Source organism: Talpa europaea (genome assembly GCF_964194135.1).
Source record: "Talpa europaea genome assembly, chromosome: 7".
NCBI lineage: Eukaryota > Metazoa > Chordata > Mammalia > Eulipotyphla > Talpidae > Talpa > Talpa europaea.
In genome coordinates this window covers 121,752,877-121,891,609 of record NC_140074.1, presented here as the reverse complement: position 1 = coordinate 121,891,609, position 138,733 = coordinate 121,752,877, and the positions used below count along the sequence as shown (strand labels likewise).

The window sequence follows — 138,733 nt, the reverse complement described above, 5'->3', positions numbered from 1 at the left end:
GTCCCCACCCCACTCTAGGCCAGCAGCTCCTTAAACTCGTACCCACCGTTCAGAGGGGCCCCGGACTGTGGGCGCTGTTTCTGAATCCTTTGGTGGGGATTCTTGGACTTTGGGGCTCTTGGAGAGACTTCCGGGCTGGTCCTGAGGGAGGGAGGGTGGTTATCTAAAAGAAGAACAGGTAAGGGGAGTGCCCACTCCTGGCATGCCATCCCACCAAGCTGTACCCCCTCTTGCTCCTGGTGGCTGGAAATGTCCCCAAGCTCTATGCTTCTGTAGACACTGCTCTCCCCTTGTAGTGGCAGGCTTATTTCAAGGGAAGACAGAATGGGGTGAAGGTTGTAGGGTCCTAGGGCCATTCTTACTTCTGGTAGCAGTACCCCCCCAAGTGGACATCCTGGCTGAAAGCAGAGGTGACTCTAAGGAGAGCCTCGGGAAGGGGAGGGGGTGTATTTAGGAGCCTGTGCAGTTTCTTTGCCACACCCTGTGGGTTTGCTTTGAGGCCTTGGAGTTCCTTCTCCTCCCCCTGCTGCATTGCACCATGGGTATCAAAGAGGGGTTTGAGTTTTGGGGACTTGGGGTGAGCTGCTGCCTCCTATGGACCTAGATTCTGATTGGCAGTGGAGTGCAGGGCCTGAGTTGAGGCCCTGAAAGGACTAGGCCCCCATTAGGTTTCAGGCCCTGGAAGCACATCCAGGCTTAGTGAGCCTGGGCCCTGGGGAGAGGTATATCCTGATGCCAGGATTAAGCTCTGGGCAGCGAGGTGCGGAGGGGAGGTGGCAGCCGTCAGAGGTGCCTTGGACTCACACCAACACCCCCACCCCCATGTGTGCAGCCGTGTTGCCGCCCGCTGTGCTATGAGCAGTCAGAGCGCCGTCTCCACAAGAGTTTACAAATGAAAATGGAGGAAATGTCTTTGTCTGGCCTGGATAACAGCAAACTAGAGGTGAGGGCTCCCCCACGTGTGCCTCTAGTTCTTTTTCTTGATGTCTCTACGTCGCTATATCTGGCATCCACGTCTAAGAGGAATTTGGGTAGTCAGCCTTGTTCCTTAAAGGGAATAGCCAGCTGAAAAGACCCAAGATCCGGAAGAAGAAAGAACTCGAAGTCAAGATGGGGAAAATGGCAAAGAAAGCATTATTTTTGGCCAGGGCGAGTTGGCAGGCGATTTGTTTGGTGAGAGTTGCTCTCAGTCCAGGGGGCTGTCACTCTCGTGACCGTGGGTGTTCTCCCCTGGGGCCCAGGCCATCGCTCAGGAGATATACGCGGACCTGGTCGAGGATTCTTGTTTGGGATTCTGCTTTGAGGTACACCGGGCTGTCAAGTGTGGCTACTTCTTCCTGGACGACACGGACCCTGATAGCATGAAGGATTTTGGTGAGCCTCTGGGTCGAAGGAGCGCTGTCTAGCCCTGCTCTGGGAGTACTTGGAGTTTCCTTCTCTGGAAAATGCACCAGATGTGCAGCCTAGAGCTCCTGTGAGCTTAGGCAGGGGTTTGAAGAGGTCATGGGTGGGAACAAGAGGTGAGGTCCCGCACCTGCCCTGATCGCCACGCCTCTCCTGTCCCCAGAGATCGTGGACCAGCCGGGGTTGGACATCTTTGGACAGGTTTTCAACCAGTGGAAGAGCAAGGAGTGTGTTTGCCCCAATTGCAGCCGCAGCATTGCCGCCTCTCGCTTCGCTCCCCATCTGGAGAAGTGCCTGGGAATGGGTCGCAACAGCAGCCGGATCGCCAACCGCCGGTGAGGGTTTCTCCCCCTGCTAGAGCCAGAGCTGCTCGCCATTTGTAGCCCATATAGTTCCCTGGGTGCATTGGTGGGACACGGAGGGTGGGTCACGCTTCGCCCCAGAAGCTCCACTCTACTCTGAAGTTGGAGGCAGAGAGAGGTCGCAGTCTTGACCCTTTCTCTTCCCCGCCCTTGGCAGGATTGCCAATAGCAACAATATGAACAAGTCTGAGAGTGACCAAGAGGACAACGATGACATCAATGACAACGACTGGTCCTATGGCTCGGAGAAGAAAGGTGTTTGCGGGGCCTGGGGAAATTTGGGGGGCGGTGGGGTGAGGCGGGCAAGTAGGAATTGTAGGTATAAAGGCCCCGAGTTGTGATCCTGAACCAGGGGGTGATGGGAGTGTATAGCTTTGTACTTTTCTTTAGACATCCTTAGATTAGGAACTTAAAAGTGACCCTGCCCTTTGTCCTTTTGTCCTACCACAGCCAAGAAGAGAAAATCAGACAAGGTGAGAGCCGGGGCAAGCATGAGGGAAATGTGGGTGAAGGACAGATACCCTCCCCTTTGGGCAGGGAGTCCGTGGGTATCTTGACTCAAGTCTGAGGTCATTGGGTGCTTCTCTGGGTTTCAGGGTGAGAGTGTCTATGGTGGGCAGGAGGGGCAGTAGAGAGGCCTTGGGGCATTGGGGAGGAGGGTATATGGGTTGCCAGGCCTCTTAGTGGGGAAGAAAAGGAGCAATTTGAGGATGTTTCTTTGTCAAATCTTTTTTCCTTCCCTGGGCTCTCGGCTCCCCCTTATCGTTACCCTTTCCCCAAAGCTATGGTATCTCCCATTCCAGAACCCCAATTCCCCTCGAAGATCCAAGTCTTTAAAACACAAAAACGGTAAGTGGGGCTGGAGCAGCAGGAATGATTGTGGCTCCTGGGACTATTGCTGGAGGGCGGAGGTGGGGGGTCTGGGGGAGAGGGGTATTGAGGGAGGGCCTGTGATCCTTCTGTCACCCCCACTTCCTCTCTGGTTATTTTCAGGGTTCTCTGTCTGTACCTCTGCATCAAACACCCTTCCCCTTCTTTTTTCTTCTTCAGGGGAACTTAGCAATTCGGATCCTTTTAAGGTGAGTAGTGGCTGCCCCTCTTATGATCTCTCCATTTTCCTTGTGAATTGGGTGGGATTTGGACAAGTGGAGATCAAAATGCCACAGCTGGGGCATTTAGGTGGGTGGGGTATTTAGGTCTTCTGTATTTGCTTTTTCTGGGTCCCAGTTCCTCACCCACATGCAGCTGGGATGGAAGGAATCACTGGAAAACCGTTGGGCCATCCTAAAGCCTCAGCTGGGAAGGGATGAGAAGGGGTTCTCTGCTCCCCCTCACTGACTGCCTCTTCTCTAACCTGTACTCTGGTTCTTCCCCAGTATAACAACTCAGCTGGGATCAGCTATGAGACCCTGGGGCCGGAGGAGCTGCGTAGCCTGCTCACCACGGTGAGGGACCCCAGGGTGGGGAGGGTCCCTTTGGGAGTGGGCCAGAGCCACAATCAGTGGTCAGGGCCCTGGTGGAGGAGACTGGTGACAGCAGTCAGCACTCACTCTCTGGAATTAGGTTTTTGGGCCAGTAGTAGTCTGGGACCTGGACACTTGGGGGCCATTTCTACTTGGGCAATCTGGCATTGTAGGGAAGAGAATGGTCTAGAGTTTAGAGTAGGCCCCCTCCATCCCTCCTTTCAGCTTATATTCCTTTTCTAGCAATGTGGGGTGATCTCTGAACACACCAAGAAGATGTGCACAAGGTGAGCTCAGAATCTAGAAGAGGGGCCAGGGGGCCCTCCTGCACACTCACCCTGAGCATGGGTTGGGAGTACCCCTGGACTGGAGCAACAGGATTCCCTCCTTTCCCTGACTGTCCATCCCTCCCACCTCTCCTGAGGGGGCGGGGCTTCACCTGAATTCCTTAGACCCTCCCTACCTTGTCATGGTCTGATTCCTCTCTCCCTACTAGGTCCCTGCGCTGCCCCCAGCACACAGATGAGCAGCGGCGAGCTGTGCGGATTTACTTCCTCGGACCCTCAGCGTAAGTGATCCTCTGAAGAGGGGCGGTAGGTTGTGGGAGGTTAGAATGGTGATTCCCGGAAAACCCTCCTTTGGCTCGTCCCCTTTCCAGCGTCCTTCCAGAAGTCGAGAGTTCTCTGGATAATGACAGCTTTGACATGACTGACAGCCAGGCCCTGATCAGCCGGCTTCAGTGGGACGGCTCCTCTGACCTCTCACCCTCTGATTCAGGCTCCTCCAAGACGAGTGAGAATCAGGGATGGGGTCTAGGTAGGTGACACAGCTGAGCATGGGGCTGGGCACACCGGTATTCTCTTACCACAGCCCCGCCTTCATTCCTCTCTTTTCCTTAGGTACCAACAGCTCCGAGTCACGGAAAACCAAGAAAAAGAAATCCCATCTGAGCCTGGTAGGGACTGCTTCCGGCCTGGGCTCCAATAAGAAGAAGAAGCCAAAGCCACCGGCACCCCCAACGCCCAGCATCTACGATGACATCAACTGACTTGGGTGCAAGGGATAGCCTTTGGCTGTGCAGAGCCCTCTCTCCCAACCCCCACCCAGGTGGCAGAACCTGGCACATGGACGGCTGCTGGGGGTTTGGGCTTGGGCAGCTTGGTGAGCCAGGCAGGCAGAGGATCCAATTATGTGCCCCTGGGGGGTGTCAGGGTCCTCTGCAATGGAGCACGACCCCTCGGCATGCAGGACTCAGACCTGGACATATTATGCCTTGGACATAAGTTTGGTGGGGAGGCAGTTTTCCTATTTATTCTGTGAGTTACTGGATGTCCAGTTAGGCCAGGGGCCTGACTTGGGCACAGTGCCAGGGCACTGCCTGCCCCCCACCCCAGGAACTGGACTAAGCCCTGCCGAGGAGCATTATGGCTACCCAGGAAGCTGTGGGTTGGAAGCTGAGCCTGGAGGGGGCCTCCCCCAGCTGCCCTCAGCAATGTGAATGGGTCGGTGCTTGGAGCTGGGGGGGCAGGGCTGGGCGTGTCCTGTGTGCGTGCAGAATCCTGTCGAGTGCCCCCAATCCCAGGGGTAGGCAGGCACAGCGAGCTGTCTGCCGAGGTAGGCGTCCGGAACTGCCGCCACCTTCCCTGCCCCTCACAGGGGCAGCCCTTTCCCCTCAGTCCCCATGGGCCTCCTTGGCAGCAGGAGCTGTCCTTTTGTTGTTGGGTGCCAGGAAAGGGCCTCCAGCCTCTACAGCTTCAAGGAATGGGCACGGGGAGGGTAGGAAGAGGGAGCTGTGTGTCAAAATGACTCCCCCCTACCTTTCCTCCCTGACCCAGGGCTGGTGAGGAGTGGGGCCCCAAGGTGAGAGGGAACGGTGCTGCTTTATTTGAAATGTTTTCTTACCTCATTCCCTGCCCCAGGAAGGGGCCCAGCCTCACCCTCCTGGGGTGGCCCCATGTTCCTCCTGCCTACCCTGCCCCATTGCCCTACAGGGGCAGCCCAAGTTCCCAACTGCTGCTTGCCACCAACCCCCCCCCCCCCACCCCTCACCTTGACCAGCTTCAGTTCCTCTCTCCAAGCTCCTGCCTTCGAAGCCTGCCATTTCCCCTCCCTTAGCCGCTTTTAAGTTATTTATTCTGTACTTGTGGTTTGGGGCGCTGAGGAAATCCTGATCTTGTACCTCTCCCCCTTTGCTAGGAGTGGGGTGGGAAGAGAGGGTTGTCTCTGCTCTGGGTCGTCAGTGGAGAGGGAAGGGGTGTCATACCTAGGCATTGCCCCTCTGTGGGACTGTCATGCCAGTGTGCCCGCTTTCCTGACCTACATCCTCAAGAGATGTACCGTTCCACCTCCGTGCGGGCACCATCGCTCCCAGGAGCTGAGCCGGAGGACTGCAGTCTGGGCTGGGAGCAGAGCTGACAGACACAGGGACGGCGTTGACCCTGAGCCATGTTCTCTGGCACTTGCTGGACATGTCCCCTACCCTCCTCCGAGGAGCCATCCCACATTTGGGTAGCTAGTACCCAGGACTGGTTGGACTGATTTGGGTTAGGGACCCTAGAGGGTTAAGGGAACAAGAGAGAGGGCAGAAATGCTCTGTCTGGAACCCCCATCTGCCCCTGGGGTAGTTCTGATTGTGGCTGGATGCCTAGTTACAAATTGGTTTTTAACCCAAGAATTGTGATTATTTTTTAAAGAGCGAAGCAATGGCAGGAGTTAGAATAAATCCTGGAGCCTGGGCTCCTCTGTTCTTGACCCTCCACAGCCTTCTCCCGCTGAGGGGAAGCCAGAGGGGAAGGAGGATCTCAGCAAGCCTCCAGTCTGCTCCCAGATGAAGCCTTGGGAGTAGGCTGAAGGTGAAGGGAGGAAGGCTGAGGGCCACTCTCCCTTCTGAGAGGCAGCTGCAGCTCAGGCCCTAACGTACCCTCTCCCCTCTGGCCTCTCCCTTTCCCCCTTCTGGTTGGAGGAGGGAGAAGTGGGAAGTAGTTTGGGAACTGGTTTGTCCACATCAATTTCCCCATTGTTCCTTGGCCCGCCCTCAGGACAGAGCCCCCTGCCCAGGCTGGGTAAGAGATGGGCTTGGTCCAGCAGGAACCCTGAGGGAGCAAACCCCCTTCCTTCCAGGGAGAGTGTGCCCCCCTACCATGTAGTTGAACAGGGGCTAGGAGCTCCCCACTCCCCTCCCTCTAACAGCAGGCTGTGTGGGTTTCAATTCCCATCCTTCCCACCCCGGCTAGGTGTCGTCCACCCTGTATCCTATCATGTGTCTGAGTGTGTCTGGGGGGGTTCTGTACTAATTTCCATGGCCGGTGGCTTTTCCTTCCATGCATCACTCCCCCCCGCATGCCCAGGGGCCACCCGCCTGGCATTACCGCATGCTGGGGTCATTGGGGGAGGGGGGTGGGGCTCACGCTGTCCTGTGGTCTTGAGATTTTTATTTTTGCATATGTAATCCATCCTGTACAGGTAGCTAACTTTGTAAACGCTGTGTATTTCCCCTGCCCCCATGGCTGCTGGTGTAAATAAACTGCATCTCCTGTTGGTAGCCCGGCCTACCCACCCTCATTACCATGGCGCTGGGGGCAGAGCAAAGCCATTCTCTTAAATGTCACAGGAGGCTCCACAGCCACAAAATGGAACTTTATTCAGTTACAGACACCGACCCTCCATCCGAGAGCCCCAGAGACAGGGCCCGGGACCCAGCCTGTATACCCAGAACTCGTCCTTGGAGCTGGGAAGGGTAGGACACTGGCCGAGGGCCAGAGCTGTCTCTTGCTTACAGCCTTAGGCCTAGGGTAGCAGCAGCTGTGGCCCAGCCTCTCCCAATGCTGGGGGCTTGGCTTTGTGCCCCCAATCCCCTTCCTGACTGAGTTCTAGAAAGGACTCTTAAAAAAAACAAAATACAAGCAAAGTGCTTTGAAAAAAAGAACACTGGAAACTGTCCAGAACATGGAGGACACCCTATTCCTGCTACAGGGGCGGAGGGAGAAGGGAGAGGCAGCTCGGTGCCTACATGGAAAGCTAACGCAGTCTTCGTTCCTGTGTGATTTTAGTCTCAAAAGATGGGAGACTCCACTAAGGATTCCAAAGATACTCCGGGCTCCCTACGGAGGTATGCCGGGGCCATGCTGAGCTGCCCTGGCGGGCGGCCCTGGGTGCTGAGGCGCAGACATGCGGACAATGGGGAGAGCTAGGGCCACAGCTGGGAGGGAACCCTCAGATCCCAGGTTCCCTGCTGAGCTGGGCTGTCAGCTCATTTCTGAACCTCAGGACCCCAAAAGTGAAGGAAGATGACATCCTCATTTCTACCTGAGTTGTGCTTGCACAGAGGGGCTGTCTGTATCCTCATGTGGACATGAGGGGAGGCCCACACCTGCCTCCTGTGTCCTATAGAAGAGGAACCCCACAGCCTTTCCACCCTTCCCTCCCAGGCCCTTAGGCCCAGCTCTGGCCAGGAAAGGGGGGAGGCCACAGAGGAGGAAGACCATGCCTTTCATTTTCTCCCTATGTTCTTATCGTCCATACATCCCAAATACTAGGAAGCTGAAGAAGACAGTGACCCCCACCAGGGAGACAGTGGCAGGTGCTGTGAAGAACTGGCGGTAATTGATACGGAAGTACCAGACCACACCCAACAGCACCACAAACACGGGCACCATGAGGCTGCCCACACTGACGCCAAGGCTGGGTGGCTCAGTGGCTGAGGACGGGGCCAGGGAGGCTGAGGGGCCTGGAACAGCTGAGCCTGGGGGTGAGCGGTGGCAGTGAATCACACAGTTGTTGGTAATGTTCAGAGAACGCAGGGTGCGGGCTGGGTCTTGCAGCAGGCGGCCCTGGTAGATGAGTTTCATCTGGCTCTCTTGTCCAGGGAAGTATTTACTGCAAGGATGAAGGAGATAGAAGGAAAGACAGAAGGCAAGGAATGAGACGGCAAACAAGCCTGAATCAACAAAGCAGGGCAACAGAAGAAAACCGAAGGGTGGGTTTGTAAGGAAGACAGCCCTCCCCCACACCCCCCACACTCCCCCCAGGGAGGGACAGGACCTGACACTTCCCTGCTGCTCCTGAACTTGTCTCTCCCAGCCTCCTCAGAGGCAACCAAGGTCTCAGGGGTCTGGGGTATTAGCAGCCTCCCATTTTCCAGCTTACTTACCTCTTCAGGGCACCCACAGTATCCTCTGGCCTGGCCACAGCCAGCTCCTCAGTGTCATTGAGGAATTTGAGCCGCACATTGATGAGGCCCGGGCTGGCAGGGAGGCAGGCGCTATCCTCAGCTCTCAGGGGGGCCGCTGGACTGCTGCCGTCTGGGCCTGCTTGTCTTTTGGTCAGGCCTTGGATGTCAAGCAGATGCTCAAGGCTGGGTTCCACACCACCCCCAGCTCCAGGCTCCCCTGTGGTGTCTCCCCCACCTTCGCCAGCCTCTTCAGCCTTCTCATCATTACCCTCTGATGGATGGGGGTGTTCGGTTGGCTCTGGGGTGCCTTGGCCCGCCACCAGATGGTCCACATGCCCCAGGTGGAGGACGGATGTGTCGCCTGCTGACACAATAGTGCCCAGGAGCTGGTTGCTACTGCTGTCTGCTACGTAGGTAGAAAGCCACGCTAGGACCAAGGCTAGAATCAGCACCACCACACCTGCTACCACAGTCACCTCATTACCCACACCCTCAATGAGGGTGACATCAGAGAGCTCCATGGCCTGGCTGCTGACTGGATCCACGCTGCAGGAACAAAGGAGGATAGCATCAGCAGGGCCTCTGGTTATGCGACCAGGTTTCTAGTTTCTTTAGATCCTAACTGGCCCAGTCCGGACATAAGACGGAGTGCAGTGTCCCACAGAAGGGGGAACAAACCTTCCTAATTCTGGATCCCCAAGATAAAGGTAAGGACTTACTCTCTGCCTCTATTGTGAAACACTAGCCTTCAGGTTCTACATCATTCTTCTCTCACATTCCAGCCCCCCAATGAGCATAGATCATCAGGAAAACCTCCTAGTCTTCTTGCTGCTGCTGCTACTATTTGTTGCTGGTTTTGGTGGGCGGGGAAAAACATTTGCTTCTTTGAGCCCTCAGTTTCTCCAGGATTTCTATCGTTCGATCAAACAAATATGCTTCTCTGAACAGCCTCCAAAAGACAAAAAAAGCCTAGAATATATTATTGTGGGGGCAGTCACCCTTTCCAGATTGTCTCATTTGAATCCTCTCTCATTCATGGATTCATGGTCATAGACCTAGGCCCAGATGTTAAGAGCCAAAGAAAATTGATCTTTGGGCCCCCGCAGTGGCGTAGAGGTTGAGTGCTGGGTTGCGAAGCTGCCTGCAGCCTCTGCAATGCCGGTTCGATCCCCGGCCACCAGGCGAGGGTCCCACATGGCGTGCAGACCTCTCCTGCCGCCCGCTGCTCCCCTCAGCAGTGTACTTCCGTCCTTCTGCCTGTTCTGCTCCCCGCTCTGGCTCTGGTGAATTCTCTCACCCTCCCGCGCTTCTGACTGTACCCAGTGCTTGTATAAATAAATAAAAAATCTTAAAAAAAAAAAAAAGAAAAGAAAATTGATCTTCTAAAGTAGTTAGACCACCACAAAGGAACAACTCTGTAGGAGCCTCAGCAGACACTATGCAGCAGACATAATGTATGTCTGCTCCCAGAGTCTTCGGACAATCTCGGAGCCACACAGAACAGACAACAGAAACACCATCCTCCTGGGTCACCACAGGCTTACAACTGCAAAAACCACTACCTGAGTAGAACCTATTTGGAAATAAACAGCTCCATATCTCAACCTCTCTCCCCGTGCTGTTTATATTCTCCCTCTATAGTTTCTTAAAAAGGCAGGCAGGATCTCGGGTTGCTCTTCATAGTACCTATTCTTTCCCTTGGATAATCTGCTGCTTTCAAGCAGTCCCTGGGCAATTTCAGTCTGATGATGGCTACTTCTACACTATTCTCACAGTAGCTAAAAAACTTCACTATACCCATCTAGCTGTCCATCTCTCTCTACTAGATTTCTGGAAGACAAAGATCACGTGTAACTTCTCTCTGTACTAATCATCGTGACCAGCATAATGTCATAGTAGTTGCTCAAAGAATATTTGTGGAACATAACATCTAGACAGTTTCCATATCCTTATTTAGTACATGGCCCCTGGAGTTAGGAAAACAAAAACAAAAACTAATTACAATCCTATTCTTGAGTCTTACTGGCTTTTTAACCTCGGACAACTTTCTCAGCCTTCGCTTTTTCATCAATAAAATGGGGTTAAAAATAGTACCTACCTCATAAGGTTGTTTTGAAGATGACGGGGAATCATGGAGGCAAAAATACTTAGCACAATGCCTGGCACATTGCAATTGTTCAATAAATTAATGATAGCAGTTATTTATCACTCCCACAACTAACCCTCATGGTAAAAAGGTTAATGTTATTAAACTAGATGTACAGAAGAGGAAACTGCAACGAATACAGGCGCAAAAGACTGGCAAAGACACAGGGAACTTTCGTGGACAGGTGCCAGGCAGGCCCTCAGGTCTCCCGCCTCAGAGGCCTTTGCTCTCTCTTCAGCCTTTGAGGGACCCTAACTGCACGGTAAGGAGGGGTCCCCGACTCTGCCTGATTTGAGGCGAAGGCTCCGCGTTTGGGCGGTCCTATTCCCACGGCGCTGGAGTGGGGTCCATGGGCCCACCGAGCTGAAAGGCTGGCTGGTTCCGGCCGCCGTACACAGGCCAGCTCTCAGGCCGTAAGGGAGTCGAGTGAGGGGTCACAAACCATCCACACCCCTCAAACTTCGGGGCGGGGCTGGGGTTGGGGGCGGGGCTTGAGTACGCGAAGAGTCATGGGAAACCAAAGGGGGTTGGATCGGTACTGTGCCTGGATAGGGAAGGACGTCCTCACCTGAAACGGCCAGACTAAGTGTTTTCACTTCGCCAGGGCGGCCCATGGACTCACCTTTCTGTAGGGGTCGGGGGAGGGGCTGCTAGCCCTGATTCTGTTCAGGGTCCGGTCTCTTCCGGCTTCTCCCGGAAGCTGTTAGAACCAGAGAGAGGAAGTCCCGCCTCCGCGCCTTGCACTGATGACGCAAAGCTACGTAAGGCGGGCTGACGTAAACGTATTCTTTAAATAAAAGGGACCGGTTTCTCAGCGGAAGAAGAGGCGGAGTCATTGTTGGCGGGATCAAGGCCCTCTCGAGGCCCCCGCGCCGGCGGGGCCTAAGAAATTCAGTGAGGCGGGGCCTAAGTAGTCCTGTGGGGCGGGGCCAGAGGGCTGTGGGAGGTGCTTGGCAAGGGGTGGGGCTTCGCTTGTGGAAGATTGAGTGGGCTGGGCTGGACGGAGCCCGAGCGACGCTTCTGTTTTTCCAGTCTTGTTCTCAGCCGCCGGAGCTGATCGGATTTATTACTGCTCTGCAAGGGGGATCAGTAACAACTGGCCCCTCTGACTTCCTAGAGTTCGGCTCCAGACTAGTCGGGAGACAATTTAGTCACCATCCGGCGCTCTGAGAACGCGGTCTCAGGGAGTGTGGGTAAAAGGCACAGATTCAGCGCAGCTTAGGGCAGCAGGAAAAGCAGGAGCCAACAAAAGTTGCTTAACAGTATTACCTCCCAGGTTGTACCATAATTTTTTAAGTCAGTCGTCTCATTTGGGTGGACATTTAGATTGTTTTCAGTAGTTTTGTTTTTAAGCAATATTTTCTAGAAGATTAACTATTTCCATTCCCACCAGTTGTGTAATTGGCATCTATACATGTTCCTTTCCCCCAAAACATGGTAGAGGTTAGTGGGGAACAAGGAGTAGATAGGGGAGATTTTGAGAAATGTGAGAATGCTGAAGATGTTTGTAAGCCAAGAGGACAGAGCGGAGGAGTAGAGAAGAGAAGGTAAAGGCATTCTGAAAAAGGATAATTGAGCAGTGGCCTTGGAGGGGAAAACACGTGTTTGGGGGGGGGGGTCTGGTGGGCCAATCCACTGGCTGGGCTTGCACTGGGGAGAAGGTGGGAAATCCAGCTTTTCCCAATACCCATAGGTACCTGATTCATCCATTTAGGGTTAAAGAGACACGCTCTGTATGCTTTTGTATGCACTGACTTCTGCCATAACATTTATTGTCATTTTTTATTTTCTGTTTTAACAAATTTCTTGAGGGTAGGAACTGGCTTTTTCTTTTGTTGTTATATATCTCTAAATTCTGTCCCAGCATTTTTTGCATCGCAACAGATAATTGATACTCCTTCAATGAGTGATGGATGGGTTCGAAAAAGAGACTGGGAATTTGAGAGAGTTTTCTCATCTGTTGTTTGGAGGGAAAGTCAAACTAGCCATGGCAGCAAGATAAGTGTATAGAACGAGGAGGACAGATTGGAGGATGGATTGCCTGGGGATAGAGGGGCACTTTTTCTTGGTGTGTCCAGCCAAGGACAAGGTGTAGTTAAAGGTGTTTTGAAAGTGGAAAGAAGCCAGTAACATGTACTATATCACCACCCAAAGCTGGTCTCTTTCAATTATAGTAATAATTAAAAATTAACATAAGATTTTAATGGATCTGAATTCCTTTGACATTTTTTATAATTATTTATGAGATGCTTAATTTTCCTAAACTAATGAACTTAAGTATTTTTAAACCTTTATGTGCAATTATGAAGGCTGTAGGATGGTAAATGTATCTGTAAATCCTAAATGCCTTATCTAAATATAAATCCATTTTATTAAATCCATTTTGTTAAAAAAACAAAACGTGGGGCCTCCCCGGTGGCGCAGCGGTTGAGCGCTGGGTTGCGAAGCTGCCCGCAGTCTCTGCAGCGCCTGTTCGATCCCCGGCTGCTCCCCGGCCACCGGAGGAGGGTCCCACATGGCGCGCAGACCTCTCCTGCCGCCCGCTGCTCCCCTCAGCAGTGTACTTCGGTCCTTCTGCCTGCTCTGCTCCCCGCTCTGGCTCTGGTGAATTCTCTCACCCTCCCGCGCTTCTGACTGTACCCAGTGCTTGTATAAATGAATAAAAAATAAATCTTTAAAAAAAAACAAAAAAAAACAAAACGTGTACCTGCCCTAACCACTACATATTACTCATTTCACCTTTGCCAGTTTGATAAGCAAAAGGGAGTCTGTTTTTCTATTTGTGTGTGTGTATGTTCTTTATCATTCACCTGATTGTGTGAGTTTGAATGTTTTTAATATTTCATCAGCCACTTTGTAAATGAACAATTTTGCCTTTTGCCTTTTCATCCCTTAGACAATAATCTTTTAATTTTACTAGAACCTGTGTGTATCCCCTTATTAAAAATTCAAATATGGGCTATAAAACTCCCTCTCCCTTCCCAGGCAGGAAATTCTTGGGCACTGCCTTCCAGGCCTTTTTCTATTCATCTATAGTCATAGGGTTTGGTTTGGTTGGCCATGTATATTGTATTCCACCCTCTTTTTCCTTCTTAACAGCAGTCTTGGAAATCTTTCTAAGGCACTACATCTGCTGGTCTATTGGAGTCCCTCCTCATTTCTTTCCCACTGTGGGCACTAGGTTTTGTAAGGGCTGAATTATATTCCATAATGTGGATTGTTTACTACCTCCCACATGTTGAGTTGTTGCAATGCTGGGATGAATATTTCTTTTTGTACCAGCCTTTTGTCTAACTGGGGAGCAGTGTTTAAGGGTACTGCCAAATTGCCCACCAAAGAGGTAATTTCCTTTCTCAACAGTAGAAGGAAAAAGAACTTATTTCTCCATATATAAGTAGACATGGCATATTATCAATCTTTAAAATTTTCCCCAATCTAGTGGGTGAATAGTTGTTTTAATTTCCCTTTCCCTGATTGCTGGTGAAGTTAAGCTTCCTTATTCCTTGACTTGACAGATATTCCAGTGTCCAGTCTCTGCAAGGCACCAAATCAACCATGGTGATAAAACATGTTGTTCCTGTCCTCACGAATCAAGGTAATGAAACCTTTATTTGAAGCTACTTTTTCCAATATTTGGCCTTTTACTTGTGTTTATGACATGGTGTTTTTATAACCAAATTTAATTTTTTTCTGTATCCAAATCTATTCATCATTTATTTTATGCTCTTGCCCTGCAAAATCTCCTATCCCAACGTTATATACATAATCATGTGTATCTTTTAAACAGATTTCTTATTGTAGTTGGGAATGTAACAGAAAAGGTTGTTCTCGCTCGGGTCCGTCTGCTGGAAAGGGTGGACAGCTCAGCATTTCCCCTCATGAGAGGCTCTCTGCTTGGGCCCAAGACTAGAGAGGATTTCCCTCTTCCCTTGGGTATTGTGACTCAGGGAAATTAAAGCAAAAATGTCATCCAGAAAGGAGAAGTTGCTGCTCTGTATAATGAGGTAAAAGATTATCTGCAAGTTAGGGAAAGGGAACCCTGGCAGATCTCTCCAGAAAGGAAAAGCTGGGCTATAGCTGCAGGAGGCCAATCCCAGGACTCCTGCCCCGTCTCTCCCATGGGACTCCATTCAGCAATGGCAGTGAGGAATTCAAGGTCCCTCAGCAAAAGGACAGGAGTGGAGTCTGCTGGGAACCCCTCAGTTCCATCCCGGGTAGATACTGCAGGCTCCGGTCTGAGAGGGGCCTTGTGCTGTTCTTATAAATTCTTTTCTATCACAAAAATAACTGTTGTTCGGTGCAGAAAATTTGGGAACCACAGAAGAGTATAAAGTGGGAGGGGAGGAAATAAACATGGAGACATAGTATCTCAGCAGTTGTCAACCTCACAACATCCACATTTTGGTTCTGCACATAAATCATTTATTTGTGTTTATGAAAACTGGCTTAGCTTGAAAGGTTTCCTCTTAACAATGAATGGTGGTATTTTTGACTCTGGGACCAGAGGAGGAAGTGAGAGGAGGTGACAGCTGGTGGCTGGTCCTACTGTCATGGGCCCTCAGGGACCAGGAGAGTGGTCACCACTGTTTAAGGCCCTGTACATCACTGGGAAGGGCGGGAGACATGACATAAATGGGTCTCAGGCATCATGCATTTTTCCTTTCTCAACAACCGGTAGCTGAAATGCCTGTTCCAGGAACACAGTCCCATTTCAGCTTAGCTGAGGCAGACACAGGTTTTTAAGTGGTATCTATTTAAGAACTCTAACCTGGGGTGGTGAGAGGAAGGCTCTGCTGAGATAGTGCTTTGGGATAGCCTTAATGAGGGTGAAAATGTGGGAAGGGTAATCCAAACAGAGGGAACAGCATATGCAAATGTATGGAAGCAAAGAACTGGTCACATCAGCAACTGGTAACTAGTTTACTAAGGCCAGATTACAGGAGCCTCAGAAGGGAGAAAGGCGGTCAGGAGGACAGAGGGTTTGACTGAGACAGGGGCTAGAAGCTTTTTCTGCTTTGTTGAGTTTGGGTTTTAACCTGAAGGGAGAGAGGAGCCACAAAAGTGCATGGTCTGAGTTGTGATTCAAAGATTATTCCAGCATCCTTGCAGGCCATGGGTTTTAAGACCAGTCAGCGAGGTTCAAGCAACTAGGCAAGTGGGGCAGAGGCAGTGCAACTAGATGCAGATTCTGTCACTGCTAGGAGACATGGATGGAAAGGGGGCCGATAAGGATCATCATCTCCTGGCTTGGGGCCTGGGTGGGCACAGGAGGAGAAAGTGGGCAAAGGTTGAAACTGCGGTTCTCCCCACTGGAGAGAGGAGCTGAAGCTCAGGCTGGGGTGGAGGCTCAGCGGGTGGCTCAAGAAGTCAGCGAAGGGATGAGCTGGCTCACGAGGGCATGTAGGGTCTGGACAAGAAGGCCAGGGATGGGTCTTCTAGGAATGAGGGCAAGCCACAGATGGAAGGGGCAGGTCACATTGTGGGAGCAGCCTGATATGGGGCTTACTGGATGCGCCCCTCCACACGCAGCAGCAGGTAGTCCCTCACGAGTGGCGGCAATGGGAGACAGGCGGCGGCCTGTCGACAGCGGCAGCCCAGCTGAGCACGCACAGCCAGCCGGGCGAGGTGCTGCAGCCGCCTGGGCTGGTTGACCATGTTCTGGGCTGAGCTGTAGAAGGCCTCGTGCTCCTGGACCAGATGGGACAGTCAGATGGCTCAGCACTCTCACTCTGCCCTTCCATCTAGGAGCGACCTAACGCTGGGGACCCTGGGATTTGGCACCATGCACCCATCTGGGTGTCTCGTGCATCTCCAAGGACTTAGGTTCAGAGCCAGGGAGGTCCTGCAGGGGCCGTAGCCTCAAGGCCCACCGGGCAGAGCGGGGTCTCAGCCATGTCTATACCCACCCTCTATCCAAAGATGCTGGCACAGTACCTGCTGTGTCAGAGTTGCCTGATAAATGTCGACTGATGCAGAGGAGAGTGCAGCTGGAGATGTGTGTGGAATTAAGAGGTTGTTCTGAGTTACCAGGACCCTGGGGGCCCTAGGATGTTGGGGTTTCATTCTGCCCATCCCCTTCCAGCTCAGGGGCCTTCCTATTTCTCCCTCCAGGAGGCCCACCCTGCAGGGATAGGCCTGGGGCTAACTCTTCCTCGACATCTCTAGATGGAGCCACGTCCCTGGGGTGGACATACCTGCCACAGCTCTGGGTGCACTGCCTCAACCCATGTGTCACAGGACGGGACACAAGGGTAGGCATTAAGCAGGACTTCCAGGGCCCGAGGAAAGTTGGCACAGTGTTTCAGCATCTAGGAATAGAAAGAGCTGCCATGCCTCCTCCAACCAAGGGCAGACCCAGGTGCACCCTCAGCCAAACCAAGTGCCCCTCATACCCAAATTTGGGGAGCAGAGGTCTAAGTCTGTCTTCATACTTCTCCATGCCTCAGTTTACCCCACTGTCAAAGGGGCTCCAACTTTTGGCCCCAGACTGTTTTCCTGGAAGCTCTTTCCTCCCGTACACACCCTCCCCCATAACCCTCACCAGTCCTTCCCAAGAAGGGGACAGAGCTCGGGCTTTTCATCTCTTGGCCCCATGGCTTCCCCTATGACAAGGTAATTCTTGCGGCAGGCTCCTTCCACCCAACTAGAACCTCCTTACACAGACTCAACACCCTTGACTCTTCTTTCGCACCTCAGGACGCACAGGCTGGGCCCCGTAGTCCAGCAGTGCAGCGAAGAGGACCTCAGGCTCCCAGTTGGGGTTGTCCTGGATGGCCTGTAGCACACAGTCCATGGGGGTGTAGCCTGCCCCGTTGCGGACTCCAGCGCAGGCCCCATGGTGCAGCAGTAGCTCAGCCAGGCCCCCACAGCCGTTGGCACAGGCATTGTGCAGTGGTGTGTGGCGCTTCCGCCCAGCCGCCCTGGCATCAGCTCCAGCCTTCAGGAGTTGGCACACCACGGCCTGGTACTTCTGGCAACTGCCTGGACCCTCAGCCCCGGCACACGCAGCATTCAAGGCCGTCTCGCCCTGGATGGTGCGCAGGCCCACATTGGCACCCTGCTCCAGGTAGAGAGCCACATGCTCCTCTAGCCCTCGCGATGCTGCCACATGCAGAGGTGTCTCCTCGCTGTCCCCTGCTGCCAGGTTTACCATCGCTCCAGCCTCCAGCAGCAGTTTGGCACACCTGCAAGCAGTTCCCAAGGCCAATCCTAAGGGACCAAGGCCTGGCCTGGGAACCCCCTCAGCCTCCTATCATTCCTTGTCCCCTTTCTTCCCACCGCCTCCCCTCAAGGCCAACCTGGTGTGCACCATCAGACTCACAGACGCCTCTTGACAAACAGCCAATCTTAAGACCTGTCAAAGTCACCATCAACATCTACAGTTTTCAGATTAACAACTTCAGCCCAGAAAGATTGCAGTATAGCCAAGGACACACAGCAAGTTAGCGGCTGTGCAGAATTAGTAGTCATTGCTCATACAGACCCTCCCAGTCTAACCTGACCCCCCCCCCCAATCTGATTAGGATCCCCAGACCCTGTTCTGAATCATTTGTGGGTGGTCTTCTAACATTTTGGTAAGACACAAAAATTTTTGAAGACCCACTACGGTGAACCCTCTGACGCATAGAAAGTTAAACAGTATGAGCCAAAAGAGAAAGAAATAGAAGTGCTAATGTTTTTCCCCTGCCTCTAAACTTGGAGAACACCCTTCCAGACTAGCCTCACCCCCTCCTCAGGGAAAGCACCGGGGACTGCTTACTGCACTTTTCCCCCAGGGAAAACAAACACAATCAAACAACAGAAATCAGATTTTAGGGAGCACAGTCTCACAGTCTTCTAATTCTGGGAAAATTATAAGCTAATCATTTGAGGCAAGTATGTATCATTAACTGTGGTGGGGTAAACCAAGCACACACAAGCTAAAGGAATGATGAAATTAACAGTAACTTACAATGACACATCCAAATGGCAGTCCCTGGAAACTTAGGAGCAGATCCATCAACCCCAAGGAAACGCTGATGACCCATGTTTTCCCCAGATGGCCCAAATTCCAATTCTCTCCAGGGCACATGTCCACTAGGCTCAGTAGCCACGAGTTGAGGAGCAGTCAGTCATCCACAAACTACTGGATTTATTTCCTCAATAAATTCCAATCACGGGCTAGTTTTTATTGGCAAACACTAACATTGAACATTCAATGTTGAAAAATCACACTGAAAAGCTCAGTTAGCAGCGTTCCAGTTAGCAGAGCCCTTCTCACTGGATAAATAGGATCAAGTCTGTTGGAAAGTATACCATATGCCGGTAAGAGCTCAAGAAAGGGCTGTGAAACTTGGATCACCTCTGGGTCCATCGCTTATCTAGATCTGACTGGGAGAGGACCTCAGTGCATGGCTTTGGAGGGGATCTGACTCCTCCAGGAGACCTGACTCCTTGCCACCACCAGCCCTGTCTGAGGACCTGATTTGTAAAAGTACAAATACCATTACTCAGGGCCTAAGAAACTGATCTTAAGAAGGTGAGAGGAGTGGGTAGGGTTCATACTAAGGTTGAAAAACACCAGGTGAAATCTTTCTTGTGCTTAACCTCAAATCAGCTAGGTCGTCAGGCCTTCTGCCTCCTGGGCTTAGCTGTTATAACCTTGGAGAAGCCATTAGCCCTTTCTGAGCTGTTTCTCTTAGGTAGAATGGGGCCTGTCTCCCAGACTGTTGTGAGGACATGTACATGTGAGGTGCTTCTCCCTTTTTCCTGGCCTGTGACCTGGGTATGTGCATGCACATGTGTGCGCGCACACACACACACACACATACACACTCCCCATCTCAGCCCTGGGCACCTACTGCAAGGATTCAGGGGCTGTGCATAGATGCAGGGGGGTTGAGCCCTCCTCAGACAGCACGTTGACCTTGGCACCGAAGGTTAGCAGCAGCCGCACACAGTCAGACTGGGCCCCGGCACAGGCCTCATGCAAGGCTGCCCGGCCCCCGACCCGGGCATCCAGCTCAGCCCCCTGGAGGATCAGGTGACGGGCGCAGTCAGTGTAGCCTCGGGCTGCAGCAATGGTGAGGGGCAGCGTCTGCTTGGTCTTGGGGGTCAGTACCCAAAATCCTGGGAGAAAACAGGCAGTTGAGAAAACACACCACAGGCCAGGTAGGCTGTGGTGTGTAGCTGACACTGACCTTCCCTCTGTACCCTTGACAGAGCACAAACACTGTGCCAGGCTACACCTCTGGAGAGGGGTTCACTCAAGCCCTGGACTGGGAATGTAAATTAGAACAAGGTTTAGAACAGTTTGTTGATCTGTAACAAAACGTACTATGTATGTCACAGGAACAAAAATTAAACCCTCTTTAAAACTACAAGGGCTAACTAAGGAGGGTGAATCTCCTTAAGGAAACTTCTGGGTCTTTGAACTTGGCTCTTTTTGTTCACTTGGGCGCTCTGATGTTGACTTTGGAAGGGGAGTGATAAGCAGGAAGGTCAAGCTGAGCTTGGGAGTGGTGAAAAAACAAAACTCAAAGAACCTGGAGTTCTGGGGCACTCCTGGATTTGGGGAGAGTGGTGTGAAAGTAGGGTGAAGGGTGGAGGGTGAGATAAGACACATGGGTAGGGAAAGGAAGAGTAAGGAGAAGGGTTGATTGTGGAACTGGCATTGGATCTGAATTGTAGGACTTGTTCAAAGGATTTCAATGCCTGATATCCAACTAAATTGTTTGCATTGCAGTAAGTCCTTGGATTTCCTAAATCTTGGATAAAGCATTTTTTTTTAGGAGTAAGGTCTAGGGATGATGGGCATCATTGAGGGACGATGGACATCCTGCAGGATGTCCTGGGTGGGTTCCCATCCTGGTGGTTCTGACAGTTGAAGTCAAGTAGGAATTTGAAGCCTGTGGAGCGCATAAGCTCTCCATGGGTTTGGAACCCCAAATCCATTAGTGGGGCTTGAGGCTATCTCCTGTCCATCTTAAGAGCAGATCTGTCATAATTGAGATATTTGGTTTACATGGGCAAACTCTCTGGTTCAAAGAGATCCTGGGAAAATCATCTGGAAAGTACCCAAAGATGCTCATCATATTGCTAGTGAAAAGTTTTTGGTTTTCTTTAAGGAACCCAATCTATTTGAGGAATAATAAAAAATAATGGCAATCCATATAGTAGAATTTATGCACCTATTTAAAATATTGGGAAGGGGACTGGGCTATCTCTTCTGGTTTGGGGGGAGGGGTGGTTCATAATATGTAAAAACTCAGTACCTATGCTTGTTAAAAAAATGCATGTGCCTATGCCCCCTACTGGAAATAGCTAGTAGTACATCTGAATTGGGCCCTGGGAATTACACCTTCTACATGATTTGATTTTCTTTTTTCTTTCTTTTTTTTTTAAAGATTTATTTATTTATTCATATAAGCACTGGGTACAGTCAGAAGCGCGGGAGGGTGAGAGAATTCACCAGAGCCAGAGCGGAGAGCAGAGCAGGCAGACTGACGAAGGACACTGCTGAGGGGAGCAGCGGGCGGCAGGAGAGGTCTGCGCGCCAGGTGGGACCCTCGCCCGGGCGGCCGGGGATCAAACCGGCGCTGCAGAGGCTGCGGGCAGCTTCACAACCCAGCGCTCAACCGCTGCGGCACCGGGGAGGCCCTGATTTCATTTTTTTCAAAGATTTATTTATTTATGCATACAAGAACTGGGGTGTAAGCCAGAGGTGTGGAGGCTGAGAGGATTCACCAGAGACAGAATGGGGAGTAGAACAGGCAGGTCTACTGAAATACACAGCGGGCGAGGCTGTGCCATGTGGGTCAGCTCCCTGGCCCGCGAGGGGGATCAAACTTGTGCTGCAGTGGCTGGCAATAGCTTGATAGCGCTGTCTTTAACCCCTGCACCACCAGGGAGGCCTTTCTACATGATTTTAGTGAATACAAACTGAACAACTGCTTTAGAGAACTGCCTATCATGTCTTCTGGTTGGGTCAAAATTTGGGTGGAATTGGAGAAAATATCCGATAAATTTGCTGCTCCACTCTTGGGATAAAAAACAACAGTTTCTCCTCTGTGGAGGAGTTCCTGTTTCCTTTGTGGGGGGCAGCCTTGAGAAAAATGGACAAAGCCTAGTGAAGTGGAGTGGAAATCTTTCACATTTTAAATTCCATTCAATTTCTGACTCAGGCTGTTTTGCTTGCGTATAGAGCTTGGAATGATTTGACCTCTCTAGCTGAGATGAAGTCTCATCTCGAGAACGGTGACAGGGTCACTGCAGGGCACGTGGACATTAATGGAGGCACGTGGTTGTGTCTGACAGGTAGTGGGCTCCTGTCACTTGTTTTTGTTTTTACTTCCCCTTGGAAATGCAATACAAACATTCTTCTGTCCAAGAGAGACAAATGACAAGAGGAATGGAAATAGCCCCTGACTTAATGATTCTCAAAGGCCTTGAGTGTGACCTATTTAAAACATTATGTGAAATTATGGTTACTGACTTAGGAAGATGTGATGTGAAAAAAAACCAAGTTGTAAAATAGCATATGGAGTATAATTTCATTCAATGAAAGAAAAAATACCCATATGTGTGGATATATATATATTCAAAGAAAAAAATTACATTAGAATGTAACTGTTACTGGGTAATGAATATAATATGGAATGTAACTTTAATTCTGATAAGATATGCAAACCACTAATTATGCTTCATCTCTGTTTGTGAGGGAGCTGGACTGGGCAGTGGGAAAAAATGATATAGTCTAGGCCTGGAGGCAGGGCAAGGCCCCATACTCTCCCCTCCCCACCCCCATGCTCTTCTCTCTTCCTCTTCTTCTGCCCCCACCCCATGCTCCCTACCCTACCCTGTTCCGCCGACCAGGCCAGCTGATTGCTCACAGTCTCCACAATCATGTTGGCTGCATCTTCATCTTGGAACAGGGCTTGGACCTGTTGCAGGTCGCCGGAGAACAGGGCATTGTGGACAGCTGGGTCTAGACAAGAGCGGCGTAGCCTAGTGAGTCGGGCCCGGGAACTTGGGGGGCACCTGTGGTTCCGGCACTGCTGGGCAGCAGCCTGCCGCCGGTCCGCCCACTCCAGCCATTCCCGCTGCAGGCGCAGAGCACGCAGACTCGATGACAAGGGGAGGGTCTTCTCTGCCATGGGGAGGGCCTGGGGGTCTGGGCAGTGGCAGCAGGTCAGAGCTGGGTTGCCTCGCCTGCTACCACCCTTGCTCTGAGGCACCACCCCTGCCCCCTCCCTGGTGACCCAGAGAGAAGAGCAGCGGAGGCTATAAATAGGCCTGTGCTGCTCTGGTAAACACTGTGCCCAGAGTCCAATCCTGGTGCAGAGAAGGTGTTGACCAACCCCCACAGACCTAGGGCTGCCCTGCCCTGCAGATGCCCTGGTGTACTGGGCAGCACGCCTTCTGTTCAGGTCCCCTCTGAGCCCCAGGGTCCCTGTCCTCCCACTTTTCTCGGTGAGCCTCTCTGGTTAGCAAAACCTGAGGTCAGTACAGGAGGTAGGCAAAGGCGGCCAGAGGGAAGGGTCAGCGCCTCTGATGCCAGCTGCAGAGCGAGGACCCCAGCCTAGAAAATACGGGCAGGTCGAGACAGTGTTCAGCCAGTCTCCCAGGCATTGACAGTAACAGTAACTACTCTGCCCACGGGGGCAGTAAGCACGGGGCTCACAGAATTTATTTTATTTTTTAAAAAATTTATTTATTTATACACACCAGAACTGTGGTATAGGCCAAAAGTGCGGGGGGTGAGCAGATTCACCAGAGACAGAGTGGGGAGCAGAACAGATGGAGTCACTGAAATACACTGCTGAGGGGAGCAGCAGGCAAGTCAGGAGAGGTCTGCTGCGCCATGTGGGTCAGCTCCCTGGCCAGGGATCCAAACTCATGCTGCAGTGTCTGCGGATAGCTTCATACTTCATAGTGCTGCATCTTAACCCTTTGTGCCACCAGGGAGGCCCTTCACGGAATTTAAATCACTTTCACTTCCAGGTAAATAGTAAACTTGGTTTTGACAGAAAATCACATGTTAGCTAATTATCACAGTGGAACACTTCTGAGGGGGGTGATCTTCTGTCTCATTTATCGATGAGAAACTTAAGGCTTAACAAGGTGAAACTACTCGTAAGGTCGCAGCTTGTAGGGGTGGAGCCAGACTAGGACCCTGGTGGAGTCCTAACTCCAGAGAAGGAGCACTTTGACTCTGATTGCTGTGGGTGGCGGGGGTGAGAGCTGCACCCCTCTTCCAAGCAGGATCGCAAGTCTCCAGAAACTCCCTTCAGTGAGACTTGACACCACCCCCTGTCCCCCCAGATCCTAAAAGGCTCACGTGGCTACTTGAGAAGGGCTGGTGGGTTGACCTGGCAACTCTGGGGATTCCAACCAAAGGAACTTTCAAGTCACAAAACCCAATTACTCAAGAGGAAGCAGCTCTGCTTCCAGGAGCCTCTAGGGGGAGGAATGAGGCCATGAAACAGCACTAGCTGGTGTGGCTGCCGAGCCCGGGAAGGGGAGTGCGGGAAGATGAGTCCCTACCTTCCAACTTCTGACAGGCGGAACTCACATGCTGGCAGGCTGGCCTCTCAGTCCCTTGGCCCATCTGGGTTGGCCGAGCCCATCCTACAACTGGAGGCCGTGGCTGGTCTCCCCTAGCACAGCGGGGTTCTCCCCTCCCTGACCTTGCAGCTCCCTGCTCAGTCATCTCTGACTTCTTCCCTGGTCCCCTCAAGACAAGTTCCAGCTCCTAGTCACATTTTCAGTCAACAACGCCACACCTCTAACCTGGAACAGCCCTACCTCTGCCCCTTACCACATCCACTCTGCTCCACTGCCCCAGCGGAAAAGTGCTGTCTGAAACGGTTCATTCTCTACCCTGAAAGCTGCTGTGCACTCCTGACACCTGTCTTTTCCCTCTAAACCCCAATTCCTTGGTTTGGCCCCACCTTTTTCTGCCATTCTCTCTTGCCTTTCCCTCTGCCTGGAATTCCCTTCTGACTCATTCCTCAAAGTCTTGCCTCAAAGGTCACCTGCTCTGGGAGACACCCCTACAGACCCCAGGGCTCCCCCTACCACCACAGTTCCCAGGTTCCATCTGTGCTCCCGGGACTTCATGCACCTCCCAATGTCCTGTAGACAGAGGTGGCAAGGACCATGGTCTGCAGGGCTGGATCTGGGCTTCAGGGCGTGAGTTCATTCAGTTGGGTTTCTGGTACCCAGCAGGGCCTGGCACACAGTAGGTCTTGACATGACTCTTCAGAGTGCTTGGCTGGCAGCCGGCTGGCCTCTTATGTGTAGTGCATTGAGGGCCCTGTTCTCTGCCAGAGCAAACACTCACCGCCTGCCTAAGTGGGTGGCAGCAGCCTGGGCTGTTTCCGGCACTGCCCTTACTCTGCTGTTCACCTACTCTGGCCCCAGCTTCTTGGTGGTATTCCAGGGCGGGGGACCCCAGAGGAGGGATGAGATCATGCACAGTGAGGGCTTGGAGAGTCTCAGAGAAAGGCGCCTCTATAAAGCAGCTGTGATTAACCCTGTTGGAACCCATTCAGGGTTTTAATTGCCCCGCCAACGGCCTGGCTGAGCACCCACAGCTGGGTTCCCAGGGATGGGAGCTGGCAAGGCCAGCTGGGGCCAAGAAGGGCCAAGGTTTCCTCCTGAGGCACACAATAGTCGCTGCAGATGGGGCAGTAGCTGCTGCCCCCCCAGCCTCTCTGCAGGCTTCTTGTCCCTGAAGGTGCTCTGATGACGGCTTCCTCCCAGGATCCCATGTATTATGTCTCCTTGGCCTTAGCTTCCTGAGAGCAAAAAAAGGAGGCCTTTACTTCACCCCCCACGAACCCACGAGCCCCGTAGAATTGGGCTCCCTGTGATGAGATGCCCAGCATGCCTCTGGGAGCTCGGAGATGCCAAGAAACCAGGCTATGGGTCAGGATTGTGAGCAGTAAAAACCAGGGCTCAAAGGGGGCGACTGGGGAAGGACACTGCATCAAGGGCATGGGGTGGTTTAAGTGCAGGAGCACCACATAGCATAGATGGACCCTGGGACATCTAAGCTACAGTCAGAGGGAGTCTCTAGCAGGGAAGTAAGTGCATGGTCTCCTTAGCCAAAAGACCAAATGGGAGTGTGAAGGCTAAGGGTGCTGGTCAATCAGCCTGTTTTGGCTCCAGGCCTTGAAACACTCTAAAAGCTGCCTAGAGCAGGGCCCCACTATGACCAGCAGCCCTCTGCACATGGGCTTCTTAAAGCACTTGCTCATTTCAGCCTGAGATGGTGATCCACAGCCTCACAGGGAAAGGGAGATTGATGCCTTCACCCAGAGCAGTAGCCCAGCTCACTGCTGCCTAGAAGGCTGAGGCAGGGGAGAATGGTGGTCACATTGGGTCACTCACACTCCTTCCACCAAGAATTGGGAGAATCTTCCTTTCATTCCAGAAAGGAAACTGAAGATCAACTTGGTAAAATTGGACCCTTAACACCCTACCATTGCCCTGGCCTGAAAGGTGGTATAGAGAAGCTACAGTGTGAAGAGATGCTAGGCAACAAAATTTATAAAATACTAAATTGTAACCCAAAGTACAAAATAAATGCCCACGAGTCCTTACTGATGTAATTAAATGATTGCCTCAAAAATGAGAGTGAATAGACCGAACTCCCATACAGAACAATTCCAAACAATCTGTTATTCTGCCCTGAAGGAGGGGGCACATGACTCTTCATTGCTTAAGGGTAGCTGCACAGTGTCTTCCTCTCAGGGGACAATAAGAAAGGGAGGAGTAACTTCACAGTGGGGAGACCTGACAACCCTACCTCAGGCATGTGGTCAGGGTCAACCGCCCTCGATACAATGTGATAGGAACTGCACCTCACCGTTGTGGCTAACCCCCGTAATCGTGAAGAAACACCGGATTCCAATAGCAGGCATCCTACAGTATGCCTGACCCGTACTCCTCAAAGTGGGTCATATAAAGGTCATAAAAGACAAGGAAAGTCTGCGAAACTGCCTCAGTGCAAAGACATGATGACTAAATGTAAATGGGATCCTGGACCAGTAAAAGGACATTAGGGGAAAGTGAGTAAATCGGAATGAAGTACAGAGGTCAGTTAATTGGCCAAAGACCATTGTAGCGGCGGGGGAGAAAGGGGAGGGAGACAGGTGAAGTAGGTGCTGCTTTATTTCAGAACAAGGCGTCCAGTCACACTCCTGCCCCCACACCAAGGGACTCTGGCTTCCAAAGACAAAGCTGAGTGAAGTCGAAGCATGTTCATTCCCTGTGCAGAGGACAGGTGTCCACTGCTGTGGGTGGCTCCTCAGTTGTCTGGGGACTAGGCAGTAAAAGGACCAGGCCCAGTGACCTCTAAAGGCAAGCTGAGGCAGGAGAGTGACACTGAAGGTGACACACCTTCCCTGTTGGCAGATGATGCACCAGAGGGCTGCAAGACAGGAAGGCTGGAAAGCAGTGTTGGGTCAAGTTCTGGTATGACAAAGGACAATCCAAAGTGACAACAGTGCACAACCTGAGGGGCACAGGCGTTTTCGGGAAAGCATCCAGGGTGGGAACAGTCCTGAGCTGCCTATTTTCCAGTCATGCTGGTCTTGCTTTCTCCCTTGGACATGACCCAACATGACCAGAGCCTTGCGCGGGCTGAAAGGAGGCTGTTCACGGCGGGTGTCCTGCCTTGGGGCAGTCCAGAGTGCTGGTCCCACAGAAGAAGTCCTCAGGGAGCTCACTCAGGAGTCCATCCAGGTCATCTGCAGCGGGGGCAGACAGGGTGGGCAGACTCAATGACAATGGTAGGGTCCCACATGACCTAGATCCAAAGCTCCTGCCCTTCAGGAAGGCCTGGATCTGACTGTAGAGTTGGGCAGATGGCTCCCCCTGGGCAGTGGTGATGGGCCTGAGACTGTCCAGACTTCCACCTGCCCTCTAACCCACATGCCCGCATACAACAGAAGGCAGGGGCCACTCTGCTGAGAAAGGCTGGCCATGGCCCTCAGTGTGGGTCCTCACTTTCTGCCTGAGCAGAAAATCTCCAGAGACACTCCCCTCCCCCCCGGTGCAACCCTCTCATTGGACAGAGGGAGAAACAAGGCCTGGAAAAGCCATTAATATGTTCAGAACCACATGCTCCATGAATCTAGAGTAGGAGACAACATCACCCCTTTCCCCCAAAGTGCCTTTGTGGGTGTAGGGAATGAAAGTAACTATTCCTGACTGCAGTTCTTGGGTGGGGTGCTTATGTCCAAGAACCTGGAAACAGAGCTGATCTCAGTATCCCCACTGCTACTGTTATCACAGCAGTTAACACCTGCTGAGTGCTCGCTCTCTGCCTGCACAAGGCCACCACCTTATAGTCATCACTGTTAGTTCTCATGGTTCCCCTTAGAGGGCACCTCATGGTAGAGCCTGTTTTACCCTAGAGAACAGGGTAAAACAAAGGACCCACCGAAGGGGAGCACACTCTGGCACGATCAGATGCCAAAGCCACACTTCACTTCCAACTAGAAAGGCCCACTTAATGGGGGCCTCCCCGGTGGTGCAGCGGTTGAGCTCTGGGTTGCGAAGCTGCTCGCGGCCTCTGTGGCGCCGGTTCGATCCCCGGCTGCTCCCCGGCCACCAGAGGAGGGTCCTGCATGGCGCGCAGACCTCTCCTGCCGCCCGCTGCTCCCCTCTGCAGTGTACTTCGGTCCTTCTGCCTGCTCTGCTCCCTGCTCTGGCTCTGGTGAATTCTCTCACCCTCCCGCGCTTCTGACTGTACCCAGTGCATGTATAAACAAAACAAACAAACAAACAAACAAATAAATAAAATACATGCCTCTTTAAGAAAAAAAAAAGAAAGGCCCACTTAATGGATGGGATTGGCAGCCCTGGGAGTAAGTCATTGTAGGGTAAAGAAAATGTCAGGCTTTTCTGCCCTTCCGCCATCAGGATAGATGATGGATCCTTGTCCTGAATGCATGCCTGATGGCGGGCACCTGGAATAGGGTGTGGGCATAGGTAGATGGGATTCAGCTGAGTTAAGACTGCTTTTAAGGGCAGCGTCACGGGGGGACGCCAGCAGCCCCAGCCAGCAGCAGCAGTAGCAGCACCAGCAGCAGAACCTGAAAGAGAAGCCGAAGCAGAAGCAGAGAACGCCAGAGAGCCCAGATAGAGTGAAGACTTTCTGGGGGCTGGGAGGCCTGCCAGCCTCCCAGCCCCCCAGCCAGCACCCCTGCCTGCCATATGCCTGGTGAACCCCAAATAAAAAACCTGCAAAACTACTGAGGACTCTGACTCCTCCTTTACCCAGTCTGCATGGGATCGGAAAACCTGCACCTGTGTCCAGTTCCCGCCCTTACAATTGGCGTAAGTCGGCAGGATCCATGCAGACGGGTATTGGAGCCCTCCGAAGACCTGGCGGGACTAAGGAGAACAGACTGTGTGCCTGTGATGACGCTGGAGGTGCCATGGCGGTACAGAAGGTAGACACGGTCCGGGAGCTGTGGGACGAGACCTGGCATGAAGGAGACGCCCAAGAGGACCAGCCAACGACACCGGAAAGGACCAGCCAATGACCCCTGAGGCAGCAGGCCGTTGCTGACACAGGGAGAGGCCAATGGACTTGAACTGATGGACTGATGGACTGACATTCCCGCCAGAAGGCGGAGGACCTTGCAGGTTGATATGTTTTGGGACCCTGGGGGTGGAACAGTTTTGTTTGTAAACCCCAAGAGATGGGAATCTGGGGGTGGCCAGTGGGCCTTGATGGCCAAAAGCAGCCTGTGCATGCCCAGCAGCCAGGTGGAGGAGAAAAGCCAACTAAGGCAGCGAAAGCTGGTACTGATGCTAAGTTGAGAAGCCCTAAGCGGCTGTTAAGCAGCCTGGGTATGCTGAAGAACTGTGAGTCTCGTAAAATCACCTGTGGGTGATGCCCTGCTCATTCTTGAGTGAGGGTGAGGAGCTGAGGAACCTGTCCTTGGGGGACGGGTGGGGAACGTGGCTTGGGGTGGAGCCCAAGCCGAATGCAGAGTTTGGATCCCGACCCATGTGCTTGTGCAGTGGGTTGGCTTGAGTGCAGGGTTCTGTGAGTCGCATGGGTGGCCATGAAGGCTGAGTGTTGGAGCGACTGCAGACAGAAACCCTGAGGGTTGGCGATTACCCCCAACAGAATAAAATTGCCAATCCCAGAGCTAGTGCATCCTGGGGGTGGATGCTGTGTGTGCCTTGTAGCTGAGACTACAGCCAGAGAAGGCCAGGAAGCCTGACGGCTCCTGGTGTGATATAGTAGATGCCATGAGTGAATCCCCTCCCTTGTACGAGCAGTGCCTTCGGCAGCAGATTTGGTGGCTCAAATGCTGGTACCAATAATTGTCTTTTGCACTAGGTTGGTGCCCTGCCTGGACTTATTTGTGTTCTGTTGTATTTTGTTATATTGTGTTTTGTTATATTTGATGTATTTGCTTTTGTGGGCCATGGCTGCATTGTTTGTTTGCTTAGAAAATTGTATATATGTATATAGACTGTATGGCAGAAAACCCTGAGGGGGTGGACTGTAGGGTAAAGAAAATGTCAGGCTTTTCTGCCCTTCCGCCATCAGGATAGATGATGGATCCTTGTCCTGAATGCATGCCTGATGGCGGGCACCTGGAATAGGGTGTGGGCATAGGTAGATGGGATTCAGCTGAGTTAAGACTGCTTTTAAGGGCAGCGTCACGGGGGGACGCCAGCAGCCCCAGCCAGCAGCAGCAGTAGCAGCACCAGCAGCAGAACCTGAAAGAGAAGCCGAAGCAGAAGCAGAGAACGCCAGAGAGCCCAGATAGAGTGAAGACTTTCTGGGGGCTGGGAGGCCTGCCAGCCTCCCAGCCCCCCAGCCAGCACCCCTGCCTGCCATATGCCTGGTGAACCCCAAATAAAAAACCTGCAAAACTACTGAGGACTCTGACTCCTCCTTTACCCAGTCTGCATGGGATCGGAAAACCTGCACCTGTGTCCAGTCCTGACCTTACAGTCATCCTGGAAACTAAGCTTCAGAGCCTAGCTCCCTGTTTGGCATAGAGCACACAATATACATTGCTGCTGGGCGCAATCAAAATTTAATTAAAGTGGGCCTCCCTGGTGGCGCAGGTGGTTGAGCGCCATACTATGACGTTGTCTGCAGCCTCTGTGGTGCAGGTTCGATCCTGGCCAGCCAGGAAGAAACCCACATGGCGCAGCAGACCTCTCCTGTCTCACCCGCTGCTCCCCTCTGCAGTGTTTTCAGTCAGTCTGCCTGTTCTGTTCCCCACTCTGTCTCTGGTGAATCCTCTCACCCTCCCACACATCTGGTCTGTACCCAGTTCTTGTATAAATAAATAAATCTTTAAAAAAAATTAAAAAAAAATCTAATTAAGGTGACCAGCATTGCACTTGGGATATTTTTTTTTTTTTAAGATTTATTTATTTAGGGCCTCCCCGGTGGCACAGTGGTTGAGCGCTGGGTTGTGAAGCTGCCCGCAGCCCCAGCCACCGGGCGAGGGTCCCACATGGCGCGCCGACCTCCCCTGCTGCCCGCTGCTCCCCTCGGCAGTGTACTTCGGTCCTTCTGCCTGTTCTTCTCCCTGTTCCCTGCTCTGGCTTTGGTGAATTCTCTCACTCTCCTGCGCTTCTGACTGTACCCAGTGCTTGTATAAATAAATGAATAAATCTTAAACAGAGTGGGGAACAGAACAGGTGGATTGACTGAAATATACAGCTGAGGGGAGTAGTGGGCGAGTCAGGAGAGGTCTCCTGTGCCATGTGGGTAGTTCCCTGGCCGGGGATCGAACTCATGCTGCAGTGGCTGGGGACAACTTCATAGGTTGCATCTTAACCCCTTGCGCCACAAGGGAAGCTCGCACTTGTGGACTTTATTGCAAAAAATGTTGTCCCTCACTAATACACTATGATTGGAGAAATACTGTCAAATGAAGGGGACTGAGTAGTCAGCGTTGTCTAATTTATCATCAAGCTTTCCTATGAGGAAAGAATGTAAGATTCTACAGAAGATTCCTGCATAAGTGGCAAATACACTTTCATAAGATAGAAACAAACAAGTAGGCTTCGTTCCATTTTTCCATTATCCACTGGTCTACTATGAATTTGGTTAGTATGAGAACCTAGCCATAATTCCATGAATTTGGGGTTAGACATGGTTAAATTTATGGATTCTGTTAGTGTCACCTACATTATGCTACCTCCTGAGAAACCAGCTGGCTTTCCCCCAAGCGGCCTTATTGGGGCCTCTCAGATCTGTATCCTGGTCCCACCCCAACTAGCCACTCCTCAGCACCACCTGGGCTTCATCAGGATGGGCGAATCTGCTTCTGTGGTCTGGCCACCAGCTCACAGATGGATGGTACAAGGGTGTGCCAGTCCATCTGTTTCTTGCATCTAATGGCACAGGTTTGGAAATGGGGGTCACTCTGTGGGTCACTCTGATTGCTTTATGTGGCCCCTAGCACACTATTAACTAGTTTGTGGCTTGCAGCCATTCCAGAGAAGGCACCACATCTGATTTCTGTAGGATCCTATAAGATCCAGAGGTTCCCAGAAAGAGGAACCAGAGGCAGCCAGAAGAATGTGACTGAGCTTTTCAAAAGTTAACACAAGTAGGGCCTCTCCAGTGGTGCAGCAGGTTGAGCGTAGTGCTGTGAAGCTGTCTGCAGCCCCTGCAGTGCAGGTTCAATTCCCAGCCGGCCCAGGAGAAACCGATATGGCACGGCAGGCCTCTCCTGTCTCACCCGCTGCTCCCCTCAGCAGTGTATTTCGGTCGTCTGCCTGTTCTGCTTCCTGCTCTGTCTCTGGTGAATCCTCTCACCCTCCCGCACCTCTGACCTATACCCCGGTTCCTATATTAAAAATAAATCTTTAAAAAAAAAAAAAAAAAAGGTTAACACAAGGAGAACATTCTGGGTGGGTTGACTGCCTTACCTGCTTCTGGGAGCTCTTCCACAGGAGATGTCCCCACCTCTGGGTTCTGTGCTGTTCTGAGGCCTTTCCCAGTCTCATCATGCTGGAGGCTGTCAAGGAAACTTCCTGGATCCTGGAGACAGAGGATCTGGTTACTGGTGCCTATGACCCTGAGATTCTTCTGGCTGGTGTCATCTTCACCCAGACAACCTCAAAGGAATAGGTGGGGGCTCACGAGAGACAGGATGGAGCAGTGTGGCAGTGGTCTACTACTCAGGTCCTTACTACAGAAAGGGAGCTGAAATACCCTAAATAACAGATAATTAAAAACAACTGTTTGGGCTGATTTTCTTTCCTAATTCTGTTGGAATCTGATGTTTTAGGGAATCTATATAATGAGCAGAGAGTAAAGAGGTTATTCAGAATATTTTAAAGAGTTAGCCTAGGATTAAAACTCAACAGTTAACAATTCCCAAACTGGGGCCTCCCTGGTGACACAGGGGGATAAATCTCAGCACTATGAAGCAATCTGCAGCCACTGCAGCACGAGTTCAATCCCCAGCCAGGGAGCTAACCCACACAGCACAACAGACCTCTCCTGTCTTGCCCGCTGCTCCCCTCAGCAGTTTATTTCAGTCAATCTGCCTGTACTGCTCCTCACTCTGTCTCTGGTAAATCCTTTCACCACCCCCTGCACCTCTGGCCTACACCCCAGTTCTTGTATGCATAAATAAAATAAATCTTAAAAAAATTTTCCCTGGGGCCTCCCCGGTGGCGCAGCGGTTGAGCGCTGGGTTGCAAAGCTGCCCGCGGCCTCTACAGCGCCGGTTCGATCCCCGGCTGGGGCCTCTACAGCACCGGTTCGATCCCCGGCTGCTCCCCGGCCACCGGAGGAGGGTCCCACATGGCGCACAGACCTCTCCTACCGCCCGCTGCTCCCCTCAGCAGTGTACTTCTGTCCTTCTGCCTACTCTGCTCCCCGCTCTGGCTCTGGTGAATTCTCTCACCCTCCTGCGCTTCTGACTGTACCCAGTGCTTGTATAAATAAATAAATAAATCTTTAAAAAAAAAAAAAATTTCCCAACTAGCCAATATATGGTCAGGTAATTAATATTAGTAATTAAATTGCTAACCAGGGTTAGCCCATAGTTGATCATGGAACTATGAAAGGGTAAATTTTATTTTTGCTTTGTTCTGTAATAAGTTGGATGACTTGAAATTTAAACAAAAAAACAGAGAAGATTCCTTACAAGTGGGGTGATTTTTGAGAGGAAGTGGACGGTGAAGGGGAAAGATAAGGGAAATGTTAGAAGTAGCAAATTAGAGCTAAGGGTGAAAACTTGGCTAGGGTCAAGTCTAACCCACTCCTTTTATAGATGAAGCAATAGCAGGGGAGGGGACAAGACTTGCCAGAGGTCACATTACAAATGTCTAGTAAATTGGGACACGTCCCAGGTCTCTGACCCCCGAAGCAGGCCTGGCCATGACAATAGCGCTGGCCCACCACTTTCCTCTGCATTGCCACTTTAGACTACCTGACCCTCAGTCATTTACTGAGGCCACTATTCCTCAGGGGCTCCCCAACTTGGCTAGTTCTCAAGTGACTCCTGTCCTCTCTGACGTGCAAGCCTGCCATCAGACACTCGGGGATCACCAAGAAGCCAGCTGTTCTCCAGGTCCTGGTACTCTGCCATCTGGCAGGCGGCTGGACCAAGGTGGGGGAGGGGGGGAGTGGCCCCATCAGAGGCATCTCATCCCTCTGTTCCCCAGGCAGAGGAGGAGGAGAAATCAGAAGATCCAAGCAGAAAGTGGCTCCACCTGTCCCCATTCCATCCTGCTCCTCTTACCTTAAGGAAGGGCTGCGATGGCTTAAGGTAGTTCCCATCCCCAGAATCTGGGCTGTAAACATGGACCAGGTTGTTGGGCGTCACGTTGAGGTAATGATTTCGGAGTGAAGGAGAAAACACTCCAATCTGGAGTACAGGAGAGGAAGGTCAGTGCCCTAACAGCACTAGGCACTGTTGGATGGCTAGTGACAGACTTGGCGCCCGTCTGTCTCTTCTTGGTGGCCTTTGCACATGGACTGCTCCCACCCACGTCTGGTACCAGAGCGGAACCACTTACCATACCATCCTCCCCCCACAGCACAGCCCCTCTTCCCCACCCATCCCCGAGCGTGGGAGTCAGGCTTTCACTTGGTGTGCCAGCAAGCCAGGGCCTAGCACCAGCCCTGCCACTCTCAGCCTGGAAGGGAAGACAGCCAGACAAGTAAGGGGACAGGCACCTCCAGGGCCTGCTCCAGGGTGGGAGGGGGGAGCAGTCCCCATACCTGCTTTAGCAGCAGCACTGAGCCAGGCTTCAGGTCATTCTGGCGTGTCTCAAGCAACAACCTGTGCACCGTGCCCTGCATCTCTCCTGCAAATACCACATGGCCCATCAGTCTCAGGGGCAAGGGCAGCACAGTGACTGTTTTGGCCCCTGGCTGGGGAGTGGGTGCTCACTGTCTCAATTTTCCCATCTGCAAATGGAGCAGGTGACTCCTCTTCATCCCCTGACCTCAACAGAGGTCACCCTTCAAGATACTCTTGGGACTGAACTCCTCACCTGTGGGGTCCTTGAAAACCACACTGGCGTCCATTGTGCTCCGAGTCAGGGACTTGATCATCACTGCCATGGTGGGGACCTTGTTCCTGGGAAGCTGCTTCAGGGCTGCCTGGTTACAAGGAGAGGCAGTGGCTGAGTCAGCTGTGACCCACCAGTAAGCTGTGTTAGAGCAAATTGGGGGGTGGGTGGGGACAGAGAACAAGTGTGGTGATGCTCTTCCTTTGTGGAGGCCAAAGGGGTAGTTTAGAGACCCAGCCTGACTCCCTCCACTGACCCAAACCCAGGAGGTGCTTCCTTTCTCTCCCCCACCTCTTTGCGTATGTGTGTGTTTGAAGAGTTCTATCACAGCAGGCCACAGGCAGGGACACAGAAGCACAGGTACTAACATGTCTGCACATGACCAGTGGCCACTGGGAGCTCCGAGGGTAAATCGTGCACAGTCTTCCCATCCGGGGCTCAGATATGCAGAGACAGGCCCAGAGCCCACTCTCCGCTGCATGTGCCCAATGCCGTGCAGGGCAGTGGAAAGGTATGTGAGTGGAAAGTTCCGTGAAGAGGGACTTCATGCTGCATTGCAGACCTGAGGTGAGCAGGAGCAAACGGCCCCTTTCCGCAGCAGAGGAGGGAAGCAGGTGGCGAAGGGATAAAAATGGTCTTCTTTATGGATCTCAGCACCCAGGCCCCTTACCTTCCGCAGCACCATGACTATGCTGTAGGTACAGAGGAAGCAGTTGGGGTCTCTCTCATCCAGGCCCAGAGAAGATTTCATAGTCAGCCAGGGTCCTCGGCCAAAATCCTCCTCCACCGACGCCTGAGAACTAGTAACAATCTGGCACCACAGAACCGGGGAGCCTTAGTTAATGGGTCCACCTTGCTACGGACTTTGACTGAAACAGGAGGGAGGGGGCAGCAGGGAGTGGGGTTCCCTGAAGCATGGTGGCCAGTCTCTCCTTCCATTTATCTCCAAGGTCAGAAAATGGTATGTCCAATCTTGTGGCATATCACATCTTTCACTCAGCAGCTGTAGCAAAGGTGCTCTTTATTTTATTTTCAGTGAGGTCCCAACTTTAATTAAACTAGAGCAAAAGGCCATCCATACTTGTCTCTTGTAAAAGACTTGGCAAGCCTTAGTGCTGCTGAGTCCTACAAATATCTATGAACTTCCAGACAGCCTCAGTCATTTTGAAACTAGTCATCATTTATTTGGGATGCTCCTGGCTTTATTATTAGCATCTTATGTATTAATAAATACTTTTAATAAAGATAAGAAGTTACTGCTTTGGATCTGGTGACTCTGTGGAGCTATAGCAAAGAGAAAAACTTCTAGAGAAAAATTAAAAGCAAAAGTGGGTGTGAGGACAGAGCAGGTCATCCAGCACCCCAGAGGAGAGTGGGTCTCACCCATGAAGAGGCACCCACTAAAGGCAGATCCTTCTCAGTCAGTTCACAGAACCTGAGATGCAGTTTCCTAATACTGATCACACTCTCCTCCTCTGAGGGAAGATGGCCTAGGTCGGCCTTTCTTACTTGGGTGGTGAAGAAGGACCCATGGCATCAGCTAACACCTGGCTGGTCAGGCCCCACTTTATGCCAGTAAAATGCCTTCCCCAAATGCCCCTTGCTGTGACCCCAGGAAAAAGGTCTAACAGCATCAATTCTGACTCTCAACTCCGAAACATGCAGAGATGTCCCTTAGTCTCAAATGATGTCCAGAAAGTTAAGATTTGTTACCTCCGTCCTGAATTTAGCCAGAGCACCATGAGTTGGAGTCTGGGGGGTAGAAACCATGATCTCCTCCAGATTTTTCCCACTGTGCTACGAGGCAAGAGAGAAGGAGAAGGCGAGAGCAAGCTCAGCAGCTGTTATTTACAAGTACAGCTTCTTGTCTGGGTTACATAATGAGTTCAGGAAACTATCAGGGACAATTAACACATATTACATCTCTCCTAACAAAGTCTCAGGAGCCTCATTGGCAACTCAAAAAAGATGCTTTGGGGATCATTTTGGGAATGTGAGGGAGCTGGAGCTGGTCCAGGAGCAAAACCCAGGGCTGCCTGAAGGGGGCAATGACCCGAATAGAGAGGCCTACGAGGAGCAAAGAGGCCACTTTCCCCAGGTCCCTTAGCTGGGACCGTACCCCTCCCTACAGAGAGCTCCAGCCCGGGAGGAATGCAGACGGCCTCCTTGGGCTTCTCTTCAAGTGCTAAGGAAGAGCAAGTAACCAGCGGGTAGAAATTGTTTCAAATACCCTGAAGTGGAAGGAGAGGGATGTACCTCTCACCACCAGACCAGACCCCAGAGATGAGGTATCTGGCATCTGTTCCAAAACCCGCTAGATGGATACTGTGCTCCACCACAGCAGAAATCTAAACTCTCAGCAGAGCCCCAGCTCCCCACACACACTGACCCCACACACAGCCACAATGAACTGGTTTGTGGACCCCAGAAAGCATTGGGCTGTTATGCCTCTGTGCCTGTGCACATGATCCTCCCTGTCTCCAGAGCACAGTCCCCCAAAACACATGCCGGCCAGCCTCTTACTCATCCATCCCAAGCCCACTCAGCACGCCCAGTGGCTCCCCAGCACCCAGATAATGACCCCTACTCATACGCACATTTTATGCATGACTGCCTCTTGTGTTGGCTTCTTCCACTCTGTATTCTCAGTTCTAGAGCAAACTGCCCAAGACAAGGCCTTAGCAAATATAAGTGAATGAATTTTCCTGTTTTAGTGCCAGCCAAATAGTAGGTGCTCAGCAAACTATGAAAACTGTGAGGTTCTCAGCACCTCACGCACCGCTCACATGTGGTAGTCCAGTTCCTGCTCCTACTTCTTGTGACTTTTTCCACAGCTTTGAAAACCTTCCCTCTCTGCACTTCCTTCTCCCCCACCCAGGATTCTGGAACTGGGCAGTACTAGAATGCTGTCTCCCTCACCCCCTTGTCCTGGGCAGAAAGAAGTTGCTACTCACCTGGTGAGGCAGGATCCCAGCGGGGCCAGGGAAGCGGCGGGTTTTGGCGCGGGCTGAGGAGCGTGTGGGCTGCTGGGGTGTCCGGTTGGCAGCTGTGACCAGCTGCACCAAGTGGTTAGTGACTACGGGTGTCTGCAGAGCTGCTTGGGCAACCAAGGAGGAATGGGGGCCTTTTGGGGTGCCGATAGGAGACTTAAAAGAAGACACTGGAGCTCGTGGTGTTAAGAGCCTCTGAGGAATGAGTCCAGAGATAGTCCTTGAGGGAGAATAGCTTGAGTTGGGGGTTCGTGGTCCAGGAAAGTGAGGTTTGCCACTTAAATGGGCACTTGGAGACTGGAAAGGCTGATGGGGAAAACGATTTTGAGGGCTCCTCTGAATGGGGCTATCAGCAGCTTGGAGAGGCTGGGGTGCTTGAAGAGGGGGACCTTTAGGACAGGCTTCCCAGTGGGGTTGCTCAGTGGGAACCGCTGAGGCATTTGAGATAGGGAAGTTAGCCACTGCACGAGGTCTCAAGTGGGGCTGTGGAGTCCTACAGTGGACAAGAGGACCTGGAGGCTCTTCCTGGGCTGAGATGATGTGGGTGGCAGGCAGGGGTCCCTCTTGGCAAGATCTGCTCAGATCAACTACCCGGGCCTTTTTAGCTAACACTGAGTCCTCCTGTGGCCAGGTGGGCAGGATTCCTGGGGCCTCACTGCTAAGCCCAAGTTCCAGCTCCATGCCAGGACCCTCCAGCTCCATGCTTGCCAGCACCTGATCAAATTCATCTTGTTCAGTGCCCTCAAAGTCATCAATCACCTGTTGTTGGCTCTCAAAGGTGAGTAAGGGCTGGGGGGCTGAGGACTGGGGTCTAGCTGGCTCTTTGAGAACATCTGTCAGTGCCACTCTCCTCTGATTGCCGGTCCAGCTGCTGGAAGTCGAGATAGACCTTAGGGGGGCTGTTCCTGTGGGCATGCTGGAGGTAGGAAGGTGGGGTCTCAGGGCTGTCAGGCCCAAAGTCTCTGAAGGAGCAGTGGGGCATGAGGGTAGCTGCCCAGAAAATTGTGCCTGTATACTCTCCTGTTGCATGGAAGAGATCGATCTCAGGCACCCAGCATTCACAGGCCGGGAGCCAGCAAACTGGTTCTCTGTATCCTCCACAGCAGACAAGAAGTCCTACAAAGAAACAGAGTAGGTTTTAAAATCTGGAAATCAAGAAACAGTTTTTTTTACTATTTTAGGCATATGGTATGTGTATATATGTATGTGCACATACATACATACAAGAAACTAAGGTGTGAAAGGCAACGGTGGGTCTCTCACTACCCTGGACCTTGTCCATGGGCCCACCATCAGGCTTCTGCCAGAAAAGTTCTAAGGCTAAGTCTTCTGGTAGCTTTCCTCTGTTTCTTCAATCTTGGGATGGGGGGAATGGCATTTGGGGGAGCAGCTGAAGCAAACATATCAGGACACTTAGTCAAATAAATCCTCCATCTCAAGCAAACTAGCTTTCTGGTGGCCAGATTGTGCAATAGGGGTCTGTCCAGTTGGTAACGCTGCTTATCCTCAGCCTACTTCTCTCACTCACACACACACACACACATGCACGCACGCACACGCGCGCGCGCGCACACACGCACACACAGCCATCAGTAAGCCAGAGAGGCCATGGAGCCAGCAAAATAGGCACAAGTTAAATATAGCTTTTCCGGCAAGTTAAAATTAAGTATGGATTCCAGTTGGGAAGCAAGGTGAGATTGACACCTTCAAGAGCAACAGACCTGTTCTGAGGGTGTTTTTGAGTCAGAACTGCTGATTTAACTGACAGGAAGGTCTCTTCCACGCCTACCCCTGCTGCTGCATTGAATTGTCTGGGCTAGAGAGAGGTTTTTTTTTTCCTGCTTTGCGTTTTACCAGGAGAGTAGCATACTCCAGACAGCGGTACCGTACAATTTAACAGCATTAAGAAGGACAACAACAATATCAGAATTACAGAAGCAATAAAATCCTGATTACCTGGGGATTGATGGACCCCTTTTCTCTGGAAGAACTTACTCTCAGACATGATGTCATCAGCCTTGGGAAAGGCAAAGGGACTGGTCATTTTCTTTTTTTTTTAAAGATTTATTTATTTATGCATACAAGAACTGGGGTGTAGGCCAGAGGTGCGGGGGGGCAAGAGGATTCACCAGAGAGTGGGGAGCAGAACAGGCAGATCTGCTGAAACACACTGCTGAAGGGAGCAGCGAGTGAGACAGGAGAGGTCTGCTGTACCATGTGGGTCAGCTTCCTGGCCGGGGGTTGAACTCATGCTGCAGAGGCTGGTGATAGTGTGACAGTGCTGAGACTTTTTTTTAAAGATTGATTGATTGAGTGATTGATTGATTTATACATACAAGAACCAGGGTACAGGCCAGATGCACGGGAGGGTGAGAAGATTCACCAAAGACAGAGCGGGGAGCAGAATAAGCAGACTGATGAAATACACTGCTGAGGGGAGCAGCAGGCGAGACAGGAGAGGTCTGCCAGCGCAGCAGAGGCTGCGGACAGCTTCACAGCTCATGGTGCTCAACCACCTGTGCCACCAGGGTAGGCCCATATAGTGCTGAGACTTTAACCCCTGCACCACCAGGGAGGCCCTGGTCTGTCATTTTCATGCAACAGAAACTTGAGCTGACAGTCCTTCACTCTAACTCCATCACCTGATAAGACTCAAGAAGGTCACTTTAACAGGCACCGGTCAGCCTGTGATTATACATCTTCAAAGTTGAAAGACAAAGACACGGACACATCTCCTTTACAAAGTTGGCAGTTTTGAAATATTTGTAAAAATGACAATCAAGTCCCGAACTGATAACAAAAACAAACACTGTGACAGGTACCACGTAAACATCTTACCAGAATTCTCTCAATGGCTTCCCACATTGGCCCTCTGAATAGATACTATTATTATCCCTGCTTTATGGATGCAGATAGCAAGACTCAGAGAGATTAAGTAATTTCACAGACCCAGGACTAGACTCCACATGCACCCTTGTGACTATGTTTCAGGACCTCACCGAATTAGACAAGCCAGAGACCAATTTTTAAGAGGTCTAAGGAAGGTCCATTTTTCCCTTCAAACCCCAGATTCCAAAAGCCTCAAAGGAAGGGGCACATGGGGATGAGGCTTGGGCTGCCGGAAGAGTCCTGGTGCAGGGCCTCCCCGGTGGCACAGCGGTTGAGTGCCGTGTTGCGAAGCTGCCAGCAGCCTCTGCAGCCTCTGCAGCCAGTTCAATCCCCGGCTGCTCCCTGGCCACCGGAGGGAGGGTCCCACAAGGTGTGCAGACCTCTCCTGCCGCCTGCTGCTCCCCTCAGCAGTGTACTTCGGTCCTTCTGCCTGTTCTGCTCCCTGCTCTGGCTCTGGTGAATTCTCTCACCCTCCCATGCTTCTGACTGAACCCAGTGCTTGTAAGTATAAATAAATAAATAAATAAATCTTAAAAAAAAAAAAAAAAAAGAGTCCTGGTGAAGCCTTCACCACCAGCTGAGGCACAAATGAGGCAAAGGGAACAAATTCTAAACAGGATTTTTAAAGCAAGTTGCTGCAAGAGAAAAAGTAGGTTTGAATGGCTTGGCATTAGAGCCATTCTCATCTATCAAAGTGGCTTAGTAGGTTCCATATACCTTTGACTGGAGTCAGGAGGCCAAGACCTCATCCTGGCTGTTGGTGCTGTATTCTTAGGCAGGCTGATTTATGTCTTTGGGCTTTACTCACTTAAATCCTGCCTCTTTCTGAAAAATATTTGAGGTATCAATTTCAGGCCTCCCAGATAAAACTATATCCACTGGATCTGAAGAGAAAGAGCACTGTGGAGATTGCTAGTTTAGTGGTCTCTGGCTACATGCAGAGGCAGGAAATACCCTTGCCTGTGTCTATCCCAGAAATTCTGATTTATTTGGTATATGGAAGGGCTGCAATAATATAATTTTAATGGGCCATCTTCAGAGAAAGTCTAATCCCTCATCTTCTAAGAAGAGAGAGGAAAGGAAAGTGCATTTGAGGTAAAAGAATGCCCCTCATATTGTAGAAGAGAACACAGAAGGCCAGAGAATAACGTAATTTGTCCTGGCTCATGAAGCCCACTGATGACCCCAGGCCTCCTGCCGTCTAGTAACCGTGCTGTCTTCTGCACCACTCTGGCTCTCCATTAATTTTCTTCCCACTTCATGTATGTCATCATGAAGGTGAATTAAATCAGCTACATGATACACCCTCCAGGAAAGGTCCTTAAATTTTATTTATACTCGTGCTATAGTGGCTGGTGATAGCTTGACAACACAGATACTTTTAACCCCTGCACCACCAAGGAGGCCCAAAGGCCTTAAAAGTTAAAGGTATGGGGCCTCCCTGGTGGCGCAAGGGGTTAAGATGCAACCTATGAAGCTGTCTGCAGTCACTGCAGCACGAGTTCAATCCCTGGCCAGGGAGCTACCCACATGGCCCAGCAGACCTCTCCTGACTCGCCTGAGGCCCCCCTCAGCAGTGTATTCCAGTCAGTCTGCCTGTTCTGTTCCCCACTCTGTCTCTGGTGAATCCTCTCACCCTCCATACCTCTGGCCTGTATCCCATTTCTTGTATGCATAAATAAATAAATCTTTAAAAAAAATTAAAGGTGTGACAATTAGGCAGCTCATCTCTTTGGTTTTTTACTTGTTTTTAAGATAGTTAAGTAGATTTCTTACATTTCTCCACCCCTCACAGTGAAATACATATATGTGTACACACACACATACACGTCAAGTAAAAGGAGACTGCTTGACATGCTCTGACCTGAATGTTTACACCTTAAGACTTCCTCTGCCATCTCTGATCACCAACTCTACCTTACCTCATCTTCAAACTCCTCTTCTACAGCAAATAGCTTCTGCAAACTGCACGCCTGAAAGGAAAACAAAGCAATTGAGGTTGGAGGAGAAATACAGTTTACAAGTACATTCTGTCTTCACTATGCTTCTTCCCAATTCTAACAAAACCATCAGGTGTACTGTTTTTTTTTGGGGGGGGGCGGTTTGCTAGTGTTGGGGGAGGCATAAGAGCCAAGGAGGAGATGGGATTTACTTAAAGACTCAAATGATTTAAAATCCTTTCTTGTAAAATAATGCACTCAGGTCCATCTGCATTAATCTTTTTTTTTTTTTTAAGATTTTTTTTTAATAAATTTTTCTTTTTTTTTAAATATTTATTTATTTATTTGTTTATTTTTTATTTATACAAGCACTGGGGGTACTTGACAGAGCGCAGGAGGGTCAGAAGCGCAGGAGGGTGAGAGAATTCACCAGAGCCAGAGCAGGGAGCAGAGCAGGCAGAAGGACCGAAGTACACTGCTGAGGGGAGCAGCGGGCGGCAGGAGAGGTCTGCGCGCCATGTGGGATCCTCCTCCTGTGGCCGGGGAGCAGCCGGGATTCGAACCGGTGCCGCAGAGGCTGCGGGCAGCTTCGCAACCCAGCGCTCAACCACTGCGCCACCAAGGAGGCCCAAGATTTATTTCTTTATACATACAAGAACTGGCGTACAGGCCAGAGTTGTGGGTGGTGAGAGGATTCACCAGAGACAGAGCGGGGAACAGATCAACTGAAATACACTGCTAAGGGGCGCAGTGGGCGAGTCAGGAGAGCTCTGCTGTGCCATGTGGGTAGCTCCCTGGCCAGTGGGGATGGAACTTGTGCAGAGGCTGGGAATTGCTTCATAGTGCTGTGCTTAACCCCTTGTGCCACCAGGGAGGCCCCATCTGCATAAATCTTGGGAGGGGGTGGGAGGGCAGAGGGAAGGCTGCCTGAGGGAGCATGGGTCTTCCTAGACAGCAATGTGTGTGACCTACGGATTTCACAGCATCCCAAAGGTTTGGCTGGAGGAGTCTTTGTAAAACAGAAGAGAAAACTAAGCATTCCCAGCATGGTGGTCGTATTTCTGAAGCTAAGTTGGTGGTTTCCATCTACCCAATGGGACACCCAAAATATAGGGTCCCATGAAGGTGGGTGACTCCATTCCACAGTACCTTCTTTCTAGGGCTGCTGTGGCGAGCTCTTAGATGGGTGTCAAACCCCAAGCCAAGGCCTGTGCCTAACCCCAGGTGCCAGAGGTGCAAGAACCGCGGTTAGAGATGCCTAGCCCTGAGTGCCCAAAATCAGACTGGACAGGTGGGGGGGCGGGGAAGAAGAGGCTCCGGAGGCGTGACGTTTGAGGGCAGAGGGAAGGCTGAACAGTTCCCCAAGAAGAGATGGAAAGCAACGGGAGGGAAACTGAGGCCCAAAGGAAGTGGGTGGAGAGAGCCTTCCCTGGGTCCCCGGTGCGTCTACGCCGAGCTCTGACTAGACCCCCAGGCCTCCCCACCCCACCGAGCTCCCATCCAGACCCTGACCTCGGCCCAGCTGCTAGTACGGGTGAGAGGGTGGAACTCGGAGAGCTATTCCCGCCCTTGGGGGACCGAGCGGCCACATAGACCCAGACGCGGCATTACCATGGCGACGGCGGGTGGGCTTCAGCCGGTGGGTTGGTCCGGCAGGCCCCGACTCGAGAAGTCACTGGGACCTTGGACCTGACCTGGGTGAGAGGGCCAGAGTGTGGGCGACTGTGTCCCTGGGGCAAGGAGGGGGAGAGGGCAGCGTCCGACGGACGGACGCCGGGAAGAAGGGGGCTTGCGTCCTACGCCTCTTTCGAAGCCGCCGCCACGCCAGTGGCTCCACCCTCTTAAAGGGCGAGGCCTATTTTTATCCCGCCGACGGAAAGATCTTCATTCGCCAGTCTTCCGCTCCGGCCTTAAAGGGAAATGGACGGGCTCTCGGTCGCCCCCCAGCGGCCCCTCGGGCCCGGCCTTCTGGTTCATCAAACGTTCAGGTGAGAACGCAGCACCTAATACCCAGCCCTGCACAGCCAAGTGGTGCATCCCCCTAGGTGCTACAGCGGGACTCACTCACACCAGAATCCACCCCATTGGTTTATCTGGCGGCTCAGTTGTCCATCTATCAATCCATCGTCTGGTGTTGCAACGCATATTTATTAAGCCAAGATGTTCTGGGGCTTAACATTTCTGCTTGGATCTCAAAGCTTTCCAGTCACCCATTCTCTCAAGTAACATCCCTTCCCCCAACACAACACTGTTTCCTTCTCAGCACTTTTCATAATTTGTAATTGTCATAATTTACATCTTTATTGTGTGACTTCCTCACTAGACTATGAAATCCTTGAGGGCCGGGACCTTGTCTGGTTTATTAACTTTGAATCCTAAGCACAGCACAATAGGGTTATTGCATGACTACTCTGTATCAGGCACAGTGCTTGACACCAGGGGATAGAGAAGTAAGATTCCTGGTGCCCTCAAGTTCACAAACAAGTCAGGGAGACACAGATCAAAAGAGTCCAGAAGAATTGTGTAGAGGGATTGGCAGGGGCCCAGTAATTTGGGCTCCCAGTTTTCCTTCCTAAAACCTGCTGCAGTTAATGACCCTCAGTTTGATCTCAGTTTCTTTCCTCACTTGTCACTACAGAACGAGTCAGTAATGGCTAGGGCTGCATAGTTTTGAGGACTCAAAAGGCAGGAGGAAGGTAGCTGACTGAACTTCTTAGTCATCTGATCTGAACCAGTGTGTTGTCTAGCCTTCCCTCTGGGCAGCCTGTGGCTTCCAGTCTAGCTGCACCTGGATTGGTTTACCTGTCATGTGTCAGAATGGAGGTAACAGTAGTGATCAGAGAGGGAACCTGGATCCCTGACTCTTATCCAGGTTAGGAATTCCCTCAAACCCCTGTGCTTCTGAGCTGGGAGACAAAACCCCAACCTTCTCATTTAGAGGTCCTCCTCTCCTCACAGGAATCCCAGGGGCAACTCATCCTGCCCAGATGTGGACAGTCCTAGAGCCCCATGAGAAGGCTCTCTGCGATCTGGGGCTCTGTCAGTCCCAGCTGAAGGGAGATCATAGAGCTCAAGGCCAAGAGAAATAATATCAACTCTTATCCACACTTTAATTTGCAGTTTCCATAATCATTAGTTCATGTCTTCACAAAGATCCCATGAAGAGTGATAGGCCGGGTATTGTTTAACAGATTAGGAAACTGAGGCCCAGAGTTCCTTCAGGGTCACATGGTCATTCAGTGGTGGATCTTATGATTGGAGATTTTAAGTACTCCTCAAACATTTTTCTAAGATAAAGGAACAACTGTCCCCGCCTCCTATTGAAAATAGGATGGGGGTGGGAGCAGTGATTGGGACAAATGGAAAACATGGTCCTGGATATTCTAGAAAGGGGCTGTCAGGGCACGGTGAGGGGGTTTTTCATTTTAGAGATGGGAAGGAGCCCCATGCTGAAGGGCACCTACCTCCCAATCAGTTGTCTTCTTAGCACTGTCACCTTAAGGTACAATGAAGGACCTTGTCTCCAGAGTGATGGGTTCTCTTCTTCCTCCTCTTAGAAGAGAGGTCAGAAGCTTACCTCTCTAATAACCAGGTTTAAGGATAATGGAGACTCAAACCAAAAAGAAAAGGGAGGGCCTCCCCGGTGGCACAGCGGTTGAGCGCTGGGTTGCGAAGCTGCCCGCAGCCTCTGCGGCGCTGGTTCGATCCCCGGCTGCTCCCCGGCCACCACAGGAGGGTCCCACATGGCGCGCAGACCTCTCCTGCCGCCTGCTGCTCCCCTCAGCAGTGTACTTCGGTCCTTCTGCATGCTCTGTTCCCCGCTCTGGCTCTGGTGAATTCTCTCACCCTCCCGCACTTCTGACTGTACCCACTGCATGTCTAAACCAACCAACAAAACAAATAAATCATAAATAAATAAAAATACATGCCTCTTTAAAAAAAAAAAAAGAAAATAAAAGAAAAGGGAGAGTTCAGGAAAAGGGAAAAGTGGGTGCTGGGACTTGGGCAAGAGGATATGACACCAGAAGACATCAGCTGTAAAGTGGAGTACAAAGGAGAGTAGTATAGTGAGCAGTCTCAATAGCACTCTGATTTACCCAATAATAATAACAGCTGGTACTTTCTCTGTGTGCTTGTTGAGTGACTTAATGCCATTTAACAGGAGGGAGAGCTAATGCTTCTGGGCAACTCCGTGCTCACTTCCTAAAATGCCTGCAAATCTTGGTTGCTATTTGATTGCTGCAAACTGGCTGTGTGGTCTTGAGAATGTTGCTTTACCTCTCTGAGTCTTAGTTGTCTCATTTATGAAAATGGAATAATACATCTTGCTCACAGAGTTGCTGGGGATGAGATGAATTAATGCATTAAAACGGCTAACTCCATGCCTAGCATGTTGGCAGGGTCTCAACAATGTGGGTTCTCCTCCCCCCTACTTGAGTTTGCAAATTGTGCTGAGATTTGTTATAGGAACCACATGGCTTGAGTTTGTATCTATTTCAGCACATTTGCAAATGTATTTCACCCTAATTTGTATTTTTATCTTAGGAATAGTTGTATTTGAATCAGTGTGGTGGTGCATGCGTGTGTTTATATGTTTATATTTACATATGCCTAGGTATGGACAGTGGCAGACACTAGAAGTGTGTGTGCAGAGTCTCGGATGCCTGTGTTGGCAGGCGGGTGGTGCATGTGGAATGAGTGTGTGGAATGAATGTGTATAGAATGAAATGTGTGTTGTGTGCTGCATATGTGGGTGGGGGTGTTAAGTGTGTGGGGGTGGGGAGGAGGGCTCGATTTGTGTGGCATAGAGTGTGTGAGGGCTGTGCAGACCAGTACAGTCAGCTGTAGAAATTGGATTGATGGAAATATTTTCTATCTGTGCTAAGCAATAGAGTAGCCATTGGCCATCTGTGGCTATTGAGCACTTGAAATTTGGCGAAGGAGACTAAGAAATTGAAGTTTTAATTGTATTTAATTGCAATCAATTTAAATGTAATTATCTATGGACAGACTACAGACTGAAACCTCAGACCAATTGGTGCACCCCAACCCCCCCCCCAAGCAGGTAAAATGGACTCACTGGAGCCCCGCCCACGTGTGTGCGTGTAAGCGTGCGTGTGCGAGACGTACAGAGGGGGCTGCAGCCCAACCCCCCCCTCCCCCTAGTCCCCAGGCGAGCAGTGAATCAGCCTGACAATGAGGTGAGTCATTCATGAACTGCTCCAGGCTGACCCAGCAGGCGGGAAGCAAACGTCAGCCAGCCTCCCAGTCGTACCCCCCACAACCCCCCAGTGGGATCACTCAATCCCACGCACTGCAGATGTTGAAGAAACTGATGCTGGCGAATCAAGGCCCCCCAGCTCATCTCCTCAGTCCCTCCCTCTTGGCTTGCAATCCATTCATTCCCCTGCCCCTTTCTCCCTTAGGATGGCTTGTGAGTCATCTCAAAATCTAAACCCACAATCCAACACCCCCCACCGCCCCACCCTCAAGCAGTTGGCCCTCCTTCCAACCTTGGAGAGAGGACCCTTCGTGGGGTGCCGGGATCTGCCTTTGGAAACCAGGCTGACCCACTCGGGGATGTGGAGGTGGGCAGGGCTCAGGGCAGGTTGCATTTGGCTGGGTCTCAGGGAGCTGGCATCCAGCTTGTTTGGAGGATGTTAAGACAAATGGGGGCAGCAGGGAAGGAGCTGCAGACTCCTGCTGCCTAGAGCATAGGGGCCCTAGGTGAGGAGGGATTGGGAAGGGGGCAAAAAGAGTATTCCTTTGGCTTCCAGGGAAGTCCTCTGTAGTATCTCCCCAGTAACTGAGTCTGGTAGCTTCTCTGCATCACCCAGCACCTGTGTGCCCCTAACCTGTCCCTTACCCCTCGGCCCCCCATCAGTCAGTCTTTTCCTCTTGGACTGAACATTACCATTACTTGGACATCTGGCGCCCCCGGTGATTTCCCTCACAGGTCAGAATATGTCATCAAAAGTTTTACACAAGTGTAGATCCTGGGACAAACAGCTCCACTTCTAAAAATTTGTCCTAAAGAAGTTATGGAGGAGATGTGGCCAAAAGAATGTGCATCCCAGCATTATTTAAAACAATTAAAATTGAAACTGAAATGTCCATCAAAAGGGGATTGGATCAAGAAACTGCTAAAACAGAGTGGAATACTGTGCAGCCACTTGGGGAGGATATTGTGGAAGAAGATTTGATGCCATGGACTATTTTCTCTTTTTTAAAGATTTATTTACTTATGCACCCAAAAACTGGGGTATAGACCAGAGGTGTGCGGGGGGTGTGTGTGTGTGTGAGAGAGAGAGAGAGAGAAAGAGAGAGAGAAAGGATTCACCAGAGACAGAGTGGGCAGAACAGGCAGATCTACTGAAATACTCTGCTGAGGGGAGCAGTGGGAGAGACAAGAGAGGTCTGCTGCCCCAAGTGGGTCAGCTCCCTGGCAGGGAATTGAACTCATGTCAATAGCTTCACAGTGCTGAGACTTTAACTCCTGTGCCACCAGGGAGGCCCCTCTGTGGACTGTTTTCATGATTACATAAGATATTAGATTGTGGGCCTCCCTGGTAGTACAGGAGGTTGAGAGCAGTGCTGTGAAGCTGTCCACAGCCTCTGCAGTGCCGGTTCGATCCCTGCCGGCCTCAGAGCAACCCCCATGGCGAGGCAGACCTCTCCTGTCTCGCCCGCTGTTCCCTTCAGTGGTGTATTTCATCAGTCTGCCTGTTCTGTTCTCCGCTCTGTCTCTGGTGGGTCCTCACCCTCCCGCGCATCTGGATTGTACGCCGGCTCTTGCATAAATAAAATAAATCTTTAAAAAATATATTAGATTGTAAAATATTACATGCAGTGTGATATGATTTTTTTCTTGAAAAAGAAAAATGACCGTGGATTGGACAAGTATTTACCCAATTATTAACAGTTGTCTCATGGGATTATGGATTTAGGGGTGATTTTATTTTTTTCTTTGTACTTCTCTGAGGTTTCTCCTGGAATTTCTACAATTAGAGCTTGTGACTTTTTACAGCAGGAAAAAAGAATGTATTGAATGTTTTTACTTTTTTTTAAAGATTTATTTATTTATGCATACAAGAACTGCGGTACAGGCCAGAGGTGCGGAGGGTGAGAGGATTCACCAGAGACAGAGCCGGGAACAGAATAGGCAGACTGACTGAAATACACTGCTGAGGGGAGCAGCGGGCGAGACAGGAGAGGTCTGCTGTGCCATGTGGGTTGCTCCTTGGCCAGCCAGGGATCGAATTTGTGCTGCAGAGGCTGCGGACAGCTTCATAGGTTGCATCTTAACCCCTTGAGCCACAAGGGAGGCCCTGAATATTTTTTAAAAGCCATTTGTGGGGACAGTAGTGGGAATTAACTGTAAAAGGGCATTTTATTGGGGTGATGAAAATGTTTTAAAACTGGATTATGTGATGATTGTTCAACTTAGTAAATTAACTAAAGCATGTTGAAATTGTATACGTAAGTTTGATGTTATGTAAATTATGCTTAAAATTGTTTAAAAACTCTTATAACCAAAGCCATTTGCTAGGCTGTCTGCTGGGAAAGTCAGTCTTCCAAACTGATCTGAAGGTATTCATTTTTACTAAATTTTTTTTTTTTTATAGAGGCATGTTTTTATTTATTTATTTGTTTGTTTGTTTGTTTGTTTTGTTTATACAAGCACTGGGTACAGTCAGAAGCGCGGGAGGGTGGAGAGAATTCACCAGAGCCAGAGCGGGGAGCAGAGCAGGCAGAAGGACCAAAGTACACTGCTGAGGGGAGCAGCGGGCGGCAGGAGAGGTCTGCACGCCATGTGGGACCCTCCTCCAGTGGCCGGGGAGCAGCTGGGGATCGAACCGGCGCCACAGAGGTCGCCGGCAGCTTCGCAACCCAGCACTCAAACGCTGCGCCACCGGGGAGGCCCTGAAGGTATTCATTTTTAATACAAGTATAAAAGTAAATAAATTTTAAAAAGACACAAACTCTTACTGTAAGTATAAAAAAAATTCCTGCTTTATCTGAAACTTAAATTTAACTGGCATCCAGGGCCTCCCCTGGTGGCGCAGCGGTTGAGTGCTGGGCTTCGAGGCTGCCCGCAGCCTCTGCAGCGCCTGCTCGATCCCCGGATCCCCGGCCGCGGGCGAGGGTCCCACATGGCGCGCAGACCTCTCCTGCCGCGCCCTCTGCTCCCCTCAGCAGTGTACTTCGTCTGTCTGCCTGTTCTGTTCCCCACTATGGCTCTGGTGAATTCTCTCACCCTCCCGTGCTTCTGACTGTACCCAGTGCTTGTGTGAATAAATAAATAAATCTTTTAAAAAAAGAAAATTTAACTGGCATCCATATTTTTACTTGCTCATTATGGCAACACTAGTCTGGTCGTGCAAGATCCTTGGCTGTGCAAGATGAACATCTGGGGATGAACATCTGGACATGCACCTTCACCCACCCCCAGAGCGATTTTTTTTTAAGATTTATTTATTTACGCATACAAGAGCTGGGGTGTGGGCCAGAGATGCTGGAGGGGGTGAGAAGATTCACCAGAGACAGAGTGGGAAGCAGAACAGGTGGATCTACTGAAATACACTGCTGAGGGGCGAGACAGGAGAGGTCTGCTGCACCACGTGGGTCAGCTCCCTGGCTGGGGATCGAATTTATGCTACAATGGCTAGGGATAGCTTCATATTGCTGAGACTTTTAACCCCTTGCTCCACCAGGGAAGCACCCCCCAGAGCAATTTTACAAAGTTTGCAAGAGTAGAATGGGGAGCAGAAAACAGCAAAATGAGAGAGGGTGGAGTCAGCAGTCACTAACAGTGTAGAAGTCAGTGGTCAGCAGAGTGACCAATGGCATTTAAGCTGGCCCAGAACCTGGGGTAACACTGAGGCTGGAGGAGAGGCGGGACTTACCCTTTGCCATGCCCTGTGCTAGCCCTTCACAGGTACTCCACAGCATTCCCCAGCAACCCAGTGAGAAGGATGTTGTCCTTTTTTTACAGATAAGGAAACATGATGAGATTAAATTTCCAAGCTGTCACGTTGGTAGATAGCAGAGCTTCTCTCTGGGTGGAGGTCTTTACTGGAGAGTGGGGTGGGGTTCAGTGGTTAAGACAACCAGACTCTGGACGCCAATGACCTGAGTCAGATCCTTCATCTTCACTGACTCAGACTTGTGACAAGTTCCTTAAGTCTGCTGAGCCTCAGGTTCTTCACCTGAAAAGTGAAATTAATGATATTAACAACAGTGCCCACCTTGCCGGCTTGGGAGGAGAAAATTGAATGTTACCGGGAAAGTCTGCTGGGGGCCTCCATGGTGGCTCAAGGGGTTAAGACGCAGCACTGTGAAGCTATCCGCAGCTACCGCAGCACGAGTTCAATCCCCAGGCAGGAAGGTGACCCATGTGGCGCAGCAGACCTCTCCTGTCTCGCCCGCTGCTCCCCTCAGCAGTGTATTTCAGTAGGTCCGCCTGTTCTGCTCCCTGCTCAGTCTCTGGTGAGTCCTCTCACACACCACACCCCAGCATCTCTGGCCTGCACCCCACCTCTTGTATGCATAAATAAATAAATCTTAAAAAAAAATAGAAAAGAAAGCCTGCTGGGCAGGATGAGGCTTCATAGATGTGCCAGAGACCTGCTGCTTGAGGATGATGGGATGTGCCTTCCAGAGCTGTAAGTCGAGACTTCCCAGCAGGGTGTCCTAGGTTCCCAAGGAGTTTCCAGGAGAAAGAGGGCACATTGTCACTGCCTACTCAACATGGAGAGACCACTTCTAGGGCTGCATCCAGAGAACTTGGGTTCTTCCCTGACCCTGCCACTTACTATAGGCTTTGCTTCGGGTGGATCTAGACAGTGGAGTGCTTCACATTTACCCATACAGTTGTGAGAATGGTGATACCTATGACGGGCTGCCAAAAAGAAGTTGCTCAATGTATGTTTATGAAGGGGGGGGGTCACATGTCCATAAATTGACTACTTCCTGCTGGGCCTGTGTGTGTGTGTGACTATGGTCCATGTTCCTCCATGTAGCATGGGTGTCCATGTATTCGCTATTGCTTCATGACCTTGGGGTCAAGAGGGTATTCCAGAATCATAGGGTCCAACCCTCCAGTCATAGCAGGGAAAGTGAGCCTTGGAAAGGGCTAACAATTTGCCTGAGCTTCCACTGGCAGAACTGAACTATGTCTCCAGGCTCCCTCCTTCTCCCTTTCTCTGCCCTGTTTTGGGGTCCCTGTTCTTTCCACAGGATCATAAGCTCCCCAAGGGCAGGCACACTTGCACCCTTTGTCCCCTCCCAGCATGTCTGTGCTGCCCAGAGGAGACTGGAGAAACCTGCAGACTTGCAAGACGTGACTCGCCACATTGTCACTTGCACTGTTGTGTTCATGTGATCTTGACTCCGGAGCAGGCGGGCAGGAATCTCGTCCAGTGCAGGAAATCCGGGGCCTCAGTTCCAGGTTCTAGCAGGGAGGTGGGAAGAAGATAGGTTTCCTTTTCTGTCATCCCCTGGGCTGCCTGCTCTGCTTGCTGCTAAAGAGGTAAGAGGTTTCCTGTGGCCTCTCCAGGCTCCTGGGGGGAAATTTGCCCTAGGATCCCACCTTTCCCAGGGCTACTGGTCACCTAAGGTCACTGGCTGCTATGGGAGGTTCTTGGTTGATGTGGGATCTTCAGACCAGGGAATTAGCAGATTAGCAGCTTTGCTCTGCTCTCTCTCTCTCTAAGGGAGTATACATGTATGTATAAACACATATATATACACACATATTACACACATATACACGTGTGTGCACGTAGTATAAATGTAATATATATACACGTATATATTTTTAGATACCATGGCAAATGGTGGTAGCTCTACTCAAACAGTTTTTATTTTTAAACAAATTCACAGCTCGCTCAGGCTTGGTTACTGCTGGCATGGAGACGATAGCCTGCTCCCCATCTCTGGGCTGGGAAGGCTGGAGGGAGGAGTCCTGGGAAGAGGCAGAAGTTCCCAAGCAGCAGGTGGGGCTCTCGAGTGAAGGAAGACTGAGGCCTTTGCCTCTCTGCAGGCCCTCCTTGTTTTGTTTTTGTTTTGAGTGACAACTGTAGAATTGTTAGTTTAAAAAGCTGGAGAAAGGGCCTCCCCGGTGGCGCAGTGGTTGAACACTGGATTGCGAAGCTGCCCGCGGCCTCTGTGGCGCCGGTTCGATCCCCGGCTGCTCCCCGGCTGCTCCCCGGCTGCTCCCCTGGAGGAGGGTCCCACATGGCGCGCAGACCTCTCCTGCCGCCCGCTGCTCCCCTCAGCAGTGTACTTCGGTCCTTCTGCCTGCTCTGCTCCCCGCTCTGGCTCTGGTGAATTCTCTCGCCCTCCCGCACTTCTGACTGTACACAGTGCTTGTATAAACAAAACAAACAAACAAACAAATAAATAAATAAAACATGCCTCTATAAAAAAAAAAAAATAAAAATAAAATAAAAAAATAAAAAGCTGGAGAAATAGGGCCTCCCCTGGTGGCGCAGCGGTTGAGCGCTTGGCTGCGAGGCTGCCCGCAGCCTCTGCAGCAACGGTTTGTTCCCTGGCCGCCAGCGAGGGTCCCACACACACAAAAAAAAAAAGCTGGAGAAATCCTCAGAAGTCATTTATCCGATCATGCCATTTTATAGATAAGGAAACTGAGACCCAGAGGGGCAGCAGCTTGCATGCACCTGTGTGTCACTTTCCTCAAACCTTTTAAACAATCAAGCATTACTAGCTGGATGCTGGATGAAATCACTTCCTTCTGCTGCAAGTCTAGAGGAGAAACTCCTAGCGGGGAAGGGAGAAGGAGAAGGAAAGAGGAAACTTTCCCTACCTTCCTTCTCAACTTCACCTTGTTGGACTATCCAGAAATGTCTGCAGCTGGAAGGAAGGAAATCCAGTCCGACCCCATCTAGGGTCAGACAGAGAGGCATGGGCAGAACTTGGGCATTCTTGGGGCAGTTTTCTTTATACTGCACAACTCAGTCTTCAGCCTCAAGCCTTTGCTTTGGGTACAGGAGGCACTTGAATTGCTTGCTCTGAAATAAACTCTTCTGGCTCTTGAGCATGTTGTCCACAGTCCAAGGACAGGACTGGACCTTAAAACATCTCAGAGGTGTGCCTCCCTGGTGGCGCGAGGGGTTAAGATATACTATGGCGCTATCTGCAGCCTCTGCAGCATGAGTTTGATCCCCAGCCATGGAGGTGACCCACATGGCGCAGTAGACCTCTCCTGACTCGCCCGCTGCTCCCCTTAGCATTGTATTTCAGTCAGTCTCCCTGTTCTGCTTCCCACTCTGTCTCTGGTGAATCCTCTCACCCCCCACACCGCTGGCCTGTACCCCAACTCTTGTACGCACAAATAAATAAATCTCTAAAAAAAAAAAAATAAAGCATCTCAAAGGGATGAATGCCCAGCCTAGAGTTTGAACCCAGCACTATGCTGCGTGTTATCACATGTCATCACATCTGATTGAAGACAGTGTGTGAAGTGAAGGGGACCTCAGAGACCAGAAGTCTAAGTTCTGTTTCCCAGAGAAGGACACCAAGGCCCAGAGGGAAAATGGAGCTCATTCTCACCTTCTGGCCTGTCTTCTTTATCTTGCAGTCCGCACAATACTAGCATTGTGCCAACCTCATAACTTTTCACTATGTGCAATAAATTCTTGCAGCATGGAATATAAACGCGATGCTGCTCTGTAGTGAACACCCTTGGTAATTGATAGAGCTTCAAGAAGGCTTGTTTCCTTTGATACATATCTAATCAATACTTATTGCTTGGATTTATCAACTCCTTTCTTCGTTGGTCTGTAGTATTTTCTGCCTGGGCTGTATTTAGAGAGAACGGGATTATTTCCACCCCAGGCACTCTTTGGAGGCCAGCTGGGCCACAAAAGTGTTTTTCCACCCAGGGCCAGAAGTGTGGGCTAGATAACACTGGCCAGAGCTTTCTCAGAGTTTCTGGAATCCAGTCTATGAACATGAAAATTTCTACCCCAGGGGAAATTCTGGGTAGGAGTTTGGAGGTGAGGGCACATTTGAACTGGGTACCCTGTTCATTCCCCAGGTAATGCTAGTTTTCAAGGGCACAGATACTAGGTGAGTGAAAGGGGGTCTGGAGGAGATGGCTGTGAGCTGTCCTCCCCAACAGGGAGGAAGGTTGCTCTTTCTCCTGATCTGAGCACTGGCTGATATCTCACGAATCCAGACAGGAGCAGCAACTCCCGGTGTCCCTAGCAGAGTTGCTCACCATTCTTCACATTCTAAGGACTCAGAGAAGAAAGCCTAGAATCTTCAGTGACGCCAAGCCTTTACTGAGTACATGCTCTGTGCAACGTGATGTGCTACGTGCTGGAAATGCAAAAAAATAAAAGAATCTTTTCTCATTCTTTTTGGAGGGGCAAAAACATAAGACCGAGAAGGCAACTTCCTGAGCCAACCCAATCCTCCAAGAGACTTCATCATGTTGAGCAAAAGTAACAGCAAGTGTGTGACATTGTTTTGGGATAGAGGCAAGGGGACCCTGACTTGGAGTGACATGGGATGACTCTTTGGGATGACCTTTCTGCTTACAGTCCCTTGCCTAGACTCATGTTAGTTTAATTTCTTAGCATTCATTCATTTCACTCAGCAAATATACATTAAGTCTCTTTTTGTTCTAGGCACTGTGCTGGGAAAAAATGTGTAGTCTCTTTGCTCAAGAAGTTTGCAGTTTAGGGGCCTCCCTTGTGGCGCAAGGGGTTAAGACACAACCTATGGAGCTATCCACAGCCACTGTAGCACAAGTTCAATCCCTGGCCAGGGAGCTACCCACATAGTGCAGCAGACCTCTCTTGACTTGCCAGTTGCTTCTTTTAGCAGTGTATTTCAGTCATTCCGCCTGTTCTGTTCCCCACTCTGTCTCTGGTAAATCCTCTCAGCCCCACACCTCTGGCCTGTACCCCAGTTCTTGTATGCATAAATAAATAAATCTTTTTTTAAAAAGTTTACAGTTTAGGGGAAGAGATGGATGCTGAGTCAATAATGCCACAAATAGATGTTTATTTACAAATTGTTATCAGAGTCAATGTGTGTGTGTGTAAAACAAAGGGATCTAATTTAAAGGACCCAAGGAGGCCTCCTTCAGGAAATAGTAATTAGTTGATCCATGTGGATGAATAAGAGTTAGCCCACCAAAGAGAAAAGGGCAGTGAGTATTCCAGAAAGAAAAAACAGTGCAGGGGCCTCCCAGGTGGCGCAGCGGTTGAGCGCTGGGTTGCGAAGCTGCCCGCGGCCTCTGCGGCGCCGGTTCGATCCCCGGCTGCTCCCCGGCCACCGGAGGAGGGTCCCACATGGTCCCACATGGCGTGCAGACCTCTCCTGCTGCCCGCTGCTCCCCTCAGCAGTGTACTTCGGTCCTTCTGCCTGCTCTGCTCCCCGCTCTGGCTCTGGTGAATTCTCTCACCCTCCCGGCTTCTGACTGTACCCAGTGCATGTATAAACCAAACAAACAAACAAAATAGATAGATAAATAAGACATGCCTCTAGAAAATTAAAAAAAAAAAAAAGAAAAAACAGTGCAACTGCCCCTGGAGGAGCAAGGAGCACACTCTTCAAGGGCATGAGAGAAAGTCACAATAGCTAGAGTACAGAGAGCAAAGGAGAGGTGAGGCACCAGATCATGTAGAAAATTCTAGGCTTTTTTTCGTTTTCAAGTATAAGGAGAGGACCAGCTGCAACAAAATCCCTTGGGGGTACTTATAGAAAATGAAGATTTCTGGACCTGATTCCTGATGAAAAATAAGCTTTCTACATAGGGTTCTGAGCATTTTGAACAAGCTCCTTAGGAAACTTAGAAGTATCCTAAAGTTTGAAAACCACTATTTTTTGAGGCAGATACTGATTTCTGTGACAAAACTGAAAAGGTTTTTACCCCCCTTGATTAACTTTGTGTTCTACAAGGGCACCCTGACTTTGGAAGAAAGCTGGGGTGGAAACAAGAAGTAGATGGGTTGGGGAGGCACTGCATTATCTCAGCTGAGGGGTGACTTGACTTAGAACAAGGGGGTGTGAGTGGAAAGAAACATGAGATACTTTGTAGGAAGAACCTTTACTATGTGCCTCAGAAACATTTATATGTGTCAATTACTTTTAATTAAATAATACACGATGATTGCAAAATTTTAAGCATGCAGAAAAAGGGCAGAAAACGAAGGTAAATATTTTGCCTTGGGTATATATTCTTTTTTTTATATCCATATGTGCTCAGACATATGGATCTAGTCTGTTGTTTATGATAATGGAACCATTCTGTAGGACTTGTTTGATTCCTGATTGTCAAGAAATAATATATCATGAGCATCTTTTCAGGTCGATATTTTAAATATCTGGTTGGTACTCTACTTAACTGATGCGCCCTCATTTCTTTGTCAATCCCCAACGAATGGATATTTCGCTTGTTTCTAACTTTTTACATCACCATAAACAATCCCTTGCCTTCTAAACCCATTTTTGAACACAACAAAGTTTATTTCCTTCGAATAAATGTTTTGTTAGTGGGGTTGACCAACTGTCTAGCAGGTCTGCCACCCGTCTCCTAGTGTGCTAACTGGAGTTTCGTGGAGGAGGATGGCCCCAGAGTGACCGCAGGTCTTCCTTTTGAAGGCCTTGGTCGGCAACAACCCTGCTCCGGTCTTTCCTTCCCCTGGCAGGGCCGCAGCCAGCGCGGTCAGAGCTGGCGGGTTTCGGGCCGGGCTCCGTCCCGCAGCCCCGGCTGGCCCTCGGTCGGGGGCCGCCCGGTCTCCCCAGCCCCCAGGAATCCGTGCCCAGCTCCCCTCCCCCCGGCGGAGGGCGTGTTAGGAAACAGCTCAGGCCGGCAACGATTGCACCATCCACGGTTTGAAAAGGAAGTCGAGGAAGCGCAGGCAGGAAAGCCGAGCGTCCTAAAGGCCGAGCGGGAGCGCCCGGCGCGGCCCGGCCCCTGCAGCGCTCGCCCTGCGCCGCTCGCGGGCCCGGCCCCCCCCCCCGCGGGCCCGGCCCCCCCCCCGCGGGCCCGGCCCCCCCCGCGGGCCCTTTAAGAAGCCGTCGCGGCGGCGCTGGCCCCGCCCGCGGGGAGGGCCGCGGAGGAGGGAGGGGCTGGTGGCCGCTGAAGCCCGGGGAAGGGGCGGGGGGGGGGGTCTGGGGCTATTTTTAGCTCCGGGTCGGGTCACGTGACGGGAGTGACGTCTCCGAATGTTGTTGTTGGTGGCGGCGGCGAACTGAGCCGGAGGAGCCGCCGCAAAGATGGAGGAGCCGTCGAGGAGGCGCTGCCGCTGCTGCCGCCGCCGCTGCTGCCGCCGCCGCCCGCGAAGCCGGAGCTCGAGCCGCAGCGGGTGAGCGCGCCGGGCCCCGGCCCCCCCCGCGCCCCCTCCTCCTGCCGTCGCTGCCGGCGGGCGCCCCGCGCGCCGCGCTCCGCGCCCCCCTTTCTTCCTCCGGTGCCAGCCGGCGCCCCCCGCGAGCGTCGCCGGCCGGGCGGTCCGGCCTGGGGTTCAGCGCGCGCCCCTCCCCAGCCCCCCAGGCAGGGACCCTTCCCTGCAGGTAAGAGGCGCCCCCGAAGAGCCGGGAGACCCGCGGAGCTGGTCTGATTTGCCCCATCCGGGGCGCCGCACGTTGCGTTGCAGAGCGCTTGAGCCCTGCGCCCGGATCCTGTGCAGCCCCTCTTCGCTGGACACCCCTTTCTTGGTCCTCCGAGCCGAGGGGCGCCGGCCACCACGCAGCGCCGCGACCCATCCCTAAGATCGCATTCTTGATTTTGCGTCCTTGACTTCTCTGCAGGAGAGGGCCCGGCGGGGCCCACCTTACTTCTCTCTGCCATTATTCTCACCCCCTCCCCCGTGAGGCGTTACTGCGTTTGTCCCACCCTCTTCTCCAGTCTGACACCCTGGAGCCGGAGAGAGAAAGAGAGTGAGCACGAGCGAGCTAGGGATGAAATGCAGCTCCCCCCTTCTTGTCTGGGGTGGATGCCCCCCATTTTTCACCCTCGGTCTGGATCTCATGGAAGCAGGGCCTCTGCCTATGCCTTTTAACTTGGGGGAGGCTGCTTCCCTACCCCACCCTTCTCTGGGGCCCTGGGGAAGATGAGAACTGGCTGGGTGATAAGTAATTAATCTGGGAGTCTGGTTAGTGGAGGGGAGAAAAGAGGAGATAGGGGTGCCCCATGAGGGAGGAGATGACCACCTGATACCCCATCTGTTGGTCTTCTGAGTTGTGTCCCTAAAGAAGAAAGGTCGCAGCGACAGTTGTTCCTGGGGGGGACAGGCTGGGGTGGGGGGCGGGGATGCTTAAGAGACCCAGCATTCTGTGACCACTCTGCTTCTGGTGCCCAGAATTAGCTTTGGCAATTTGGGGTGGTGGCGATGGGGTTCAGGTCCAACTGGGAAGGGAGGATGGAGTCAGATAATAGAAACAAAAGGAGGCAGGGAATGGGGAGATCCAGGAGTCTTGGCCAGAGGGACCCCTAGCCAGACTGCCCTGCAGGACTGGCACTGGGTCTGACCCGGGGCCCTCTCAGGTTCAGAGGATGCAGGCGGAGGGGGTCCTCAGTTGGAGATCCAGGTGCCAGGGTCCCTGAACCTATGCTGGCTGTCGTGATGCTGGGCTGGGCTGGGCTGGGGATGGAGCCCAGCAGGGGGCTGCCTGCTTTTTCATTCCGGTCTTCCCTCCGTCCTGTCCCTTCTGAGCTCCAAGCTTGGGGAGATCTTAGTTTGCTTTCTGCCCCTGCTCTTGAATCTTCTCCTTGCCCTGTCTCAGCTTGGACATGCTTCTGGGCTGCATCTTGACTCTGAGTTAGAGGGGTGGGTCCCCAGCATCTCCCCTCTGTCCTGGGAAGGTATGCATGCCAGGGAGCAGCGAGGCAGATACCAGGTGCAAGTTAAATGGGGCCAAGGATGGAGGACATGTTAGCTCTGTGCCCGCCTGCCCCACCTCCCCAGTATATCCTCTGAGGCTGAATGGGTAATTTGGAGGGGGCAGCAGTACCACAAGCCCCACCCACTCCAAGTAGCTACTGAGACAAAGGTTTGCTTTCCTTTCCCTAGGGCTGGCATCTTAGCTGAGTGTTTAGATATGGGGCCTGGGGATTGGTGGGGGGTAGTTAGTGTTTCTGCAGGGGGGGGAGAATCAGCTATAGGAGATGGGGGGAGTGCAGTCGGTGCTGAAGTACCAGCTGCTCTTTAATAATTAATTCTTCCTACTCACATCCCTTTGAGGAGGGATGTCTGGAACACGGCATCAGGCTCAGCCAGCCTGCTGGAGGACACACTCCTGTTGGTGGGGGGTGGGGAGAGACTGGGGGGGGCGGTTCTTGGCATTTTTGGAGCACTGTAGCTTTCTCATGAATGAAAACCTGATGCCGCCTGCCCGTGAGGGGCCTATTGTAGCTGACTTGGGCTAATTAAACTTTCTCTGCCTTTCTTCTGTTCCACCCCACCTCGCCAGAGCCCCAGACCCAGACCCTGTCCTTTCTTGAATGAGAACCCTGTCTGGTAGTGTTGGGGAGGGGGTATTGGTCTGCCTGAGGTTTTAGGGCAAACAGACCTGGTCTTCTGCCCTCTGCCTCTGCCTCCTCCCTTCCTCCCCTCTCACCCCCCCCCTTTTTTTTTTTTTCTAGAAATAGCAGCCTCCTCCATCTGGCTTGTGCAGATGCCTGGAGCTGCGTCTGAGCAGACAAACAGAAATGGGCTGATTGCAAAAATGAATTTGTCAGCTTGGTGCCTTGGTGCCTTTTTTCCTCCCCTGTTCCCCTCCCCGATCCCCTAATTTTGGGCCTGGACAGCTAAGTGAACCCTCTCTCATGTCTCTGAGAATCCCAGGCTTCTTGGGGCCCACTTTAGGGGAGGCACAAGGCAATGGAAGGCTGGGGAAAGTGGTCGGTCGTGGCTGGGATCCAGAGGGGTCGAGATAAGAGGGCCTTTGTGCCTTGAGCTTAGCTGTCTGGGCTTGTAGCTTTCCGATAAGTTTTTGGGGCAGATCTCAGATTGTGCGCAGTCTCAGATGCGCAGGATTTGATTCACACTGCTCACCTAGGTGCCTCTGACCTGGGGAAGGAACCTTGGTCTCACCTCTGCTCAGGATTTGGGTCTGCCACTAGCAGGGTGGGAGCTGGTATGTTGGGAGGGGGTTGCCTGATGATGCTGGAGTCCAGCTTCTAGAGAAGCCCTGGAAGGGACCCTTGACTCCCTAGGAATTCCAAGGGAGTTGTTTGCAGGACAAGATCCCTGCAGGGCAGCAGGTGAACTTGTGACCTGTGGGGCATTACATTGCTTCATGTCTCCTTCCCTTTTCTGCCTTTCTGTTCCTAACTTTTAGTGATCAAGAATGGGTGTGTGTGTGTGTGTGTGTGTATATGCGCGTGCGCGCACGCGCGTACGTGCACACATGCTTGTATAGGGGGCTGTCTCCCTAGGGTTTTTTCCCCACCTCCCCTGCCTTTGCCATGAGCTTGTTGGGTGAGATGCTGCCCGTTACCCTTATTTCTTGTCCTGCCATCCTGTTGGAGGTGAGTGGTGTGTTTGGATCCTGGAGTGGGACAGAGACCTGACTTGGAGAGTTGATATGGCGGGGATGAGAAGGGCAGCAGGACCCTGGGGTCTGCCTACTTACGATTTCATGGATGCCAGGCTGCTCACTGATTTGGCATCCAAGCAAGTTTCTCTGGCAGAGGGTCTGAACGCTCAGGCTTTCACCATCACCCTGTCCTTAGTATCTGTGCCTGCTCTGAGTGGGCAGTGAACACTGCTTTGTTTCTGAGGGAGCTTCCTGCTCACTGGGGAGACTTGATGGGGCTATTGGCAGACACTCTCCACAGGTAGACAGTCCCAGGGGTGCTCCTGCATCCTGCAGGGTGGGGAGAAGTGCAGCCTGAGTGAATTGGGAGTTCTGGGAGTCTCTTCCTCCTCCTTCCCAGGGGGTGTGGATGATGGGGACACAGGGCTGATCCTAACCTAGTTTGTACCAGTGAGGCTCTGCCCCTTTCTGAATGCCCGCTGTGGAGGTGCCTCTCACTGAAGAGATGGGTTGGGCCTCTTGGGCTGCTGGGAATCGTGGGAATTTCTGAACCTGTGTTCCCCAGCCCACGGGAAAGGGTGTGAGCAAGACTGGGTGCCAGCCCCAGGGTGGGCACGGGCTGTGCTGCCTGCCCACGCTGGCCTTGCCAAGGCACCACCAGCCCCACCTGCTGCATTCCTGAGCTTGGCCCCAGCCCTGAGCAGCCTCTTTTGTCCTAGCCCCACACCTGTGCCTGCCAGAAGCCTTTTGGCCCCTTCACTCAGCCTCCTCCCACCTCCCCATCTGAGTACACCTTTCTCTAGTCCAAACACCGTGGGCACGGACAAAAGCAGGGAGCAGTGTGTGTGTGTGTGTGTGTGTGTGTGTGTTGGGGGTGGGGTGGAGAATGGGGTTTTTTTTCCTGCCACAGCTGATTTCCTTGGCTTCTGGGTTCCAAATGGACCCTACCCCTGGGAATCCTTGATGAGAATGCAAGGCTTACTGAGAATTAATCCTACCTGAAGGTGGGGCTGTCCAGGGGGCAGAGCTGGTTGCCTGTTTCTGGCTTGGGGAGTGGAGTTAGAGCTTAAACATCTAGCTCCTCTCAGCCTCATCTGATCGCTTCCTGCTACCTCACTTTCCTTGGGTCTTGGAGGACCTGCCTTCGTTTGGAAGAAAATGAGATCATGTCTGAAATGGATCATGGGCTGTTTAGGGATAGGCCCAGGTGGGTGCATGCAGAGTGTTTGAAGCTCGAGGATCTGCTAGGGAGCTGGCGGAGTCAGTGAGCTGGGGGAACGGGGTCGGTCAGCAATCTTGTAGTTCTGTACCGGGCATTCTCTGTTAATACATGCACCTCAGCCTACTGCTGGGCCTTTAGGTGCCTTTGTACAAACTGGAAAATTGTGTCCCTTATTTTGAATGGACTCAGCCTGTGTCAGTCCCATGGCATGGCTCATTGAACTTCAGACCTCCTCGCCCAGGCACAAACTAACAACACGCACATAGCCCTGTGCTTGGGCCCTGGTTCCCCAGTGCTGATGAGGGTGGGGTTTTGGGTCTGGGATGAATGTGTCAACCTTTCCAAACTCTGGGAGACCACATGGGTTATGGGTGGAAGAGAGGTGGTTACCCTCATGCCCTAACTTGTTAAATGGGCAGACCAAGTCGGAGGCACATCACAGTTCCAGAGTTGGTGGCACAAGGATCAGAAAGTAGGGAGATGACGTGACTTGAGAGTCCCAGCTTAGGCTACTGGGGCTGGGACATCAGCATCTCCCTTAACTTCTGCTGCAGCCTCCAGGTCAGCTTTGCATCCCCCTGTTGCCATGGAAAGAGTTCAGAAGCTTCCCTGCTCTTTCTCATCTGGTGCATATGTAACCCACATCAGGACACTTGGAGTCTAGAAGGCTTCACATCTAACAGGCGCTGGGAAAGGAGTTTGGTTGGTGTGGCGTGGCGACCATAGCCTTGTCCCATCCTCGGACACTGGGAAGACTCACTAGTTATAGAGCGGAGAAGCCAGGGTCTGGCCCAAGTCTGTTTATCCTCTCCGTGCCCCTCTCTCTGTTCCCCAGGTGTAAAGTGACAAGCTCTGAGGTCTCCTTCGACACTCAGATTTCTGAGTTGGGGGCCTCTAACCCTGCTCCATCTCTCCCCAGGGATGCAGTTCTGAGTGCCTGACTGCCTCGCCCGGAAGGATGGCCTCGGATGGGCATTAGAGGCACAGCGGCCCCGGGCTCCTGTCCCGTCCGTCTGTCTGTTATCGTCTGTCTCTCTTGACATCACCGCAGCTCCACCCCCTCCTGTCCCAGCCCCCAACGCCAGCTTCCTGCAGGCCCAGAGCCGGCATGAACTCTCCCAACGAGTCGGGTAAGAGCTGGGAGGCCAGAGAAGAGCACCTCGGGGTCGCTTGGATGCGATGGGCTGTGCGGGTATCTAGCCAGGGCCAGCTGACCTTCAGTGTCTGAGCTGTGAGGGGGCGAGGGGGCCTGCAGTGGAGAAGCATTGCTGCTAAAGGACAGAGGCAAACCTGTAGTTATTGACCTTGGGGGTAGACTTCGGAACCAATGGGGCGACAATCCAGGCCGACCCCGGGAGGACCAACTCTGTTCCCATGCCTCTGTGCCCCGCTTGGGGGCCTTCCATTCCCTCCCCACCCTGCCCTGTGTGTCCCTGATCCCTCTGAACAGTTGGGGATGATGTTGGAAGAGCTAAGAATTTCCCTGTGGCAGCAGAGAGCCCAGCATTTTGTGCTGGTGACTTTTCTTCTTGGTGGAGTATTTCTTTGTGTTGCATACTTTTTTTATTAGTGGAAGGTTTCAGGGCCTTTGGCCTGAGCCTGTGTCGGGATGTGTGGGACTGGGCTGGGGTGCAGTGCTATGTTGGTCGAGGAGCCGTGGCTCTCTCCTTTGAGTCCAGGTAGACTTCTTCTCCTCTTGGGCTCTAGACATGGTGGATTCCTAGTCTGGGGCCTTTGAGTCTGAGATTTCCTATTCCCCTTTGCTTCTAGGACCCTGCCTAGTGCTGCCAGAAATAGTCAGTGGGTGGGTCTCCAGGCTACTTTGTGCATGGGTGGGTCTGGGTGTGTGCCCATGAGGATGTGTCCAAGTGGCCTGAGTTGGACCCTCAGGAGTTTCACACATGGGTCAAGGGTCAGTGTGGTCAGGGTAATAACTGCCTTCTCTCCTGGGCTGTCTCTTTCTGTATAGTCTTAAAGGATCAGAGCCCATGTTTTCTAACTTTAAGCCCCCGTAGCCCCTCTATCTCCCACACCTTTTTCTGTAAGGATGGAGGGATATTTTTTCTTCTTTTAGGGACAGTGAATCTAGAAATGAAAACCCATTTGCAGAATGGCACAGAGATAGCCTGGGGGGTGGAGGTCATGGGGGGAAATCCGTGCCCTCGTCTTCACTTTGTTGGGCCTGATGCTTTGTGTTGTGGGGACCCAGTGCTGGTGATATGTGGGAGAGGCCCTCACCAGGGTCCTGGCGGCTCCAGCAGACTCAGGGAAGCGGGAAGCTGGTGCAGTTGGTTGACTTGTGCTGTTTATTTGGGTCAAGGATATGTCCCTCCCCTCCCTTGCAGGCATGACAGACCCTGGGCATGGCTGCAGGCAGAGTCGAAGGCCAGCTGGAGAACCTGGGCTTCTGGGTCTCCCCAAGTCAGCCTTGCCCCTCCTGCAGGGTGCGTGACTCCCTGAGATCGTCCTGCCTCTGCCCTTGCTTTCATCCATCCTGTAGGCTCTGTGCCCTGGGTTAGACGTGGAGAGGTGCATGTGACTAGGTGCTGGAGGGGGCAGTGTTCTGCTCTCATTTCCTGCTTCCTCCTTTTAGGTTGGACCACAAAGGGAAAGGAGAGGCCTAGTGGGTTCTCATTAGTCCCTTGCCCATCTCAGCTGGACACTGCCCCTGGTGGGGATGATTGTGCCGGGCAGTAATGCCAGCTTTTCCTTTCCTCTGAGCTACTCTGTAGCCCTGTCCAGGAGGCACTGCCAGTCACACCTGGGGCTAACCCTTGGCCCTGGGGCTTCTATTGGTGGTTTGGGAAGGACTTTTCCCAGATTTGGGGTTTCAGGTCTTTCCAGTGAAAGGCCAAAATAATCCCTGTTGGATAGATGAGGCCACTAGGTTGACGTTCCAGACCTTGGAGGGCTGAGTTCCCCTTGCACCAGCCATTCTGCCAGGGTTGAAGGGTGTGGCAGTAGCTGCAGGTGTACACCGTGCACAGAAAGCTGGCAGCCTGGGAGGAGCTGCTGAGTGGGCCTGGAGGAGCCTCCTGAGTGGGCCCTATGGAATGGGCTGCACCTCTTGGCTGGCTTTCCAGTTCCCCCCAGCAGGGGGAGATCCTGTCTTCTCTGTGCTGGGAAAGGAGGGCGAGGAGGGGGCCAGAGATTGGGAGCCTCATTTTAGGACTGTGAGGAGCCTTCAGAGCTGGGATTATTACTTGGGGGCAGCCCCTTGAGGCCTTTCCTCCTCAGATTGCCCCAGGCTCTGGGACCAGCTACAATTGCTTGGGGCCCCTGGGCCAGGGAGGCACCATCCTCCACACAGCCCTTCCCCGTCCAGAAGCCCAGCATCTGCTATTCCAGAGTGGCATCTGGGCTAGGGGTGTGGTGCCTGGCACCTGCATAAGTCTGGAAACCATGTGCTCTTAAGTGCCTCAGAAGTAAAAGGAAAGCGCATGGCTGTTCAGTCCCTCCATGGACACCCCACAGAAAATCCCAGGAAGAGCCTGAATCCACAAGGCATAGAGGTGGGAATGATGAGACTAGTTGCTCCCCAGGACCTGAGTGCCCCAGGCTCCTGAGCAACTCACTCCCTCTCCCCACATCTCCAAAGACTCCCTTGTCATTCCCAAGGGCACAGAACCACAGGCCTGGTTAAGAGCAGAATCTTCTGCTGTTCCCCATTCCTCAGTTTCTTTTAGTTGCTGGAGCTTACTGCTTGGCCAGTCCTTGCTGAGTATCACTGACCTGCCCAGCCCTGAGTTTGGCCTGCAGGGGAGCAGAATCAGATAGAAGGTGGTCCATCCTGCCCCTCGCAGCACACACGTCAGTGAGAGGGTGTGCCTGGTGAGGGGCGGCAGGTAGCCACGCAGAGTGATTTCCTTTTGGGCTCACCCCTCCTCCCTGGGGAGTGGGAGTTGATCTACTTACCTTGGGTCTGGGCCCCATGCCAGCATTTGACCTCATTTGCCTCTTTTGCTGTCCTGAGAGTACAGGTTGAGGCCATTGATGGGGCTGCCGCTTCCCTGAGGAGGCCACTCCCTGATGTCTGGCTTCTCTTCAGGTGAAAGGGGGCTTGAGAGCCAAACTTCATTTTTCTGGAGCTGACCGTGACTGCTCCCGTCCTGGGGTTGAAGGACTGACAGACCTGCCTCCTGCCTGGACTCGCCAAGCCAGGATGGAGCACCTGGGACGGGGCCCTGCTCGGTCATTGTCCCGTGCCATTGCCCAGAGGAGAGGGTTTGAGTGAGCTCTGCCACGAGAGCCAGTTTAGATGGTCACAGGGCCGCAGAGGAGGCAGCCAGGTCCTTAGCCCCGGCGTGGGAGGGAGACAAGCTTTGTGACGACAACCGCCTGCCCAGCATCTCCCAGCACACTCCACACTTTCTCTCCTTCCCTTTCCCAGGAGGGAGGGCAGCTGCCCCCTCCTTTCTGGGTGACCAGAGAATCTGGGGCATGGGCGTGGGGTGGAGCCAGGAACCTCGGCGTCCTGCCTCCCCGCCTCGGGCTGGGCCTCTGCTCCTGAGCCCCTAGGGGAGGCGGGCAGCCAGCCCCGAGGAGGAGAAAGTGGGTCAGTGCTGGCATGGGGCGGGGGTCTGGGAAGTGGACACTCGGTGTCCCTTTTCCACTTGCATGGCCCCTGGTGTGCCTCTGTGCTCACTGTAGACTGGGATCTGCTTCTCCTTCCTCTTCCCTGCGCCATCATTCCAAAGGGATTGATGGCTTAGAATGGAATGGTTGGAGGAGGCAGGGTCAACCCTGAGGGGATATGGAAGATGCCAAAGTAGGTGTTCACATTTTTCCTGGACTTGGTTTCAAATGAGAGGGTTCATCCAGCGCCTAGCATGGGCCTGGCACATGGCAGCTCCTGGGCAATGCCGACACGCTCCGGCATGACTGGGCTCAGAGGGCAGGAGAGAACTGGAGGGCAGGCAGCCTGACATCTCTGGAGCCCTAGGGCAGCTGGCACCCCGCACTCTAACCAGGGTGCTCCTGGGCCAGCCCTTGACTTTTTTCCTGTTTACAAAGCAGGTCTTGCTTCCTTGCGTCAGGGCTCCATCCAACCCAACTTTTAGAGCCCAGGAAATGGGATCTTGGAGGCGCTCACGGAGCCGGCACTGTGTTCCTCCCCTTCTCTGGAGGCTTAGGAGGCCTGAGCCCAGGGAGGAAATGAGGCCATTATGGTCTGGAGGGGAGGTGCTAGCTCTCTATAAGGTCCAAGTACCCCATGCTTGGTGGGTGCTCTCTGAGGTTTGCAGGGTAATGCATGGGTGGGCCGACTGGGTTGGGACGGAGGAGAGAAATGAACCACAAGGAGAGGGGGGCTGTGAAGCAGGAAGGATTGAAGTTAAACATCGGGAAGACCTTGTTGCGTCACCTGAATCTAAGAAGAAAAAGAGACACTTGTCTCCACCCCAGGTTTCCTTTCTTACTGCTGGGAGGATTCTGGGAATTGCATTGAGGAATGTCTGGCTGTTTCTGACACTTTGCTTCCCACCTCAGCTGTTAATGGAACAGTAACAGCGCTGGAAGCTGGCCCTGGTGACTCTGGCCACCTCTGGATGTCCAGCCTTCTGCGAACTCTGATCTTCCCTGAGTAGAATTTTTCCCTCTGTAGGTTTCTAGCTGCTCCAGGTTCTGGAGACCCTGATTTTGAGTCATTGTAACTGGTGACTTCCTTTCTTCCAGAACAGGGCTCCCCTCCCGTACTCTCCTATGCCTGGGGCGGGCAGAGAGAGCCAGGACAGGGCTAGCCAGCCCTTCCGGTTGCTCCTAGCGTGGGTGGGTGGAGCTCTGGGCTGGGAGGGCCTGTTGCCCCCGGCTTTCTGGGCTCCCTGGAGTCTGCTGCATGTTACCCCACCTGGGCTTCCCTTTCCTTCCTCTTGAGAGAGCCTAGTTAGCCAGGATGAACCTGCGGCCGGGGGTGGAGAACGAGGTCCCCATGCCCACCCTGATGCCCACCAACCTCAGGCCCTGGTAGCAGCACTGCTCCATTCCCATTTTTCTAGAGTCCATCCTGGCTGAGAGGCTGGGCCTCAGTCTCCTGTTCTTTCCTACCTGTCTGTCCCCCCAGTATACATTTTTGGGCCTGGGATCTAGGATCTGGGAAAATCCACCTCGACCACCTCCCCTGTTCATGTACCCGCACCGCCCCCCCAGCCTGAGGGCAGGAGGCCCCTTTGCCATCCCTGACTGGCAGAAGCTGGGTGGGAAGATGGGCTTCAGGAGCTATAGCCACTGTGTCCTTGGTTGGCCAGTTCCTCTTGGGCTCCCGACAGGAGGGTGAGGTCATCCAGTCCAGGGAGAGGACAGGTGTCCCTGGCTCCATGCCTAGAGTTGGGGGCAAGGAGGGGCCAGGAGGGGGCTCGAAAATAGCAACTGTGACATCAGGAAGGGGGAGGGGGCATAGACCCAGGAATAACCAGGCTATTAAAAGGCTCCAGTGAGGTCAGGGGGCCAAGTGGGATCTCTCTACCAGTGGGAGGTAACACCTGAGGAAAAGGGACTGGCCAGCAGTAGACCTGGTGGGTGGGTATTACTAGTCCTCTTGGGGTACCGGCCCTAAATTCCTGCAGAGCCCCAGCTGCTCTGCCAGACCTGAGGCTGGTGGGGAAGGATTGGGGGCTGGCAGCCTCTGGGCTCTTGAGAGGCCCCGACCTCATCTGTTCCTACCTGGGTAATGGGGGTCATCACATCTGTTAGCAGAAACCCTAGGACGGGTTCCTGTACTCCCCGTTCAAGAGGCAGTGGGCTGTGGTGGTAGACTGCAGACATCTCAGCCCTGCATGTAGGCAGCTGTAGGATCTAGGGTGAATGACTTCATCTCTGTGCCTCAGTTTCTCCCCTGTACCTATCTCCTGGGGTCATCATGCAGAAAAAATTAAGTCATATATGTGTTGCTCTTAGCATTGCCTCAGGTACTATTTGTACTCTGAGAATGGGCAGGTGCTTCTCCATCCTCTTCCCTGGACAGGGGCAAGACCTGCCCTGCTGGAAGGAAGCTGAGCAGCCTCTGGAGGCAACACCGTAATGGGTAGGAGGGAGCTGCCACTTAACTGCTGCTAGGGGTCTTCTTACTGGTTGAGGGGGTGGGGAGACACCTCCCAGCTCTGAGGGAAGGGAGAAGTTAAGTAAACTTCCCCCCGGTGGTCAGGGCTCCTAGACCAGGTGGCCTTGTCGGCTGCCTTTTCCAGACCCACTTCCTTTACCTGCTCTGGATGGCAAGGGGAGGGGAGAGGGATGGAGCTTGCTTCTGTCTCCAGCCCCTTGCCTACCAATAACAGCTCCAGAGCTCCTCCGAAACTCACGGGCTCTCCAGCCTGTGCCCTTCTCCAGCCTGGTTTTGGTCACTGGGCTCTGTGGCCTTGGCCCTGAGTACAGGCCCTCCCCTGTTCCCATCCCCCTCCTTGGCGCTTCCTCCTGGGGTGGAACTCACCTCCCCCCACCCCCGATGGGGCCTCCGCCAGGCCTGGGCTCCTGGCAGCCGGCCGGCGGCTCCCTGAGCATGCTCCACCTATTTATAGACAGGGCCCTCCCCCAACTGCTATTTCAGTCTCCTGCCAGCTGCCGGCGGCTCATTCGGGAAGGAGGAGCAGGGAGCCGGGCCCAGAGCTGTCACCCAGGGTTGGGAGGGAACACAGAGAGCCCGCCTGCCTGCTGAGCTCCCCTTCCTGTCCCCTGAGCACTCAGCCATACCCGGCTCCTGTGAGCTGGGGGACGGTGCTGGTCGCTGGTCGGATGCCCCTCTAGAGGAGAGTGGCCGTAGCTCCTGGGCCTGTCTGCCGGCTCCTCCTGCTGCCAGGAGCCTAGTGCAACCAGGCCGGATGAGGCATCTCCCCACTGCTCCGGTCCCAACCACAGTGGCCTGAGGGAGCCCCTGAGCAGTGAGGGCCCCACCCGACCACTTTTCCTTTGGCTGACTCCCCGCCTCAGGCGGCCCCCTCCCTGGCATGCTGCTGGTGCCCAAGGCTCAGGGGCTTGTGGAGATGCTGCAGACCATCTATGAGACGGAATCCTGTTTCTCAGCAGATGGGATGTCAAGCCGGGAGCCATCCTTGGAGATCCTGCCGCGGACCCCTCTGCATGGCATCCCTGTGGCAGGTAAGTGCCTCAGCGTTCCAGCCTGCCCTCTGCCCCTGGACAGCCTTGTCCCTGGACTGAGCATTTGGCTTCAAGTCTCACCCAGATAGGGTCTTGCTTGGGTTTTTCTGGAGAGCTTTGTTGATAATACAGGCAGTCAGGGGAGCCTTGCGCACCCAGGTGGGCTTCCCTGTCCTCCCTGGCCCAGAACCTGCCCTCTGGTCATACCCTCCAGCTGCGTTCCGCTGCATCTTCAGCAGGGTTGGTATCAGCTGCTGGGGGCTGTGGATTACTAGAGGATCCTGGCCTAGTTGGCACTGCAGTCAGAGGGGAGGAAGTGGGTCAGTGACCTGCCATCAGATTGCTCCCTAGGTCTGGGCAGGGGGAGAAGGTGGAGTGTCCATAAGAATAAAGGCTCCCTAGCTCTCCGGGCTGTTGCTTGGGGACAGAAGGTGGAGTGCAGTGATTTCTGCAAGTCTCTGTCAGAAGTCCCTTGGGAACAGACTGCTGGGGAGGAGGTTTGTGCTTGTGGTAGAGTTAGACAGAGGCTGGTGCCCAGGATGTCAGGGGTCTTGGCTGCTTTAGCTCCTGGCTCCTCCATAACTCTCCTTCCCCCAGGCCTCGGTGTATTCCCACATCATTAGGATGAAGGGGTGCCACCTGAGCTTGTGTGGGCTTGAGGACCTCCTAACCCTGCCACCTTCTCAGCAGGAACTTTTTGGCCCTTGGCTAGGGGTGGGGCCCCCCTGAGTTGGGCCACTCCCTCCCTCTCTCCCAGGAACCTGTTGGCAGCATCAAGCCTTTCTGGCAAAGCTTCCCCACCAGGCCGGCACCACAAGATGCTTCCTCTAGGGAGGGGCCTGCTGGACCCATGCCTGCTTGGCCCCTCCTGGCAGTGGTTTGGCACCCCGGTGTGGGTGTCTATGTCTGTATGTATAGGGAGTTTTGGCCTCTGGATACGTGGGTGTGGGTCCCAAGCCTTAAACTGGAAGCTGTGGGAGCAGTGTGCCTACTGAGGTACCTGTGATTTGGCTCTGAGCCATCCAGGGATAAGGTTGCAGCTAGACTGGGATGTGTCAGAGGGTGAATGTTTTGGGAAACCCTTGGAACAAAGTCTGCTATCTGCTTGGGCTTGGATGCCCATGCCATCACCTAGTATAGGGGACCAGCCTTATAGGGTACCCATGCAGGCCTTTGGATGGGGGGCATAATCTTGGGGGCCAGCCCTGCAGCGTGCCTATGGATGGGGTATAAACATGGAGGGCTAGCCCAGCCCTGGTAAGGTTGAGTCTGCAGCTCTAGCTAAAGACCCTGCCTGGTGACCCCCAAATCCTCTGGGAGGCCAGGTGGTCTCTTTGAAAGCAAAGGACTGACTGACTGACTGCACAACATCTGCTTGGTACTTCTGTGGCAGATGCCATATCGATCCCCCCCCATCCTACCCTGTCCCCACTGTCCCTTGACTCCCAGCAGCAGCTGGTAGTTGGCCTGAAGTTTCCCCCTCAACTTGTTCTCTCACCTTTTAAGTTAGATCCTCGGAACCTTGCAAACTGGAGCCCCCCTCGCCCCATCCCTTCCCTAAGGCTTTCTGTCCCTGTACAGTCCTCCCCCAGCCAGCACCTCTCTGGATCCCTGTCTGTCCACTCCCTTTCCAGCAGTCGCTCTCGCTAGCGCTTTCTCTCTCTCTCTTTCTCTCTCCCTCCTCGGCCTAGCCTTCTGCGTGGTGGCGTGGTCCATGCTGGCAGGAGGGAGGTGTGAGTCACCTCGGCAGCTCTGGGAGAGGCTAAGAATGTTCCCCCTGCGCAGCTCTGATGCTGTGTCTGTGACGCGGCTGGGGACAGATATAGGCCTGGAGCTCGCTGTCTTGTTTTTTTTTTTTTGGACTCTGGAATGTAAATAGATGTTTCAAATAGAAACACTTTAACCTTTGGGTTAAAAAAAATCCACCCCAGATAAACACAGCTATGAGAGCTTAGGCCGCCTGCTGCCCTACCACCCCCCACTCCCTCTAAAAGCAGGTGTGCAGGGACACTGCTTGGGTGGCGCAAGTCACTGGCCCTCCCCAGCCCCATGGATTGGGGAAAAGGGGCTTTCCAGGGTGGGTGTTTGCTACTCTGGACTCTACTTACTCTAATAGCAAGTCTTTGAACCCCTACTTTAGGGGTCTCCTTTGCTCCTGGGTTGCCTAGTTCACTGCCATTCCCCAGCACTTAGCACAGTGCCTGGCATGTGGATGAATGAGTGTTGCTGGAGGGGGCTGGCATCCAGGGCTGATGGCAGGACTCCTGGGCTCTATTCTGGGGCTTGGTGTATAGAGATAGCATTGGTGAGTGGCCCCACACAAGCCAGGGCCTTGGCACCAGGTCAGATGAGGGGTGCTCTCTGCTGTTCCTGCTTGAGAAGGGGGACATACCAGCTTCCGCTGGTGTGCTCAGAGGTCTTCCCAAATGAATGGGGTCTCTGCCTGTCTCCCCCTCAGCAGCCCAGTGCATAGTGGGCAACTCTTCATCCAGTCCTGGTCTTGCTTTGGGGAACCTGGGAACATGGATCCAGTGTGGGTTTCCTCAGGACACATGGCAGGGAAATCCCTTCCTCCCTTCTGTGGGCCCTGGATTCCCCTCTTGCCTGGGCTGGGCAGAGCTGATGCTTGGCCATGTGCAGGATATTGTGAGCAGGCGTGGAGGGGGAGTCTTTGTCCCCAGAGAGGGAGGTTATGAATCCTGCTTGTGCCAGGAAGGGATGCTGTGGATTTGGGGAAGTGCCAAGGGACTTGGGTTTGGTATTGGGATTTTCCTTGGACATTCTTCACATTTTCCAGCCCATTCCAAGCTTGCTGGGGTGGGGTTGGGGGGGTTAGGGTTCGGAGAGGCATGTAGGTGTAGGCTGGGAGGTGGGAAGGGCGAGACTGAGGGAAGGGAACTAATACTGTAATGAACCAATTGCAAGGCATCAGGTGCTTTCCTTACCGTCTCTCTGGGGAAAATGTAAATAGCCATGTTTTACAACTGGGAAGGATCAGAGAGTTAAAGGAACTTGCTCAGGGTCACAAAGTAAGTGGCAGCTGGGGCTGAGACTCAGATTTCTGGGTATGGCCACTGCTAACCTGCCCCAAAAGTTCCTTTGTACAATTTTTTAAAAAATGATCCTTCTTCTTATACTAGAGTCTGTGGCCCAGTAATTGGGATGTAGCCTAGATTTCAGCCCCCAAACTACCCCTTCAGATTGGTGCCTTTGTGCAGTACAGAATCTGTCCAGCGTTGTTTCATGGGCCTCTGTGCCTCCAGTGTCTGTGCTTCTGGAGGATAGACATCAGTCTGGCCTCAGGGAATCCTGAGAGGAGGCTTTGTTTTCTATAAATACTGGGGATCACTTGGTCAGCTGTCTTCCTTTCTCTGGGGATTCTGGCCCAAAGAGAAAAGGGGGCTGAGGAACAAAGTAGAATACCCCATCCCATACAGACAGCCTTCCCTGCCCCCATCTCTTACCTCATCCCCTCTTTTTGTTTTTGAGACCCTCAGCTGTCCCTTCCCTGCTGCACAGCTGCCAGACAGGAAATCAGATTAACTGTGTCCACACACACAGCTGTAACAGCTGTCAGGTTGGCAGCACAAGTGAGTGTAGCCAGCCTGGGACACTGAGAATGAGATTCTCTTTCAGTTGCAATGATACTATCTTTCCAAGGCCTTACTACCCCCTAAATAAAACAAGTTTGGATTCTGTGCGGCAGCCCAGGAATCAGCATTTTAGCACTTCTCAGTTGAGTCCCGTGTGAGTAGACGCCCACCTGGCTTGGAGTCAGGGCTGTGTGGACAGGGGTCATGGGCCCTTGCAGCCTGCCCATCAGGGTCACCCTTGAAAGTCCTCAGTGGATAGACGGGCTTCTGGGAGAAGGGCCTACTGCAGACAGAGGGAGACTTTTGCCATTGTCCCAGGTAAGTCCAGCTCCCAGCAACCAGACGGTCTGGCAGGAGAGGATGCTGGGACGCTGGGGAGCAGGTGTCTAAACCCCAGGCAGCGCAAGCGCTATGTGGGCAGGTGGGCAGGGTGCTGTGCTGGATGCTCAGAGCTGGGTTGTGCTCGGGAGGGCTCCCACCCTGGGGCCCCTGCCGTCCAGCCCAGGTGTGGAGCAGACTGCCCCAGCAACAGGTGCAGACTCCGTGTGGTTAGTGTGCCTTTTAATTGCTTTCAACTTGGTGCCCAAGTGGTTCCTGGAAATGGTTTCATCAGATAGCATCTGTCCCAAGTTCAATGACCAACTCATTGGTGATGGGGGTTTTGTGACCTCCACCAAGACTGTGTACCCCCCAGCGTTCAGTCTGCCTCAAGGTTTCTTAAGGTTGTGTCTACTTGGCCCTCTTCTCCTCTGTGTTCCCAGATTCTGGCGTTCTGAGGGCCAAGCATGTGCCATAGTGTAGATCCTGGGATCCTTAATACAGAGTTTGGTTCCTCCCTATGCCTCATTAAATTCTGGAACATGGGCCTCCCTGGTGGCACAGTGGTTGAGCGCTGGGTTGCGAAGCTGCCTGCGGCCTCTGAGGCACCGGTTCAATCCCCGGCTGCTCCCCGGCCACCAGAGGAGGGTCCCACATGGCGCGCAGACCTCTCCTGCCGCCCGCTGCTCCCCTCAGCAGTGTACTTTGGTCCTTCTGCCTGCTCTGCTCCCCGCTCTGGCTCTGGTGAATTCTCTCACCCTCCCGCGCTTCTGACTATACCCAATGCTTGTATGAATAAATAAACAAATAAATAAATAAATCTTAAAAAAAATAAATAAATAAATTCTGGAACAGCCCTCGTGGTTTCTCCTGTTTTTTAGCTGAGACCCAGGTTAAGCCCTGGCTCCTTCACCTTTTTTCCAGATGATTGGACAAATCTCTTCTAGCTCTGGTCTCCCTTTTCTCCTCTGTCAACTGGGGAGTTGACTTGCTGGTTTGCAGGCCGTTGCTGAAGTCAGTTACGTCTGTCTTGAGAAAAGAGGGCCTTAGGATTTCTAGAATCCTGGCCCCAGTGGGGTGTGGAGTAGGGCTGGGGAAATAGGTTTGGGCTGCCGCAGGCCTAACAAGGATAGATACCAGGGAAGACTTCCTGACTGCCTGGAACTGGGTTCCTGAGAGCAGGGATCAAAACTTGTGCTTGTCTGTGCCGAGTAATACTTTTGAGGCATGGCAGGGTCCCGCTGCTGTGAGCTGGGCACAGAGGACAAGAGTGTACCCTTCTTGGAGGAAGCGAGACAGGAGAGACAGCTAGAAATGCTGCGGTGGGCCAGAGGCTGTTCCCAGAGACTCCTCCTCCACCTTTGGGGCCCAGCCACTGGCTGATGCTGTGTGGGGCCCATGGGAAGGGCTTGCTTGGGACAGAACCACAGAGCGACCTTGGGACAGTCTGCAGTGCAAGAGCTAAAGCTTCCCTCTGGCAGAAGCCGAGCTTGGCTTCCTTAGAATTCAGGCGGGGTATGAACTTGGCCCCTTGTAATTCTCAGTATTCTATTTTGTACACTTTAGCAACATCCTGAAAAGTAGCTCAAAGGCTTCACCAGACTGCCAAGGCGGGTGGGGGGCTCCAGGACACAAAACAAATCCGGAGCCATTAATAATAGCCCTGACTAGCACCGCCTGAGAGCTTCCGGCCCTGTGCCAGCGCCTCCCAAGCCCAGCAGCTCTGGGAGGTGGGTGCTATTCCTACTCCCATTTCACAGATGCTCGCACACAGCGGGGAGGTGCTCTGGGCTCTGCCGTAGGAAGTGGTGGAGCCTGACTTGAACCCTGGTGTTCTCTTACTCTAGAGCTGTTGCTCTTAACTGTTAACGTGATGTGTGTTTGCTTGTGTTACTGCAGAGTTGTGAAAATTACTAGATGAGAGTCATCCCAGCTTGCGCATGTGGAAATACTTTCTGAATTGTGGCAGAACCTGTTGAGCCTAAATTGGCCACACCAGTCATGCAAGAACACAGAAATAGACCATGGGAAACTGTCCTTGGTGGCGAAGGGTCATCGCTGGCACGGGAAGAGTGTGAAATGCTGTTCCCTGCCCCTTTCCAAAATCCCTCAAGACCAGGAAAAGGACAGGGGCCTTCCCCCATTCTGCAGAGGGGGAGAATGGGGTCATTAGACATTGAAGGCAGTTGCTGAGTCCCCTGCCTGGCCAGGGAAGCCCCAGGGGCTGGGTGCTGGTGGAAGATGCTGCCCTCCTGGTTGGGTGCTCTCCAGAGGGGCTGGTTACCCAGGGCTGGCAGTGCTGAGCCCTCTGGGATGCCCCCATCAGAGCAGAGGGAATCTGCCTGAGCTGGGGAGTCAAGATTCCTGACCCTGTTTTGCTGCTGCTTCCCTGGTGGAGTTTTCTAGTAGCTGCCTCTCCACGAGGCTTGGCTTTCTGTCTGGGTAACGAGGGGGTCAGAACAGGTGATCTCCGAGGCCCTTCCACTCTCCTCCCTCAGACCTGAGAGCTGCTTTTACCTTGTGTTGATATCCCAGCAGCTTCCTGCTCCCTCCCTCATACTGTGTGCCCTCTGGGTCCCCTGGGAGGCCTCCCTCCAGCCTTCTGTGACTGGTGGCTCCTGGGAGCACCTTCATGTTAAAGCAAGTGCAGTTTCTTTCTTAGGTCAGCAGAGTAGTCCACACACTGCTGCCCCCTCCTTCCTGGGCTTCTTGGGAGGAGCTAAAAGTACCATTTCCCTGCTGCCTGGGTTTGGGTCACAGGGATTCTGGAGTCGGTGACTCCTCCAAGAGAGGGCTTGGTTCTGGGCACGGCTTTGACATGTGCAGAGCAGGAGGAAAGCTTGGCCTTGCTTGCTCTTGGGCAAAAAACTACACTAGATTTTGGTGGGGTTTATTTTTTGAGCCCTTACTCCCATAAGTGCTGTTCCTTGTCTGCTTGGGGGCAGTGTCCCTTGGCCTGGACACTCTCTCTTCAGTCTCAGGCTATGCTGACAGTCATTCCTGTGCTTGCCCCGTCAGCACTGCATCATCGTCCCCCAGGGGCCAGATTATCCTTGGTTGTACTGTGCCGAAAATCTGTTAGGGGAATCTGCATTGGACTGATGGGGGCTTGGTGAGGTGGGAAGCCAGCCGGATGGGAAGGAAGTGTCATAACGGTGTCACTGTTCTCCAGTTGTGCCTGTGATGGGGCAGAGCGGGCGATCTCTTGAGCTGAGTATGTGTGCAAAGGCTAGACATAGCTCCCTGGACCGGACCCCCTCTGTGCTCACCCCCAGGTCAGAACAGGATGGCACTCCTAGTTCTTCTTAAGACCACCACTCCCAGGGGCAAGGGCCTGCATTTCCAGAAGGAGTGTGGAGCAGGGTAGACCTGGACCCTTCCGTCTTCCCTGTGCACGAGATTGCTGTGTCTAGTCTCCTCTCAGTCCCTTACAGTGCTCTGTCAGAGGAGGTGTGGAGGTGTAGGCAGGACCCAGGGCCTTGCCCTCTCATGTCGCCCCTCCCCTGGCCTTTTAGGGGTCTCTGCGAACTGGCATTCCCACTTTTAAGGAATAGTGCCCCGCTGCCTTTCTCTTCCTTTTCCAGAAGCCCTCCTACCTTTTTTGGTCCACCAAGAGGTGGAAGAGAGCCTCCTCCTCCTCCCATTTCTATGACACACCCACTTCCTTTTCCAGTTGCTTCATTTTGATGGCAGTCACTGCTACCTGCTTTGCTTATGCCAAGCTGGCAGAGCAGATCTTGGGGCTGAGGGCACGATCCTCGAGGGGGTGCAAGGCCAGCCAGATGCTAGGAGTTCCTTGACACCCTCTCCTCCTGCCCCCATTCCCCTGACTCTAGCTACCTGCTCACTCATGGCCCCTTCCCTTCTGGCTGGAACCAGATTGTTACCTGGCACAACCCTAGCGTGCTGCATCCTGTCCAGGTCCTGGAGGACCTGCAGATTAATATTCTCCAGTCGCCTTTGCTTCCTGCTTATATGGAAACACAGCTGTATGGCAGTGCTGCTGGCTACCCCTTAGCCTGCATACCAATGGGGCTGCGGCTCCGCTGCAGTGCAGGACCTAGCATCTCTGCTGTGGTGCAGTGGCTCCATGGGAGCCCTGGTGGGTGATTTCCCTCGCCTGACTCTTATGGCAGGGCTCTTTTGCAAGTGAAGCCAGCACAGCTGGCGGCAGTTCCAGCCCTAGGCATGGTTATATGCTGGGAGCCAGGAGTGCTTGGACCCCTGCCCTTCCCTGGGCGGGCTGACATCCGGCTCCCACAGCCCCGGCACTGCTGGGAGCAGCAGGTTGAAGCCCGTCCACCTCTTGGCTGAGTGATCAGAGTGCCACGGGCCAACCCAGCCTTGCTTAGAACAGATAACTTTTCAGCCAGCTTGGGGCCCTGCTGAGCCTTTCCAAGGCTGGGGAGACCCGAGGCTGACTGCTGGCTCTTTGCTGCCACCCTGCTTTTTGCAGCCTGGAATGAGGTTGGCCATCTTCAGAAAAGCCCTCTGTGGTTTCCAAGGCCCTTCTTCCTGGTGCCAGGGCAGAACAGGGGTTGGGAAGGAAGAGAGAGAGAGAGTGAGTGAGTGAGTGTGTGTGTGTGTGTGTTTTTAACCCCACCCTTCTAGCCACATCTGGCCACTCTTGCAGATGTGGCTCTGGCCTCGTGGCCGCAGAGTCGTCAGTGTGGCTGGCGGGCAAACCACAGAGGAATGTGTCTAGCTGTGCTCAGTGAGAAGGGGCTGGTGGGGATGAGAGATCCTGTTCAGGTTTTACCTTTCCGCCTCCACCTCCAGTGGGGCCCAGAAGAGCATTCAGGCCCCCGCCTTGGTGACATTCAGTGTAGGTTCCCTAGAGAGATCCAGGCCCATAGACTACATTGGCAGGGTGGGGGGGCTTTTGTAGCTCAGACATTAGTCACCCCCCACCCCCAGCTCCTCCTCTACTCCTGATGAGGAACAGTGGAAGGGGTCTGGCAGAGACCCACTCTTCGGCAGGAGACACTGGTGCCATCAGGAAGAGGAGATCCTTCCTTCTCCAGACCCTGCTACCTCCCTGGGGTGTCATAAGGAAAGAGAGCTTGCTTTGGAGAAAGAAATGGGAAAGAACAAGATGGGTAGGCCCCATCTCTCACTTCCTCCTTCCCAGGAGGTGGGTAGCCTGCCCTCCCCTTCCTGCTGGTGTCAGGAGGCTTTGTGGGGTGTGAGCTGGGCTTGGGGCTCCCTGCTGGCTTGGCATTTGCCCAGTTGCCCTGGCAACCACTGGGGAGTGGTAGGGAGTGACATTCAGTGACCAGAGGACAGTATCTAGAGATCAAGAGGTCAAGACCCAGCCTTTCCCAAAGCCCATTGAAACTTTCTGCCGCCCCCGCTTGGTCAGTCCATATCCACTTGGGGACCTGGACCCAAGGAATGAGGACCCAGCGGACGCCTCCAGCCCTTCCCAGAGGACTTTCCCTAGGACTGGAGTTCTGAGATGTCTGCCTTAGCTCCCGTGCCCCCTCCCACCTTACCCTTCTTCCTGTCTCTGTCTGATTCCCTTTCCTTTCCTGTCTCCTCCTTCTACCTCCTCCCCGTGCCTGCCGCCCATTCTCTCATTCCCCCCTCCCCCCGCACAGCTGCTGTTTGGCTCTCTCTATATATAGCGGCATTTTCAGGGTAATTACAATAAAACTGTTGAAAGGAGATAATCCTGCAAAGGAAGTGAGTCTGACTCCCAGCCCCCTCCTGTCCCTCCTGGTGTAGCCCTGCACCCCTTTCCCGGGGGCCTCCTCCTCTCACACTTCCTGCCCCCATTCTCACAGCCCCTCGCTCTTGCCCCTTCTGCCCCAGCCTGTACGGGACAGAGGAAAGGGGAGAGGGCAGAATGTTCAGCCGTTCCGGAGCGCCGCTCCTGGGCTGCCAGAGGGCTTGGGCTGCCGGTCCTGCCAGTCCTGGAAACCAGCTGTGTGCTTCATTTCGCTTCTAGTTTATTTAGGCTGCTCGTTGGGGTGTGTGGGGTGTTGAGAGGTGGGGAGGGGGGCACAGGACAGTGGTTACATCATAGGATTTGTTTTCCCTCCTTGTTGTCACTTGGCTGTGTGTCTCAGGTCAGTTACTTTACTCTCTTTAAACGTCACTTTCCTTATTGGTAAAGTAATTCCCATAAAATGCCCAGTGGAGGTAACTGTCAATGACGAGATCACGTCTGGAGCACTCAGCCTTCCAGGTATTGTCCTTCATGCTTCTACATCATTTGTTACTGAAGTTCCTGGCTATGACCTTAATTAAGGAGGCTGCATCTATGGAGCAGAGACTGGACGTCTCCTCTCTGGGGGTCTAGTAGTCCTACCTGGTAGCTTTCTGGGCCCCAGGCATGACTTTCCCATGCCTAGTGGGGTCTGCTATTGGGCCCACTGACCCCTTTCTGTTTCTTCTTCCCACAGTGGAGGTGAAGCCTGTGCTGCCAGGAGCCATGCCCAGCTCCATGGGGGGCGGGGGTGGAGGCAGTCCCAGCCCCGTGGAGCTGCGGGGTGCTCTGGCAGGCTCTGTGGACCCCGCGCTTAGGGAGCAGCAACTGCAGCAGGAGCTTCTGGCGCTCAAGCAGCAGCAGCAGCTGCAGAAGCAGCTCCTGTTTGCTGAGTTCCAGAAACAGCATGACCACCTGACTCGGCAACATGAGGTCCAGCTGCAGAAGCACCTCAAGGTGAGCGAGGGGGGTGCGGGGGGGCCACCCAGACCTCTGACCCCCGCCCGGACCTGGCTCACCCCGCTTCCCTCCTCCTGCACCCTGCAGCAGCAGCAGGAGATGCTGGCAGCCAAGAGGCAGCAGGAGCTGGAGCAGCAGCGGCAGCGGGAGCAGCAGCGGCAGGAGGAGCTGGAGAAGCAGAGGCTGGAACAGCAGCTGCTCATCCTGCGGAACAAGGAGAAGAGCAAAGAGAGTAAGGCTGGGGGCTTCTGGGGCCAGATGGCCCTGGCCTCCTCCCCTCCCCCAGGCAGTGGGCTTCTGGCCCCAAGCACACGGGTCAGCTGTACCCTATCCTGCAGGTGCCATCGCCAGCACTGAGGTGAAGCTGAGGCTCCAGGAATTCCTCCTGTCGAAGTCAAAGGAGCCCACGCCCGGCGGCCTCAACCATTCCCTCCCACAGCATCCCAAATGCTGGTAGTGTCCCCGGGCAGGCGTGGGTCGCAGCAGTCTCCTGCTCCAGGTCTCCATGACTGCCAGATGGCACGGGGCTCTTCCCTGTAGCCTGATACAGATCCTGCAGTCTCTCTTAGGAGATGAGGCTCCCACCCCTGGGGGCTCTCTGCTTCCTTCCCTGGGGCCCCTCTCCTATCCTTACAATCAGCAGATATTTCATAAATGTATCTGGCCGGGTGGCAGGTCCACTGGCTGGGTGATAACCTAGATCTGTTTCCATCTCTATCCCTTACCCTCAGGGGAGCCCACCATGCTTCTTTGGACCAGAGTTCCCCTCCCCAGAGCGGCCCCCCTGGGACGCCTCCCTCCTATAAACTGCCTTTGCTTGGGCCCTATGACAGCCGAGATGACTTCCCCCTCCGCAAAACAGGTGAGTGAGGGCCGGCCCAGCCTCCCAGCTCCGGGGCTCTGGCTCCATGGAGGTGGGCACATTCCTTGGGCAAGGCTGCTGCTGGAAGGTGGGTCTGTCCCAGGGCTGGGCTGCAGGTGGATGGGTCTGAGCCCCAGCTACCTTTTCCCTAGCCTCTGAGCCCAACTTGAAAGTGCGTTCAAGGCTAAAGCAGAAGGTGGCGGAGCGAAGAAGCAGTCCCCTTCTGCGTCGGAAGGATGGGACTGTCATTAGCACCTTCAAGAAGAGAGCTGTTGAGATCACAGGCGCTGGCCCTGGGGGTAAGGTCTCCTTTCCCATCCCTGTTCTGAGGACCTGAGAGTGGGGGGTGGCTCCAAGCAAGCCCAGGTGACAGCCACTTCTCCCGTAGTGTCATCTGTGTGTAACAGCGCGCCTGGTTCCGGCCCCAGCTCCCCCAACAGCTCTCACAGCACCATTGCTGAGAATGGCTTTACTGGCTCAGTCCCCAACATCCCAACCGAGGTACAGGCTGTAGGGCTGGGCTGGGTGGGCCAGAGCTGCTCCCTTTCCCTTGGAAGAAGGAGGGCAGCTTCTTCCAGTCTGTCTTCCTAAAAGTGCCCACAGGGACCTCTCTGCTGCTGCACAGGCTAGAGGGACCTTTAGCCCTAAAGTGGGATTTGTCCCGTGGGCTTCTGAAGGGCTCTGAACATTCAGTACTCACCCCTCCTCCAAGATGGGGTTTTGTTGGGGAGGAGCGGGGCACCATTCAGAGCCTCTGTCCTTGGCCCAAGGTAGCCCCCCTTTACTTGCTCTCATGCCTGTCTCTCCCGACTGCTCCCCAGATGCTCCCCCAGCACCGGGCCCTCCCTCTGGACAGCTCCCCCAACCAGTTCAGCCTCTACACGTCTCCCTCTCTGCCCAACATCTCCCTAGGGCTGCAGGCCACGGTCACTGTCACCAACTCGCACCTCACCGTAAGTACGGGGCAGGAGGCCGTTCTCCCTCTGGTGTCACGGTCATCAGTCCTGGATGCCCCCACTGGAACTTTTGCTTCCCCAAAGCCCCAAAGGAGATGAGATCAGAGGGCTCTGCTCGGAGTGCCTGGTGGGCAGAGGGTAGACGAGGGATGCTGATCCAGAGTTGGTGGGACTGGGGGCAGTTTATGCCCCTCCTTCATCTCCATCGCCTTCCCAACTCCTCAGGCCTCCCCGAAGCTGTCGACGCAGCAGGAGGCCGAGAGGCAGGCCCTCCAGTCCCTGCGGCAGGGTGGCGCGCTGACGGGCAAGTTCATGAGCACGTCTTCCATCCCTGGCTGCCTGCTAGGCGTGGCACTGGAGGGTGACACCAGCCCCCATGGGCACGCCTCCCTGCTGCAGCACGTGCTGCTGCTGGAGCAGGCCCGGCAGCAGAGCACCCTCATTGCAGGTGAGTGGCTGGGAGCTGTTGGAGGGAGGAGCGGCAGTCTCCTCTTTTGGGGGATTGAGGCAAGGCCCATTGAGGAGAAACAGCCAGGGATACCCTCCGGCCCTGTCACAGGCACCCTGATTGCCCCCCTTCCTCTCAGCATGTCCAGCGCTGCCCTCCACAGAGTCTGCCGCCTTCCTGGAGCTCACGTTCCAGAGCAGTGCTGTCTAGTAGCAATCCAACACCAACTGTAGATGTAATTTAAAATTTTCTAGTAAACTTTAAAATGTAAAGAGAAACAGGTGAAATTATATTTAATAAAATGTATTTAGCTCTTTATATCAGTGGGTTTTATTTCAAGGTAGAGTCAACACAGAGCGATAGGTAAGATAATCTACTTTGTGTTTCGTGATGTCCGTGTAATCTGGTGTGTTTTTCCTAGAGCACTTCTCAGTTTAGACAGGCCACGTTTGAAGCACTCAGTCGTCACATGTGGCTGGGAGCTGTGGGATTGGTCAGGATAATTTTGGAGAGTCAGTCCCTTAAGTAGCATCAGAAGAGGGACTGCATAAAAGATGTATGATCCTGGTCCCCAGGCCGAGATCAGGAAGATCTTGTTCAGCTGGGAGAACTAGTTGCTGCTCATTCACATGAAGGGCCTGAGTTTATACGTGTAATCATAAGTGCATCAAAGGGAGAGGATGGTGAATCCAGGAAGGCTTGCTGGAGGCAGTGGCTCTGAGCTTTGAGACTGCTAAGTTTTGGGAAGGAGGGGGGATAGGGCTCAGGTTTGGGGCCATAGTGCTCCAGGCCTTCCCAAAACTTTTCCTGAGTATGTAGGTAGCAGTTCCAGGGGGAGGAGAGTCAGGGTCGACCAGGGTGGGGTGACCAGGGGTGGGGTGACCTGGTACCCTGACGAATGATGATTACTCTTCTCCCACCCACCACAGTGCCGCTCCATGGCCAGTCCCCACTGGTGACCGGTGAACGCCTGGCCACCAGCATGCGGACGGTGGGCAAGCTCCCGCGGCACCGGCCCCTGAGCCGCACTCAGTCCTCGCCACTACCCCAGAGCCCCCAGGCCCTGCAGCAGCTGGTTATGCAGCAGCAGCACCAGCAGTTCCTGGAGAAGCAGAAGCAGCAGCAGCTGCAGCTGGGCAAGGTGAGCCGGGGGAAGCAAAAGGTGATGGCTGTGCTGGGAGCACACACACGGGGCACCTGGCTAGCAGGAAGGGAGTGAGGGCTGATACCCCAGGCTACTCCCTGATTACATCTGCTCAGAGGAGTGGAGTTGTCTTTTTCTAACTCAAGTAGAAGCTCTGCCTGGGCTGGCAGCTGCTAGGAGAGGGAGGGGAAGGGTGTAACCTCTTAGGTGCCAGGCTGCATGCTGGCCCCGCACTATCTGATGTGCCCCCTCTCTTCTACTCACAGATCCTCACTAAGACAGGGGAGCTGTCTCGGCAGCCTACCACCCACCCGGAGGAGACAGAGGAGGAGCTCACTGAGCAACAAGAGGCCTTACTGGGGGAGGGAGCTTTGACCATACCCCGAGAAGGCTCCACAGAGAGTGAGAGCACACAGGAAGATCTGGAAGAGGAGGAGGAGGAGGAGGAGGAGGAGGAAGAGGAGGACTGCATCCAGGTCAAGGATGAGGAGGGCGAGAGTGGCACTGAGGAGGGGCCTGACTTGGAGGATTCCAGCTCTGCTTACAAAAAGGTGCCTTCTGCCCCCCCCCCCCAGTCACCACCCCTCTGGCCTCCCCTCCCCCCCTTCAGTTTCTTGCCATGTAGGAGCAGCTTTCTTTCTAGGCAGAGGGGAGTAGGAGAGAGGCAAGGGGCTGGGGTGTGGGGAGCTGCTTGTGTGGGTCTCGCTGCCTGAGCTCCAGTCTGCCAGTCCCTCCCTGCGTCTGTGACTGCCCCCGCCTGTCTGCTTGTGTGTGTATGTGTATATGTGTGTGTGTGTGCATTCACGCGCACGTGGCCTGTGTGTATCTGCGTTTCTGCCTGCGTAGGGCCTGTTGTGCGTCGGTCTCTGCGTGCTTCTGCGTATATACACACACACCCACTGTTACTACAGTCTGCCCTGCACCTAGCGCACATCCATTCATTGCGGACACAGCAGAGCCCTCCAGGCCTGACTCATCCCACCCCCTCCCACACCCCCTGTCCCTCCCAGCCTCTTACCTCAATGCTACTCTGGTGTGACTCATCACGTCCCCCCACTAATCTCCTCTTGAAGATGGCTAGGCTCAGCCTTTGGTCCCCAGAGAAAGCAGGTGGGGGAAGGAGGAGGTTTGGAAGAAAAGGACTGGATTGGGGCCCCCTGGAGGGGCCAGGGCACCTGTCCTCACTTCCTTCTCAGGCTCAGCCTCATCCAGGCTCCCTCCCACGCTCTTCCCACCCAGGTATTCTCAGAAGCCCAGCAGCTGCAGCCTCTGCAAGTGTACCAGGCTCCACTTAGCCTGGCCACCGTGCCCCACCAGGCTCTGGGCCGTACCCAGTCCTCACCTGCTGCCCCTGGGGGCATGAAGAGCCCCCCAGACCAGCCCACCAAACACCTCTTCACCACAGGTGAGTCCCATTACCTCGGTTTATCCTCCCATCATGCATCAGGGGTTTGTGCATGGCATCCCTGTGGGCAGTGTGAGGGGCTTAGCTGCCTCTGAGGGGAATGCTGCCTCTGAGAGCACCCTGAGGCAGTTAAGTGGGTCTAGTTCTCTCCCTGTGCCCCTTCGCCACCCATGGGAGCCTCTGCCTCCGCTGTGAGGGTGATGAGTGCCCTGTCCCTACCCACCATCTTTCTGGGGGCTCCCACCCCCATCATTGCAGAGGACCACCTGCTTCTGCACCATCACCACATAAGCCCTGGGTGGAGAGAGCCCACTCTCATTTGGGTTCTGCCCTTCTAGCTTCCTTCCTTTCCCCTGTGAGGTCAAGAGTAAGGCCTCCATTTGTTCCAGAAAGCTCTGCATGAAGCTACCTAGGCTGGGCTCTGAGGGCCACAGATGACTGAGGGGGGTCATGTCTCACAGGCGGGGTGTGTGGAGGAGCACGTGGGCTGTGACAGGATGGGGAACTATGGAAAGGCTGTGTGTGGCTGGGGGATAGTGTTGGGAACATGGCAGAAATCAAAAACAGTAGGGCTATCAAGGGCCGCTTTGTTGAGGTTTGAGGAGCAGAGGAATTTTGGACAAGCAGTAATGGAAGAAAGGAATTTCAGGAGGCAGGCTGTGGGGTGGCCAGGTGGCCATGAGGTAGGACTTGGGTCGGGCGAGCTGGGGAGGGCTCAGTGGGCTACAGGCTATGGGGTTAGGCTGCATGTGGGCCTGGAGCAGTGCTGGCTGACAGGCATTCCCCTCGGCCCAGGTGTGGTCTACGACACATTCATGCTGAAGCATCAGTGCATGTGTGGGAACACGCATGTGCACCCCGAGCATGCTGGTCGGATCCAGAGCATCTGGTCCCGGCTGCAGGAGACGGGTCTGCTTAGCAAGTGTGAGGTAAGGGAGCCCGTCTTGCCTCCAGCATCCCCCAACTCAAACCCACTGAAAGCTGTTGTATCTCCTCTGCCAGTAGAGCCACTCAGTATCTCTTCCTGTCCTCTCTTCAACCCCTCACCTCAGGGCCAATCCCCCCAGTGACCTTTCAGTTTTATGCCTTATAGCCTACATCCCCCCATGGTCCCAGTTGGATGGGGGCGGGTCCTGGACTGGGTCCCTGGGGGCCCAGGAAATACTTTCTTAAAAAATCCTTGCATCTCCCAAGGCCAGAAAGGCTGTGGGGCAGAGGGAGGATCTCGGCAGTGGGGAGAGCTAGGCCTTCAGGGCCACCCCCTTACTGGCTTCTCCTCCTGCCTGCACCTGGCAGCGGATCCGGGGTCGCAAAGCCACACTGGACGAGATCCAGACTGTTCACTCCGAGTACCACACCCTGCTTTACGGGACCAGCCCCCTCAACCGACAGAAGCTGGACAGCAAGAAGCTGCTTGGTGAGCTGGCAGGCCCATGGCAGGGTATGGGCCAGGCCATGTCCTGCCAGGTAGGATAAGGGCCTGTCAGGAAGGCTGCCCAACCAGGGTAGGTAGGTAGGTGGGTCCATGAGTGCAGGTCATCCCATTGGCAGAGGTGGCATAGTTGCCAGATTGCATATGGATGTGGGGAGGAGGACCCAGACTAGAATACTTAACCTTCAGCTGGGGCCTGAGGAGGGCCAAGGCCAAGGGCCAGGGGTGCCATTCATGTAGAACTCGACAAGAACAGAGCATGCTGGTGGGGTGCATTGCAGGGGGAGGAAAGGTGACAACTCAGGATTGGTGATGGGGGAGAGCTTTGTTGTTCTTCCCAACCTGCCATCTGGCCAAGGTTGGACGTCTCTCCACAACAGGGCTGCAGAGGCCTGACCCGCATTTAGGCTGGCTTTCTTTTTCTGTGACTGAGCTCACTGCCTGCTGCAGACCCCAAACTGTAGCCCTGGCAGTTGAGGCAATTTCCAAAGTAGCTCTGTCCTTCTTCCCTGCAGGCCCCATTAGCCAGAAGATGTACGCCATGCTGCCTTGTGGGGGCATAGGGGTGAGTAGGGTACCTGCCAGCCGGGGTCAGGTGGCTCTCCCAGCACCGGGCCCTCCCTTCCTGTCCCCCATGGCTCTGGCCCACTATCCAGGTGCCCACCCCCTTCTTGTCCTCCCCCTACAGGGGGCATGCTGAAGCCTGCTCCCTGCCCCTGCAGGTGGACAGTGACACTGTGTGGAACGAGATGCACTCCTCCAGTGCCGTGCGCATGGCAGTGGGCTGCCTGGTGGAGCTGGCCTTCAAGGTGGCAGCGGGGGAGCTCAAGGTGTGTGTGTACCAGGAACCTAGGCACAGCTTGACCTTGCCCTGCATCCCTAGGAGTGGAAGACAAGGGCAGCCTTGGCCTTCCCTTCAGTGAGGCACTGTCCTTTGCAGCTTTAACTCTAAGGCACCAGAGTGGGGTGGTGGTAACAGACGGGGCTGGGCCAGCTCGGGGCAGAGGGGTGAAGAGGGATCAACAGAGGCACTGGTATCCAGTGCTCTCAGGGTGTCTTGAGGCCAGAAGTATCTGCCTGCCCATGTGGCCTGCACACATCTGTAAGGGTGTGTGGGACATCCTGTGCTTTCTGTGTTCTCATCCCTGGTCTATGCTTCTCACCTTCTGTGTCCACCCTGCTGTGGTCCTCCTGCCTTGCTGTCTGTATCTCTTCAGAATGGATTTGCCATCATCCGACCCCCAGGACACCATGCTGAGGAATCCACAGCCATGTGAGTGGCTCCCACCCTGCAGAGTCACTGCCTTCCCTCTTCTCCCTCCCAGCTGAGCTCCTGAGCACACGGTCCTGTAACACTAACCCTCTGCCCCTCTCTCCCCACACCCCCAGGGGATTCTGCTTCTTTAACTCTGTAGCCATCACAACCAAACTCCTGCAGCAGAAGCTGAACGTGGGGAAGGTTCTCATCGTGGACTGGGTAAGCAGTGGGCTGGTGGGGCCAGGGTCAGCCTTCTGAAGCTCCCTCCCCAACCTGACCTCCAGACCTCTTCCTCAGGCACCTGCTGGCACTGGGCCTGATGATTTACCAGAATCCTCCTGCCAGAGCCTTAGCTCTACCCTCACATCCCCCAAGAGCGCCCTCCTCACGAGGGGAGACTCGAAAGTGGTTTTAGCCCTGGTACCTCTTGGCCCCCACCTTGCAGCCTCAAGCAGCTGTGGGGACTGCCAACCTTGCCATTACCTCCATTGCTAGACCATTCTCCACTGGGGCCGACCATGTGCCAGGACTGGATTAGTATTTGACACATGGTGTTGCTCACGGCCACTTGGAGAACTAAGGTGTCCATTTCCTTGAGCAGAGGCACTTGAGTTGTTGCATGGCTGACCCAACCCAGGTCGCTTAGCTGGGAATGTTGGCACTGGGCTCAGGTCAGGCCTTTTTGGCTCCGACACTCTGCTCTTGCTCCTACACAGTGCTTCTCAAACCCTGCCTCTCATGGCAGAGGGAAAGGCAACAGCACTCCCAGTGAGCTGGGGAAGTAGCAGGAGCACTCCTCAGCAAGGAGGAACTCTCTCTGAAGCCCAACTTTGGCTTAAAAATTTATGTAAATGTTGAATTCTTCTTCAGAATATGTTGTCTATTTTCAACTCCTTACTCGCTTTCATGTTCCCTCCACACCGTGAGTGGAGTGGGCTCTGCAGGGAGGGCTGCTGTGGCTTTGCGTCTCCCCTGTGCGGTGGTGTCACATCCCAGGCCCGCAGACCCCGGCTAGAGAGGCGTGGGCTGATGTTGTGAACGGAAACAGACATCCTGCGGCTAGTGGTGGCTGCGTCCCAGAGCTCACCGTAGGGTAGGGGTAGTGGGCAAGTGGGAATGCGACCTTGGGGCCAGAGCCTGGGCTATCTTCCTGATGCCTACCCCTCCCCTCTAGGACATTCACCATGGCAATGGCACCCAGCAGGCCTTCTACCACGACCCCTCTGTGCTCTATATCTCCCTGCATCGCTATGACAACGGGAACTTCTTTCCAGGCTCTGGGGCTCCGGAAGAGGTACAGCTCCCGGGCTCAAACTCAGGGCCCCTCGGGGAGGTAGCAGAATGGGACCTGGCAGGGAGCCCTGGAGGCCTGTGGTGGTACTGGGATCTGGGGAGTTTAGGTTCCTAGTGGGAGGACCATACCGCCGACTGCCCCTCCAGGTAGAGTAGAGGCCAGTGGAGTAGGGCTGGAAGAGGGGCTGTGGGGGGCAATGCTGGGGATCCCCAGGCAGTGAGAATAACCCCTCCCCCACCCTGGTGCCAGGTTGGCGGAGGGCCGGGCGTGGGGTACAATGTGAACGTGGCATGGACGGGAGGTGTGGACCCCCCCATCGGAGACGTGGAATACCTAACGGCCTTCAGGTGGGGACTGAGAAGGGCCAAGGGCAGGGTGGGAGCGCCCCCACTCCCCTCTGGGCCCTGTCACGGGAAGGGTAGAGGCACTCAGTTCTTCTGGGCGGAAGGGCTTGTCTTGGGGGGGAGGGGCACGCAGAGTGCAGTGAGGCCTGGCCGCCGGCCGAGGTCAGCTTGGGCCATCCCTTTGCAGGACAGTGGTGATGCCCATTGCCCACGAGTTCTCACCTGATGTGGTCCTAGTCTCCGCCGGGTTTGATGCTGTTGAGGGACACCTGTCTCCGCTGGGTGGCTACTCTGTCACCGCTAGATGTGAGCCTGCCAGGGGATCGAGGGACGCCGTGGACAGTGAGGATGGGGTTGGGCGGGGCCGTGGAGCAGGAATAGACTGATCTTTCGGGCATTGGGGGCAGGTCCAACACTTGGGATCATCCTGGCAGTGCCCCTCCACCAACCTTGGCCTTGAGGGGCCGGCAGGTGTGGGTGGGCTAGTGGAGGGTGTGTCTCCTCCTCAGGTCACAGAAGGAGCTTGGGCCCTCAGGTTGCAATGGTGTCCCTTAGAAAACACTCGATGGGACTTTTTAGAGCCTGTCTGTTACATTTTGTCTTTCGTGTGATATTTAGTCCATTGATTGAATTTTATGGAAATGTATTTGAGTTTAAATCTGCCATCTTATTTTGTGCTATTTGTCTCACCTTCTACATTTTTCTCTTTCCTTCTCTTGAATGTTTGGGTTTTAACCATTCCATCCTCCTCCTTTTACCCATCCCCAAAGGTTTTGGCCACTTGACCAGGCAGCTGATGACGCTGGCAGGGGGCCGGGTGGTGCTGGCCCTGGAGGGAGGCCATGACTTGACCGCCATCTGTGATGCCTCTGAGGCCTGTGTATCAGCTCTGCTCAGCGTGGAGGTGAGGGGGAAAGGAGCATTGGGGAAGGACAGAAAGCCAGCGGGTGAGGGGCAGCAAGGGAGAGCCCCTTTCTGGGTCAGGCAGCACTAAATGCCCTTAGCAAGGTTTTCCTGGGTCCTAAGGACAGTGGATGGCCGGGGAGGCCCTTCTGAGTAGGGCTTCCTGCAGGAAGGCTGGTTTTCCATTGCAAGTGATGTCTGGAGCTGAGTGGGGATGGTTAGAGGGGCACTGCCACCCACTCTCCACCCTAAGCCTTCTCTTCTTTCTCCTGCCAGCTGCAGCCCTTGGATGAGGCAGTCTTGCAGCAAAAGCCCAACGTGAATGCAGTGGCCACGCTAGAGAAAGTCATCGAGATCCAGAGTGCGTGGGGACTGGCAGAGGGGCTAAGGCCTCTGCGTGCTGAGGGGGCGGAGCATGAGGGAATGCCAGGATTGGGGATGGACATCTGGGCGTTTCCGTCCACCCTGACCGCCTGACTTCTCCAGGCAAACACTGGAGCTGTGTGCAGAGGTTTGCTGCTGGTTTAGGCCGTTCTCTGCGGGAGGCCCAGGCAGGTGAGACGGAGGAGGCCGAGACTGTGAGCGCCATGGCCTTGCTGTCGGTGGGGGCCGAGCAGGCCCAAGCTGCTGCAGCCCGGGAGCACAGCCCCAGGTAAGGTCCCTCCCACCTCTCTGCCCCGGCCCCAGCCAGTACACCCCCTTCCTGCTCAGTGCCCTTCCCTGTGCTTGTCCCTACAGGCCAGCAGAGGAGCCCATGGAGCAGGAGCCTGCCCTGTGACACCCTGGCCCCCATCCCTCTGGGCTTCATCATTGTGATTTTGTTTATTTTTTCTATTAAAAACAAAAAGTCACACATTCAACGACGTGTGCTGTGTGGGTCTCTCAGCCTCGCCCCTCCTGCTCCTTTAAGCTGCCTCAGGCCCCCCTTTCCGTGGCCCACATCTCAGCTATAGAACTTTGCTCTCTCTGTAGGGTGTAGGGGGTCCCCTTCCCCTCCCCCATGTTGAGCCCCACACCCACTTACCCGCATCCTGTCCTTTTCCCCCTTGGAGCCTAGGCTAGCTGAGGGTAAGCACAGGGGCCTGGGTTGTACCTTCTGGCTCTTGGGTCTCTGTGAGAACAGTGTTTGGTGCCTTGGCTTCAGCCGACCTGGGGGGCGTTGCCTTAATTTCAGCCTCCTCCCCACTCCAGCCTTAGGGAGGATCCCAAGGGCCCCTCTACAGTAGAAGATGTAGCGTGGTGGGGAGGTGGGCTCCCACCCTGCAGTTCTCTGCCCTTGGCGCCCTCAGTTGTTCTCTCCAGCTCTGCAGGCCCCTTCCCGCTCTTTCCTCCTGGCCCCAGCGCTGAGGGGGCTCTTGTGCCCTAGGACGTGGGCCTGAGGTCTGTGGGCAGGGCTCTCTTGCCGCATACTCCTCAGGGTCTGTCTCCCCTTCCCAGGGCTGGAGAATGAAGTCTGTGGGGAAGGCCTAGGAGGAGCTGCAGAACCAGGCCTGCTCTCCACCGTACTCTGTTGGCTGCCCTGCCCCTCTGCTCGCAGGCGTTGGGGAGGGGGAGAAGGTGGTCCCTGCAGGGGGGCTCCAGGCTGGTGAGAGCCCCCCTGCTGCTCAGGACCAGATTTCCCCAGCCATCCAGCATGCTGCAAGTAGATGGGGCAGTAGCCCACCTCCCTCCTGAGGCCTTTTGCTTTGAAGCCTGGGGAGAGTGAGGGGTCCAGTTCTACAGGGGCAGGGTCAAACCCAGGAACTCAGGAGTCTGCCCTCAGCTAGAGCTTCCCTTCCTCCTGGGCTCCCTTTGCTGGCCAGCAGCCCAAGGGAACTAAGACCAGGAGGGGGCTGGGCACTGCCCTTTCTCTGTCCTAGGAGCCCCACTGAGCCCCGATTCCAGGGCTGGGGCCCACTAGGCTTCTAAGGAAATGCTGTCCAGCCTGTAGGAAACCAAAGATGGGAAGCGGCTCCTAAGGGCTGAGTCTTCCTCCTCCTTCCCAGCACTACACACACTTCCTTTCCTCCATCCCCAGGGCCCCACCAATCTGTTTACATATTTATTATCCTAACGGGGGCCTGAGCAGGGTTGAGGGAGCCAGGGGAGGGGCAGGAGTCCCACCACCATCGGTTCATTGTGCGCTTGTGTCTTGTGTGTTGTATGTTCTAGATTCTCCTGGGGGATAGGGATGGGGCCCAGTGTACCAGGCCTCCCCATGCTGAGCCCCAGCTCCAGGCCCCTTGCCCTCCCTCTCCCCATGGCTGGTCTGGATCTCATGTAAACCCACTCCTTGCTTTGTTCCCCTGGATATGGATTTCAGTTAAGTATTTTGTAACCTGTTATACTGTGTGTCCTTGTGTAAATAAACTTGTTTCTGGCAGTGGCTTCTGGGGCCAACGTCTCTGTTCTCTGGGCTCCCAAATGAAATACAGGTTCTCATTTGCCTTCCTAGCCCAAAAAACCAACCTGTTCTTTGTTTCTCCGGCGCCTGAACTAGCCAATTTAGGAAGCAGGAGGCGGCAGTGGGACGCAGCGCTGCCTGTAGGTGAAAGACAGCTCACACTGACTGTAACTGTCCCATGGGGCCAGTCGCATGGCTGAGGTGGTGGTGGTGGGGAGGGCCCCAGGGCTGAAAGTCTCACTGAATTTGCAGTCATCCCCTTTCCCTTGGACTCTGCTCTGTGGAAACGGGGTGCTGTGTAGGCAGCCTGGCAAGGGTGCCACACACAGGCAGGTTCAGTGGATATGCGCATACAGGCATGAAAGAAACCCACAAGTGTTCAAGGGCTTTATTGGGCCACTCTGGACCACTCGGTACTGCAGGAACCCACTGGTTTTGCTTTTGTTCCTTGGGGACTTGGGAGGGAAGGCAGGAGGACCAGCATTGCTGGGGCTAAAATCAGGTGGTGGGAGAAGAGGGGACTTCAAATGAACTGGGTCTGTTGGGAGCTGGAGGGGTGGGTCTGCCTCCTGGAGTGTGGCAAATGCGGACTTGGCTTTTGGGAAGGAAAAGTGACATCTGAAGTTAGGAAGAGCGAATGGGGGGTGCTTCTTGGGCACTGAATGTGTGTACCACCCAGGGCACCAGGGCCAGGACCAGGCATGGCCAGAGGGTATACTTGAGGAAATTGAAGATATAGAAAAGGCTGATCTGAGGGGGGTGGCCCAGCCAGTTCAGGGGGCCCAGCAGCCCCATAGCCAGCACAAAGCAGGTTATCTTTTGGCCATTTCCCAGGTATGCCCGCCGTATCTGGGCATAGCAGGGCGAGTGCAGGGCGATGCCCAAACCCAGGGCAGCCCCTGAATCACGGCTCAGGGAGGCAAAGGGTCTGCTGTCCACATGCACCCACTCAGGCCGCTCACACCACTTGGAGGCTAGGTTGATGGACCTGTGGAAAGGAGGGGTCTTTGCCAGGAGGGATGTTCCCCTGGAACCTACCAGGCTGATTGCTTTCAGCTCCTTTGGGACCTCCCCCATGTTGTGCTGTGATTCCAGCAGAGTCTACCTTTGTGAACAGGTAATGTATCCCTTCTTTGCTACAACAGACTAGAGCTCCATTAGGCTAGCTATGGGTGAGGCAGGACAGGCCTTAGCCTGTGCAAGCTTCAAAGCAGGACTTACCAAGAAAGATCGAGGCCCAGTGTGAAGAGGGTCCAATAGATGAGGCTGGCACCCAGCAAAAGAGCCAGTGAGGTCAACCCGTAGAAGCTTAGCTCCCGCTCCATAGGAACCCGGGGGGACATCAGCCAGCCCAGAACAGCACCTAGGGGAGTGGGGTGATAGTAGCTTAAGGAGTTTGGGATATGGCCCCTCCTGAACTGCAGTGTAGATTGGCAGTAGAACGGACTGAGACCTAGGGAGGGGGTTGAGGCTGCACAATGGGAAGATTCCACGCTGGTCCAGCCAGCAGTGCCCTCTGGGTCTACCCTGCTACCCAGTTGCTTACCAGTTATGAGGCCACCCAAAACCTGGTGAGGGAAGTGTGCTAAGAGGAAGATCCTGGACAGGCCAACCGCCAGTAGGAAGGAGCAGTAAGCCATACTAGGTATCACCTTCACCCATTGCCTAAAAAGGAGAGAGGCAAATGGTTCAGGGGTGTCCATACACAGCTTCACTGCCCTTAGCACCCAGGATGTCATTATTGGGCCAAATGTCCCAGGTTCCCCAAGGCTCCCGGGCTGCCCTCCTGTGGACCTTTTAAGTCCAGGATACCATCACCCTTACTCCAATTGGGGGGCAATGCCAGGGTGTACCTGTGGGCCCGGATGGCCACCTGGGAAGAGAGAGTCGTCATTATGGGCCAGAGGGCTGCTCCTGTGACCATGCAGTGTCCAGAAGGGCTGCCTGCCGGGGGATCCAGAAGCTGAGGTGAGAGGATGGGGGTGGAAGCCGGGTGCCCCTCATGATAGCTCAGCATAGCTGCCTCCCCCTGGTTGAGAAAAGAGCTTTCCCCCAGAGCTGGTCCATAGCTCCCTCTGCCCTGAGCCTGCTTTTCCCCTCCCCTCACCTGAGGCCACTGCTCCCAGGTTTCTGTCTTACCTCTTGGCTCTACTCTAAACAAGATGGGCAGCTGGCACACAGCATGTGTGCTTGTCTCCCATAATTCTTGGTCTTCCTGGGAGTTTCTTTGTTTTCTGGGCCAGTAACTGACTAGGCCACCCTGGCTGCAAAGTACCTGAAATATTCATTTGAACCCTAACTACCCTGGGAAAGGGAGGTTTGAAGCTTCTCACCTGGACCAGTTTCACAAGAAGAAGGGAACTGGTGAACCTGGGCTGGGGACTGGCCATAGTATCCCGACTCGTGGATCCACCAAAAGGGCCGGTCTCCAAACAGAAACCTAGAAGAACAGATGTGAGATGGTATTAGGCACATTAGCTAGAGGGATAGGAAGGGGTCGGAAGGACACTAGGGAGAACTCTGGAGGGCCTATAAGGTAGAGTTAAAAAGGGGCTTCAATTCTATGCTGTTATCTTGCATGGTTTTTTTTAAATCTTGCGACAGGAGAAAGCATGCTATTGAAAAAAAAGTGGGCCTTCCTGGTGGTGCAAGGGGTTAAGCACAGCACTGTTAAGGGGTTAAGCACTGCTATCTGCAGTCTTTGCAACAGGAGTTTGATCCTGGCTGGCCAAGGAGCTACCTACATGGCACAGTAGCCCTCTCTTGTCTCGCCCGCTGCCCCCCTCAACAGTGTATTTCAGTCAATCCACCTGTTTAGCTACCCACTCTGTCTCTGGTGAATCCTCTCACCCCCCCCCACTTCTGACCTGTACCCCAGTTCTTGTATGCATAAATAAATAAATCTTTAAAAAAAAGTGACAGGGGTGCAGAGGTGTATGCGGTCTTGTGCATGCATGTGTGTGTGTGCATATGTATATGTGTATGTGCACATACGTGCATATACTCTCAAATGCCCAGGAGCCCCAGGCTTACCCTTCCCACTTCAGGGTCAGCTCTTCTTTATTTTTTTTAAAAGATTTATTTATTTATTTATACAAGCACTGGGTACAGTCAGAAGCACGGGAGGGTGAGAGAATTCACCAGAGACAGAGCGGGGAGCAGAGCAGGCAGATGGACTGAAGTACACTGCTGAGGGGAGCAGCGGGCGGCAGGAGAGGTCTGCGTGCCATGTGGGACCCTCCTCCGGTGGCCGGGGAGCAGCCGGATATCTAACCGGCGCTGCAGAGGCTGCGGGCAACTTCGCAACCCAGCGCTCAACCGCTGCGCCACGGGGGAGGCCCAGGGTCAGCTCTTCTTATCCACAGAGAGCCCAGGACCTGGGTCTTTCCCTCCCTCTCTCTCAGACCCTCCTGCTTCCCTCTTTTTCCATTTCCCAAATTCCATCCTGAATTACCTAGGAAATCCTGTTATACCTGAAGACAGAAGTGGGGAATAGACAGAGAAAGCTGAGAAAGAATAAGGAATACAAAAGTTCAAAGTTCCCTGGCCTACCAGGTGCTTGGCTGGATGCTGGGAAAGTGTCCAGGCACTGAAGAGGTTGCTGTAGGCAGAGAGAGAAAAGGTGGAGGGAGCAGAACTTCTGACAGGTAGCAAAGTACAGGGGAGGGAAGAAGTAAAGAAAGGACTTGCCTCTCCGCAAAAATGGAGTCTGCTTTACACATCAGGTGCTCAATACATACTTATAAAATGAATAGGGGCTTTGTCATGGGGGGAGGGCATACTTAGGGTGTGGTCTGACTCTCGAGATATCAGGAGCAGAGAGAGAGGCTTATACTATTAGCGGGGAGAGCACAAAGCAAAAGGCAATTAGGCAAGAAAGCAATGACTAGGCAATAGTTTTTCCCTTGACAGTACCGATGAAGGCCTTGCAGAGAAGAGGGGAAGGGAAGGAAACTCCCATTCTGTTTTTCAGCAAATAATTCCAGCCCAATCAAGTGTCTCCTATGAATCTCCTTTCCCTCCCCTAGGTTGGGGATCTGGCGATAGAGGCTGAAGGTAGAGGAGGTGCAGCTGCATGTCCAGCAGAAGGCACAGCTCCCTTCTGCACACCAGAGAGAAAAAGGTGGCACAAAGAGATAAGCCCCAAAAGCCCCACCCACCTTGAAATTCGTGGCTTCTAAATATCAGTGACGAGCCTGCTAGTGAATGAAGAGGAAATAGAAGACAAAGTACTCTCCTGAAGGTAATGCTTTAGCCTAGAGCTTTACAAACTTCACTGTGCACAGGAGTCATCTGGGGACTAGTTAAAATGAAGATTCTGGTTCCGTAGCTCTGACATGGCGCCTGAGCTCCGGCATTTCTAGTAAGTTTTCAAGTGTCCCTATGCTGTCACTTGTGGTCCTGGGACCACAACTTAATTTGCATGACTTTTCTGTCCTTAGCAACTAGCGTGATGCCCAAGACAAAGCATGAATGAATAGATGAGTACCGAACAGATGAATGAAAAAGTGAGCTGGGAAGCAAGACTCTGCTACTTAAGTCATCATAGCTACTTGTTAAAATACAGATTCCAGGCCCCTCCCCAGCAGTTTCTAAATCGTACATCTGAGGTGGGAGGGAGTATGTGCATTGTAAACACGCCCCTTAGGTGAGATGATCAGGCCCAGTGGTCTAATGAGTAGGATGGGAACTCAGGTTTGAGTCCAAGATACACAACAATGCTCAAAGGGGAAAACTCAGGAGCCTGGGGTCTGGGGTGTGAAGGCCACGAGTTCACAGTGGGGCAGGCGGGAGGGAGAGATGCAGGCTTTTGAGGCACCTGCCAGAGAGGTCAGCCCTTAAACAGGACTCAGCCTTGGGGTGGGGGCGCACAGGACTCAGCCTTGGGGTGGGGGCCGGGACACCGGGGGCTTCGCTGTCTCACCACTTGAAGATGAGGTTGAGCCACTCGGTGATGAGGCTGATCCAGAGCACCGCGATGCCCACTCGGCGGGAGGCATAGTAGGCCGCGGGGAAGTAGAACAGAAAGAGGCTCTTGGGATCGCCCAGAAAGGTGACCCAGAGCCACACGTTCTCCAACCAGGGCAGCTGGTTCTGCAGCGCCTCGGCCATGGCGATGCCGGCCCCTAGCGTGGACTCCATGGCGACCCGGAGGCCCGCCGGGCCCCGGCTTGCTCTAAGAGGGAAGCGGAGGTGTCAGTGCGACTAGGAAGCGGCTCCCCACAGCCTCCCCAAACCCACTCTTCCGAGCTCCAGGCCCCGCCCACCCATCAGGGGTTGGCGCAAGCCCCGCCCCCCGCCCCAGGCAGTTCGAAGCTCACGCGAGCCGGGCCTTCTGCCCGTACGGTTTCCTCTAGCGCTCTTCCCGGGCCCCCGCTACAGGGCCCCGCAGCGGACAAATCTTTGCGAATGCGTTTCCGCAGGCCCCACGTGGCCGCTGTTGCCGGCACGTGGGCATCCGGCGTAGAGGCGGGCCCCGCTGCTGTTCCGGGTCAAGAGACAAACTAACCTGCGGGTCTGCGGCGTGTCCGGAGTGTTTGCTGTGGTGCTGCTGCTGCTGCTGCTGCTGCTGCGAAAATGGATGCGTGACCTCCAAGACGAGCGTTCCTTGCAGATCAGACTTCTTGTCCTCTTTTCTCTAGCACCGCTACCCTTCAGAAATATTTTGAGATCTGTTGGAGAGAGGGTTACGGAATCCGCTCCTCTGGGGAACCACACAGCCCGTTCTGCGCCGGAGTGGGACCCGAAATTTGCACACACACCCCACCCCGCGCACCCAATACGCCCCCACGACTCCTCCACCCCCCCAACCCCCGCCCTGCCCGTCCATCCGGAGACTCCCGCCTCAATTCGTCTTCTGTTGATTTAGGGGCTGACAGATAAGCATCTAGGTTTTGAGGTGTCATCCTTAAAGACTTGCAAATTCTTACATATAGCACGATCTTAATTCACACTTTCAGTTCCTAACTTGCCTTGCCCTCCTATCCTCTTGCCTTCCAAAACACCGCAGGGCAGAGAAACCGTGAGATAGTAACTGGGTTGGTATAAAGGAGGAGGGGCACACACCCACGACAAAGTTTAGAATAACCCTCTGGAGGAATGCACAGGAAATAGAAATCTCAGCTATTCTGGGCCACTTTGGTCCTGCCTAGAGGCAGGGGTGGGGTGGGAAAAGACTAGAGGCGCCTCTGTTCCTTCCAACTTCAAGCAACTTTGTTCTTGGAGAGTTTACTGATTGGTGGATGAAAATGGGCTCTTGGAAAGAGATTCATTTCACTAATTAAAAAGGTATGGGGAAAGGACTCTGGGTAAATGTCTCTTCACTCCCTTGCTAAATGTTTTTTAATTGCGCCAAGGAGAAAGCCTAAATTTTCTGTCTTTGAAAGTTCGCTCTGACTTTAGCCTTTACCAGTCTACCCTCACTGTCTGTTTCATAATATTTCTGAAAATATATTCCTTGAAGTCACCATGCTTCTCATCCTGGGTCTTGGCACATGCAGTTCCCTCTGCCTGGAACATCGCCACCTTCTTTCTTGCTGGTCCTTCAGGTGTCACATTTTTCTGTTCCTCCAGGAAGGCTTACCTAACAGTGTCTGGCAGTTATATATGAAAACCTATAATCACAGTGACATATTAAAAAAATATCAGTGCGCGGGAGCAATATTGATATACCTAAAACTAGGACTGTATTGATATACCTAATATTAGGAAGTTGATATCCCTTTTAGGGTAAAGAAACACTTTTGAACTTTGTTCTGGTTAAGTAGCACCAGGGATAGCCTTTGCCTCTTTTTGGACTAGGGGAAGGTCAATCTATTGTTGCTCACACATGAGGCTCTAGAATTTCTATACTTGGAGGAAGGGTATAGGTGAGTTAGGGATAGCAATTGGGGGTGGTAGAGTTTGAAGTTGCATCTGCATAGTATTTACATGTTAAGAAAATTGTGGCGTTGTTATTATCACTGCTCTTCATTCCTGTTCTTTGCCTGGCTTTCCAGAGGTGTGAGCAAGAAGAGAGATGGGGAAGCACCCCAAATTCCAAGGTGATGAGTGAGCAATAATGGGGGAATACTATTTATTAAAGACCTACCACATGTCATGTATTGGTACAAATGTCATTTAATTTCCTGTATACAGTATGATCTAATACAGTACAGCAGCAAATAGCATCATCTTTAGAAACAGGTAGACCAAGTCTTCACAAATTGTGCGACATGTTTAGTCTGGACGTGTTTAGTCTGACTGTTAAACGTAAAAATAGGATATTGATTCCACCTTTAAGGTCTGATGGATGCTCACTAAGTGATCATATAGAAGCAAAAATGAAAAAGGATCAGGTTTAGTAAATTGCTCAACGTCACAAAACTTATTGACAGACGTGGGACCCAGATTCGTACTTAGTAATGTCTATAGCTAATATTCTTTCCATTACGCCACGTAACTAGATATAATCATCTTGAACGAATTTCGTTAAGTCCTCTGAGCCTCGGATTCCTCGTATGTCAAATAGAGTTCATTCTAAAACACTGACTTCATTCATTCCTCGTGTCAAGGTGTGCACATAATGGAGACTGCAGCTTCCTCTTCCTGTCCCTTTTCATTCCAGTAGCTCATCTATCTTTAACGTCTAAAACGGACCCTGCAATCCCTTTACCAAGCGGGGGCAGTTGCACAAACACAATTATTCGGATTCTCCTTTATTTCCTCTCGTTGCCTTCTCCACCTAGACTCCCGCCCCACCCAGCGCCAGGCCACGCCCTGGCGTGTGACGTCAGTACGCCCCGTGCGTCGCGTCGCGGCGCTCAGTGGGGGCCCGGCTTTCGCCCGCTGCTGCCGCCGCCGCCGCCGGCCGCGGCTGCTCTCCCAAGATGGCGGCTCCGGGCGAGTACTTCAGCGTTGGGAGCCAGGTGTCGTGCCGGACGTGCCAGGAGCAGCGGCTGCAGGGCGAGGTGGTAGCCTTCGACTACCAGACCAAAATGCTGGCTTTAAGTATCCTTCCCTGCGTGGAGCCCGAGGCCGGGCCGGCGTGTGTGTGCGGTCGTGGGGGGGTGGGGGACGACGGCGGCGGCTGGGGCCCTCTCCGGGCCTAGGGGCGACCGGCTACCGCGGCGCCCGGAGCGCATGCGCACGGCCCTGAGCTCCCCTCCCCCTCTCGCGGGTTCCTCGGTTCGCTTTGGGGACCCTGTCTCCCATCCCTTGTGGGAGCTGGGCCTCAGGCGAGAGTAGGTAGGTGGAGGGGGGGCTTGACACGCGGATGGCTTTTCGGGGGAGACGCTGTGAGAGGGGACACAGTGAACGGGAGAAGGGATAGTCGTGGGAGGGGGCTGGTGGATTGGAGCCCGGATGGACGGGGGGCGGGTAAAATCATGTGGGGAGGGGGTGTGTAGAGGAACTGCTAGTGGGCTAAGGGTCTGGAGTTTAGGATGGGGTGTCTGCTGGTGGGATTGGGTCCAAGGAAGGGCGGTAGTGTGGTGTCCAAAAGGGCCTCGCCTGTTTGGGGGAGAGTAACTGCAGGACAGAGTTGGTGTCTGAACCGGGGGTAGGGTCCTGTTTTGCTGGTGAGTGTGTGCGTGCTGCCATTGGGGGTGGGGATGACTGAATTTTAGGTTTCTCAGCACTTGAAAATTGACGTTTTGGGGATATTTGCATTGGAAATCTGGTAGTAGAGAGAGGACTACGTTTTGGGGGGCTTATGTAGGGCTCTGTGGGTTACAGGTGAAAGGAGAGTAAGTAATCTTCCCAGCACATGGACTTCTGACTTTTCCGTAGTAGTAGACTCCCCTTTTGAAAGTGTCAGCGTTCAACAGAATGGCCTACTTCTCAGGGGTGGAAATGATTTCTGAATTACTCCAGGAAATGCAATCTTGGAAACAAATTATTCCTGGCTGTAGTAAATGTGCCACCCCTTCCCCTTATAGTTGAGCCACAGGTGGGTTTTTTTGGATTTTTTAAAGGAGTAATACTTTGTGGCATCTTCCAAAAGGAAGTTTCCTACTGAGTGTGCTGCCTTTGAGTGGCAAGTATTGTAATTCGTATAACCACTTGTAGATTTCTAGTTTAGGAACACTCCTCTGAAACTATAGCAGGACCGGTTGCCCTTTTTTTTTCTTTTTTGTAAGAGAATTTAGACTTGGACTAAATAAGACCTTTTATATTAGTGGTTTTAGTTGTAAGGATTTGGGAATGAGGAATTTTTATTTGACATACAGTAGGTTTTTGATAAATGGTTGCAGAGTGAGAGAGTGGTGGATAAATGAATGGATTAACTAGCTGGGTCACCTTGAGCTTCATTTCCAGTGCTGTAGTTTTCTCCTCTCGAAAGTGGGAAATCTCAAAGCTGAAAAAGTGAGAAGAGCACTGTACAAATGCAGGGAGTATTATACCAAGAACTGAAAGTTCTCTTTCTCCTGTGTGATTCATAGGCTCAGGACAAAATAGTATACATATGGCTTTAAAACTGCATTATGTCTGTCCATAAAACTGGCAGAGAGTGCTAGAAACCCTTGGGATGTTGGATCATGTTTGACTTTGAAAGGTCTATTGGTTGTGGGGTTGAGCGGGAGGAAGGTGAGGAGAACTGTGATTCTTGTGCGGCTCCCCCCTCTTGATCGAGGCACGCTTTACACAAGCCTTGTGTGAATTGTGTCACCACTGTTGTAATGTGTCAGTGCCTCTGCTTGCCCCTCTTTTCCTTAACTTTATTCTCTCACCAGAATGTCCCTCTTCCAGTGGAAAGCCCAACCATGCAGACATCTTGCTCATAAACTTACAGTATGTTTCAGAAGTGGAAATTATTAATGACCGAACAGAAACCCCTCCTCCCTTAGCTTCACTCAATGTTAGTAAGGTAAGGACTCCAGAGCAGTCTGGCTCTCCAAAATGGTGGGAAAATCGAATCTCATTGATTTTTGGTGATGCATACATTGTCCATTATTTGCTTTTTTCACTAACTTAATATTGTTTATTCTCATATCTTTTAAAAAAACTAACAGTTTACGGTTTCCCTCCCTTTATTTCTGGATATCTTCAGAAGATTTTAGGAAACATCTTCATGCCCAAAATAGAGAAATACAAATTGAGAGCTAGCTTTTGTCCTTTGTGAAAAAGGACTTTTTTTTTTTTTAAGATTTATTTATTTATGCATAAAAGAGCTGGGGTACAGGCCTGAGTTGTGGGGGTGAGAGGATTCACCAGAGACAGAGTGGGGAGCAGAACAGTCAGACTGATGCACACTGCTGAGGGGAGCAGCGGGCGAGTCAGGAGAGGTCTCCTGCACCATGTGGGTAGCTCCCTGGCTGGGGGCATCGAACTCGTGCTGCAGAGGCTGCGGATAGCTTCATAGGTTGCATCTTAATTCCTTGCACCACCAGGGAGGCCCCCCCCCCATTTTTTTTTGACTTGGAGGCCATGTGCGAGTTTCTGGTGCTTGTGGGGTTGAGTAGGAGTATTGCCTAAGAACCTTCTGAAATTGTGTATGTGTGTACACGTGGCTATATGCGTTACCTGGGTGACAATATGGAGTGTTTTTCTGATTCTCAGAGGAATTCTTGACCTACAAAAATTTGAAAACCACTGCTTTAGATCTTCATTTTTGTCTATGTTTGGATTTTGAGGGCTAACAAAATTAGACATTAGTATATTTTAATCTTGGATGTACAGGTTGATCTCTGGGAATCCCCATACCACTTTGTTGATGCTTCAGTTTTCACAAAGTTTGTGTTGATTGATAATAATAATGCCCCAAGCCATTTTGTATCCTTGCCTGTCTCCTGGAACACTCTTCCAGAATGACCAGAGCCTTAACCATTAATGTTCTGTTAAATGGCACCCCTTCTAAAAAGTCATCTTTTATCACCCAGGCTAAATAATTTGCCCTCATCAGTCTCTTACAGCACCCTGTCCTTTAGAACTAAAGTGATAGATCATTCATTTATTGTCCTATATGGAACATTATTGAGAGTGAGGGGGGTGCTTTTGTTTTACACTGGACAAATTAAAGCCCTGGGCAAATTGGGACCTAAGGTTACCCTATTTGTAGCTTTTTTGTAATTACAATTGTCTACTTTTTTGTCTCATCAAACTGTAAGGTTCGTCACTGAGTATGCAGAGTAGGTGCTTATTATTTGTTGAATGAATCAGACCTTCGATTTTAGTAGCTGCTGCCTGCTGTCTACTTTTCCTTTTTTTTTTTTTTTTTTTTGGTGGGATCCTCGCCGGTGGCCAGGGAACGAACCGGTGCTGCAGAGGCTGCGGGCAGCCTCGCAGCCCAGTGCTGAACCGCTGCGCCACCAGGGGAGGCCCTGTATACTTTTTCTTAAGTCTCTTGATTTAGTTTGGTCTAGTCTTTCCCTCCAGAGGAGTCTTATAATGTATATAATCTTACCTCTCTTGGGAATATGGTGTGTTTGCTACAATTCAGCAAATTAATGAAACATTCAGGCAGCTGGAATAGTAGAAGGTAACTGAGGCTGTAGAATGTAGTTACTTAAGATCTGGACCTCCTTTTCAGGTTCTAGGGAAAGGCCACACTTTTTAGTGATTATTGAGAGATAGATTCAGAAGGGTGTTGGGTTTTCATATTAAAGGCTGTTATATCAGAACGTCCCATTTTTAGAAACCTGTTTAGAGTTTTAAAACTTTGACTTCGTCAGATACCTCCTATTCATAGGGACTCTCTGGGTGATCTTTTATTAGCTGAAGAGATTTTAAAAGACTTAAGGGAAATAGTTTATTACTAGTATGTTGAGAAAAATAGGCTCTGAGTTAATTCTTTAGTGTACATAGATTGTAAGAAGACTGTCCTTAAGTAATTGGGCCTTTAGGGGTTATAGAGGGATGGTTTTCTCAGATTTAAAAGACAAGGGATTTCTGCTTTTGTGACCAACAAATGCCATGCATTTGAGAAGGGTCTGAGAGGGTGGGACTGTGTTGAGTGCAAGCTGTTAAGAAGCAATTCTCTTATATTTGACCACAAATATAAATAGTTCTTGGTTATTTCATCTGTCTTTCCCTTTAGGGCTTTGCTTTTCTACTGAGCAGTTTTAATTGTTTACTAGCATTGTAAACTAGTTGTTTAACCATTCTTTTAAGAAAGCAGCAGGAAACAATAGGTTGGGAATTCCAGAAATCTACTTTTCTTACTTTGTGACCCACTTGCTAAATCTTGAAAAAGATTTGCTGGGAAAAGGAATCAGAAACTAAAAACTAAAATTAGGTTGGAGGACTATCTTTGGATTTCATTTATTTGTTCTTCCATTTGTAAGGATGTTTATGAGTAAGCTATATTGGCTTTGCCTTGAAACCAACCTTTGAGGATGCTTTGTGATTCCTCCTTGGATTCAGTTAGAATTAGAAGAACCTGCTGGATTGCTCCTGAAAACAGCTCATCTCAGCAGCTATTTACATGTTGCTTGAAGGATATGAGAAGTTTATCTCATTTAAGAGCATAGACATAGGGTTTTTTTTAAGATGGAAGTTTGTTTAAGCATGTAGAGGGGAACTAAAGTGCTCTGAGATCCTTGGGAGAAGACTGGATGCTTGTCATCCATGGGAGCACTGCTTTTGTGCACCCCTTCCAGTGGGAGATGCTGTCCCAGGTTGGCTCCTCTTGCTGACGTAGTAAGTGTTCTGTTTAAACCTTTTGACATAAACTGGATATTTGTTTACTCTGACCCAGCAGGAAATGGAAAAGAAGCCCTTTAAAGAAAATACTTAAATCCAGCCCCACTAAAGAAGGTATGAACTAGCAATTTTTGGAGATGAGCCTGTTTTGCTTTCGATGGGCAGTATGCTGCAGGCTGAGAAATTCTGTTCTGTCCCCAGCAGTGGGGTATCAGAGGAAGTTTGGGAGAGGGGTTGCGGTAGATGGAAGTTTTGAATATCATTTTATCTTTTACAGTAACATGGACCCTTTTAAAGTGTTCTAAATGTCCTCACTGTAAGACAGAAGCATTTAGGTAAATGTACAGAAGTACACCAAAGCCAATCATAAATAAGATTCAGTTTATACAGTGTGACTTACTAGTTTATTCTGTCATGAGGAAGGCTTGAATATTGCTTGAGGATGAGAACTGAAGGGTGAAATACGATGTTTTTTAAACAAGTTAGTTGACTTGACTTGGCATCATGTACTTGCTTTGGCAGCATATATACTAAAATTGGATATAGAGAAGATTAGCATGCCCCCTGCACAAGGATGACATACAAAGTCGTATAGCTTTCCATAAAAAAAGAAAAAAGAAAAATTTGACTTTGCATCTTGTTTTCTGGGAATAAAGATTGCCCTTGAGTTCTAAGGAGGCAATTTGAAACATGTCAACATTAACAAGGTTCTCTTTATGTGGCATTTATAAAACATTTAGTGAGTCCCTATTTTGTGCAGGCATTGTGCTAAGTTCTCCTGGGGAACATATCTTACATTTTTCTAGAACTTTATAGTTTATATAGCTTTGATTCATTTCATGGTGTGAGATTTTTAGATTTTTGTTTTTTTCCTTTTAGTTAAAAAATGAGAAAATAGCCTTCTCAATTTAGTGACTTATTCCAGATTACATGACTAGTAGTGGGTAATGAATGTTTCTTACATGCTACACCCTGGAGTATCTGTCAGTAGAAATCTCATTTGATCATAACAATTCTTCTGTAGTGGGAACCACCACTGTCTTCCAGGAGAGTAAACTGAGGCTCTGAGAGAATGAACCCCTAGGTTGAAGTCATACCCTTAATGATGGAACTGGGTCTGAACTCAGGCCTGATCTTTCCCGTATCTTTTCTACTTTGTGCTTAGTCCCAGGAGCTTAGAGTATTCAGGTGACATGAGGACCCAAATAGCTACAGTCCTAAGAGATACATTGATATTGTATAGTCAGGAGCATATGATCTTTTAGGAAGAACCTAGAAACCAGATGAATCTTTCAAGTCACACAATTGCCTCTTAACCTCATTAAAAATCAGTTTCCTGGGCCTCCCCGGTGGCGCAGCGGTTGAGCGCTGGGTTGCGAAGCTGCCCGCGGCCTCTGCGGCGCCGGTTCGATCCCCGGCTGCTTCCCGGCCACCGGAGGGTCCCGCATGGCGCGCAAACCTCTCCTGCCACCCGCTGCTCCCCTCAGCAGTGTACTTCGGTGTTTCTGCCTGCTCTGCTCCCCGCTCTGGCTCTGGTGAATTCTCTCACCCTCCCGCGCTTCTGACTGTACCCAGTGCATGTATAAACAAACAAACAAACAAATAAAGAAAAGAAAGAAAACATGCCTCTATAAAAAAAAAAAAAATCAGTTTCCTCACTGTAAAAATGGGATCATATTAGTACCTATTTCAGAGTTGTTATGAGGATTAGGTCAAGTTGACTAGAGTTAGCAGCTGTTAGTTATATTGCATTAGCTGTATGCAGTCAGCTAATGTTTCTTGAATTACAGAATTGGGAGAAGGGAGACAGTGACATGGTGAAGACAGCCAGGAATGTGAACTCTCGATAACTGTGTCAGTCTTTCATTGGATCTGATATTCATTTACATAGCAGAACTTGCCAACCCAAGATTGGGGAAAATCAAAATTGTATTGAATACCATTGATACATAATATCTTATAATTAAAAGATATGTTAAAGAAACCAGAATTGTTGGTGACCAGAATTAACTTGATTTTCCAGGGTGGCATAGTTACCAGGTGACTGCCTGAGTACTAAGTGAGCAGTCACAGAACCTCAGAAACTCAAAACTGCACTTTCAGTCTCAGACTCTTAGTAAAAGGACTCATTGACACTGCCAAGGCCAGTGTATGCATTCATTTGTTTAGATAAAGGCATCTACTGAATTGTTCAGATAGTGCGTTGCATTGGATGAGATACAGCTCTTACCCCTATGCTAAATTGGAGAAGACTTTCTACTGGAGATACATGTGTGTTGTGGCCCTAGGTAGGCAGGAAAAGGGACAAACAGAAAATTGAAATGCATAGATGAAGTGTCCACCTCCCTGACCAAACCCCTGACTGATTTGTCAGCCCCTTTTATCTGTTTAGTACCCATTTATCCCTACTAATAATAGCCTATGAGTAATTAAAAGGAACCAGAAAGAAGAGATTCAAAGAGCTTATCATCAGCCCTGGTAATGAATGAGTTGGCTGCCTTTGGATAAAAATGGAGTTTGGCAATTGGTGTGGGGTTAAAATAACCTGTAAAGACTGAGAAAATGGAAGAGTCGCAAAATTCACTTAAGAAGAAACTGACATCAGTCTTTTTACCTTTAGGTTTGATGTGATACTGAGAGAAGAGTTGCTTTTTGTTTTGAGTTCTACCAATTTCAAAACTTAAGATTTAGCACACTCTTAAGACTGTCTCATGATTTGAAGCTTAACACCCAAGTATGAGTCCATTCCTGGGGTTATTAGTTGATAACTGCTGCGCTGTGGCCTGTGGTCATGCACCTGTCCTGCTAACTGGGCACTTGACCATGTCTGACCTGAATGTGTTGAGATTGGAGTTAACCACCACCAAGAAGAATCAGGTCGCCTGACTACCCCATGTTAGATATTTTGGCAGGAGAAAGGTGTGGGGAAGGAAGGGAAATAGAGCTTACTTGTGTACAACAAGCAAGACTTGTCAGATAAAGTTTCATTGGCGTCGAGAAGCTATAGCCTGTTGACTGGCTTGATTAGAATTGTGTTGTCAAGGTCACAGTCTCAGGTTAGAGTTCACCAGTGAGTTTTGCTGGTGACAACTCTGAGTAGCCAGCTGTTTCCTCACAAAAGTGTCATGAAGATACATGGGAAGAGGGGAAGAGGAAAGCCCATCCTGGCTGAATGACAAGGACTCATTGTTAAGTAGTGAGTGGCAACAGATGAGAGTGATGGAGTGATAGACTGCCATTTTAAAATTCATCAGCCTTTTGAAGAGGTCACATTTAGTTGACATTCAAACTTTAGGTCAACCTGACAGAGCCTTAGTGGGGCTGCAGTGCTCCAGGCTAGGGCTGATGACCCAGTTCGGGCTATAGTGCAAAGTAACCTGCTGATTCTGGGGGCCTCGTAGGTCAAGGGTTTGGTTTTGAAGGGTGCTTTCCTGACATCATGGGCATGTAGAGGGAGAATCATTGTCCACCTGAAAAGACAAATTACCGAACCCAGGTGACTGGCAGACTTGTGCCGTAGGTGTGTTGTTGCAGCCACCGCTGTACTCTACCTCTCTGACCTGGAGGTGATTCCAAGTAAGGACTTTACGGGTGGGTCAGTGGTGGTGTCTCTTCCACTGTTAAGAAAGGGGCATTTTGACTGGTTTAATTTTCCTGGCAGAGAACAGGCTTGGGAGGAAAACAAGTGGTGCAGTCAAATTCTAGCATCGGAATTTTGAGACTAGCTTAGGTAAATACCAGAAACTGCCCTGGAGAGTGAAGCAAATTGTACCTGAACTAGAAAATTAAAGGATCTACATGCCAAAGGTAATATGTGGTAGAATGTGGAGAGGTTGAAGGACTTATTTTTTTGAGCCTCTAATAGTAAAGGTTTCCTTTCCTTTCACTGCCCCCCCCCCGCCCCCAACCATGTGATAGGTGTGTCATGTCAGGATGATAGGGACACTGCCCTTGTCCTCAAGAATCTCAACTAGGGGGCCTCCCTGGTGGCGTAAGAGGTTAAGACGCAGCACTATGAAGCTACCCGTAGCCACTGCAGCACGAGTTCAATCCCCGGCCAGGGAGGTGACCCATATGCCACAGCAGACCTCTCCTGACTCACCTGTTGTCCCCTCAGCAGTGTATTTCAGTCAATCTGCCTATTCTATTCCCCACTCTTTCTCTGGTGCATCCTCTCACCCCCCCACACCTCTGCGCCTGTACCCCAGTTCTTGTATGCATAAATAAATGAATCTTTAAAAAAAATTAAAAAAAGAATCTCAACTAGTACAGCTGGTATGGTGAGCGGGGCTTTGTTGGCAGTGGTGAGGGACTTCAGCCTTTAACTTAGTGATAACAATACAGGGTCAGTGTTACTGGAGGTGTGAGCAAGGTGCTGTGGTAAGTATAGATCAGGGGAGAGCAAACTTTTTCTGTGAAGTGCCTGATAGTAAATATTTTAGGCCTTGTAGGCCACTCCTTTTATAATTAGTCACCTTTGTAGCAAAAGCAGCCATAGATGATATGTAAACAAAAAAAGCAGCCATAGATGATACAGACTAGTCCTTCCGATAAAATTTAACTAAAACCAGGTGGTTGGCAGAATTTGACCCACAGGCCAAATTTAGCCAATCTTTGGCAAAGAGCAGTGAGCATTTCTGGGAAGGTTTCTCAGATGCAACAGGATCTTGAGGAATAACTGGTAATTAATTAGATGAGGGGGGTTGAATGCAACAAGAATGATTTGGAAGTGCTCAATTTGTCTATCTCTGCAATTTAAATACTGTTCCAACAGAGCTAAACTGGAGGTTGGTTCTCAGAAGGGAGGGAGGGCCTTGTTTAGGTTCCAGTATTGATGTTAGGTGCTTTTCATGTTAATTTTAATGAGCTCTAGCAATAACCCTTTAGATGGGGGCCTCCGTGGTGGCACAGGGGTTAAAGACAGCGCTATCAAGCTATCGGCAGCCACTGCAGCATGAGTTTGATCCCTGGCCAGGTTGCTGACCCACGTGGTGCCGCAGACCTCTCCTGTCTCCCCCGCTACTCCCCTCAGCAGTGTATTTCAGTAGATCTGCCTCTTCTGCTCCTCTCTCTGTCTCTGGTGAGTCCTTTCACCCCCACACCTCTGACCTACACCCCAGTTCTTATATGCATAAGTAAACATCTTAATAAAAAAATAAACCTTCAGATGAATGAACTAATGCTCAGGAGAGGTTGTGTATCTTTTTTTTTTTTTTTTTTTTAAAGATTTATTTATTCATTTACACAAGAACCGGGGCACAGGCCAGATGTGCGGGAGGGTGAGAGGATTCACCAGAGACAGAGCGGGGAACAGAACAGGTAAACTGACTAAATACACTGCTGAGGGGAGCAGCGGGCGCACCATGTGGGACCCTCGCTGGCCAGGATCGAACTCCTGCTGCAGAGGCTGCGGACAGCTTCACAGTGCAGTGCTCAACCGCCTGCGCCACCAGGGGAGGCCCGAGGTTGTGTATTTTTCCCAGAACTGTGCAGCCAGTGAGTGATGGGCATTTGGGGTTGGTGGGGAGAGTGCGTTTAGAGGTAGCTCCATTTTACTTTGCTTTTCCTGCTCTCCACAGAGCCCAGGAAATACAGTGCATGGCTTTCACTAGCACAGAATGGGAAATTTACTCTATTATTCCATAGTAGAGGCATTTCCAGCTTACTCCAGTCATATTTTGTAAGATGGGTAGATACAGCCTCTCTGGTAGCTCTTAGAGAAACTAGAAGAGCACTGAACTCATTGGCTAGGAAGTTTGGATTATATAGATTTTTCTGAACTGACACACAAACCAACTTCTCTGTGCTGATAATAATGATGTTATAATAGTAATGTTAACAGCTAATATTTACACAGTACTTCACAGCTCACCTAGTGCTTTTGCCCACAGTCGTTTCTTAATCCTCATGGCCATGTGTGAGATGGCTAATTTGAGCAGACACTCAGAGAGAGGTTATTGAGGTCAAATTTCAGCTTAGATCCCAGCCAGTTTTCTCTCTGGCACTGCCACATGGAGATTTCATAGCAGTGTAGGTTTCAGGGTCTCCAGACTCAGAAACTCTGTTGGTGTCCAGGACGCTTAGTTTAGTTGTCTGTATACTGATGAATAGTGTTTTTGTGACATAATTACGAATAACGAATTAAACCTATTGACTTTACAGACAACTTGTTGCTGTTTTAAACCAGGTGAAACATAAAACTTTGCCTGTAGTGTGTACTGACTGTGACTTCAGTCTGGTCTGTATTGTTGCACAGCAATATGATGATTTAACAAGTATCATGTTGCAGTGTGAAGACTGAGGTGGCCTTATGGCCCTTGGATTTGCAGGATGTTTTTCCCTCATAGCTCAAAGCACTCAATGTATCTTAACATTCAAGTGCAGGAGATGTGCTTGACTTACCTTCTCTCATCTTGGCACATTGGAAAATGATGGGTCCACACAGCACCTATCATTATTGACCTTAAATGCTTTCTCACATAGGATCTGTTCTCTTAGAAGCAGACCTGTGAGTTACTTTAACAATAAAAGATGTCCTTGAGGGTTAGGTGAGACTTAGGCTCTTTTCAGAAAAGAGGCCCTTCACTAAAAGGCAAACGATTGTGTTCTGTTCTGGGGACATTGATGGAAATGTCTGAATGCAGCTATAAAAGAGATGGTGACCGGGCCTCCCCGGTGGCGCAGCAGTTGAGCGCTGGGTTGCGAAGCTGCCCGAAGCCTCCGTGGTGGTGCCGGTTCGATCCCCGGCTGTTCCCTGGCCACCAGAGGAGGGTCCCACATGGCACACAGACCTCTCCTGCCGCCCGCTGCTCCTCTCAGCAGTGTACTTTGGTCCTTCTGCCTGCTCTGCTCCCCACTCTGGCTCTGGTGAATTCTCTCACCCTCCCGTGCTTCTGACTGTACCCAGTGCTTGTATAAATAAATAAATAAATCTTAAAAAAAAGAGAGAAGGTGACTACTGTTTTCAAATATTTTTCCTTTTAAAGGTATTTTCTATTTTTTTTTCTTTGGCATCCACATACGTATTTTCAGTGGTGAATGTAGTGTAGGGTTAAAAGTACAAATTGTAGAGTGAGGCTGCCTGGTTTTAAATCCAGTGTTTCACTGTGGCTGGATAAGGTTGGGCAAATTTCTTAACAGCTGTGCCTTAGTTTCTCTATCTAATAAGTAGGAGTAAGTTTAGTCCTTGTTTCATAGGATTGTTATACGGATAAAGTGTTCATTACACATTAAGTGTGTTACTTGGTGCCTGGAATGGATTAAGGTCTCAACAGAAGTTAGCTCTGGAGTTTTAGTTTTCACTGCCAGATATCTTTGTCTCTTCTGTTCCCCTGTTTGAGTCTGTGTTTTGATTCATCATTATGTATTCTAGGAGATGACTTCAAGTGGGGCACTCTTTTTTGATTTCTGACTATCTGAACTTGTAAAGAACAGTATTTCATTAGAAACTTTCAGACAGGAGCTTTCTGCTAGGGAACAGGTAACTTGGAGATAGTGATAGTTGGAAGAAATCTTTTTAATAGCCTGTTTATTGCTGGCTAAGAACTGAGGACTTTCTGACATAGTGCTTCAGAATTGAAATATCAGGAGCAAGCATGGGCCCTTAGGATGACCGTTTTTTGTTTTGTTTTTAAGATTTATTTTATTTATTTATGCATACAAGAACGGGGGTATAGGCCAGAGGTGCAGGGGGTTGAGAGGATTCACCAGAGACAGAGTGAAGCAGACAGGGGAGCAGAACAGGCAGATCCACTGAAATACACTGCTGAGGGGAGCAGTAGGCAAGACTGAAGAGGTCTGCTGCGTGAGCCATGTGGGCTAGTTCCCCGGGTTGGGGGTGAACTCATGCTGTGGTGGCTGCTGATAGCTTGACAGTGCTGAGACTTAACCCCTTGTGCCACAAGGGAGGCCCGACAGTTGTTCTTACTTAACTCTGGTCTGCTATCCCTCAGCCTCCATCAGCCCTTGCTGGCAGCACCAACAATTCTGGGACAGCAGCTGCAGTGCTTCCTTAACCCCTCTGTGAGGGCAGCTGGTTGGAAGGCCCAAATACACAGAGAAGATAAACTGAGAGAGGCTCATTGGAGTCAGTAGGTCATACCCAGCAGGTTCCTCTCTGGACTGTGCTTCCCTTGTTGTATCAGCTGTCACAGCCTGTTAAATACTTGCAGTAGGAATCCCTCTGGATTCCCCGCTGCACCTGTGCTTTCCTGGTCTGGGTGTGTGAAAATAAGATGGCCCAGCTGGTGGCTAAGTAACAAGATGAAGGACATATTGTTTGGATTTTGCTTTTGTTGTTGTGGCTGCTTGCTCCTCTTGGTGTCACTGAGGGCAGGAAGACAAATGTGCCCTTGGTGTTCATTAATTCACTTACTCAAGGGTTATCCAACAGTAGGCATGACTAGAAGCCTTTTAATATTAATGTGCTTCAGTATCAAGTTCATGTACTTTTCTCCATTGCCCACATCAAAGTGCTATGTACAGTGACCACAGGAGGAAGCCCTGGTTAGTAGACTGGGAATAACTGTTTTCACTGGCAGAAGCTGTTTTTTATGGACTAGGCTCAAGTCATATTATATTACTTTTGTCACATTCTATTCATTAGAAGCAACTTGGCAGGATAGCCTGCATGGGGGAAAAAAAAACAACTGACAAATTCTTTCCCTGGGAATCATAGAGGCAGGGAGCAGGTTGTCTTTTTTTTTTTTTTTTTTAAGATTTATTTATTTATCCATACAAGAACCAGGGTACAGGCCAGATTTGTGGGAGGGTGAGAGGATTCACCGGAGACAGAGCGGGGAACAGAACAGGTAAACTGACGAAATACACTGCTGAGGGGAGCAGCAGGCGAGACAGGAGAGGTCTGTGGGACCCTGGCTGGCTGGCTGGGATTGAACCGGCGCTGCAGAGGCTGCAGACAGCTTCACAGCGCTGCGCTCAACCGCTTGCGCCACCAGGGGAGGCAGGAAAGGGAGCAGGTTGTCTTATGCAGTTATTTCAGTTAAGTCATATGAATGTTAGTATTGTTGTATTTAACAGTTTGCCTGAACCTAATGTCCTCTTAAAGTTGGTGCCCTGGCCTCCCTGGTGGTGCAAGGGGTTGAGACACAACCTGTGAAGCTATCCGCAGCCACTGCAGCATGAGTTCTATCCCCAGGCCGGGAGCTGCCCACTTGGCGCAGCAGACCTCTCTTGACTGGCCCGCTGCTCCCCTCAGCAGTGTATTTCAGTCAATCTGCCTGTTTTGCTTTCCACTCTTGTCTCTCACCCCTCACGCCTCTGGCCTGTACCCCAGATCGCGTAAATAAATAAATTAAAAAAAAAAGTTGGTGTCCTTAATATCTTTGAGGGAGCCTCCCTGGTGGCGCAAGGGTTAAAGTCTCAACATTATCAAGCTATTGCCAGCCACAGCCTGAGTTCAGTCCCTGAGTTTGATCCCGGCCAGGGAGCTGACCCACATGGCACAGCAAACCTTTCCCATATTGCCCGCTGCTCCCCTCAGCAGTGTATTTCAGTAGATCTGTCTTTTGTGTGCCTCACTGTCTCTGGTGAATCCACTCACCACCCCCTGCACCTCTCACCTACACCCCAGTTCTTGTATGCATAAATAAATAAAAGTAAATCTTAAAGAAAATGGATATGGTATGGTGATAGTGAATTTAAGAAATTGCAATCCTGATGACTGTCCAAAGCTTAAAGAACATACCCTACACCTTTTCTACTGAGGGCAGCTTTCATTGATTCCCTCTGGTGGTTTGACAGTTGCCATAAACCTACTAACTTGGAATAACTGGACCATTTATAGATATCCATTAGTTTATATAAATACGAAGTAAGGAAATTTAGATTTGTGTAATTAAATTAGTAGAGTAGTAATCACTTGATTGAAAAGGAGGCTTGTCCACCTTTTTCATGAGTTTTCAGGAACATGCCTGAAAACAGCAAGGTAGTCTCCCTTTCCCTTCTACCACTAGTTTTGAGAAGAAACATTTCTAGCTTCTTTTTGTGAGTTAATCTTCCTGATGCCTAATTGATGGGGTCCTCTGAGGGAGAAAATTTGCCTCATTTATATAACATTCTGGTGAAAGTAGATCTGTAGCTGAATATTAAATGTAAGCATTTTATAGTTGGCTGTGAAAGTACAGTGTAAACTGACAGCGGGAGGTTTCAGGGTTTGTGGTGAGTGCAGACTCGCAAAGCATAATTGCAGGTAAAGGTAGAGTAATTGAGGATATTAAGTATAAATACAATCAAATAGTAAGTATAAATTCAATCTGTACGAATACAGATTGAAATACAGTCAGCCTACACTGATTTCTGCTGATTTTCCCAAGGTTCTCCTTTACATGTTTTAGCAGACTGTCCAAACAAAATAATCTCTTCTGGCTGAGATTTATACCCGTTTTATTTTTCCTGGGGAAAAAATTAAAAAGTGGTTCTTCTCCTAGCCTTTTTTCTCTCTCCTACTTCTAGTTAATTTGTCGGTTCCATTCTTAAACATTCTGTATAGATTCCTAATTTTTCTGAGCTAACCTCACTCTTTTATTGAACAGGTAGTATTTAACCTGCTATGTAGGTGACAAGAGTATTTTTGTTTTTTTAAGGATTTATTTATTTTGCGCATACAAGGACTGGGGTACAGGCCAGAGGTGTGGGGGTGAGAGAATTCACCAGAGACAGAGCAGGAAACAGGCAGATGGACCAAAACACACTGCTGAGGGGAGCAGCGGGTGGGTCAGGAGAGGTCTGCTGCGCCATGTGTGCCACTCCCTGGCCAGGGATCGAATCCATACTGCAGCGGCTGCGGACAGCCTCATAGGCTGCGTCTTAACCCCTTGCGCCACCAGAGAGGCCCAATGGTATTTTATTTTTGAGTACCCAGACTATCTAGTCAACACAAGCTTCACAGAAGCAGCTTTGTTTGACCCAACATTAGAAGGTATTTTTGGTCTTAAGGGTTAAACATTTTTGAAAAGACTTCAAAGTGAGACCCTCCTATTTACTCATGGTGTAAACCTCTGCCTGACCACCTGCTGCTTCCCAGTTCTTCAGTAACTTGGATCAGCTAAGGAAACTCTGCTGCCTTCCAGTTTTTCCTTCTTTCCTTGGAGACTTCACATTTTTTTCCAGTGTTGTTTGGAAAGTGAGACTAAAGGAAACTCCTTGTTACCAGGGTTTTCTTGGTGATTGAGTAAGCTTTGCTTGTTACTGCTTAAAATACACCACCAGCAGTTCTCTTTCCATAGAGACTGAGGGCTTTTGCACCACAAGGCTTTATTGCTGCAGTTGGGATTGCCAACTCTCGGGATGCTGTTAGAGCTGTGCCTTTTTTCCTCTAAGTTGTGTCTTGGTGGGACCAGAATTGCAGTACCAGGCTGGAAAGTAGTTTTTTGTTTTTTTTTCCCCCCTATACCTGTCTCTGCCCATGTCCTGGAACTATGTGAAAGAGGAACTTTGGCTTCAAATCACTTCAGAGCTTGCCCTTTCTTCCCTCTTTCACCTAGGGGGACTGAAATGACAGCCAGCCTGTGTGATCTTGTACCTCACATCCTCCCTCCTTCAGTCTCTGAGCTTCAAAGGCAGGGCTGAGTAGCCCCAGCTCCTCAAACCCCAGTGGAATACCCCCATTTCTCTTCCATCATTTCAGTAAAGTGCCTCATTTTATCAACAAACATTTAGACACTTCACTTTCCCTCCTGGAGAACTGTATTTGGTTTATGGTTTGAAGGGTCAACTGGTAAAGCAGAATACAAACATCTGGGTACTTTGGAAGGCGTTGGAGGTTGATCTCTTTCTGTATGGATGGGGATAAGTTGTGTGTTCACTTGTGTACATTTGCGCATATTTTTTAGTGTGCTCCAGCTTTAATATACTAAGCTGTTGATGTTCATGAGTCTGAAATCTCAAATCCTTTGTTGGACTTTTCATAAGTATTATCTGCTACTTGTCCAGCATTTTTTTTTTTATTCTTACACGCAAACAGATTTGAACCTGAGTCTTTAGCAACCATTATTGTGGGCCAGGACCTTGAAATGTATTAGAGGGTCAATAGGGATTGTTGGGGAATACACTAGACTTAAAAAATAAATAAACAAACAAACAAACAAACAAACAAACAAATAAATAAATAAATCTGTTTGTAATTGTTCCACTAGAGGGCAGGCAAGGGAGAGACAAGGTTGAATTCAAACCATTCCTTTTTCTAAAGATCAAACTGGTTCTTCAGCTCAAATTGAAGGTGAGGTATATCCATGTTTAGGTCATAGATAACGGCTCTACAAAGATAGAGTATTTAGAACCTCAAATTCTGGCCTATGAATATTATAGTCTATGAATATGTGGTAGACATCAATTTCTTTCTTTTCTTTTTAAAAAAAAAGACTTATTTATTTATACGAGCACTGGGTACAGTCAGAAGTGCGGGAGGGTGAGAGGGTTCACCAGAGTCAGAACGGGGACTAGAACAGGCAGACTGACGAAACACACTGCTGAGGTGAGCAGCAGGCACAGCAGGAGAGGTCTGTTGCACCATGTGGGACCCCCGCCGGGGGCCAGGGATCTAACCTGTGCTGCAGAAGCTGCGGGCAGCTGTGGGCAGCTCCGCAGTCCAGCGCTCAACCGCTGCCCCACCAGGGGAGGCCCTAGACATCAGTTTCTAAACCTGAGGTTCTAGCTCAGTAACTGATGAAATTTTTTTAAAAATTACGTCCTTTAATAGAAACATATACATTACCTATTGCCTCTGACATTCACTTCCTATCATACTCCAAAATGCCTAGGTTTTCTTCCTAATGCTTAGTACTGTCTGAAGTTATTTTATGTTTTTATTTATAGACTGTCTGCCCTCCTCCTTTCATTGCTGTGTATCTAACTTAGCACAGTGAATATCTGTAGGCACTTAATAAGTACTAGAGGGCCTCCCTGATGGCTCAAGGGGTTCAGGCACAACCTGTGAAGCTATCCGCAGCCACTGCAGCATGAGTTCGATCCCCTGCCAGGGAGATGCCCACATGGCGCAGCAGACCTCCCCTGGCTTGCCCGCTGCTCCCCTCGGCAGTGTACTTCGGTCAATCTGCCTGTTCTGTTCCCCACTCTGTCTCTGGTGAATCCTCTCACATACACACCCCTCACACACACACACCTCTGGCCTGTACCCCAGTTCTTGTATGCCCAAATAAATCTTAAAAAAAAAAAAAAAGTATTAGAAGGAAGGGGTTTTGCCACCAGCAGCAGTAATTGTTCAGTTACATTATGTATTTTTGTGTTTCACTTTTGATCTCTGAGAAAACTGAAACTACCCAAACCAATCTTTTCTTGCTTCAACTTAGGTCCTAAATATTGAGTGAATGCTTTTCTGAGTTTCTTTCCTTTCTTTTCCATCATCCTAGCTTGCCAGCAAAGCACGGACAGAGAAGGAGGAGAAGCTGAGCCAGGCCTATGCAATCAGTGCTGGTGTCTCCCTAGAGGGCCAGCAGCTCTTCCAGACCATTCACAAGACGTGAGTTGGGGGAGTATGGGGGCCCCTTTTCCTGGAAGTGATGCTGCCAGACTGTGCAGTCTAGAGGCCAACTTTTGGAGAGTTGTGTTCCTGAAAGTCTACCAGGGAAACTTGGTAGTACATTGGCAGTACTTCGGCATTCAGGGATGCAAGTGCCTTTCCATAAAGTTGAATGGCATAAGCACAGCCATATTGCCTTCTTCAAACCTCATCTGTAAAAGTTAGTTTGGGATTACCCTCTGAGTCCCTTCCAGAAGTAGTTTTCCATAATTTAGAATTAGTGATTTATTTTTCTTCCTATTTTTGTACCTTTCTCTAAAAGCTAATGCAGTCTATTAAGCAAAGGTTATACCTGTCTTACTCTTGCCAGTTGTACTGTACATTGGGGTGAACGTAGGGAGTTAGGGAGAGCAGAAGGCCTCCTTAATACCACCTCCTAAAAGACATTTTGTCACAGCAGAAGTCATTTGACTCTGCACTAGCTTCCCTAGCTGCTAAAAAACGGAAACATTTGACACCCCCCTCTCCCCCCTGCTGCCTTCTGTTACCCTATTTAACCACCTGGGTCTGGTGCACAGATGGCAGCTGGCATCAGAGCTGTTTGAGGCCATGATGTGAGTATCTGAACACTTACAGGTATGTGAAGGAACTCTCAGCAACATCAGCTGCCCTGGGTTTCCCCAAGTGTGACCTGGAGTGGGTTTTTCCAGTTTGGCAGGTGCCCAGCTTACTGACTGATAATCGAGAGGGGCCACTTTGAGGAGCTACTTCCATTTCCCAGTGGGGCAGGGGCAGAGTACATGTCTTTCTAAAGGTACCATTTCCCTCTAGGCCAAAGGTGGGCGAACTATAGCCAGTAGGTCAGATCTGTTCATATATGTATCATCTGCAGCTGTCTTTTTTATTTTATTTTGGAATTTCTAATAAGGTAACAGGTGATGTTGGGTTACAGTACTGTGTGTGATTCAGGTTCATACCTTTTGAGGTGTGTGTTAACACATCATACCACCTACCAAGGCACCTGTCGTCTTCCACCAGATCCTACTGCTGCCTTTGTGGTGCGGCTATAGAGTTCAGTAATTGGGATAGAGACTGCGTGGCCCGCGAAGCCTAAAATATTTGCAGCCTGACCCTTTGTAGAAAAAGTTTGCCACCCCCTCCCTAGGTTACTTCTTTAATTGAATATAGTAGCCCAACCTTAGTATTTATATTTAATTCAGTTTGGTTTGGACTTAACGAGGCTGCCACCACATTTTCTTATAATTTTTAATGCTTTAAGGTCCTTTAATGCTTCGGAATAAATCTTTTGGGCCCTCAGAATAAATATTCATTGCTTTTCTTAGCTAGTGGTACCCAGGAAATGTCTCTTTGATTTCTCTCTCTGGTCTACTAGCTTCTAATTGTCTGAGTGGTGAGCTGGGAACGTGGGATCAACTTTATGGAGTTACCTCTTCATTAGGCAAGAGATATGGGATGCCTGTGAAAGGTAACTTCACCTACTTTCTTCTCCTTCCAGCATTAAGGACTGTAAATGGCAAGAAAAAAACATCGTAGTCATGGAAGAAGTTGTTATTACACCCCCATATCAAGTGGAAAACTGTAAAGGCAAAGAGGGGAGTGCACTGAGCCATGTACGCAAAATAGTAAGTAACAGAGCCATGAGACTTGAGGGAGAGGATGATTCGTCAGTCCTATACCTCCAGGGCCAGGGCAGGAGTTGGTGCTGCAATCCCCGCCTCTGTCACTACGGCTTGGGCACTCCTGTGGGGATGGAACCAGCAGGCAGTGTGGGGATAAAGGGAGTGGTCAGCCTCTTATCCTCTTTGGCTTTTTGGAATTAGCCAGACCATTCCATGATACTGGGCCTGAGCAATTCCGGGTTGGGTTCTTTTCAGGAAGGGCCAGTTGGTATAAATCAGTTGCCATTGGTGTGTCTGACTTCAAACGTCATTTGACTTTCTAGATGGAACTGCAACATTTGTAAAAACGCTGAGCATTGAAAGACCAACATGATTGTGAAAAGTTTGAGACTGTAATTCCCAACCAACTTTTCATTCTATACTCGTGAAGGGGTGTGTGTGTGTGTGTGTGTGTGTGTGTGTGTGTGTGTGTGTGTGTGTATTTGGGTTATAATCTCCCTTCATTTTTTAATTTTACAGATTCACCTTCTTTTAGCCATTCTTATCTCAAGCTGTGGAAAATTAGTCTGAAACAAGAGGTCCCCATCTTCTGTGTGGCTGGAAAGACCAATAGACAGCAAGGGCAAAGTAGGCCATGGATTGGATAGCCAGGATGTGCCTGTTTAAACCTGGAGTGTACTGTTTGGGAGACCTACCTTGTCCATCTCCACTTCTGACCTTGACTGCCTTGTCTCTTTCAGGTTGAAAAACATTTTAGAGACGTGGAAAGCCAAAAGATACTGCAGCGTTCACAAGCCCAGCAACCACAGAAGGAGGCTGCCCTGTCATCCTGAGTCCACACACATGGAGGATTCTTCCAGCATCCAGCCCAGGAGGCGATGGTGGTGGCTTCAGCGGAGGCAGGCCGGGGGAGGGAAGGGATCCTATATTCATGTTGGCTCTTGTGAAAGGGTCAGCATATCCAAATCTTAGACTTGAACAAACAAAACACCCAACAAAAAGAACAAGAGAATAATTTAAAAGTTGAATCATTACTTGACTAACAGACTTCGTTCCACCATGTCCTTTTCACAGCCCCCTTCTGGAAACAGTCACCTTGTTAATTTTATTTTTGAAAATTTCTGCTCTGCCCTTTCACCTCTCACTTTTTCCTAGTCTACTATCCCTGCCATTCTGTTTTTATAAGTGGCTACACTTGCCTTCTGAGTGATTGAAAGAAACTTTCACATCTTCTCTTCCAAAATAAAAGTAACAAGCTGACTGTGATACTTAAAATGAGACTAGAGCAGCAGAGAGGTCTCACTTTAAATGTTTCTTTTTTTTCCTTTTTCTTTTTTTTTTCTTTTTTTGCACAGGGCATGGCTTGAATTAGTTTTATTTTTCTTAACTTTAAATATATATATGAAAATATATATTAAAATGTTCTCTAAATATTTTCTGCTTCTTGCAGGTCTCTTTTTACTAGATCATGGCCACTCTTCCCACTTCATCCCTCTGAAAATAAAAATGTATTGCCCTCCTCACCACCCATAGCCAGACAACGAACTTGACTTGTTAGTTCACATCAAGAATCTCCCACAGCACTCTGGAGAGCCAGTGTATGCAGGTGGGATTCAGCTCGGAGGGTTCCTGATGGCATTTTAGTCTTAAACTGTGTGTGTGTGCCAGTGTCATTTGGCCAGAACCTCAGGATTCTCCCTCTGCCTTTTGTCTTACTTCATGGTACTAGAAGAACCTCCTCACTACTGTTTCCTAGATGGGCTCCTCAGCTGCCCTTTGTCTTGTGCCCTCTGCAGGAAGAACCATTTTGCATGGCACATCTCAACTCCTCAAGGGATGATTTTGTTTCTTAAGAAACTTGGAGTCCACCTATCCCAATCTTTCTAAGTTTGTATGCAGAGTCACTAAGCCAGGAGAAAGCTTGGGTGACCTGTAGTTTCTCTTCTGCCAACCTCCTCTTCTGCCCCTCCTCACCCCCCTAAATTTTACAAGCTTGTGACAGTTTGTATATGCTCAGCCAATGGGCAGAAAACCTGGAAAGAATTTCTGGACTTTAGCCCACCAGTTTGTCTGGTTTGAAAAACCTGCTGAGAGCTGAAACTGGCACCCATTGTCCCTGTGTCTCCAGGGCCGTCCCATGGGGCAGAATGCCTCAGCTGAGTATCCAGCACTGGTGGGATATGGTGATGCTCATGTGACTGGCTAGAGCTTAGGGGTGGGGTGGGGGTTAACTTTTTTTTGGCCATGATCTCTTTCCCCTTCCTTTTTTTTTTAATTAAATAAATGGATCAAAATTAAATAATTCAAGCCCTGCCTTCAAATTGATTTTTTTTTTTTTTTAGTATTGTTTAGCAAAAACAATAAAACCCAAATTTTTTTAACCATCATTCATGTCTTGGGTTTGTGCGTGCTTTAGAGACCTTGGAGGGAGGGGTGTGAGGTGTGTGTCTTTGGTTTGATCTTTTTCTTTAGGTTCTCTGCTTTCTGCTCTCTTTCATCCTCTCTCTTTCCACCCTCCCAGCCCACCCTCACCCCCCAGAACTCAGATTTGCCGAGTGTCATTTAAGAAGAGAGACCCAGGTTTGGGAGTTCTGATTAAGTGGAGTCAGGTACTGAAGGGAGTGGTGGGTACATCCACAAGATGATTTGTTACAGGACTGGAAGGAGAATGAAAACACTTGAGAAATATTCTTATCTACCTGCCATTGACCAGAACTTCACTGAAAGTCCCAAACCTTTGATGTAATAGTTTGCATGGAAATGTAGACTTTTTGTAGATGTTAAAGCGGGAGAGACTTTTGCAAGATGGAGAAAACTTAAGCTGTGCTTTGAAAGGAGTGAGAGCAATTAGTGGGAAACTGCAAATAGCAAACCCTGGAGGGAAGCGCTGTTTCAGGTCCCAGGTGATCACGTCCCTCCCCATTAATCTCTCGTTTGTGAATAGGACAAAGTGGCTACCAGCTGTTTTGGGTAGGAAGCAATTTTGACTCTTTAGTTTTAGTTATGAAATGGGAGGACTTTGAAAGGTTCAAAAGGTGAAGTTCATATGGTAGAAAAGACAGGTGGGAAAGTGAGGTATAGAAGCAAAAATGGGGGCTTTGGACACCTAGATAGTTGGGTTCAATCTCCGTTTTCTCTCTTTGTGACAGTGATTAAGTCATATCATGTGTTCACGCCTTAGTTTTTCCATATGTAGATGTGGACCTAATGCCCATCTCTCATATATATATATAAATTTATTAATGCGTACAAGAGCTGGGGTGCAGGCCAGAGGTGCGGGGGTGGGGTGAGAGGATTCACCAGATAGAGTGAGGAGCAGAACAGGCAGACTGACAAATACACTGCTGAGAGGAGCAGTGGGTGAGACAGGAGAGGTCTGCTGTGCCATGTAGGTCACCTCCCTGGCTGGGCATGGAACTCATGCTGCAGCGGCTGTGGATAGCTTCCAGTGCTGCGTCTCAACCCTTTGTGCCACCAGGGAGGCCCCTGAATAGATATTTTAAATGCTGAATATTTAATGAAGGTGCTTTGTAGATGTTAATACAAATATTAACTTGGTCCTGGGATGGTTGAAACTGGAATGGAGACTGGATTGATAATTTCCAACTTTGTTGTAGAAGGCTGTTTCGATAGATTTTGAGTGAGGCTACTATGTAAAATATTTGAGCAGGGATCAAAGGGGTCTCAGAGCCCTGCCTTCTCAGTCTCTTACAGATCTCACCCTTACCTCTTCCCTGGAGTCCCTGAGAAGTTTCTTTGATTATAATTTGAAAACCACTCATTTCACAGGAGAGTGAGTTCCACCTGAGCAAGGTCACTTGTTGAGAATACCACTCTTGGTGCCGAGCTGGAATAAAACCCCAGCTCTGTCCACTTTGGACTCCTAACACTGTTCTGTGAATTTCCAGACTGTCGGCATGTGTACTGTTCACTTTTGTTGGCCAGATTTAGGAAGAAACATGGAGGAAATTGGTGAGAGTGGTAGAAATTTCCTCCTAGGTTTAAAGAAGGCAACTGTTGAAGAGTGTCGTACAGAGCATGTGCATTTGTGATGATACATGTACAGGCATTTTTATTTAATGTCTCCTTGGTTTTGAGGCCTCCTTTCCAGATGCACACTGTGTATTGCACATGCTGTCCATGCCACTTACATGTCTTTGGGCTTACTGCAATTTAAGGCATCCAGTGTTTGTTGATGCTGAATCTACCATTTAAATATGAGCAACTCGTTGCTCTCTGGGGTTTATGAACTGTGAAACCTACTCAAGTACTTCATTATTAGTACAGGACTTCTAGCTTGGGAACCACTGATTCAGGGTAAAGACTCCATTATGCTTTTTTTTTTTAAGATTTATTTTTATTTATTTATGCATACAAAAACTGGGTGCAGGCCAGAGGTGCAGGGGGTGAGAGGACCCACCATAGAGTGGGGAACAGAACAGGTGGATCTACTGAAATACTCTGCTGAGGGGAGCAGCAGGTGAAACAGGAGAGGTCTGCTGCGCCATGTGGGTTAGTTCCCTGGCCGGGGATGGAACCCAGTCCATCTTTTGAGGTGGGGCTTTGCAGTGGTAGCACTGAGACTAACTCCTAGGCCACCAGGGAGGTCCTGTGTAAGTTTTGCTGTAGTGGTGTAATGCGGAATTTTGAAGCACTAGCATGAGAATGATTTGTGATTATTTTTGTGATTATTCCCTAGTATCTAATTGTTGAGACATGGTTTTGATAATTCATTCAGGTTAAATAACTGGAAGAGTTGGCCGAGCCAAGATGAAAAGTGACCCAGCACTGCCTGGGTTTTGAGAATGCTTGAAATGAAATTGGAAGGAGGCAAGGGCCCAGTGAAGAATCCGGGAAGAGATGGGAAGGTGGGTGTGCCTGGTTTCAGGGTGTGAGGCAGTGAGGTTCTCTCCACTCTCCCCCTCACAGGTTTCTCCAGCACACTTGGGCCAGTGGTGCCAAGGCTGTCACATTGTGGCCTCTCTCCCATTTTCCTTCAATTTGCAATTTTGTTGAAAAGTCTAACATGGAATTAAATTTCTTCCTGAACTGGCAAGGTGAGGTGAAGGTAGAGCATGTTTCCAGTGACCATGCCACTGGCCTCCCTTCCCCCAGCTATTCCTTTGATACTGGCTCCAGCAGTTAGTCTTTGGAGGAGAGCTAACAAGTGGTCACTGCTTTTTCTTATCTAGCTTATTTTTCTTATCTATCTTATTCTGGTCTGTCTCCAAACTTTAAGTAGTTGCTTACGTTTACTACGGGAAAGCACATGTAGCACTCCAGAAATGTTCTGGGATGGCTCCTGAGGCTGACTTAAGTTGAAATCTGAAGAACAAGGTGCCAGCTCAGAGTGTTGGATAAACCTAGGTGCTCAAGTTGAGCTTGACCAAAGGTAAGGGTGTTCAGGAGCAGCCGACAGACAGATGATTGATTGAAGCTGCATGAGCATGATAGGGAAGCAGGCAGGAGCCAGGTCCTACAGAAGGTTGCAGTCATTGCAGGGAACCATTGGAGGATTTTAAGTTATCAAGCAATTTAGTCTAAGGTAGCAACAGTGGAAGCAGAAAGATTGTTGCATTAAGAGGATTATTGGCAGGGGCCTCCCCTGGTGGCACAGCGGTTGAGCGCTGGGCTGCGAAGCTGCCCGCAGCCTCTGCAGCGCCGGTTCTATCCCCGGCCGCCAGTGAGGGTCCCACATGGCATGACAGACCTCTCTTGTCTCGCCTGCTGCTCCCCTCAGCAGTGTATTTCGTTGGTCTGCCTGTTCTGTTCCCCGCTCTGGCTCTGGTGAATTCTCTCACCCTCCCGCATTTCTGACTGTACCCAGTGCTTGTATAAATAAATAAATAAAATCTTTTTTTTTTTTTTTCTTATAAAAAAGAGGATTATTGGCAGTTGTGTAGGCAAGTGATGGTGGTGGCAAATAAGTGAGTTCAGAACTGATAAGATTTGCTGTTGGCTTGGATGTGAGAGCAAGGTGATGAGAAAGAAAGGAGCTTAGAATGACTTCTAGGTGGATGTCAGTGGGAAAGGAAGAGGTTTGTGGAAAAGTCTAGAATTTTGCCTTTTTGCCTTGGCCATACTCAAGAGCAGATGGCAAGTAACAACCAAGTAGAGGAGTCTAGAGGTCAGAGGAGAGGATTGAGCCTGAGCTACTGTGAGATTGCCAAGTTCCTTTTAGAGGTATGTGCTCCTACATTTGGGATGTAAACAGGTGCTCCTTGGGTGACTGTTTAGCCATGTAGAATGACTTAGATGCAAACACTGAAAGTGGGTGGTTGCATACAAGCAGAGTGGGAGGTTACCATGTCTCCATTATGGAGGGAGAAGAGAGTTCGGCTGAGGATATTTATAAGGGAGTGATTTTAGTAATGGACTCTTCACCAGGACAGATGGATGCTGTCATCAAGTACACTTTCTGAAACTGTCTTGCTATGTTCCCCGTGTACTGGCTATAGGAAGGCTATGCAGCCATGTAATTCCAGAAATGAAAGTGTGTACACTGTGCAAATATAGGGTGCTTCAGTGCCAGGGGAGGTATGGAAGCTCAGCACATAGGCTGGCACTTAGAAATGCCCAGGATCTTGGAGTTCGTAAGGAATAGTTTAACCTCCCAGTGTAAATATCGTCTTTAGCATCTTGAACAGACTGCCCAGACATGAACAACTTCCATTGATTACTTTGAAAAGCAGCATGTGTTGGTACTGTTACCTTTCCCCCTCCAGCAGCACCTCATTTCTGGAACTGAGGCTAGAGCTCACGTTTCCTGCGCGCTACTTCTTGCTCTTGAGGGTGTTTCCTGTTCCTGCAGCCCTTGCTGAGGTGCATGCAGTTGCTTAACAGGCAGGTATGACTGGGGGCTTTCTTGTCTTCAGTGAAGACTTACTTTCAGCCATCTACTCTAACTACTAAGAGCTTCTAAAAACTCTGGCATCCATATACTACAACATACTAGTTACCCATCCCAGTGTTGTTTTAGCTCTAATTTTGATAAGTCTTTCCTCTTATCCAAAAGGATATCATGGGAGACTAATAAGATCCAGATGTTTGTGTCACCATCTAGTGACCCTAGTACAAAAGAAAATGCAGTTTGGATGTAATACTCGAGTGGCCCCAAGGATACCTGATGTTTCAGGTAACTCGTCAGATCACATGTTCAATGAGCCCTTTTTAAATTATATTAACAGTTACACTTTTCAAATGTCTTGAATGTCCATCTTTTGGAAATTGGAACTTTTGCCAAGTTCAAGGTGCTTGCATCTTTCTATTTGTTCCAAAGAGGCTGGTAGTGATTCCTCCAAGTTTCCCATTGTAATTTGCTTGAACGAAATCCCTTGAATTGATTCAGAGGGGCTGGCATCTCATTAACCAAAAGGTCAGACTCATATCCTAGGTTGATGGTGGCTCAGCTGCTCTTCCTACTCTAGGGATACTCATGTTAATCACCTGGAGACATTGACTTCTAGCATGGGAGGCTGTGCCCAGTCTTTGGGGTACTGTTGCTTGGTGGTTAAGGGCATGACTGAATTCAGACAAGCCTGAGTTGTGTCAGATTTCACCCTGCCACTAATTAGCAGTATGACTTGGCACCTTAGGAATCCTTGCCGTGTATCAGTTTCCTCGTCTGTAAAATGAGTGTCTCTGCTGAGGATTAATGAAGCCTTTAATGAGATGCCTGGCCCTTGGTAACCATCTCTTCCATATCACCATTATTATCCTCTTAGGAGTTATTGGGTGGAGTTAGTGAGCACACTGCGGAACCCAGAGACAAAGCAACCTACCTGGCTGCTAAGGCAGGGCAGAAGTGCTGGTTACAGACACCCTGGCTGAAGACCCTTCTGTTTTTTAGGAGAAGCTGGCAAGGCAGGCCTTGAAGGCAAAAGCAGAGGATTTTGACCTCTGGCCTAATGAGAACAAGAGCGCATTCCCTTCCTTTGTGTCCAGACAAGATCTAGCGGAGATCTTCCGCCCAAATACAGTATAGAATAAAAGACACCTGGCTCCTTCCTGACTTGAGAGCGACCTTCAAGGAACATTACCCTGACAGAAGATAGGACAGGGTGTGGGTCTTCAGGAGGGAGTGGGGGCACCACTCTTAGGCAGGCAGGGCAAAGCAGGGTCCTGCTTCCTTGGTATAAGGCCACAAGGCCTTGCAGATTTCCTCCACCTGTCCCTCCTCCCAACCCTCAGGGCTATGATCTCTCTGACAGCGGATCTCCACTGCTTTTGGGAAGTGGAGAGGCAAGAGGCCAGGAGATTGTCCACTGGAGCTGAGATTTTTTTTTCTGCTGTCGTTCTGGGCTGGGCCTGCACTCAGCAGGAGCTGCCAGGAAAACAGGTGAGGACATTGAACTCCATGGGCCGAGCCTTTGCCCTCCTGTAGAACAGGGACTTCACAAATGTTGGCTGGATGAGAACTGAGTGAATGTTGAGAGGCAGGGGCACAGAATTGCTTCTGAGACTGTGTGGGAAATAAGATGGGGTGTGGAGTGAGTAAAAAAGGGGTCCAGAGGATTAAAAAGGTCACCTTCCCTGATTGCTTTTCGTTTTCTTAGGAATAAGGGCATGTTGGCAGGAGTCAGGCAAGGGCATTGGGGTCTCAGATTGAGAGGACCCTTTCCAGAAGCCTAGGTAACTGGTAAAATCAGGGGAGAGAGGGACGCTATCCTTGAGACCATGTTGGGGGCCCCAGCAAATAATGAGACTCTGGGCACTGCTTTTATTTTTCTCCCCCAGCTTTCCATGCATCCCAGGTGTAGGAGTGAGGCACAGAGGTCTCAGAATCCATGCGTGCCTGGTGCAGGGCCCAGTGCCATCCTCATCCCAGCCCCTCGCGGGGCAAGCAAAGGCAGGTGTGGCCACTCCTCCCTCAAAGCAGCCATGCCTGTAGTGGTGCAATCTGCCTAGCTTGGGAATCTGGTGGCAGCACATTCAGCACCAAGCACCTGCCCATCTGTAGGCAATGCAGACTGTGGGGCCCTCCACCTGCTCAGGCTCCCTGATAGGAGTCTGGCTATGGGAGCTGAGCCACAGTAATCTCCATCAGTTGTGAGATGGCTCCTCCCAGGACCTGTGAGGACTGCAGGCGCTGCTGCTTTCTCACAATGTCCTGGGAGGCCGGTTTCCTGGAGCAGCTGAACCCCTGCCACAACCTGCTGGCCTGCCTGCCTCCAGACTCCTTAGTCACCCTGGGTTCTCTGCTCTACCTGGATGGAGCTTTCACGACTGCTCACTACCCTCGACCCCTGCAGCCTGTGGGGCCCATAGAACCTGGAATAACTTGACCTGATACACAACCAGCTGACTGAGCTGGTCAGTCAGGCATGGGGGCCTCTTCTGCCTATGCTGCCTCTCTCTGGCTGGGGCCCAGTTGCAGCAAGTTGGGGGTGCAGCCTAGTCACCGTGCCAGGCCTGGAGTTCTGCTCTCTAGGGATGACATCAGCATGTGTTGTGCAGCCACCCCAGGCCAGTTCATTGTTGATTCAGGCAGACAAGAAGAGAATTTTGGAGCCTTTGGTATCTCTAACATGCCTTTAATGCTGAATCGGGACCAGACGCAGGTAGACCAGCAGGCAGGGAGTTAGCAACTGAGTCCCCTGTTGCCCCCGAATCTTCCCTTTATCCCTTGCTTCTTGGCCCACTTGTCTGTATGTACATAGGTGCACCCGTGCTCTGGCTTCTCAGCCCGAGTGTCTGTCATCAACAGGTGCACATGCCCTGTGCTCGCAGGCCCATCCACCTTTTGCAATCACACGATATCACGTGTAGGTCATTCAACCTGGGAGGAAAGCAAAGCCTCAGGTAGTGACCATGGAGGCTGGCAGTGGGAGGCAGAAAGAGCCTGAGTACCCCATGTTTCTTAACGGCATGCTAGAAGCTGAGGCCTTTGCAACCCTGCAGGCCTTGGCCTTCTCTTTCTTGTAGGCAACCAGTTGTAGCAACTTAAGTTCAAGGTGGTGGCAGGCATCTGGATGGTGGGCCTACAGCTGCTCCTGGTCAATAAACTGACCTTTGGTGGACATGCAGGAAGCTGGATCACTTGAGGCATTTGTGTGTGGCTGACCTGGCACCCAGACATGCTGGACCAGAGGGGTTATTGGGGGTGCTGAGCGTATTGGAGGAGACCTGACTATCTGGCCAAGATGGCTACTGTGCTGGGCACCATGGGTACTCTGTTCACTAGCTGTGACTGGTCACGGCTGAGCATAAGCACAGGCAGGCCCTTGGAGGAGCTGGACAGCAGGCAGGTCCTCTGGGGGAGTCAGGGAAGGGAAGTCGAGGAGGAATAGAAGATGAAAATGAGGATGGGAAAAGGGATGTTGCTCAGAATTCTTTGGGGCTCAGTTGTCTGCCTAGGCGAGAATGGGGGTGAGGGGTGGACACATGGCAGTTTTTATCTAAACGAACCTAGGCACCCCCCTGTAGGGTGAATGGAGTTATCAGGCTTTTTTATGCTTCCACGGCTAGCGTGGATGCTGGGCTGACAGGCATGAGAGTGGGGCACCTGGGTCCAAAGAACACAGGCGTGTGCATGTGTAGTAGCGGCAGCAGTGGTGGCAGCACAGCAAGGAGGGCCACTCTGAGGCGAGACCACGAGACAATACCAGAGAGAAGCCAGAGAAATCTCCAGGATTCCTGGAGTCCTGGGGGGCTCAGTTACCTCCTGGGCCTCCCGGCTCTGCACCCTACCAGCCCCCCTGCCCCTGACTTGGCCCTAGACAACCCCCAAACCATAGTCCCTTCCTCTGACTGAGCGTAATTCCAGCATCTTTCCGAGTCCTAGAATTTGGTTTTTGGCCCCTAATCCTCAGCTCCCCTCTGGGGAGGAAGATAGTAAAAGAGAGGGATTGAAGCCCAGAGGGACTTGGGGTGGGATGAATACTGGGGGGACTTCCTTAATCCTAATATGTGTTCTCACACATCCCTGGCCTCTGCCGTCAGGGACTTGATGGGAAGCTGGTCTCTAAAGTTACGAAGGGTTTGCGTGGGTTGGAGGCACTGTTTCTGTGGGGATATTCCAGGCAGGGTCCCAGGACTATTTTAAGGACACAGTCACAGTTCCTGCTCCTCACCTTGGCTCCTTCCTGAGGCCTGTGCATCTTGTCTCATATGACTCAAGGAAGGGTGAGGAGATTGGGAAAACAAAGCCAGTTGGAAAGTTGATTCTACCGTGTGCCCACATTATGGTAAAGAAAACACACCTTGTGGTTGTCTGTGTGTGGAAGTAGGAGCATAACCTTTAACTCCAGCTTTTTCTCATTCTCCTGGACATTGCCCCACACCTCAGCAAACACATACACAAATCTATCCCATCTTTTTGCTTTTGAGTGGATATATCCCTCTCTCACTCTGATATACTCAGACTTTATCCTAATGACTAAGAAATTAGATATGAAAGGGTGTTTTTGCCATTCAACTTTCACTGGCTGATATTTAATTCACATGATTGGAAGTGCTGTTTGGAGATCAGTCCCCTCTCCCTGCCCCAGGGAGCTGGGAGCTTCCTGAATTAAACAGCTTAGTGGGAGTACTTGTAGTCTTTATGTCAATAGTGGCAGAAGAATTTTTGTTGCAAGGTGGTAGGGGTGTGTGCAGGAAGATAGGTGGGGGCAGCTTTGTGGTAGCAATCCCAGAGTGCCTAGAACTTTTGCCTTTATAATTACTGAGTACCTATATGAACCAGACATAGTGACACCACCTTTTGTTCATTGTTCATGTTCAGTACATACTTCTTGAGTGCATCCTGTATACTAACTAGTTCCTGGGGATGTATTAATAAACAGAAACCAGACACTCTTTGCCCTCCTGGAGCTTACAATCTACTGGGGGAAAGAGAGTCATTAACAAAAAAAAAAAAAAATCATAAATAATTGCCAACGTGCTAAGTGGTTCAGTGCAACGTGCTAAGTGGTTATGAGACCATAAAACAGGGCTGCTGAGAACTAGAGGGGGCCAGTTGGGAGGCCGCTGCAGTTAAACAGACGAGGAAAAAAAAGAAAAAAAGGTTTGCTCCAGTGACGCCTTGGAGCTGGAGGAAGTGGGCTCATTGAAATGCCCCATAGGTCCATATCAGATCTTTCTATTCTCGGGGCCAGAGGAAAGGCAGATCAAGACCAACATACTCTACAGGTGATTTAGGAGCACCCCTTTTCTAAACAGAAACAGGGATAATGGGGGAGGGGCAGTGTACTGAACTATGTGGTAGAAACAACACTGTCGCAGTTAAACCTCAACTCCGCGAAGCAAATGTAATCCCCACTTCACAGATGGGTCTTGGAAAGCGTAGGTCATGTGTCCAGATTCGCTTCAATACATCAAGTTACGGCCGGCCGGGGCTTCCGATATCCTGAACCCGATGTTCCCTAGTTCGCACTTTCTTAGCTACCAGGGGGGCTCCTTAGGGCTCCCTGGGAAGAGAGAAAAGCCGAATCCCCCGGCTAGGACGCTTCTGTCCAGAACTAGAAAGTGAGCGCGTTGTTTCCCGACGGAAGGGGGCGGGTGCCTCGCGCGACCCGGAAGTTGCGTCTCTCTCCCCTCGTCGGCCTTTCTGACGGGAGTGAGGCCGCCGTGGACTGCCCTTCCTCAAGATGGCGTCGAGGATGGGTTCCCGAAGGTGGATGCTGCAGCTGCTCATGCAGTTGGGCTCGGTGTTGCTCACACGCTGCCCGTTCTGGGGCTGCTTCAGCCAGCTCATGCTGTATGCTGAGAGGGCCGAGGCGCGCCGGTGAGCGGGCCCACTCAAACGCCAAATAAGGCGGGGGGGCGGTTCAGCCCATCCCAGGAACGGGGGTGCGGTGAGGTGGGGAAGAAGTTGGGGCCCTTGAACTGGGAGGAATTGGGATCTCGGACTAAATGGGAGGGGATATGGCCCGGATCAGGGTGGACAGCAAGCATAGTGCGGGGCTCCTGGCCACGAGTGGGGCTTGGATTTGCAGAAGCGGTGGAGCTTGCGGGAAGTCAGGGGTCTCGAGGCTTTCTACCTCTCTTCATTCTGCCCCGTTGCTTCCCCTCCCTGCTCCTAGGAAACCTGACATTCCAGTACCCTACCTGTACTTCGACATGGGGGCGGCCGTGCTGTGCGCTAGCTTCATGTCCTTTGGAGTGAAGCGGCGCTGGTTCGCGCTGGGCGCCGCGCTGCAGCTCGCCGTTAGCACCTATGCCGCCTACGTCGGGGGCTACGTCCACTACGGGGACTGGCTGAAGGTGAGCGCGTGACCCTAGGCGGGACTTCTAGGGTGATGGGGAGCCAGAGATCGGGTTCCCGTGACAGAGCTAGCTGAGGAAGAGGATCCCCCATGGTTTGTGGAGACTTAGCGATCAAGAATGAAGGCACCTTTTGACCACACTACTCTCCCTTTCAGAGTATGGAAAGTGAGGCCCAGAAATGGGAAACAGACTTCCCCAAGGCCACATCGTAGTTAGCATTGCTGATGGGACTAGGAGTCAGGACACCCAGTTCCCAGAACCCTTTAAATCATTAGTAATCCAGACTCTAGTACCTATTCTTTCATCAGATTTTAGGAAATTTCATTAATCTCAGTGCAGCATTTAAGGCTGTATATGCCAGAACCTCTGCCAGGCACTGCAGACTTGGGGACAAATCTGGACAAAGACATTTCCTTCAAGGACTGGACTGCCAGTTCAGTGTGGGAGCAGATTTGTGACTAGCTGCAGGACAGTAAGATCAATGTGGGAGGTTGGTGTGTGCAATAGACTCTACTATATAGAGGAAAGAACATTAGGGTTGGGTCTACAGACCTGGGAGAGGAAAGAGGGACAAGTTTTGTTTCCTGGGTTCTGCCACTTAGTTTCTGTAGGCGCTTGAACAATTTTATTAACACCTCTGGGCCCCAGTTTCCACTTCTGATAAAAAGAATTTGCTCTCTGCTGCACCAGCCCACTGCACTTGGAAATTACACAAGGCCCATCAGATAGAATGGGATGAGTAGAGATGGGCAGTTCTGTGCTCTGGGCAGCCAAGAGAAATGTGGCGGCTGATTCCTGACTCCAGTTCCTGACTGGGGTCCCCTCGCCTTGGCCTAGGTCCGTATGTACTCGCGCACAGTTGCCATCATCGGCGGCTTTCTTGTGCTGGCCAGCGGTGCTGGGGAGCTGTACCGTCGGAAACCCCGCAGCCGCTCCCTTCAGTCCACCGGCCAGGTGTTCCTGGGCATCTACCTCATCTGTGTGGTAGGTTGGGGGCCTGTTGGCTGGAGATGCTCTACTGGGAGGGAAATGTGAGCCCATGGTTGACAGAACCCAGGGAGGTGGGCAGAACAAGGCCTTGCATGTGGTTCCTGATGATCCGCCTCCTGGGAATTGCCCCGGCCACCTTGTGGGCCTCAGGGCCCTCCCAGTGCCTGAAACTTGGCTGGGAGTCCCTTCTTCCAGCCTTATTGTCATTAGGGAGAGAAGAATTGCACTGATATCAGTCCCAAGCCTGAGTGTCAGGAGAACAGAATGGGTGGTCCTCCGTGGCTCCAGCCCCAAGAGGCTGGGAAAGGAGACAAAGGAGAGGTTAATGGGTTTCAGGCCCTAGCTTGGCCTCTACCATTTGGAGCTGATGGAGGCTTCCAGTGTTAGCTAGTGAGCATCCTCCCTGGTGCCAGGGAAGGCCACTGTGTGGGGATGTGGACCAGCCCGGAGCCACTTGGTCCCATCTCAGTTACTGGGCATCATGTAGGTGTGTGGAGTTCTGTACTCAGAGGTGAGCACCCAGGCTGACTGTGGAGATACACCTCCCCGCTTCTGAGCCCCTAGGTGAGGAGAGACAGATCCAAACATGAACCTCCCAAGTCTAAAGGGAAGACACAGGCCCTACTTTCAGACAGCCCCAAGTCTGAGAGGGGCATCAGAAGCCCACTCAGGAGCACTTATGAGTGCTTTCTCGGGTGGCCGTCCCCAGACAGGCTCCTCAGCCTGTTGGGAGAGTCTTAGAGATTGGTGTGTCTCTAGGCCTACTCACTGCAGCACAGCAAGGAGGACCGGCTGGCGTATCTGAACCACCTCCCGGGAGGGGAGCTGATGATCCAGCTGTTCTTTGTGCTGTACGGCGTCCTGGCCCTGGCCTTCCTGTCAGGCTACTACGTGACCCTGGCTGCCCAGATCCTGGCTGTACTGCTGCCCCCGGTCATGCTGCTCATTGATGGCAATGTTGCCTACTGGCACAACACGCGGCGCGTTGAGTTCTGGAACCAGATGAAGCTGCTTGGAGAAAGTGTGGGCATCTTCGGGGCTGCCGTCATCCTGGCCACCGATGGCTGAGTTGCATGGCGAGAGGCTGAAATGGGTGCAGGGAGCCACTGAGGGCCCCCCTGCCTTCCTCCTCACTGGCTCAGTTGCTGTTTATTTATGCTTTTTGGTCTGTTTGTTTGATCCTTCACTTTCTGTGTGTCTTGGTAAGGGGCAGGTCTCTTCCCCAGTTCCTGGGCTCAGCCCTTGAGGTGAGGGTGCTGATAATGATGCCTTACAGGTTTTTTCCCCCTGTTTGTTAGGAGGGAAGCTGAAACCAGGTACTCCAGGGTCTCCTGTCTCTGAGAAGAGGGTAAGGCAGGGCTAAGGTGAGCACACTGAGAGTGGGAGAGAAAGGAAGCTCGAGAACCAGAAGTAAGCCAATGTGGAAAATTCCTTTGGGGACCAGGCAGAGGCAGCCAGGCCCTGCAGTGCTTTATAGACCGGGAGTGAGGATGTGTATTGACTCACGAATCAGGCCCTGGGGGAGAAGGGCCAGGCACTCTGCAAGTCATGCGAGTTCTCAGGCTCTGCTAGGGGCAGAAACAGCACTAGCTCTCACCCACCTTGAAAGCAGAGCAGCCCCCAGTCGACTCTGCTGTGTACAGGGGTGGGGGAGACAGTGGCCGGCTTCCCCCCTCCTGCTGTCTCCATTTCCAGCTCCAGGCCTGGTGGGGGTGAGAGCCCTCCCAAACACCAGACCACACAGTCCTCCAAAAATAAACATTTTATATAGACATTTGGCTTCGCTTCTGTGTTCTTCCCATGGGCGCTTTGCCATTGGGCCTAGGTTTTGAACGACCATATCTGGTTAAGCTCATCTTAGTCCTCTGGTTACCTTTCCCCTGCTCTGAGGGCCCCCACAGTCCTTTGGCTCTCTCTCCAAGAATCTGAGCCTCTCCGTAGTATATTTTTTTGATCTCTCATTCAGTCCCCCCGGTTGTTGCTTGTCTTTTCCTCCCCGTTTGGTGTCAGCTCTTTTTGAATGAGCCTTTGGTGAGAACAACCACAGGAAGAGAATATTAAGTGTCCAT

At 51.5% G+C, this 138,733-nt stretch overlaps 8 protein-coding genes across 18 annotated transcripts; 4 read left to right on the top strand and 4 right to left on the bottom strand.

Moving 5' to 3' along the window:
- Window positions 1-732: 732 nt before the first annotated feature.
- Window positions 733-4,277, top strand: ATXN7L3 (ataxin 7 like 3; the record flags this gene model as incomplete). 5 transcript variants are annotated; one of them, XM_084237254.1, is made up of 12 exons in its annotated part: window positions 733-943; window positions 1,242-1,374; window positions 1,568-1,739; window positions 1,924-2,021; window positions 2,217-2,239; window positions 2,549-2,615; window positions 2,760-2,845; window positions 3,143-3,211; window positions 3,473-3,516; window positions 3,726-3,797; window positions 3,888-4,045; window positions 4,129-4,277. In XM_084237254.1, the coding sequence occupies 12 exons, from the start codon at window positions 893-895 to the stop codon at window positions 4,275-4,277; spliced, it is 1,122 nt and encodes a 373-aa protein (XP_084093380.1). The 5 variants fall into 5 exon arrangements, with proteins under 5 accessions (XP_084093380.1, XP_084093384.1, XP_084093381.1 ...); XM_084237258.1 differs by having other exon boundaries at window positions 893-943; window positions 2,570-2,615; window positions 2,817-2,845; XM_084237255.1 differs by having other exon boundaries at window positions 893-943; window positions 2,570-2,615.
- Window positions 4,278-7,737: 3,460 nt separating this feature from the next.
- On the bottom strand, window positions 7,738-10,532 carry TMUB2 (transmembrane and ubiquitin like domain containing 2; the record flags this gene model as incomplete). 2 transcript variants are annotated; one of them, XM_084236716.1, is made up of 4 exons in its annotated part: window positions 7,738-8,104; window positions 8,379-8,556; window positions 8,668-8,945; window positions 10,498-10,532. In XM_084236716.1, the coding sequence occupies 4 exons, from the start codon at window positions 10,530-10,532 to the stop codon at window positions 7,738-7,740; spliced, it is 858 nt and encodes a 285-aa protein (XP_084092842.1). The 2 variants fall into 2 exon arrangements, with proteins under 2 accessions (XP_084092842.1, XP_084092841.1); XM_084236715.1 differs by having other exon boundaries at window positions 8,379-8,945.
- Window positions 10,533-15,968: 5,436 nt separating this feature from the next.
- Window positions 15,969-22,679, bottom strand: ASB16 (ankyrin repeat and SOCS box containing 16; the record flags this gene model as incomplete). Its single annotated transcript, XM_084238416.1, has 5 exons — window positions 15,969-16,233; window positions 16,740-16,853; window positions 17,237-17,729; window positions 19,386-19,653; window positions 22,382-22,679. 5 exons carry the CDS (start codon window positions 22,677-22,679, stop codon window positions 16,048-16,050), a joined length of 1,359 nt encoding a protein of 452 aa, XP_084094542.1. The 3' UTR covers window positions 15,969-16,047.
- A 4,510-nt stretch (window positions 22,680-27,189) lies between these two features.
- Window positions 27,190-59,702, bottom strand: HROB (homologous recombination factor with OB-fold; the record flags this gene model as incomplete). The annotated part of the gene is made up of 11 exons (XM_084238014.1): window positions 27,190-27,281; window positions 32,458-32,569; window positions 34,284-34,409; window positions 34,766-34,851; window positions 35,041-35,149; window positions 35,729-35,869; window positions 36,772-36,855; window positions 38,013-39,164; window positions 42,860-42,910; window positions 59,059-59,270; window positions 59,690-59,702. 11 exons carry the CDS (start codon window positions 59,700-59,702, stop codon window positions 27,190-27,192), a joined length of 2,178 nt encoding a protein of 725 aa, XP_084094140.1.
- A 4,890-nt stretch (window positions 59,703-64,592) lies between these two features.
- On the top strand, window positions 64,593-93,312 carry HDAC5 (histone deacetylase 5; the record flags this gene model as incomplete). 4 transcript variants are annotated; one of them, XM_084238678.1, is made up of 26 exons in its annotated part: window positions 64,593-64,744; window positions 71,625-71,699; window positions 82,018-82,277; window positions 82,371-82,512; window positions 82,619-82,733; window positions 83,012-83,142; window positions 83,295-83,441; window positions 83,531-83,643; window positions 83,964-84,095; window positions 84,324-84,546; window positions 85,476-85,687; window positions 85,957-86,241; window positions 86,930-87,095; window positions 87,891-88,024; window positions 88,392-88,512; window positions 89,043-89,092; window positions 89,250-89,357; window positions 89,745-89,800; window positions 89,917-90,004; window positions 90,960-91,079; window positions 91,329-91,426; window positions 91,611-91,729; window positions 92,194-92,327; window positions 92,603-92,687; window positions 92,813-92,978; window positions 93,065-93,312. In XM_084238678.1, 26 exons carry the CDS (start codon window positions 64,723-64,725, stop codon window positions 93,102-93,104), a joined length of 3,342 nt encoding a protein of 1,113 aa, XP_084094804.1. In that variant the 3' UTR covers window positions 93,105-93,312. The 4 variants fall into 4 exon arrangements, with proteins under 4 accessions (XP_084094804.1, XP_084094803.1, XP_084094801.1 ...); XM_084238677.1 differs by having other exon boundaries at window positions 82,368-82,512; XM_084238675.1 differs by having other exon boundaries at window positions 64,708-64,744; window positions 82,018-82,512.
- Window positions 93,313-94,971: 1,659 nt separating this feature from the next.
- Window positions 94,972-99,851, bottom strand: G6PC3 (glucose-6-phosphatase catalytic subunit 3; the record flags this gene model as incomplete). 2 transcript variants are annotated; one of them, XM_084237739.1, is made up of 6 exons in its annotated part: window positions 94,972-95,697; window positions 95,931-96,072; window positions 96,256-96,374; window positions 96,563-96,653; window positions 97,043-97,149; window positions 99,634-99,851. In XM_084237739.1, 6 exons carry the CDS (start codon window positions 99,849-99,851, stop codon window positions 95,334-95,336), a joined length of 1,041 nt encoding a protein of 346 aa, XP_084093865.1. In that variant the 3' UTR covers window positions 94,972-95,333. The 2 variants fall into 2 exon arrangements, with proteins under 2 accessions (XP_084093865.1, XP_084093866.1); XM_084237740.1 differs by lacking the exon at window positions 96,256-96,374 and having other exon boundaries at window positions 95,547-95,697.
- A 2,726-nt stretch (window positions 99,852-102,577) lies between these two features.
- LSM12 (LSM12 homolog) lies at window positions 102,578-123,511 on the top strand (the record flags this gene model as incomplete). Of its 2 annotated transcripts, XM_084237252.1 has the most annotated exons (5): window positions 102,578-102,698; window positions 104,423-104,556; window positions 120,719-120,828; window positions 122,345-122,471; window positions 123,209-123,511. In XM_084237252.1, 5 exons carry the CDS (start codon window positions 102,578-102,580, stop codon window positions 123,299-123,301), a joined length of 585 nt encoding a protein of 194 aa, XP_084093378.1. In that variant the 3' UTR covers window positions 123,302-123,511. The 2 variants fall into 2 exon arrangements, with proteins under 2 accessions (XP_084093378.1, XP_084093379.1); XM_084237253.1 differs by lacking the exon at window positions 104,423-104,556 and having other exon boundaries at window positions 102,578-102,658.
- An 11,544-nt stretch (window positions 123,512-135,055) lies between these two features.
- TMEM101 (transmembrane protein 101) lies at window positions 135,056-137,732 on the top strand (the record flags this gene model as incomplete). Its single annotated transcript, XM_084238881.1, has 4 exons — window positions 135,056-135,192; window positions 135,491-135,671; window positions 136,512-136,658; window positions 137,424-137,732. The coding sequence occupies 4 exons, from the start codon at window positions 135,056-135,058 to the stop codon at window positions 137,730-137,732; spliced, it is 774 nt and encodes a 257-aa protein (XP_084095007.1).
- Window positions 137,733-138,733: the final 1,001 nt, after the last annotated feature.